This window comes from Lethenteron reissneri, chromosome 26 (genome assembly GCF_015708825.2).
Source record: "Lethenteron reissneri isolate LAM-NWPU_2019-01 chromosome 26, ASM1570882v1, whole genome shotgun sequence".
Lineage (NCBI taxonomy): Eukaryota > Metazoa > Chordata > Hyperoartia > Petromyzontiformes > Petromyzontidae > Lethenteron > Lethenteron reissneri.
In genome coordinates, this window is record NC_083804.1 from 23,856,011 (window position 1) to 24,000,189 (window position 144,179).

General features: G+C 50.2%; 3 protein-coding genes across 5 annotated transcripts; all 3 read right to left on the reverse strand.

Moving 5' to 3' along the window:
- Window positions 1-33,861: 33,861 nt before the first annotated feature.
- LOC133347903 (clavesin-2-like) lies at window positions 33,862-82,431 on the reverse strand. 2 transcript variants are annotated; one of them, XM_061560637.1, is made up of 5 exons: window positions 81,043-82,431; window positions 78,250-78,424; window positions 57,221-57,331; window positions 52,915-53,207; window positions 33,862-36,847 (listed from the first exon to the last, which is right to left on the reverse strand). In XM_061560637.1, exons 1-5 carry the CDS (start codon window positions 81,435-81,437, stop codon window positions 36,763-36,765), a joined length of 1,059 nt encoding a protein of 352 aa, XP_061416621.1. In that variant the 5' UTR covers window positions 81,438-82,431; the 3' UTR covers window positions 33,862-36,762. The 2 variants fall into 2 exon arrangements, with proteins under 2 accessions (XP_061416621.1, XP_061416622.1); XM_061560638.1 differs by lacking the exon at window positions 57,221-57,331.
- A 30,689-nt stretch (window positions 82,432-113,120) lies between these two features.
- LOC133347905 (fatty acid-binding protein, brain-like) lies at window positions 113,121-116,767 on the reverse strand. The gene is made up of 4 exons (XM_061560642.1): window positions 116,597-116,767; window positions 114,942-115,114; window positions 113,444-113,545; window positions 113,121-113,310 (listed from the first exon to the last, which is right to left on the reverse strand). The coding sequence occupies exons 1-4, from the start codon at window positions 116,667-116,669 to the stop codon at window positions 113,263-113,265; spliced, it is 396 nt and encodes a 131-aa protein (XP_061416626.1). The 5' UTR covers window positions 116,670-116,767; the 3' UTR covers window positions 113,121-113,262.
- Window positions 116,768-119,329: 2,562 nt separating this feature from the next.
- LOC133347906 (phosphatase and actin regulator 1-like) lies at window positions 119,330-143,863 on the reverse strand. 2 transcript variants are annotated; one of them, XM_061560643.1, is made up of 12 exons: window positions 143,471-143,863; window positions 133,664-133,834; window positions 132,387-132,467; window positions 131,105-131,635; window positions 128,565-128,756; window positions 127,564-128,271; window positions 126,510-126,666; window positions 125,956-126,011; window positions 125,351-125,415; window positions 124,580-124,720; window positions 123,037-123,113; window positions 119,330-122,066 (listed from the first exon to the last, which is right to left on the reverse strand). In XM_061560643.1, the coding sequence occupies exons 1-12, from the start codon at window positions 143,517-143,519 to the stop codon at window positions 122,051-122,053; spliced, it is 2,244 nt and encodes a 747-aa protein (XP_061416627.1). In that variant the 5' UTR covers window positions 143,520-143,863; the 3' UTR covers window positions 119,330-122,050. The 2 variants fall into 2 exon arrangements, with proteins under 2 accessions (XP_061416627.1, XP_061416628.1); XM_061560644.1 differs by lacking the exon at window positions 128,565-128,756.
- Window positions 143,864-144,179: the final 316 nt, after the last annotated feature.

Sequence of the window (144,179 nt, forward strand, 5' to 3'; positions counted from 1 at the left end):
TGGTTTATCGGGCAAGGCAGCCTGCCTGATTAATTCTATACGGAGCGTGCAGGGGGGGGAGGTGAGGCTTTGGAGACAGAGGCACGCAAACAGTGGAGCCGGCGAGCCCCCAGTTCGTCACGTCCTTGACGCCGGCGTGTGCACAGCGCAGCTCCGCGCCACGCGTCTTTCCTCGCCGCCGCTATCAGATGATTGCCCCCATCAACACCCACGGTAAATGTCGCGCACTGCCAAGATGTTGTTGTTGTTTAGTGCTTATCGCGTTGCAGATTTGACACGCGCCCATAAATCAGGCGGCGAGCGCCCGTGGTGTTAGCGGGGCAGACGAGGGGCGTCGCTGTGCCCCCCACCGCAGCTACTGGCGCGGCGGTGCCAAGGGCCCCCCCCGGCCCCCCCGGCCCCCGTCAGCTCAGGGCTCTGCCCCGATCGCCCTTGGGGGGCCCGCGTGGTCGCTCGCGGCCCCGAGTGAACGGTGACCGCCGGTGGCCGGTCGCTCGCTGAAGTCGCGAAAAAAATGTTCCCGTAGAGTTCGAAAGGACACACGTGTCCTTAAGTGGGTCATGTGCTCTGTTGTGTTTTATTCGTCTTCAATTACAATTAAACTTTCTCCGTGAATGCATAAAAAGTCTGTATTAATGTAAAGATTGAGGGTAGGGATGGGGGTGAGGGTGGGGGTGGGAACCCCCCCCCCCCCCAATTGGAATCCCCACGAACTGGGGGGTCACGGCAGCTGCCCTCACAGAATCGCCGCATAAGCAACAAATACGGAGCGGCGAGTGCCCCTGAGCTAGCACAGCGTGGAGGAGGAGGAGGCAGCGGCTTGTCACTTGCAACGGCGTCCCTGTAGCCTGCTGCACGACCGGGAGGGACAAGGCAGCTGGGCCAGGGAGGCTTCATTCGAGTCTCCCGCCAAATGTGGTCTCGTGTGAATTGGGAAAGTTTCGCGTTCATTTTGTTTAGGCAGTTGATAGGTGAAGAGACAAGCACAGTCACACTTGCCAAAAGGCAAAACAGATGAAAGCAAAAATAAGTTGTGTGCAACAATAAAACGAATCGACATTAGAGCAAACACAGCCAAATAGAAATCGGCGCGAGAACAACAACGTTACACAAGACATTGAAAACAGTGCACAAACATAACCAATACTAATCACATTGCATTTCCTACAGCAAAAGTTAGCTCAGGACATTTTCTTTTAAAAACATTTTTAGCAAAACTATGGTAGTGAACCATCAAAATAGATTTCTGATGTAAAATACAACTTGCAACAACCCAAAGTTCTTATACCAGCCAACATAACTTCGATTCCCATTCACGACCAAAGCAGTGGCGATAATTTGAACCGGTACTGGGCCTCCCCTAGGTCGACTCAGCCTCAAATGAGTAGCTGGTGAAGTGCGTATACATCGCTACTTGGGAGACAAAGGTGGCCGGACGTGGTGCTGGCCACCCACCCCCTCGTGTGCCGTGCCGGACTTCATTAGGTGCCTGCTATGGGCACTTACCCCAACAGTGTGTTAGGGCTATAGAGGGGATATTGTCTTTGTGCCGCACAAAGCAAGGCACCACCCCGTGTCCAACCCCCGCTAAAACGCCGGCAGGATGCCCATCATGAGCTGGGCTCCTGTGGGAGCGCTCGGAGTGACTGAACACCCTTCCGTCGCGCTGCGGCCACGGAATAAGGCGACGATTGATGTTTTTCCCCCGTCTCTGATGTCCTGGGCTCGGGGTGACTTGTTATCTTATCTCTTCAAAGCAGTAGCATGCTACTGATACTACGCGGCTGATCCTAATGTGCCCCTTGTATTGTGTGTCCTGCGTGTACATTTACAAAAGTAAGGGGGGAGGGGGGAAATGGTCTGCGGTTTATTTATTTTTTATCGCAGTTGAGCAGAAAAGGGGGCTGCTTTACGAGTTAAAAATGAAGCCATTGATGCTATGTCAGACTGCAGCATCACACCAATTTGACTGTTTATGCTCCAGCTAAATTTGTAAGTGCGGAGTGAAAAATATTGATAATTATAACAAGAACCTTCTTACAGCCAATGACAATGTAGCCTACAAAGTTGAGTTCTGACGAAGGGCCACGAGTTGAACTCATTTAAATCCTGCAAACTGCATGTCATGGCAGTTGCAATTACAACCGCTTTTACTTCTGATTCCTCGTGATACAACATTTCTATCAATGCAGACCTAAAGAAAAAAAAGACACATATTAAGGATTGCAAAAAAACATATCCAAGGATGATGAATTCGATTTTTTTTTAATTGGCGCCAGATTTAAAAAAAACTGTATGAATGTAAAAAATATAACCGTCGGAGCTGTGGGACCTTTCAACGGAGTTTGCTCGTGGCAATGGCTCTGTTGCTTTTGGAGGATAATTCCCGTGTCACGACAGAGATGCAGGGGGTCACGTCTGGAGGGCATGCTCATGCAAAATCCCTTCCTTTTCTCCGGGTGTTAAAACGGGGTTCTCGAGTGTGCCATGGACGGCAGTTTGTGCCCGGGCCGCGGGTCGTCAACCACGCGACATGAGTTCGTGCAGGGCTCTCGGCAGCTGGCTTGATCTTGGCTTTGGCATATAACCAAGTAAAGGATGACGAGTCGCAGCCGCTGCCTGGGATAGTGAAAAGCTGTTTTGTGTACAGCCGTGGTGGTGGTGGTGTTAGTAAAAAAATTCCGTATTAATCGGGCGTTGAGGAATGCACTGCTGGGGTTTGAAATGGATTTGCGTCTTTGACTGAGAGCTGTGAACGACACGAGCTCTTTGCCAGATGCTCGCTAATGGGATAATGTTCTCAGTGGTGTAAATAAAAGCGCTGAAACACATTTAACATACACTTTTGGTGGCAACGTTATTTTACTTAAATATGACATTTAAAAAATACCTAATTTAGTCGTAATAATTGCATTTTGCTGCCACACGTGCAAACGCCTTTTAGAGAAAACGTCTTTTCAAGTGCAGGACCTGGTGCACTTTTTAATGCGATAGACTTTTTTCCCCCACTAAAAATGCAAACCGTTCATTATGAGCTGCCCGTTGCAGCATGAGAGAAAAAAAAACCCGTAATACGTATAACTGCTTATGGGCTGAGTTCTCATATTGAATTTTGCCTCTAACCCGTTTAGCTCGCCGTGCGAATTACCAAACCCCCCGCCACCCCACCCCCATCCCAGCGCCTCTTTCCCTCGCCGTGTTCAGTTAGCACGAAGCAGAATGGTCGCGCACATTCGTGATGAAAACACAGACAGGCACAAAGGAACAAATCCTGTAACGAAGAGGATTCCACCACGGAACCCCGCTTTGAATCGGGCTCCGTTCCGGCGGGTCGCCGCGAGAGAAGCTCTTGCGGCAGTTGTCAGCATCAAACGTTTATTTTAAATACGTGTTACACACTGAATACTTCCACAACGATGCACGCGTATCTCTTCATGGCGAAGTGAAACGCCCTGCAGAGGCAAGATTTACGTTCAGGAATTAGCCCGTTCGCGGCAAATTCGACGAAAGCCAAGATTTGTAATTGAGCTGAAGTAGCGTTGCATACATCGGGGCCACTGTTCATATCACGCTGCTGCTGCTGCTATGCTCAGATGGGTTGATAACGTTTCATCATCATCAGACATGATTTATCCACTGCTAAATGTCTCCCCAAGCATCACCCACATCTGTCTGTCCTGCCGTACGACAATCCAACTGGCTCCTGCACACGTTTGTATGTCATCGTTTCATCTCCACAGTGAGGGATGTCCTCTCAGATGTGTTCCCTTCCTTTGACGGTAGGACACCTCGCTAGAAGGGGAATGACCACGTGGTTAAACGTTCCAAACGGTGATGTTCTCATGATTGGAGCAATGGTACAGTGGTTAGCGCACTAAAATATCTCGAGTTTGATCGCCTGCCACGGCTAACATCAGTGGCGCGTGCAATCCGCACCCGCCCTCCCAGCTTTCGCCAACCTGCACTGACCAGCGCGGTGAAGTATGGTGTCAAACGATTGCCAATGAGTTTACCCGCCGTGAGGGAGGCCCTTCATCCTCCAGTGGATAGCCTTCGGAGGGAGCCTCCTGGGGCGTGGCAACAACCCAGTGCCTACGTCGGGGGACGGCATCGCCGCTCGTCCACGGCGACCTGGGGGGGAGTTCAGTGGCCCCGGAACGTGGCGCAAGCAAGGACCGCGTGGACGCCGCTTCGGTGACGTGCGGCACGAGCGTCGTGGCGTGTCACGTGACTGCTGCAGGGCCACGTGACTGCGGGCCATCACCGCCAAAGCATCAAGGAGGGAGAGAGATTTTGTTTTATCAATTTAATTGAGCACGCGATTGTAAGCTCGTCATTAGTGTGCACAATGACAAAACGTTAAATGTGTGCTGGCTGCAGGCAATAATAATAATAATAGCACGGGTGAGAGCGGTGCTCTGCAAGTTTTTTTTTATTTCTCAACCACAAAACATTCAAGGTGGCAGTTTAATGGCTGTGCGCTTAAATATATTCAAAATTATTGACTCGGAATATGAGCCTTTATATAAAAAAACGGCCTTGGTTTTTACACAAATAAAACACAAATAGCCTTTGTCGCCAACAGTTTTGTGAAGCTGAACAGTCGTTTCTTGCTCGCAGCTTCATTAGCCTTCAACTATTAAATGCGCTCAAATAAAACCCCACGGATAACAAAGTAAACACCATCCCAGCTGCCAGTCACAGGAGGACGAGAGAGATAAATGGCACAAAGGTGAGCGTCTTCCTGTTGCTGTGACGGTACAAGAGCAGAGGCGAGGAACCTTCAAGGTGCGTCTCCAACAGACGCACGCGGCAGGGGGCTTTTGAAGCAACTGGGAAATGAATCAAACATCGCTTCCCTAAACTCTTATCGCATACATTCTCCAAAGCGTACACTTGAAGTTAATACCCACTGCGGGGGACTGAACATATATAAACCAGCAAACTTTTAGAACTCTTTGACGGGTTATAACGGCAGCGGTAATCCGTGCGCGAACGGCGGCCCCCTACGATCACAGCTCGCAGACGACGCGACGGTCACGGACTCGGCTCCCCCCGGCTCCCTCCCTCGACTCGGCACGCAGCGCGCCGGCTCCCCCCGGCTCCCTGCGACTCCCCCCCTCGACTCGGCACGCAGCGCCACAGCGGCCCCCCCCCCACCCCTCTCAGCCATCAATCACCGCGCGCCACTGCGGGGACCCAAGCTATTGGAGCAGGGATTAGGGGAGCTCAGTTTGGAGGAGGAGGTGCAGTCGAGGGGCGGGGGCTTTAGCGGGAAGCGAGGGGATTAGGAGGTAAAATAATGTCCCATAGAACACGGGGTTAAAAGTCACGAAGTCGTAAATAACCGCACAATGGGAGGGGTGATTCTGCGCGGAGCAATGCTCCCTTCCTGCGGAGGCGTTTATCTGCCCCGGGGCCTCCCGGTTGCAGCTCGTGCGCCGCCACAGCCCAGCGAGCGGTGAACCCACAAGTACCGCGCGCCCGGCGTGTGACAATCGGCCCCGTTGTGTCTGGATGAGGGCCCTCTTACGCAACGCTGTCGGTCGTCGGGGGTTGTCCAAACGCGCTTCACCACGCAGGTGGTCAGTGCGGGCTGGCTGAATAGGTTAGGCCAGGAGCGGTTCAGACATCACTCGCCACCGATGATAGCCGCTGCACACAATCGAACTCGGGGTTGTCGCGTTCGTGGCAAAGCGCGTAAACGACTGCGCCACCGATCTACCCCTATAACTCTTGCATTTAGCTGCAGGTGTGAATCTATGCTGCTGTTGCTTCTACCGTGTATTGTTGGTGCACAATTGGTCTCGTGGAGACGTCCGGTCGACGTTGGTGGAGTGCAACGCGCGCGAGCTGCGACACCGCCACGACTGCGCGTCGAAGACTCGCGGAGCGGCACCCCCCCCCACCCCCCGCGTGGCACCGCACGCTCCACAGTGGCAGGCGCGGCAACTGCGTTCAAGAGCGGTCACATTCACAAACGGTGACAATGTTTGTTTTTGATAATTGATAATTGGTTTTTTACCCTTCTATCTGGCAAAAAAACTGACACCTTTTTTACAAGGAGTCATGTTTACATAGACCACAATACCTGCAGTCATAATGCAAAAAAAAACATAACTCTGATAATGTATGCACTGTCCTTGAAGTTGATTGGTCCACACCCGAGACAGCTTTCCTTAGAGCCTAGTCTCACATGGGTTGGACCAGGTGACGCCAAAAGGCGCACAACTCAAAGACAATGCACCACCATGAGGTTCCAATGGGATGAATGTTTGTTTTGGTTTCTCTAAGAAGGAGAATAAAAAGCCACAATGATAGCGGCACGAACGTTTTTTTGTTTGTTAATGATCAGCATCCACGCACAGCGTGAGATTAATTCGGGGAAGCTACGCCCCCCTCCCTCCCTCCCCCGTCTCACGCAGGAGAGAGACGGGAGGGAGACGGAGAGAGACGGGGGGGGGAGACGGAGTCGCGCGCTCGACCACGCCACGCGGAGCGGCGCTCCCCGGGGCTCGCAGCTCTGAGCTGCGAGCCCCGACACAACACGCCGGGCTGCCGCGAGGTGTCGGCCAGGACAAAAGGCAGTGGAGCAAGTGGGTTCGTGAGCCCGTCTGTTTAGAGGGATTGTAGCGAGCTGTATCCCTCCGTGGTGGTGGCGGTGGTGGTGGAGGCTGTGAGTGAGTGCGCAGATCTCACGCGCCCGTCGCATCAGGGAAGTGACGAGGCGAGGCACGCGACACAAATGTTAATGTCAAGAACGGGATCATATTAGCGTAGCGCCAATAATTTAAGGGCACGCGGGCCCCGCCGGCATGATCCCATCAAATACGGAGCTGTTTGTCACCCGCGCCGCGCGATTTATGCGCGTGGCCGTGCAGCTGGCTCGGAGCACCTGCACGGCGAGTCGAGTCACCCCCCCACCGCTCCGCCTCGGTACGCCCCGGGCCCCTCGTAGCGGAGCGAGGAGGGAGCCCGGTCGCGCTGAGCGGGCCACGCGCGCAGCCCCCGCAGGGGGGGGGGGCTTCGCTAGCGGCTCGCGCTGAAGCTGCCGTGGGATCCGATTCGCCGAATGTCGAGGACGTCGCGAATATTCACGTGGCGTTGACCGACAGCGGAGGGGCCAGGCCACGCCGTGGCCCAGCAGGGATGACGGCCGGCAGGTCGACGCCTCTTGACGGAGTGGCAGCCAGGCGAGTGAACGCTCCCTGGAGGAGGAGTCCGCCCGGAAAGATGGAGCGTTGAGTTCAGCTCGTGTGCAGGAGCGATGTAGGGATTTATTTTGCATTATGAGACCGTGAGAGATCGAGACGGCTTGGGGAGGGGGAGGGGGTATCTTCATTCAGCAGTCGATATATCTCGACTAATGAGGGCCATGATGATGCAAATTCACAGCAATGAGGGCTCCAATTGGTGAGCGTAGACTGTCCATGCGAGCAGCAGGCGACGCAGCTCTGGACTCCGACGCCACGGCTCTCGCTGTGCGTGGTGAGGGCCTGGCAGGGCGTGCGAGGGTTTGTTTTGCACAAGAGTGGTCTGGAGCGAGCGGGGGGGGGGGGCACTATGAGACAATCGCCCCTTCTCTGGTTACATCGAGAAGAGCATTGATCGTGTTCAAGCCGCAGCTTCAAACAGTTGCACACGTGGTGGTGGTAGAGGCTCCCATGAGCGAGTTGTACAAACATAAATTATGTCCCCGTAAGGTCGCATATTAACATCCAGATCCTCGACGGCTTAGAAGTCATGAGGGCATCCTCTGTTGAGGGTTAGCACAACATGAAACCAATTGTTATGCTTTCATTTGCAGGCTGTAGGTTGTGTTGCCTCCTTCGTTTCTTCAGTGACAAATGTCTCTTAGAAATCAGAGAATCCCGGACATCATTATTATTTCATAATTATTTTCTTATTTTCTATCTACGTGACTTTACCGAAAGAACAAAAGAACAAAGAATATCATCCGGGACATCATTTGTCTCTTGCGTTGCCGGACCATGGGATGCAGGGTACATCAGTCACTTGTCGCAATATCCCTTAACGTCGGATCTGTACTCCACATCACCGACAGCTTCCCAAGCCGCAACCTCCTCCCACAGCCCTCATCCCACTCCACCGGCCGGGCCCCAACACCCGACTGATAATCGACCCCCACCGCCCCCCCCCTGTCTCCTGCTGCTGTTGCTGCTATGGGTGCCCTCTTCCAAGTTGCGCGGGAAAGACCCTGACTCGCAAGCTACCACCCAGAGGGGGCATCTGGCATATATGGACGTGTCGGCTTTACCAGCTCGCTGGGCGCCATGGTGGCGAGATGTTAACTCACTCGCCTGGTATGCAGGAGGACGTGGATTCCATTCCGATGTTCACGTCTGCTGTATATTTGGAGTTGCGTGTCTCTCTCACCGGGCCCTCCGGTTTTCCCCTCCGCATTTATAATGATAAAAATGCGTTTTGAGTATTTGGCTGCTATCAATTTCCACGTGATAAGCCACTTCGTTGCGCTCTTATTCGTGGTAGTTCAGGTCGCTTCTGAAAACGATATATACGGCTCAACGGGCCTTACCTGGTAAAATAAAACATGATTTCGTTTTAGTTTAGCATGAGACCTCGGCCGAGTCGCTTACGCTACACTTCCATTCCGCGGGAGCAATTCCCCTCTGCACGTGGTCAAACACGTGTGCGTGTGTGCGTACGCGTGCGTGTGTGCGTACGCGTGCGTGTGTGCGTGCGCGTGCGTGCGTGTGTGCGTGCGCGTGCGTGCGTGTGTGCGTGCGCGTGCGTGTGTGCGTGCGCGCAAGCGACAACATTGAACGCACTCGAAACGCGCTCATCCGACGTAGGGACGCTGCTGTGGGGTAACGGTCAGCGCACCGGACTTGCAATTCAGATGTCGCCGGTTCAATTCCATCTGCCGTCGCAAGTTTCTTGATTCATTCGTGTCCGCCTCTGTCCACACGGCGGTTATTAATGGGTTCACCACCGTTTGTCAATCGGCAGGTCGCGTGTCGTGAGGTAAAGTGCGGGTACCCCCCCCCCCCCCCCCACCTCTTCCAAGACGTTTTGCCAGCGTGGAGGAGTAGGCCAAATAGCCTCTTTAAGGGGGGAGACATGTCCTCCAGCAGGTGGCGAGATCGAGCGATTGCAGAGCTGCGCGTGTGCCTTCACTTAATCCTTTACCTTTACATAATCCAAGCGGATGAAAGATATTTACATGCAGACACGCAGCTTTTTAGATGAGCCGATTCGAATAACGCCGTGTGCGTGATTCAGAAAACGTGCGCAATTGAAAAATGACAAATGCCGACGCCACCGCAGCAAATATCCCGCATGTCCTCCCCGTCTCAGCGGCGGCCTTTTCAAAATCAACATTCGGTAGTCTATTGTCAAAGAGAGCAAAAGTGACTCGCGATGCTGACTCGGCGTGTGTTTGCGCTCGATGGAACCAGAACCAGAGAAGATCCCGTCAAGGAACATAAACCATCACGCCAACTCGGGTCACCCGCGCAGCAGCGGCCTTTGGGCTCGCCATCGCTTCCGCGGCCGTCTGGAACGTTCTTTCTTTCCATATCGAGAAGCCACTGGAGCTATGCACATTTAAATGGACATTCAAAACTCATTTCTTGAGAACTGCTTTTTGTGTTTAGTTTGTTGTCCTTCCCCCGCACCTCTGGTCAGCACGGTTGGCTACGTACGGTGCGAAAGACGTTCAACATACTGCACATACCACTGCCTACCTCTACACTGTTAGAGGTGCTCGGAAACATTGCAGCTCACCTCGTCAATGTTCGTGGGGCAATCAGCAGTGAGACGAGTCGGGGCTCGAGAACCGGAGTCGTGGAGACGAGGAGTGAGATGGAGAGAGAGGGAGAGAGTTGCGGGGTGGTTGCTGATGACAACAGAGCCCTGTTTAGCCAAGTTCGCTCCCTGCTCGCAGGGGAAAGGGGTCAGCGCTCAGCTACCATCGGCGACCCCGATGACAATTTAACACAACAATTATTATCATCATATTTGTTAACCCGGGACCGCCTCACTGAGTCTCAAGACTCTCTTTCAGGAGGGTCCTGCCAAGGTTTCACAGTAATTGGGGTGACGATTGCTATATATTTTTTTAGTTATATATTTACGCTATCGAACTTCATAAAACCTGTGTTATGGATGATATTGGTCTCGAAAGCCTACGTGTTAAACCAATTAGAATTTCAATTGAGTGATTTGCGGGTAATATTTATTTTCAAGTTTGGACCATGACTCTGCCACACAATGGCTTTCTCTTGCGAATGACATGACGGGATATTTAAAATCCACTGTGAAGAAAGCGTCGTTTATATTTACAGCGAATTCCCCCACAGTATTAACCATGATGGCCGCGAGGTTCGAACCGTTTACCTCTTGCAACAAAGCGGCGAACGAGCTACCCCTGGGCGGAGGGCAGTCTCCCAACAACAAAAACTGCTATTGACTTCCAACAAAGTGGTCCTAATTTTATCAACCCCCACCCCCCTCCCCCGCATGGGCTGATGGGTTGAGTTAACCCCTCCACCAAAATTGTAACTCGTAGTCTCTCTCATTGCGAGTCGGGCGCACTGACCCCCAGCTGCCACGGCTGCACACGCAAGTAACGCAGCACAAACGACGTTTGTGCCACAGACAAGAGAAAGACAAAGATACCCCGTATAGCCTTAACAGACTGTTGGGGCAAGTGCTGTAGCGCGCAAACACCCGCTGGGTGGCTAGCACCACGCCCTGGCGCGATATCTACACATCACACCAGGTACTCGTTTAAGGCTGAGTCGACCTAAGGGATTCCCAGGACTCGCGCACACACACACACGTGTAGTAGTAACTCGTAGGATATGAAATGTATTCATCCCACGCGGACATCTGTATCCAGTAGAAGGTGGAGGATTATGCCACTGCTGGCGGAAAGAGACTCAACCAGCCACTCGAGGGCATTTGGCCTCCTCTTTCACGCTTGCCAGATGCCATCGAATACATGGGAGCAGCGGCCACACTGTAGCCCACCACAACACACGCGGCCCGGCCCGATCACAGTCGAACTGTGTGCATCCATTTATTCCCCTGCACGGGGGCGCGCGATGGAATGAGTTTGCCCCCGTCGCTTTCCCTCGCCGCGATGGGAGTCGAGCCGGCGACCTCTGGATGGCAAGCGCATTGTGCCAAACACCGCGACAGGACCCCCGTGGCACGCTCGCTACACTCGGGACAAACCGCGGCGTGGGCGCTTCCCGCAGCGGGGACAATGGAGGCGACGCGCGTGAGTGATGCTCTCATGACCCGCCACTCTACAGCCTCCCCACAGCTCAGATGATGATCATCTACTTCTGTCCTTACATCCAGGAGCTATCGACCCTCTAAGTATCCCAGACACTGGAGGGTCACAGGTCTCTGTTGTCCTCCTCCCCCCGCCCCCAAGTGGGATTTGTTTGTAGGTTTACACTCATTGCTCAAGTTGCGCCTCACCCACCGAACCCACAGCACACACAGAACCCACACCACACACACCACACACACCACACACACCACACACACAACCCTACAGGACCCACACCAGCCACCCCACACACACCACCCACACCACACACACGACTCCACAAGACCCACACCACACACACCACACACACCACACACACCACACACACAACCCTACAGGACCCACACCAGCCACCCCACACACACCACCCACACCACACACACGACTCCACAAGACCCACACCACACACACCACACACACCACACACACGACTCCACAGGACCCACACCAGCCACACCACACACACCACACACACCACATACACGACTCCACAGGACCCACACCAGCCACACCACACACACCACCCACACCACACACACGACTCCACAAGACCCACACCACACACACCACACACACCACACACACCACACACACGACTCCACAGGACCCACACCACCCACACCACACACACCACACACACCACACACACGACTCCACAGGACCCACACCACACACACCACCCACACCACACACACGACTCCACAGGACTCACACCACACACACCACACACACCACCCACACCACACACACGACTCCACAAGACCCACACCACACACACCACACACACCACCCACGCCACACACACGACTCCACAGGACCCACCCCACTCACACCACACACACCACACACACGACTCCACAGGACCCACACCAGCCACACCACACACACCACACACACCACATACACGACTCCACAGGACCCACACCATTCACACCACACACACCACACACACCACACACACGACTCCACAGGACCCACCCCACTCACACCACACACACCACACACACCACACACACGACTCCACAGGACCCACCCCACTCACACCACACACACCACACACACGACTCCACAGGACCCACACCACACACACCACACACACCACCCACACCACAGCACCAACAGGCGGAGGCACGTCCCGTGTACGATGTCATTATTGACTCTTCCTATTGCCACCATTCACTCTAAACTGCACACGGTAGTTGTTACAATTGTATACTGTATGCTGTCTACTGTATACTGCATGCATTGACCGAATCACTCGGAATATGCCTTGTTAGATCTCGGAAGCAAAGCAGGTTGAGCCTGGATAGCAGTGATTGCCATCCTCTGGCCACTCCTCGCCAGCTCCATGCCTACAACACCTGGCAAGCCTTAGTGGTCCCTTACTAACCCGGCTAACAAACAGCGGAGCTATGTCAAGAGCGCCGTCTAATCTAGCTCGTTTCCTGCCGCTCGAATTAGGCTTCATTGGTGATACGTTCCGTTCGTTTCACGAACGAATTCATTGACAACGTTTTTTTTTTGAAAGACATAAAATCAACAACTCAATGACATCGCATCAACAACCCTCGGGTCGAAACGAACCGCGATGCCACGATTACAAATCACATCCAACGTGGGCATATCGCCAATCACGTCTCTGTGGAAACGCTCTCATGAATGGACCGAATGCAAAGCGCCAAGAAACAGAGCAACAAGGCACTTCTGCAAGTTGTCCGTCTCCATTGGCTCATCTCGAGCCACTTACCAATAGTCGCGCGTGTGGGTAAAAACTCGACGAAAGTCGCGCGGATGACTTTGCGTGCGGACCCCCCCCCCCCCCCCGCCGTCGTTCCATCGCGAAATCGATGCGCGTCGAACAAATATCGATTGCCAATGCTGACCGGGAGTACCGCGCGGATATCTTGGAGAGCCGACACTTCCACAAACGCCAGCTGTGCCCCCCCGCTCCACGCTGGGTGCGAGCGTGCGAGTCAGGAGTCTTCCCCCGCGCGCCGCGAGGCCAGAGCCGTGCGCGAGTGTTCACCGCACGCGCTCACCGCGAGCGCGGCCGCCGACTTCCTCGGCGTGGAAAGCGCCGGCCCGCGCACCGCGCACGAGGCGCGCACCGCGCTCCGAGCTGGCACGCATCGCACGGGCGTCGGGTCGACATCTCGGTTCGTGTCGCGACTCACCCGTGGCGCAGCGGCGAGTCGGCGTCACGGCGACGGTGTCCTCGAAGCAAGGTCAGCTGAGCGCAAAGTAGCATCGCTGTGGGTGTGAGTCACTCACCCCACTCACTCGGCCGCTCACTCACTCACCTCATCACTCGCTTGCCCTCGCACTCACTCATCTCAGCCACTCGGTGGCTCGTTCCACTACCCATTCAGCCACTCGCTCATTCGCTCGCTCTCCCACTCAGCCACCAACCTACATACTCACTAGCTCGCTCACTCGGCCACTCACCAGCTGTATGCTGCACAGAATAACTAAGGCACAGCGTCCCGTGCAGTGGAACGCCATGGCCTGTGAGGTTCGTGACGGCAGCGTGGAGAGGCGCAGAGCTCCCGTTGCGAGACTTGGAGGAGCCGACACAGTCCTGGGCAGCTCCGATCCTTATTGCAAAGACACACGCAGACATACGCACTGACACATCCGCACACGTACACACACACGCGCGCGCGCACAGCGCTGCTGGCTACCTTTGTGAAACTGCTGCTGCTGCTCCACGGACTCGCTCGGCATTCGCTAACGACAACACATCCTAACCAGAGGTGTGCGTAGTAGCAGTGGTATAACCATGGTATTACCACATTGTTCAAATAGGTCATCATACCACGCCAACAACGGCATACAGGAAAATAAAATGTAAGAATTAAGCACCTAATGTCGTGTCGAGCAGAGTCCGTGGCAAGCCAGGCAACAGCCCCTCAGACATCTACCCCCGGTGTTGATGTCCAGAGGAACATAATGGCTCGCTCGAGATGATTGCAAACCCCTCGTGCTTCGCTCGCTCAGTCCCACCACTACTTGGGGAATTGTGGAGGAAGCGAAAGCGGCAGAGGAGGTAGCAACAACCACCACCAGCACCACCACCAGCAACCACTAGCAGCAGCAACCACCAGCAGCACCAGCAGCAGCACCACCACCAGCAACACCACTACCACCAGCAGCACCACCACCAGCAGCAACACCACTAGCAGCACCACCAGCAGCACCACCACCAGCAACACCACTACCACCAGCAGCACCACCAGCAGCACCACTAGCAACACCACCACCACCAGCAGCACCACTACCACCAGCAGCACCACCACTAGCAGCACCACCAGCAGCACCACCACCAGCAACACCACCACCACCAGCAGCACCACCAGCAGCACCACTAGCAACACCACCACCACCAGCAGCACCACCAGCAGCAGCAACACCACTAGCAGCAGCAACAACCGCCACCACCAGCACCACCAGCAGCAGCAAGCAGCAGCAAGCAGCAGCAACCAGCAGCAGCAACAGCAACCAGCAGCATCAGCAGCAGCCACGAGCGGCTGTTTGTGTTGCGGAGTGCGCGCTGCTGCTCCCAGCCGGGGAAGCTCTCCCCCCCATCACCCCCCCATTCCCCCCCACCATCACCCCCCCATCACCCCCCTCCTCCCCCGACTCCTCTCCCCGCGTGACTCGGCGGGGGCGCCGCCGCTGGAGGGCGCTGCTGCTGCTGCTGGTGGTGCTGGTGGTGGCGGTTGTTGCTGCTGCAGCGGCGCGGGGCTCGGGGAGGACGTCGGTGGAGCCCTCAGAGCCCGAGCCCCCCCCAGTTCACCCCCCCCCCCCCAGTTCACCCCCCCCCCCCCCCCAGTTCACCCCCCCCAGTTCACCCCCCCCCCCAGTTCACCCCCTTCCCCCCAGTTCACCCCCCCCCCTCAGTTCACCCCCCCCCCTCAGTTCACCCCCCCCCAGTTCACCCCCCCCCCCCCAGTTCACCCCCCCCCCCCCAGTTCACACCACCCCTCCACCCCGGTGGGTGCGTGCTGCAGGCAGCAGCAGCAGCAGTCACACGGCAGTACTCCGCACGCTCCGCGTGTGAGTCGGGGTTGCGTCGCGCGGCTGCTTGGCCGTGATGTCCCGACGTTTCGCTCCACGTGCCGGGGAGCTTCACAAAGCTCACCCAAAACAAACTCTGTGTTTAGATTGGTGGCAAGACGCTGTGATTCGCGCGGTATAAATAAATCCGGGACATGTTGTGGTTCAGGTGCTCTGGTTCGTTGCAAATCGCAGATCCGTGAGAGATGAAGGCCGCTTGGGGAGACGTGCATCCAGCAGTGCATAGGCCAAATGAAAGTGGAGTGGTGGCGCAGTGGTTAGCGCGCTGTGTAATGAACGCGGCAACCTAGGTTAGATTCCCGGCCACCGATGACATCAGCTGCGAGTGATATCGTCATCCAGCAGTGGATTGAGGGTTGTGCAAATATATTTAATAATATGTAGCATTTATGGTAATGTGGAGAAAGTAATATAAATACACAATGGATCCTTGAATTGAGTCACTTTCATGCGTCTGGACTCTTGACTGAAATGTCGATTTACCTCCCTTCAGATGCCAATTACGTGCCTGATAATCACTCAACGCGTGCCTGAATACTAATCAAATGAACGTAAATCAACGTAATTAACTAATAATGAACTATCTAGACCACGTGGGATGCACGCGCGCACACGCAGGTGCCTCAACATTAACGCGCGCTCGAAGTCACGTGGGACGTGTTTGCTCGTCATCAGGCGCGTGAAGCGGGAAGCATTTGCAGGGCTGAAAACGCTTCGCTCTGGACGCGACTTCCCCCCCTTCGTCTCTTCTGTGATTTTTTTGAATACACAAAACGCAGCCGCCACGCGTTTCGCCTCGGGCTGTAAAAGAGCGATGTCACATTCCGCCCATCATCCCTCGCGCCTTGCGACGAGGGATGACGCCCTCGCGTTCCACCCCCCACCACCACGGACCCCCAGGAGCCCTCATCAGCAGGGCCCCCTCACCCCACACCGACCGCTGGTCGGCTAGGCTGCCTCTGACTAGGTGTTTATCGACGTAAGGCACTAGCACTAGCGGACAATGTACGCCTGATCGTAATGCGGCATTTGTGTACCGCTTCGTTCGCATCACTCGCCGCATTCGTCAATAACACTGCGTGAAAAGGAATACACATCGAGTGCAATTGCTCCAAAACGTCGCCTATTACATACATCGTTTTCCTTTGACGTCGGCGTTATTGACGAATGTGTTGGGTTCCGCTTGTTTGTTTTTATTGTTGTTATTTGTGCACCACAGCCAACGCAGCAGGCGGCATCGCCAAATAATTTTGTTCGCGGGCCGTGGCTGCCAAAAACGAATCCCGGGACAGCGTTGCGGACACTGTTTGGACTGAAATGAAGCACTGGCCCGCCATACACTGCGACGTTTGGCCAAGTCCATTAAAACGTGCACCTGCGTTGTTGTTGTTGAACGCAATACCAATGTCGACAGGAGCGTTGGTGCCTTGGTGAGCGCTAAGTGATATTAATTTGGTGACCTGAATTAGATTACTCTGACCCCCCCCCCCCGCCGAACTTGACCAACCCGCGCCAACCAGCGTGAAGTATGGTGAAGTGTGGTGAAGTATGATGAAGTGTGGTGAAGTGTTGTGCAGTATGGTGAAGTGTGGTGAAGTATGATGACGTATGGTGAAGTATGGTGAAGTATGGTGAAGTGTGGTGAAGTGTGGTGAAGTATGATGAAGTGTGGTGACGTGTGGTCACGTGTGGTGAAGTGTGGTGGAGTGTGGTGGAGTGTGGTGAAGTGTGGTGGAGTGTGGTGAAGTGTGGTGAAGTATAATAAAGTGTGGTGAAGTGTGGTGCGGTAATGTGAAGTGTGGTGAAGTATGATGACGTATGGTGAAGTATGATGAAGTGTGGTGAAGTGTGGTGAAGTGTGGTGAAGTATGATGACGTATGGTGAAGTATCGTGAAGTATGGTGAAGTGTGGTGAAGTGTGGTGGAGAATAATGAAGTGTGGTGAAGTGTGGTGAAGTATAATGAAGTGTGGTGACGTGTGGTGAAGTGTGGTGAAGTATGGTGAAGTGTGGTGAAGTATGATGAAGTATGGTGAAGTATGATGAAGTGTGGTGAAGTGTTGTGCAGTATGGTGAAGTGTGGTGAAGTATGATGACGTATGGTGAAGTATGGTGAAGTATGGTGAAGTGTGGTGAAGTGTGGTGAAGTATAATGAAGTGTGGTGAAGTGTGGTGAAGTATAATGAAGTGTGGTGATGTGTGGTGCAATATGGTGAAGTATGGTGAAGTATGGTGAAGTATGATGAAGTGTGGTGAAGTATGGTGAAGTATGATGAAGTATGGTGAAGTGTGGTGAAGTGTGGTGAAGTGTGATGAAGTATGGTGAAGTATGGTGAAGTGTGGTGAAGTATGGTGAAGTGTGGTGAAGTGTGGTGAAGTGTTGTAAAGTGTGGTGCAGTGTGGTGAAGTGTGGTGAAGTATGGTGAAGTGTGGTGAAGTGTGGTGAAGTATGGTAAAGTGTGGTGAAGTGTGGTGAAGTGTGGTGAAGTGTGGTGAAGTGTGGTGACGTATGGTGAAGTATGGTGAAGTGTGGTGAAGTGTGGTGAAGTATGGTGAAGTGTGGTGAAGTGTGGTGAAGTGTGATGAAGTGTGGGGAAGTATGGTGAAGTGTGGTGAAGTGTGGTGAAGTGTGGTGAAGTGTGGGGAAGTATGGTGAAGTATGGTGAAGTGTGGTGAAGTGTGGTGAGGTGTGGTGAAGTATGGTGAAGTGTGGTGAAGTGTGGTGAAGTGTGGGGAAGTATGGTGAAGTATGGTCAAGTGTGGTGAAGTGTGGTGAAGTGTGGTGAAGTATGGTGAAGTGTGGTGAAGTGTTGTGAAGTGTTGTGAAGTGTGGTGCGGTATGGTGAAGTGTGTTGAAGTATGGTGAAGTGTGGTGAAGTGTGGTGAAGTATGGTGAAGTGTGGTGAAGTGTGGTGAAGTATGGTGAAGTGTGGTGAAGTGTGGTGAAGTGTGGGGAAGTATGGTGAAGTATGGTGAAGTGTGGTGAAGTGTGGTGAAGTGTGGGGAAGTATGATGACGTATGGTGAAGTATGGTGAAGTATGGTGAAGTGTGGTGAAGTGTGGTGAAGTATAATGAAGTGTGGTGAAGTGTGGTGAAGTATAATGAAGTGTGGTGATGTGTTGTGCAATATGGTGAAGTATGGTGAAGTATGGTGAAGTATGATGAAGTGTGGTGAAGCATGGTGAAGTATGATGAAGTATGGTGAAGTGTGGTGAAGTGTGGTGAAGTGTGATGAAGTATGGTGAAGTATGGTGAAGTGTGGTGAAGTGTTGTAAAGTGTGGTGCAGTGTGGTGAAGTGTGGTGAAGTATGGTGAAGTGTGGTGAAGTGTGGTGAAGTATGGTAAAGTGTGGTGAAGTGTGGTGAAGTGTGGTGAAGTGTGGTGAAGTGTGGTGACGTATGGTGAAGTATGGTGAAGTGTGGTGAAGTGTGGTGAAGTGTGGTGAGGTGTGGTGAAGTGTGATGAAGTGTGGGGAAGTATGGTGAAGTGTGGTGAAGTGTGGTGAAGTGTGGTGAAGTGTGGGGAAGTATGGTGAAGTATGGTGAAGTGTGGTGAAGTGTGGTGAGGTGTGGTGAAGTATGGTGAAGTGTGGTGAAGTGTGGTGAAGTGTGGGGAAGTATGGTGAAGTATGGTGAAGTGTGGTGAAGTGTGGTGAAGTGTGGTGAAGTATGGTGAAGTGTGGTGAAGTGTTGTGAAGTGTTGTGAAGTGTGGTGCGGTATGGTGAAGTGTGTTGAAGTATGGTGAAGTGTGGTGAAGTGTGGTGAAGTATGGTGAAGTGTGGTGAAGTGTGGTGAAGTATGGTGAAGTGTGGTGAAGTGTGGTGAAGTGTGGGGAAGTATGGTGAAGTATGGTGAAGTGTGGTGAAGTGTGGTGAAGTGTGATGAAGTGTGGGGAAGTGTGGTGAAGTGTGGTGAAGTGTGGTGAAGTGTGGGGAAGTATGGTGAAGTGTGGTGAAGTGTGGTGGAGTGTGGTGAAGTGTGGTGGAGTGTGGTGGAGTGTGGTGGAGTGTGGTGACGTGTGGTGAAGTATGGTGAAGTATGGTGAAGTATGGTGAAGTATGGTGAAGTGTGGTGAAGTGTGGTGGAGTGTGGTGAAGTGTGGTGGAGTGTGGTGGAGTCTGGTGACGTGTGGTGAAGTGTGATGAAGTGTGGGGAAGTATGGTGAAGTATGGTGAAGTATGGTGAATTGTGGTGAAGTGTGGTAAAGTGTGGTCTAACGACCACCGTGGCAGATAGGGCGTGGCAAGGCCTTCGTTCAGCAGTGAATTGAGAACGCGCTTAAGATTATTGTTACCGCGATCATAAACTATAACTTTACAATGTATCATACGTGACTTCATGGAGCGTGTAAAAGTAGGCCAAATACTCTCTAGAGTGGAGGCCCTTCTGCCAGCAGTGGTGTGAGCAAGGCAGTTGCAGGGCTGCGCCTTTAACGTGTCATATTATAGACATAAAATAAAGTCGCAGCGTATCACAACAAATCATTTCCATCCGGCCTTGTCTGTGACTCCTGAATGAAGCCAGAGACGCCGTCTTCATCCTCAGATATATCACAGTCGGTGTCTGTCGACGCTATAGAGGAGAGGCCGGGTGAGAGTGAATCACAAACATGTCCTACATTCTTAATGCATACAATCAATCATGCTTAGTTACAGCCGCATTATTATTATTATTCCACTTCTGCTTATACAATTTTGAAATGGGTTTTTTTGCGTAAACAAAAAATAACGATAAGTCGTTTGCATAGTAATTTCAAAAACAGTGCGAGCAATTTATTCTAATTTGTTTTAAAGCACGGAACATTGACGCGTTACAATCGTAGCATAGGCTACTTCAGGATATTAAGAATTGCGTGTAAACCTGTCCCATTTTAGTCGCTAACAGCCATATTTCTCGTGTTTTGCATTACGCAACAACCCTTTGCCAATCCACTGCTGAATGAAGGCCTTTCCACTGCTCCATCTGTCATGGCAGTTGTTTGCCATACTTCCCCACACTGGTCAATACAGGTTGGTAAAGGAAGGATGCTCACCGCCGGTTCAGATCTCACTCGCCACTGACATTGTGCCATGGTCGCTAATCTGTCTCAGCAGCAGACCATGCTTTCCCACCTGATGACGGACGCTTGTGTTGCGCCCGAAACGTCGTGATTTATTTAATTTTATACCCACGTGACTTTACCGAAAGAACCAAATAGTATAAACTCTGGGTGCACAATAGTGCGATGCGCTAACCATTGCACCACCGCTCCACCGAACGTGAGCCGCATGTTATCATGAGGGGGCCTGGGCTTACACATTGCTGGTGAGTGCTCGCTCTCGTCCTATTTTTTGGATCAAATCGTCCCCCCCTCACGTCTCCATTACCAACGGTGGAGGCGCGGGGGGACGTCTCGGCGCTTTCGTCATCTCGCTGCCGGCACGTTGGCAGTGCCGCGCAGCGCTCCGATGTTGATGAGAGGTACCCACTCCCTGATGAGACATCGCACCGTTGCGTGACGCTGCGGTTATTCTCTCTCTCTCTCTCGTTTCAAGTGTTTTAAAAAAAAAGTGCCCGACTTATTCTTTGAAGTTTCGTGAATGGGGGTTATACGAAAGCGATGCTTTGCGAAGGAGACTGGAAGCATGATCCCTGCCCTGCAACACCCACGCGTTCTCACAGACACGATCCCTGGCGTGTGTCTGCTACGACCGCCACTCACACGCTGGCGATCCTGAGTCGCTCTTCAACACAGCAGACTCTCTTACCGAGTCAGCACACAGCGAGAATTCCCGTGCTTCAAATTGTAACGCAGTCAAATTGACAGGACGACTTTGTAAAGACGGGGATTTTATTGTTCAAATAAGGATGCATTAAAGTAATCAGCGACTACGATACATTACGATACGTTTTGTAGGATCGCGTACAGCAGTCTCTCTACTTTACGGTATATGCCTCGCTGTCATATGAATTTCCCTCTTGATCAAGATCTAATTTTCATCCCTTGGCATCACAGGGTCAGCAGCATCTGATTCAATCTTCCACCAGCGATCTGCTGTTGTCTACACACACGGCTCATATGTGATAATGGGAAAACCCACCCAGCATGCACCCCAATGTTGTCATATCTTGAAAGCTAAGCACGCTTGACACTGGGTATAGTGCCTGGAACTTGTGACAGCCATGTATAACAGGTGCTATAGGCTGCGTGACTGCTCTTCTAGAAGCGGATGGCAATGCAGCCCGATCCATTGTTGTGCTCTACTTCTATGCTCTCGCGTCTATGCTCCCCGCCTTTAACACCCCCTTCCTGACGTGCGTGGTGAAGTATGGTCAAACGACCCCCCTACGCGGCCCGCACAGCACACCGAGGTCCTCATCCAGCAGTGGATTGGGACGAAAGCGCTGTCCACGTACATACACCACGCGCGCGTGTCATTTATCGAGGTCACGCCAAGGCTGATAATTGTGATGCACGGGCCTCGGCGTGGCGCCCTTTCTCTCTGTTTCATTTCCTTACTGCTTGGCCTGCCAGCGGGGGGGGGGGGTGGGGTGGGGGGTGGGGGGACCCTGACCTCAACGCTCGCTTCCCACGTGGCATTTGGGTGACACAAGCCAAGGCCGTGTCATCGCTCTCCCTGAATTATTACGTTGAGTCTCGTCCGCTCCGATTTATTTCCGAGCGTTTCGTTTGATTCCCGCGCCTGCCATTTAATTGCATCACATTTCCCAATAAAACACCGCACCTTTTCAAATACGTACATCATGCGCGTCCCTCCTTCCTCTTCACAAATTGCCCGCGCATCTGCTCCGTCTGAAACTATCGACATGCCCTAATGCGTAACCTATACGCATACTGACATGGGTCTCTAGGTATTGGCTCGTCCGATCAATAAACCTGCTGCCGTTTGTATCCCTACATTTATTTAGCTAATGCGCCGCTCTATTCGCTTATCTCGACGCTGCTATCAAAATCACGTTTTGTTTCCGAAGCGTTCACTGCGCTATGCGGGAATTAGCGTCGCAAATATAATCTGCAAAATATGAAGCCGCGTGCCAGTGGCATCGTGACATCTTAACGTTTCAATTCATCCCCAACAGTGTTTCTCCGCGAGACGTATCCCAGCGTAGTGGATGTGACTGTTGCTCTGATGCGGACGTTTGCTGAACACGTCTCAAAGCCGAGCCGCGGTGCGCACTGGCAGGCGTGGCTGGAAGCTGCCCAGCTCGGAGATGGTTGGGAGTGCAGACACTGCCATCTGCCGATCGCTGTTGCCCTCACACCCCCCCCCCCCCCTCGGTGCCCACCCCGCCCCCTCGCACTGGCGATCGCCTCCACCACAACTCGTGCTGCCGACATCTCCATTGTGAGCGACGGCTTCGCTCGACTCACGCCACGTGCCTCTTCACGCACTCGGGCAACAGGCGCCAGAAATGCGCACTGGCGCTTCTGCGACTTGATGTGTGGCTGTGAATGGATGTTTTAATGTCATTTGTCGATGTTTGTGTACCGTCTTCGATTTGTTCCAATTTCGATTTGGTTCTTTATAGTCGCTTCATTGTGCTGCTTGCTTTTGTTGTACGTTAGGGGCCGTCCATAAATGACGTCACGCACCTAGGGAGGGGGGTCAGACATTTGTGACGATGTGTGACGAGGGGGGGGGGGGTGAGAAATGTGACGTCACATCAAAATGCGCAACTTTAAATAAATATAGACAACACGTTCTACTTAATTAGACTTTTTAATAAATGTTTTCTCCTCCAACATCAGAGTGCAGCGCCACATTAAATACGCACTACAATGACAATAGTTTAAAGCGATTTGAATAATGTTTTATTTGGGGGGGGGGGCAGAGCTTTGTGACGTCATATTTGAGGGGGGGTCTGACTTTTTGTGACGCCGTGTGACGAAGGGGGGGGGGGTGGAAATTGTCCAAAATCGCGTGACGTCATTTTTGGACGGCCCCTTACTGAGTTTGTCACTTCGGCGACCCGAGTGACTCTCGCGAGTTGAGACTCCGCCCTCGACACCTCGGTCCACCTGGGTTCTCGCCCTGGCGAGACGAACTCAACTTGAAACGGGAATCAGAACAGAGAGCAAACCGAGGATGCCGCTGCTCGCCGTCGAAGAGGTCCACGTGCCCACTCCATTCAGAATCTGACTCTCGCATCGGGAACAGCGGCACGACGCCCGCGGCCTTCTCGATCTGTCTCGAAGCCAGATGGCCATGGGGGGGGGGGGGGTTGTGCGTGATCATCGACAAAACGAGGTGGCGATGCCCGCCTCTGAGAAAGCGAGCCAGGAGCCCCAGACAGCAGCAGCAGCCACGGACTCAACGGTCCAGCAAGTCGCGGGGCATTTCGCCGTCTCACAATCAACGCTGGCTCAATCAAATGTAGGACATTCGTGATAGCGTCGCTTTCGTAGAGGGAACTACATCGTCAAATGTAGCGTGAGAATACAGAGCGATAATCAACTCGAAGACGTGAGCGGGTTCTTCAAACGCGGCGAGTCTGTGCGGAGCTGCTATCGAATTTGAAACGCAGTCGTCAAATGGGAATGTGTGACTCCGCTTACAGTTCTGAGCTGTGCACAAACTTGTCCCGGAGAATGAGAAAGACGATAGGGGGTGGTTCAATCGTAATTTCCGTGGTGATGATTGTTTTCCAGTCTTTCTTGTTTAAACGCCAGGCTCCGCGGTAGTTCCCCAATCCATTTGCGCCTCAGTGTGTCAGCTGATATGCAGATGTCCTGATTTGAAAGAAAAAAAGTTCCTGGGGTCATTCATCACCATTTAAAAAAAGCGACGTTGTAGGGTGATCTAGCAAGCTCCTCTGTCTCGTACAAAATACACTCGTCGTGTTGGATGACGTCGCAGCGGTCTTATCTTGATGTACACATATAGCGGCGTGTTCCAAGGGCGCGATCTACGAGCAATTCTAAAGTTGCACACACGACGATGGTGGCTGAAATAACGAGTGCCGACCTTAAAAGTGGTCGTCTCACGAGCGGAGAAAGGCTTCGAACTCCCAGCGTGCATTGTTGTTGTTGTTGTCCGTGTTTTTGTTGTTCACGTGTAAAGTAATGATTTCGTTGCGAGCGCTGTCTGTCACACACACACACACTTCGTTACAACTCCAACTGTCAAAACAGAGCGCAGAGGGGCCCCCCCCCCGTCAGACGTCGCGACCACAACAGCGAATCGACGCCCACGGGCGTCGCGCGCGCTCCAAATCGTCACGCGCCGACATAAATCGTTCCCGGCCAATTTACCCATTAGCCCTGTTAATGTTGAGCTGTCGGAAAAAAAAAAGATTTTAATTGGCCTGCTTCATTATTTATTTTACCAAAAAAATTATTATTTCATAAAATGTACCGTACAATTTCTAAAAAAGAAAAAGTATACCGCATCGGTGATCATGGTTAAAATAATAATAGCAATGGGCTTAACACATTATTCTTGCCAAGCCAATAGATAAGAGCGTTGCTAATGCGCTGAATGCAATGACCTAACATACAGTGAGGGAAAAAAGTATTTGATCCCCTGCTGATTTTGTACGTTTGCCCACTGACAAATAAATGATCAGTTTTTATTTTAATGGTAGGTTTATTTGAACAGTGACAGACAGAATAACAACAACAAAATACAGAAAAACGCAGGTCAAATATTTTATAAATGGATTTGCATTTTAATGAGGGAAATAAGTATTTGACCACCTCTCAATCAGAAAGATTTCTGGCTCCCAGATGTCTTTTATACAGGTAACGAGCTGAGATTAGGAGCACACTCTTAAAGGGAGTGATCCTAATCTTAGCTTGTTACCTTTATAAAAGACACCTGTTCACAGAAGCAATCAATCAATCAGATTCCAAACTCTCCACCATGGCCAAGACCAAACAACTCTCCAAGGATGTCAGGGACAAGATTGCAGACCTACACAAGGCTGGAATGGGCTACAAGACCATCGACAAGCAGCTTGGTGAGAAGGTGACAACAGTTGGTGCGATTATTCGCAAATGGAAGAAACACAAAAGAACTGTCAATCTCCCTCGGCCTGGGGCTCTATGCAAGATCTCACCTCGTGGAGTTGCAATGATCATGAGAACGGTGAGGAATCAGCCCAGAACTACACGGGAGGATCTTGTCAATGTTCTCAAGGCAGCTGGGACGATAGTCACCACGAAAAAGTTGGTAACACACTACGCCGTGAAGGACTGAAATCCTGCAGCGCCCTGCAAGGTCCCCCTGCTCAAGAAAGCACATATACATGCCCGTCTGAAGTTTGCCAGTGAACATCTGAATGATTCAGAGGTCAACTGGGTGAAAGTGTTGTGGTCAGATGAGATCAAAATGGTGCTCTTTGGCATCAACTCAACTCGCCGTGTTTGGAGGAGGAGGAATGCTGCCTATGACCCCAAGAACACCATCCCCACCGTCAAACATGGAGGTGGAAACATTAAGCTTTGGGGGTGTTTTTCTGCTAAGGGGACAGGACAACTTCACCGCATCAAATGGACGATGGACGGGGCCATGTACCGTCAAATCTTGGGTGAGAACCTCCTTCCCTCAGCCAGGGCATTGAAAATGGGTCGTGGATGGGTATTCCAGCATGACAATGACCCAAAACACAGGGCCAAGACAACAAAGGAGTGGCTCAAGAAGAAGCACATTAAGGTCCTGGAGTGGCCTAGCCAGTCTCCGGACCTTAATCCCATAGACAAACTGTGGAGAGAGCTGAAGGTTCGAGTTGCCAAACGTCAACCTCGAAACCTTAATGACTTGGAGAAGATCTGCAAAGAGGAGTGGGACAAAATCCCTCCTGAGATGTGTGCAAACCTGGTGGCCAACTACAAGAAACGTCTGACCCCTGTGATTGCCAACAAGGGTTTTATCACCAAGTACTAAGTCATGTTTTGCAGAGGGGTCAAATACGTATTTCCCTCATTAAAATGCAAATCAATTTATAACAATTTTGACATGCGTTTTTCTGGATTTTGTTGTTGTTAGTCTGTCTCTCACTGCTCAATTAAACCTACCATTTAAATTATAGACTGATAATTTATTTGCCAGTGGGCAAACGTACAAAATCAGCAGGGGATCAAATACTTGTGTCCCTCACTGTACGCTGACATGAACAAGATATTTCCACGGACATCCCGATAACAGAACATATTGTAAGACTTCAAAAGGAGAGCCAGCTCATCGCAATGATCTTGATCCACTTTCGATCGTGGACCATTCATCGACAATTTCACTGCTGTATGAGATCCAATTGTGAAAAAAATTGGATTTCATTCGTGTCTAAAGAAACATTGTTCGTTTCGTGCAGGTGTTGCGGGCATCGTACTGAGTTAAGTCGATCCCCAGGGTCTCAACAAACTTCCGCAACACCTGCCACCTACACAGGTTTTGTTTACCTCCACACTCTTACGTGTTTTGCACAGCCTTTATCAATCGACTGCTGGATGAAGGCCTCCACACACTGTTATCGGCTGTGGGAGCTTTGGGACCATATTTCACCGCAATGTTCAGTACGGAGTGGTGGTGGGGGTCACCCAGATCCGGATAGGATAATCACAAGCAACCGATGCTAACCGTGGCAGGTAATTTAAGTCAGGTTGTTGGGTTAATAGCAGAGTGTGCAACCCACTGCGCCATTAATTTGCCTCCCCTGTAGATGATATCATGTGGTGCGGCGTTTCTTAAATTCAGACCTCACGAACCCAAACCGCGATCCACCTCGTCGCGATTACCAATCTGTTCTACTCATTACACGTTATTTGGTGATGCCTTGCATGGGCAGTGGTGCACAAACACAACAACAAAACTCAACCACACTGCACGCACCTGATGTTTGGCATGCACGTGACGCTGTACCGTGGGGAGTTGAGAGGTGCAGGAGTTGATGGGCAACCCCAGGCACAGGTCACGTGTAATTGCGGGGCGCTGCCGCTCTGGGACGCGCGTAGCGAATGACCCCGATGCCGGCTTCGGGTCGCGTCCGCTCCGCGCCGCCCGTCACGGCGCGCACGCAGCTCCAGGGGGTCAGAGCAGGGAGTGAAACGGTGCCGGCAACTCATTACGGTATCTCAGGCACTTGATTAAGATTGGCTGATTTGCTAATCCGAAGCAATTTGTCTCGTACATTACACCGTTTGCCAATCTCCAGCTCCAATTAGCGCAATTGTTTAAGTCAGGTTTTTTTTTAAATCGGTCAGTCGATGGCGTGAGTTATTATTGTGATTTATACAGCGTGCCTGACGGCATGGGCGGGGGGCGGGAGGGAGCGCTCACACGAAGCTCCCCTAAGACCCACACCGCTTGTCCACCTCTGCACAGTAAACACGATGGGATGAAGACGGCGTCTCGTGGCGACCGCATCCCAAGCCGCTGCACAACGAGCGGGACACGCGTGCGCCACGCGGGGATGAAGAACAGGGAGGTATCCAGAATCTCTAAAGGACTAAATGAAACTATTTTTTGTATCTTACCACGTAGGGCCCACTGAGCTATGTAGCTCGTTTTCAAAAGCTTCTTGACCACAAATGTGGAAATTTCTAAACGCCGTGACGTTGATTTCAAATGTTGGGAGAAAACCCAGAGGACCCGGAGAAAAATCCACGCGACCACGGGGAGAGAGACACGCCAACTTCAAATATACTGCAGGCGTCAGGGTCGGGATCTAACATATCGACGACCTCCTGCATACCAGGCGAAGCAGTGAACATCTCGCCGTCGTGGCACCCAAGTATTGTTTTATTAAACAATACATCACGGGTGGAAGAGATCAGTGCCGCGGTGTCGGCATGGGGCTCGGTGCAATGGAATTAAATGCCCCCCCCCCCCCGTCCACACTCAGGGCCCCTCCGGTCCCCTGGGCCCCAGTGCAGTTGCACCGCCTGCACACTCAGTAACTGCGCTCACGGCGGAAGGGGGGGGGGGAAGTCGGTCATCGGCAGCGGAGGTGGGCAAGGTCTCTTTTTTTTAAGGTAACACAATTGCTGAGCACACGGGACCCAAAGGTCCAACACGTCACACGGCCAGCAACAAACAGCACTGCCAGAGTTGTAATAGACGAGTTAAAATGATTCTAATATTGAGCAACGTTATTATTATTGTTGTTATAAGAGCTTGGGGAAAAGTGACAATGGCAGAGAATTCCAAATTTGGGGCAGTGCTAGGGAAGAAGCAGAGAGAGGGAGAGAGATTGTGACAGGCTCAGGGAAGGACTCGATCCGCGTGCCACTTTGGCAGCTGAGGGCACCACGTGGGGCTCGCGGGTTTCCCACGGAGTTCTGACGGAGCTGAGGCGTGCCCCGGTTGGAGTGCCTCGCCTGGTGTACAGGAGATGTTAACTCCCTCGCCTGGTGGCCAGGAGATGTTAACTCCCTCGCCTGGTGTACAGGAGGTCGTGGGTTCCGATCCCGACCCTGACGCCTGCTGTATATTTGGAGTTTGCGTGTCTCTTCCCCGTGGTCGCGAGGATTTTTCTCCGGCTCTTCCAGGTTTTTCCCTCCACATTTAGAATCAACATCACGCGTTTAGAGTATTTGGCATCTATACATTTGCACACGATAAGCCACTTCGTGGAGCTACCATGTTTATGATCGCCAAGTCTCTTCTGAAAGCGAGTGATGCAGCAGCTCCGTGGGGTCTCATCCCGGTAAAATGAAACAGTTGTATCTTGACTTAAAACGTTCGTGACTGCAGGGATTCATATTATATGGTTCTGTCGGTGAAGTCACATAGATAGAAAAAAATATAACAATAAAAAAATACAGTGAATAAAAATATCACGACGTATCGATCGCAGCACAAGCGGTCGTCGTCAGGAACAGGGAGGATGACGACCGCTTGTGTTTCGATTTATTCATTATTTTATTGTAATTTTTTCTATCTACGTGACTTTACCAGAAGAACCATGGAACATCGTTGTATCGTTGATGTCGGTTGTTGCTCGGAGCTCGCTGCTGCCTCTCGCCCTGGGCCCGATCGGCCACACGCAGCTCCGCGACTCTAACGAGCTGAGCGTGCCACTCATTAGCGTGGCACGGCCCATAGACTCATCACCATCGTCACCCCTCCTCCTTCTGTCATCGCGCTGTTCGTACGCACGCCGCGGAGGGTGCGGGCATTATTCGAGCGACTGTGCAAGCGGACGCACCGTTATTGTTGTTGTGCCATGGCTCCGCTTGTTCACAGTTATGGGTCTGTGCAGAGGACAGTACAAAACGAGCCATCTCGCCACGCGTGGAGCAGGGCAGCAATGCGTTCTCGATTAAACTGGCGGCGTTCGATTGTTTTATTCGCAGTCCCTTTGTTCAACCCACTGCTGGTGAAGCCCCCCCACCCACCCACGCCGTGTCACGCATGTGGTGTTGCTTGACCATACTTCACCACGCTCGTCAATGCAGCTTGGTTTAAAGGGGGTGTCCAGGGGCAGTTCACGTCCGGTTCAGGTATCGCTCGAGACTGATGGTAGCAGTGGCAGGGAATGAAACTCAGATCGGCGGGCATTGTGCCGCAATGTGCTAACCACCACCGGTGCCACTGCGATACCTCCCCTGTGTAATGTATTCTACGTCATGCCATCACCGTCATGAGACATGTTCGATCCACTGCTGTATGAAGGCCTCCCCAAGCCTCTGCCGCCACCTCTCGCGATCTTGCGCAGTAACAATCGGCGACCCGAGTTCGATTCCCGCTCACGGCCAACACCAATGTCGAATATTTGAACCGGTCCTGCGCTTCCTCGAGGTCGAATCAGCCTCAAATGAGTACCTGGAGCGGTGTGTAAACATTGTTACTGGGGCGACAAAGGCGGTCGGGCGTGGTGCTGGCCACCCACCCCCTCGTGTGCCGTGTCGGCCTTCATAGGTGCTCGCTAACAGCACTTGCCCCTACAGTCTGTTGAGGTTATGAGGGCGATCGTCGTCTTTATAGGAGCTCAAGTGTTCTCAGGCCAGCCGCGCGGAGCCGGAGTGATGGAACGCAAACGACGCCGCTCACAGTGCCGTGTGGACGCGGGGCCATTTCACGCTTATCAACACTCATCGGCAACTGAGAGTTGTGCGATGTGAAATCGTAAGGTTCCATCTCGTGACCCGTCCTCGTGTCTTAAATGTGTGCAGCATCATCAGCAGTAGCAGCAGCATCAGCAGCAGCAGCACACGATATATTTGTCCTGTGACCTTTACCCTTCAAAAACAATCCGGAGCAGCAGCCACAACAAAAAACATGATCTGGTGCTGAGATAGCCTTTTAAAATACTCATCGTATCGATCTTGGTGTTTTAAGAGGCATCGTCGCTACAATCGTGTTGACATTTTGACCGAAATTCTATTTGTAATGTAATTGCGCGGTCGTGGATCCGTTGCGAAAAGTTTGACACGGTTTTGGAAATCGTTTTTCTCTGCTTACAAATGGAGCCGTAGATGAGTGTAACACCTGCGTTTGAATTGTATACAGTTGTGTATTATTATTATTGCAATGATTTATATAAAACAATAGACTACAGGGCGCTGGAGATATATATATATCTTTTGGACCAAGTCAGTAAAAATCGATTCACACACATTGGTGACATTTAGGGTCATGTACCCGAATTTGCCAATTAATATCCAACTTGGCACACACACACACGCAGCTTTATTCCATTAGATATCAAACGCTAACCTTCAAATGCATTTACACGATAGCTTCCGTGGCTATCGTACGATGCAACATTTCCCAACATCTCACAGGACTCAGTAAAATGTACTCTATAGAAACGCGAAGTGGCGGCTGCCCGTGAATGGATCGTCGCGCCCGGTCGCGCGGCGCGTTTCGCACGGATCGCGCGATGCGCATCCGTGTTTGACAGGCGTCAACATCGAAGTTCATCAGGATTTTCCTTGCGCGCGGTGCGATGCCATCGCCGGGTTTAGCATTCTCAACATCGCTGCAATCATCGGAGGCACGCTTCCAACATCTCCCGCCTCCTCCGATGCTTTTCTGCTACAAAAATAATTACCGCGTGGTTTTTAATCTAAACCTGTCACTCGCATCGCCATCTACTTTGTAAGAGGCTGCTGGGTTCAAGAGCAGCACCCCGCCAACGTAAGGCGAACACACGGATGACTGCTGTGAAACGTATCTTATTCAATAAATGGGCATGTGTGTACTGTACAAATATGAGGCATTCATCGCATTTGAATTATTTTTACATTTTATTTGACCATTTCGTACGTTTTACGCATATATAAAATATTTTGCGAGGTTAAATGTTCGATTCTGTAGACAATGTTATGCTGCATAATTTAATTCACATTATTGTGTACGTGTGTGTAGGTGTGTGTGTGGCTCACGGCCAACACCGGTGACGATTATCTGATCCGGTCATGGGCCTCCCCTAGGTCGACTCAGCCTCAAATCAGTACCGTCACTTAGTGACGAATGGCGAGCATTGGTATTGGTGTGTACGTTAGCGAGCACCTATGAAGGCCAGCATGGCACACGAGGGGGTGTGTGGCCAACACCACGCCCGGTATTCGTTTTGAGGCTTAGTCTACCTAGGGGAGGCCCATGACCGGATCAGATCATCGTCACCGGTGTTGGCCGTGAGCGGGAATCGAACTTGGGTTGCCGGGTTCGTAGCGCAGCGTAGCGCTAACCGCTACACCACCGCTCCCCATCGCTTCATATGTGCTCGCGAACAGCACTTGCCCCAAGTCTGTTTTGACTATATGGGGGATCTTTGTCTTTGTGTGTGTACGTGTGTAATGGGCCGTCCATAAATGACGTCACGCGATTTTCGACGATTTTGGACCTCCCCTCCGTCGTCACACGGCGTCACAAAAAGCCAGACCCCCCCTCAAATGACGTCACAAAGCTCTGCCCCCCCCCCCCCAAAAAACATATTTCCATTTTGAAAATAAAACATGCTTGAAATCTCTTTAAACTATTGTCATTGTAGTGCGTATTTAATGTGGCGCTGCACTCTGATGTCGTAGGAGAAAACATTTATTTAAAATTATATTTAATTAAGTAGAACGTGTTGTCTATATTTTTTTGAAGTTGCGCATTTTGATGTGACGTCACATTTCTCAACCCCCCCCCCCCCCCCCATCGTCACAGATCGTGACAAGAATTCTGACCCCCCCCCCCCCCAGGTGCGTGACGTCATTTATGGACGGCCCCTAAAGCAGCAGTGGCTCGTGGCTCCAGGTTGCACCGCGCGTTTTCCCACTCCCACGTGATAACGCGTGCACTGGATTCATTTAAAATTGGCACACAGAGGCAACGTGTGGCGATGATGATGCACCCGTGCTGGGTCTCTTGTGAATCTATGGGTCTCTGTGTGAATTGAATAGATCTCTTGCTCCGAGTCTGTGGGACTCATGATCATTAGAACACAAAAGACACGCGTGGTAGTGGCGATGGTGGTGATGCTGCTGCTGCTGCACAAGTGCGAGGATACACTCGACCAGTCGTGCTGGGAAGTGGCGTGGGCTCCGTCTGCTGGAGAAAGCGCCGATTATGATCGAGCGACTTGCCTAGCGCATTGCAGCCGTTCCCGTGTGCGCGTCACCCTGAGCGAGGCTGGAGAGCCCGAGTCGGACCTCGCAGCTTCGGCGAACCGGAGCTGCGAGCCACCGCAGGTGCAGACGCGCGAGCCGCTGTCTGTCCACGCGTGTCGCTTCCACTGACAGCAAACTCGCGGTCAACCCCGAGTCGGCCCGAATCTCCACGATGGACAACTCAAGTCGGTCGAAAAAATATATATATAACTAAAAGTGGCGTTTCCTGTGACTTTCCACGTGACTTTGAGTTTTCCGCGCGAGTCGGGCAAATTCACATTTCCACTCAGAATCAGAATCTCTATTTATTCTGGAGGAATCCGATGAGCTACACAGCTCTCTCTCTCTCAGGTCGCAGTTCTGACGTCGATCTCAGACTCCAGCCCGAGAAGCGAAATTGCCTGGAAGGACTCGGGACTGCTGCCTAAGCCGGCAACCATCTCGAGTTGAGGGGGGGAAGGGGGGGGGTTGAGGGGTGGGGAGCGGCAGTGGGGGGCGGCATCTCGAGCGTGCACCACGCATGCCCCCCAACAGCCGACGTCACATTTGCGTCATACGCGCTGTACCCGTTCATCATTTATCCAACGCCACGAGACGCGAATCACAACATGTCAGCAGCGGGAGTTCCACCGGCACACAGACTGCCAGGTGGCACGCAATTCACGAGGGGGGGGGGCAGCTATTTGAGATTAATCCTGCAAAATGAGAGAGATAGAGAGACACAATCTATATTCTGGGCTGGTTGAAGGCTCGAGGCAGGCGATTCTCTCTCTGTGGAGGAGATACGTTATCTTGGTTAAAAAAAAACGATGCCTCCTCATGTCGCCCACCTGGTCCACTCATCTGCATCGCGCCCAAATTGACTCCAGGCAAAATTGCTTTCAAATGGACGCCCATATTTCACTATCAATTTCCCAACTCATCTCACTTTGTCAGAAGGCATCTAGAGAAACCGCCGAGCCACTCGCTCCTTCCCTCCGATCTCATTTCGAGCTCAATCCAGGAACCGCCCAGGCCGAGCGCTCATCTCTCTAATCTCTCTTTCGCTTTGTGGAACTAAAGTACTTGACGACAATCTTGATTTGAAGCGTTCGTGACGGCAGGAATCCATACTCTTGGTTTCTTTCGGTAAAGTCACGTGGGTAGCAACACAAGCGACCGTCTTCAGGGGAGAAGACGGTCGATTGTGTTACGATTGAAACGTCGTGATCTATGAATGTTCTATCTACGTGACTTTACCGAAAGAACCAAAGAGTACTTGACGACAATTGATTTGGGTCACTACTATTATCATGGACTTTGTTGTTGTCTTAGAAGTGAACTTGAACATTACAGGGCAGGGGACCTTCTTCCGCAGTGGCTTCTGCTCATCGTGACCTCTTGCCCCTACAAACCAATGCGACCCTCCACATATCGTCACCTCAACCCACCATCTGATTTTCTCTCCAACTTTCTTTCTCCTTCTCTCACCATCGGTCTCCTTCCCGTTGTTGTGTTCATCTGATGTCCGCGCTAACTCCATGAAGAAAAATCACGGAGTGAAGTTTCCGAGGTTTAATTCTCACGCAATTCATTTGCGATGTCGTTCCTCCTCGTTACAATCAAATTCCACCTTCCCCATTGCTCTGTTGCAAACTTGTTTCTTCCTTCCTTGACCTTTACATTCGGGTCCAGGGTTGTGTCCCGCCGGTCATTTCGAAGCCACGAGTTTCCGCTTCAAGACGCTGGTAACGTCCCCTTCGTGACGCTTTTCTGCGACCAAAAAAACTTATCCAAGTACTGATTATTCTCTTGTGTGTCTCGTAGTGCTGCCTATCACAGAACTTAAAACAAATTTAACCTAAATAAGTAGATTCATGCACACTTACAATGCTTTAAAAAAAATTACGATAACATGTCCCTCAGAAATTGGTCATAACTTTACTTTTGTTCACATTAAAGAGTATGCAATACGACTTTCCACGTCCTATTTCCAATTCATTCGTCGATTTGGAGAATCAACCAATATCTGAAAATCCACAAAGTCACGGACGAGAGAGCAGCAACGTCGTTTGCTGAAAGCCACTTTTACTGCAAGATTGTAATACTCGTCACGTGCCACTCACAACACACACGGCACCCGAAGGCAGCGTAAAATGAGATTCACCAGCAAGTATTTCAAAGACAATAAACACTTCAAACGTATTGCGGAGGGCAAACCTCTTACTTCTGAACACCCGGCCTCTCTAAAGTCGCGACATATTTACATTAGCAGCAGATGGGTATGGCAATGCGTTAAACAAAACTTAGAAAACACTTGAGCACCACGTTTGGCAAACAAAATAAAGCAACAAAACATTTAAAATAATGTTGTTGTTTTTTTTACCTCCGAATATAACAGGGAGAGGGCGTGAAATGCCGAGCCGATCGGTGGCCCCAGGTCACGTGCCACCCTTGCCTTGCACGCGCGGGCGACTCCGCGGCACCCAATCGGAGGCCGCCCTTCGACGCCGCGTCGAGCCACGCGCCGCCACCACCCGCATCCGACGGGAGGGACCGCGTGCGACGGGTTCCCGTCACTCGCACGACGATTTCAACGGAAGAATCAAACCCTCTTCGGGCCCCGTCTGCACCGATTCTCTCGCGCCTGCCCTGTCGTCGTCCGTTCGGGCCGGCTCGCCCGAAAACTGGACAAAGACACGGGGTCAAAGGGCGCCCTGCGGCTCGCTGCCCGTGCCAGGAGCCGTCTCCTCCCCAGCCCCCACCCCTGTGACGTCACAGCGCCGCGTGGGGAGGCACCAGTGGCGTGCAACGTGATGCCACGGTCCTCGTCCACCTCGAGATTCTGGTGACGATTCTCTCATCCCAGAACCGCCCGTCTCGTCTGTACCATCTCGTTTGTATTGTGTTGCTCGTCTGTACCGTCTCGTTTGTATTGTCTTGCACGTTTGAGCGGTCTCATTTGTCCCGGCTGCCTTACGCACACTGTCAGCTTAAATATAACACTCATTAATAATAACTCACGTCACCAGCATTGATGACACACCGTTGTCTTACACGCACAATTGTATGCGTGCATCAAAAGTGTAGGACTGCACCTTAAGCAATGAATCGGTGCATTGGTATACGCACGATCAGGGCGTAACGATTCATAGATTAAAATGTGTTATCTGGCCTTACATGCATTGAATCATTAGTGTAAGAATCCGATGTATGCAAATGATATACACAAGTTTCAACAAGCTCAATGGAGCAAACCAAAACTGCGCAAACGAGACAGAAATAGATGAGAAGCGACAATGCCGAGAAGGTGAAAAGAGAGACGACAAAGCGACCCTTGAATGGAAGCGTGGCTCTGGGCCGTGGCCATTCACTGCCACGTGGTGGTAGTGGGGGCGGTGAATCGCTACGCTGGCGCGGAGAATGCAGAACTAGCCACGAGCGTGACAGGTGGGGAGCGCGGTTCACAGGAACAGCAGCAGCAGCAGCGGCGGCGGCGGTGGCAACTGGGCAGTCTGAACCACTGCAGGAGGAGCAAAGAATACTGGCAACAACACAGGGGAACGCAATTCGCAAACACCGGACACGCGGTGAAGTCATCGCCACTACAATTGCTCTCCCCTGCAAATGTACGAAGGTGCGTGACACCAAAAGTTCTTGTAGCTCTGTTTGGTTCGTCGAGTCTCAACGTTCTTGGCAACGCTTCTCGTCGGTTAGCAGCAGCAGCAGCAGCGGCAGCTGCCGAGACTCCGGCCTGAGCACGGTGGTTTTGCCGTCGTTCCCGTGAGACGACAGCGACGACGACGATGATTGGCTGTGGGTGAAGTAATTCGCCGGGCGCTCAGTCGAGGGATAAAAGCGGCTGGGTGTTGTCTTCCTCTTTGTCGACGCTTTGCAGGGTTCCACGCTCCACCACCGATTGGGACCTGCGCACAAAAGACAAAGATCCCCCTCGTAACATAAACAGACTTTTACGAAGGACAGCACAACGTCACACGAGGGGGTGGTGCAGCTAGAACACCTGCCTGGCCGACTTTGTCTCCCCAGTCCTGAGTTTCATACTCCAAAAGTATCGGCTTAATCATAAGAGGCCGAGTCGACCTAGGGGAGGCCCGGGAAAAATTCCGACAGAAATGTTTTGCCACTGATGTTAGCCGTGGTTGGGAATTAAACTCCGCCAGGATTTGTTGCAGAGTGCAGGAACCCCATGCACAGCCACCGCCTTCACTACACTCATGCGCGCTCACCAGAGGAACCGAGGGCGACGCACGCCACAGTCCCTGTCGCTCAACAGGAGCCTGCGTGCGGGCAGCCGGAAGTCGGCTCGCTTGCAATGCCTTCGCGTGTTGCAGTGGGGGTGTAGACCGGGTGTACGCGATGTGTGTGTGTGCGTGCGTGCGCAAATAATATGTCGTCGCTTGAGCACAAAAAACAGAGACTCAATATATTCATCAATCACACTGTGGTCCTAAACGAAAATATACACAAGTAATAGACGACGTTTTGGGCAATGGCCCTTCTGCATCGGTTCTGTGCACTCTGAAAGAGTATTTGTCTGTGATGAAAAGGGCCATTATCCAAAATATTGCCTCTTTTAACTTATATTTTCCCTTTAAGGCCACAGTCTTATTTACAATGTTGTTAAAAAAACGAATAGATCACGACATTTCGACCGCAACACAAGCAATCACATACAGCAGGCGGACTGCTGAGGCAGGAAGAAATGCAGCGAGAGAGCTACTGCAGCCAAAGGTTATAAAGGTTTGAGGTGGCTACAACCCAAGGGTAAGTGGGCGGGGCTAGAGATGGAATTTGCAAGTCAATGTAAGATCGTAGAGCTAGGTATACCTCGGCTAATCCGAGGGGAGAGGGAGGGGAGGGGGCTGCCATGACGGGCGAGAGAGTGGGGGTGAAATTCAAAGAGGGACCAGGGTGAGAGAGAGACAAAGAAAAAGATCAAACTTAGCAAACTTAGACATGTAATGCAACTCAGAGAGTCGGCCAACACAACAGTTTGTTTTCACCTGAGGACGATTGCTTGTGTTGCGATCAAAACGTCGTGATCTATTAGTTATTTTTCTATCTACGTGACTTTACCGAAATAATCAAAGAGTATGAATTCCTGCAGTCGTGAAAGCTTAAAATCATGATTGAATATTGTTAAGTTGTTGTTGCTGTTGTTTATACTTTTGCCCCACCGCCAAACGCGGTATTTCCCGACAGAATGGTTGCTTGAGCAGGCGTAGCTAACGTTAATATTCGTGCGTTCTGCGCCCATCTGTAAGCGCTCGTCCTTAATGATTGCGTGAACGCGTTGCGGGAGCTCCGTCCGTCACGCGCAAACATCCGTCTCCCCCCCGTGCCACGGTACGCTTACGCCTGCAGCAAACGCCGCTTTCTGCTATTAAAAAGCGGGAAACGCACGTCGGACAAAATCTAAAATATCAGCACGTTTCCCATTATGCCTGCCTTAACATTCTTACTTGAAGATTTCAGAACCTACTGACAGCTAAGGTCAGCAAATTCCTTTAAACGTCCGCATGACTGGAGCCAGCTCATGCGTGTCCACGCCTTGCGAGGTTTTTGCATAATCACCTGGGATGACGTGTGGTTAAGAAACGCGGACGATGCCGAAGATAATTAAACGAAGGCTGAAAGGTGCACACACAGCGAGGATCTTGGGGGAGAGGTGCGAACTTGGAATCACGCGGGGACCAGTGGATTGGAAAACGTCGCTGCGTGGCCGAGACTCTCGATGGGGATGCGTCCAGAGGAGGGGACGCGCCGCAGACGATGCCACTGCAGAGACGAGCGATGAAGTCAGCCCATTGTGGAGGGAGTAGCTGGGTTATTTATCTGTTTTTGGTAGGTATCTTAGATCATCTCTAGATGTGGAAAATCTCATTTGTAACGGTGCCGCGTAAGCATCAAACGGGTAATGAAATGTCTCGCAGGACACTGATGAGAGTTGGCGAATGCTTGAGGAAGCCTTCATCCACGAGAGGACTGAACATGGCTGATGATGATGATGGCTGTGTGTGATCTTGTGGGTGCAGTCGCAGCAACCTATCCAGATCCGCTGTGTGCAACTGGAAGGGCATTCACACGAGCTGCAGCTGCTGCTGCTACAGTTGCTGCTGCTACAGCTACTGCTGCTACAGCTGCTGCTGCTGCTACAGCTGCTGCTGTTACAGCTGCTGCTGCTTCTACAGCTGCTGCTACAGCTGCTGCTGCTTCTACAGCTGCTGCTACTACAGCTGCTGCTGCTACAGCTGCTACAACTGCTACAGCTGCTACTGCTACAGCTACTGCTGCTACTGCTGCTGCTACTGCTGCTGCCACTGGTGCTGCCACTGCTGCTGCTGCTACAGCTGCTGCTGCTGCTGCTGGTACAGCTGCTTCTGCTGCTACAGCTGCTGCTGCAGCTGCTGCTGCTATTGCTGTGTTGGTGGTGGCAAGAGGCGTAAACGCGAGCCATTGAGCCAGGGGCAGCTCACGGCGTGTCGGCGAGACGCCCGCTCGCTGCCGCCGCCGGGCGGCATCGCACACTCCTTGAGTGGCCGTGTGAACGCACAGAGCAACACGTGCGTCACGCTTAAGAATAAACGCGCGACTACGTTGGTGTGGTATTCTCCATACCTCACGGTATATGGAAAGCATTTTAAATATAACATATTTGCTTAACTCGGCCGGATGGCTCAGCGGTAGAGCCAGCCGTTCGCAATCGGTAGGTTGTGAGTTCACATATTGGTGGGGGATCGACTCAGCTCATCATCCCTCGTGGATCGATAAAATAACTACCACTTTGCAATCATTTTTAGAGAACAGGCGAGCACTGAAAAAACCAGGATAGTCTCACGTGCGATAGTGACCTGAATGACTTGCAAGAGTGAACTGGAAGTCAACAGTGGCTGTTGTATGGATATACTCGCCCCTGTCAAAGGAACATGGAATTTATACCACAGGCTTAGGGCTGTAAATTGTAGATGGTCACTGCCTCAATGCTTATTTGAGTGGAAGGTGGTCACTGTTGACTCAATACGCAGAAATGAGTTGTCGATTAACTGTTGAATAAAGGGTGTGGTGCCACAACGACGGGGCCGCTCTGCCGAGCCAGGGAGCCGCCCGGCTTCCCCCACCGCACTGCCCCCATCACCCGCCCCACATAAGCACACACCCGCACGCATTTCCCCCCCCCCCCATAGAGCTGGAAGGGAAGGTTACCTGATCGACCGGTTTTTATCCGAGAGACCCTTATCGGGATTAATTCTCACGGTTTCCGGCGATCAGGGAATTGGATGACCTCCCCCGTGCTACGTGGCACCGCGGCGCTGCGGCCGGCCTTAATATGGTGTGGTCGCGGCGTGGGGCATTCGGCCACCGCGGTTGAGGCGCATTTCCCCCCACACACACTCCCACGGGTCGACGGGGCAAGCAGGGGAGGCACGGGACAGCATGAATAGCGGGGTCACAGGGGCTGTTGCGCATAGTCATGGAGGGTTGGGATAATTGCGCTTGAGCGCGCAGGCCCCCTTGTTAGGAAGGGTAAGGGAGTAATTAGGATGTACGCCGCCAACGTCGCTCACTGATTAGCATATCAACAGCGCCCGGGAACCGCCGTGCGCGGGCTTGGGGTGCACGAGCCCATTGTTCAGCGCAGCATCCCCTTTGAGGTAGGGAGGATAAATAGAGGAGCGCAGAGGGGAAATCGCTCTCTTACTCCAGCGCCAGGCGACCAGACGCAGCTCGAGCCAGCGACCCGGACGTCCGTGCGACGCACCGAGGCACGCGGTTAGCACCGGGATCAGCGGACCGCCGTGGACACTTAACAGTGAGTAAGAAGGTGAATTAGAATCATAGCCGATAAATAGGGAATAGGTGCCGGTTTAGTGGAATAGGCCAGCCTCGTCGACTCACTGATTGAACATTAGTTACCAGGTAATAAATCATTAATAGCGAAGCGTGGTCTCGCGTGATCTTGTCGTGCAGTGTGAGCGTGTGGGAACGCGTGTGGTACTGTGTGTGCGTAAGCTCGCGGCGTGCGTAATAGGCGTACCCCAGGTGCGCGATCATAACGTAAGCGGCCAGCAGACGGCGAGCGCTGCGCAGAGCGGCGCAAGAGTGGGTATCGCGTGTGGAGCTGTATGCGTGTGTGCGCGCACGTTCACTACGTGTATGATACAGGTGCGCGATCGTAACGCGAGTGGTCAGTGTTAAGTGAGTGCCGTGCAGAGCTGTGTGTGTGGGTGTGCGCGTACGTAATTAACCATGCCTGCTACGCGGACCCGCGGTGGAGGGGAATCCTCGGGCGACGGCTCCCACACCATGGGTGAGGAACTCAGCAGCGGTTCGCTTATCAGCGGGGGGGCAATTGATGATGCTAGCCCGGCCGTTAGCATTATCGAGGGAGGGATTTCGGGGGCTAGCGACCCCCACAAATTGGTGTCGGAAGCGGTACGGACCCCCGCGTTACCTCACGCTAAAATAAGACTAATATTTACCGGCCGGGGGGCCCCTTCGTGGAAGGCATTCGCCCGCAATCTCTTAGGGGCCAAGGAAATTAATGGATGGACGGACGCGCAGGCAGTACGTCAACTTAATATGAATCTTGATGGGCGGGCAGCCGATTTTGTAGAAGCGTTACCCGCGAGCGCACAGACACAGCTAGAGGAGCTGATGCGCCGACTCGATCAGCGTTTTGGCACGCGGGACGAGGAGGAAGCAAAATCGGCCTTAGAGGCGCGCCGTCGCCAACCTGGTGAAGATCTACGTGATTACGCCGAGGATGTGCGCGAGTTAACAAAGATCGCACGCCCGGGGTACGCAACTGATGTTATTGAGGAACTGGCCGCCGAGAAAATCCAGCGGTACCTGTCTCGCACGGCGTGGTGGCAGCCAGACATGAGCTGCCCACGTCTTCCCTTTAACACCCTTGTCGAGCGCGCACGTAAGTGTGAAAGAATTCACAGCGAACGCGCGCAGCTCCGGGGGCTGGGACGAGAGCGCGCCATTGCGAGCCTGCTCTCGGAAGACGAGGAGGAGGAACAGGAGCTCGCGAGGACAGTAAGGGGCCGGGAAAGAGAGCCTCCAGTGTCCCGCGAGACAACCCCGGAATGGGTTGCCGGTATACAAACGGGTATAAAGGATGTCTCCGGCCAGGTAACCCAGATAGACGACAAGGTAAACCAGGTACGCGAGGACGCAAATAAAAATATGAAGACCCTCCAGTCTGAGATGGGTGAACTACGCTCGACAGTAGGGGGACTAGCCGGGAGGGTGTCCCAATTAGAGTCCGATTTGGGACAACTGCGTACTGGGAGAGGGAGCGGACAGGGGACCCGCTACGGAGCCGCCCCCCCTCCCCGGGCATGTTATATGTGCGATCGCCGAGGGCATCTAGTGAGGGATTGTCCGGAAATCACCCGAGCTAGACAGACACGGGGGTTAAACTCCAACGCCCCCTAGAGAGCGGACCAACTAGGGGTGCAATCGACGCGGTCCCGATACAGATAGACGATAATGAGAATAATGGCGAGCGAGTGATCTCCACACAGGTTCCAGCAACAACGCCCACAGAAACGGTGACTCCTGGCGACTGGCTGCGGGAGCTGGTGGCGGGGATCACGGGGGCCACGTCGCTGGTGGAAGGGGAGGTAAACGGAGTGCGTACCCGCATCCTACTGGACACGGGGGCGGTGGCCTCGCTCGTGAGCGCAGCGCACTGCAGCGCGATCGGGGTCGACGTGCGTCACCTGCAGGCCCCGGACCGCGCGCTGCACACTGCGAGCGGAGCCGGAATGGGGCTGCTGGGGAAAGCCACCCTAGAGGTCCGCATAGGCAGCCAGGTGTGCACGCAGGAGTTCTACGTGTCGAATGCGTTGTGTCACGAGTGTATCGCAGGCACCGACCTCCTAGAACGGTTGGGACTCAACGTGCAACCCCGCCAGCGATGCGCCACCATGGAGAGCAACGGCGAGCGGATACCGTTCCTGGGACGAGAACCAACGCGCCGCCGCTTTGCACCTGTGGCCGCTATCCTGGCGACGGCAGTCACCATCGGCCCGCTCGCCGAGATGCTGGTGCCGGTGGCAACATCCCCCACCGACCCCGCGCTCCGACCATCAGGAGAGGTAATGCTAACTCCTCACCCGGAGTTGGCAAAACGGTATGGGGTTGTGGGATCCGCCACGTTGGTAAACGCAGATGGGGACCGATTGTTTATGCGGATGTTTAACCCCCACAATACCCCAGCGATACTGCGACGGCGCACCCCGATAGCCACCGTACACCCCCTGCACGCACGCCACTCGAACGACTCGGTGTTCGCACTCTGGGCTGAGGACCCCGGTCGTCCTGAGGGTGAGCAGGACCTGGCCTGGCGAGTCGGCCCGACTCCCCGAGCCGAGGTCGTTCCCCTGCTCGACGCGTTACATGTACCATGGGCGGACTTACCTAAGGGAGAGGCCGATCGGCTGCGCGAGTTACTGCGGGAGTATGCCGACGTGTTCAGCGAACACGACTCGGACGTGGGTCGGACCGACCTTGTTAAGCATCAAATTGACACCGGTGCAGCCCGACCCATCAAACTCCCTGCGTACCGAGTGGGCGCACCCGAGCGCACCCAAATCAAAGAGGCAGTTGGGGACATGCTTCGCGATAACATAATTCAGCCCTCGGCGAGTCCCTGGTCAGCCCTGGTGGTACTAGTAATGAAAAAGGATGGGTCAACCCGGTTCTGCGTCGATTACCGTAAACTAAATGCAGTCACGCTCGGCGATGCCTTCCCCATACCTCGCATCGACGACACCTTCGACAGTCTCGCAGGAGCGCGGTATTTTTCCACCCTCGATCTGGCGTCCGGTTACTGGCAGGTGGAGATGACGGAGGAGGATCGGCCAAAAACAGCATTCACCACCCCGATGGGCCTGTTTGAGTTTCGAGTGTTGCCGTTCGGACTCACTAACGCGCCCGCGACGTTCCAGCGGTTGATGGAGTTGGTGATGCGGGGCTTGCAGTGGGAACAGTGCCTGATTTACTTGGACGATGTGATAGTGTTCAGTAGATCTTTGTCTGAGCATTGGTCCAGGCTTCGAGAGGTGTTCCAGCGACTGCGAGCGGCTCATCTCAAGCTCAAGCCACGTAAGTGTTACATCGCACAACGCGAGGTGGGGTACCTCGGGCATCGCGTCAGCGAGGCAGGCGTGCACACCGATCCGGAGAAGGTACGCGCCGTAGTGGAGTGGCCACGGCCAAGGAATCTGACGGAGATCAGATCATTTTTGGGGCTCGCCACCTATTATCGTCGATTTGTAAAGGGATTCAGCGAGATTGCACGCCCCCTCACCCAACTCACCTCCCCTAAGCACCCCTATCAGTGGACGGGGGCCTGCCAGACGGCCTTCACCACTCTCAAAGACCACCTCACCCACGCCCCCACCCTCGCTTTCCCCGATTTTATCACCGATTTTATTTTGGACACCGACGCCTGCAGCAGCGGGCTGGGCGCGGTGTTGTCACAGGTACAGGATGGGACGGAACGAGTCATCGCGTACGCCAGCCGGACCTTGAGTGGGGCCGAGCTGAACTATTGCGTGACCCGCCAAGAGTTGTACGCCGTGATTTTCGCATGTAAGCAGTTCCGGCCGTATTTGTACGGCAGGAGATGTCGCGTACGCACTGACCATTATGCTCTTCAGTTCCTTCTTACATTCAAGGAGCCGCGGGGGCAGATGGCCCGTTGGTTGGCGCAGTTGCAGGAGTACAACCTGCAAATCGAGTATCGGGCTGGCCGGACGCATGCAAACGCGGACGCCTTGTCGAGGCGGCCCACGGTGTACGCCGAGACAAGGGCGGAGGAGGCCTGCCCCTGTTTCACGGGGGGACGCTGCCGGCAGGCAACGGACCCCCGAGAGGCCGCGGCCACTGACCCCCCCCCAGCGAGAGAGAGTGCAGTGTGCGCCACAGAGACCCTCACAGGTGGCACTGAGGATCCCGTCGACCGCCCGGCAAGCGCGGGACCCGCGGCTCGGGACCCGATCGGACGGATCCAGGAGGACGTCGGCTGCGCCTTCCCGGGCCTAAACGACGAGCAGCTGAGACAGACCCAGCAGCGAGATCCGGATCTGGCGGCAGTGGAGGCGGCACTGCGGGAGGAAAAGAGCGCCCTACCAGGACCCTGGAGCGGTTTGTATGCCCGGTTGTGTGTGCAGAACGGAGTGGTACGGGAGTTAACCGAGGCCGGCCAGCCGGGGTGCATCTGTGTTCCTGCCCAGGTGCGACCCCAGCTGCTACGGCTGGTGCATGACCACCCACTCGGGGGCCACGATGGGGAACGACGCACTCGAGAGACCCTGCGTCGCCAGTATCTCTGGCCCAAATTGGCACAAGATGTGGCCGCCTGGGTGCAGGGCTGCCGGGCCTGTCAGCAGTGTGGGCAAAAGCCGGCGAGGTACCAGGTACCCCTGAGGCCGTTCCGAGTCAGTCGGACGAATCAGTTGGTCGGAATCGACCTGCAGGGGCCCTTTCCACGATCCCACCGGTGCAACCGATATATTCTCGTAGCGGTGGAATACTTCACCCGCTACCCCGTGGCGGTGGCTATCCCGGATAAAACAGCCCTCGTAGTGGCCCGGGCCTTCGTGGAAAACTACGTACTTAAGTGCGGGATCCCCGAACGAGTCATTACCGACCAGGGTAGTGAATTCGAGGCCGAACTATTTCAGGCGCTGTGCCGAGAGTTCGGGATCCAGAAGGACCGAACCACGGCGTATCACCCCCAGGCGAACGGGATGGTAGAGAGGATGAACCAGACTCTGGCCGAGAAGCTTAAACGCATGGCGGCCGCGAATCAACAGGACTGGGACGAACACCTTCCCTATGCCCTGTTCGCCTACACCACCGCCGTTCACACATCTACAGGACAGACCCCGTTCCTAATGATGTTTGGTCGCGAGTCTCGCCTGCCCGCAGATCTGCTGTTCGGTGTCCCTCGGCCGCAACGGGAGGAAGGGAGCCACCCCGTGGAGCACTTGCTGGAGACCCTGCGAGGGGCCGGGGGCCGAGCCTACCCGCACGGAGAGGCCGCGCACCAGCGGCAAGAGCAGGGCGCCCGACCCAGTATGGAGCCCCCTTTCTACACTGCGGGCTCCGAGGTGTGGCTGTACACTCCCCGCGTCGGTGCCGGACAGGTGGGGAAGCTGACCACCTACTGGCGAGGACCCTGGATTGTGAGACGGCAGATCTCACCATGGACGGTGCTGATTCAGGGAGGAGAGAGGGGCCGGGAGATGGTGGTCAACATCCGCCGACTGAAGCCGTGGCGAGCAGCCCCCGAGGGGGGGAGCCCCGCCGTCCAAGTACTCCGAAACCCCGGGGTCCTCCCACCCCCCGTGCCCGGGGGCCTCGCGCAGTATATGGGCCCCACGGAGCCCCGGGCTCCGAGGGGCCCCGGGCGGGGCCGGGGGCGACGAGGCCGGCGACCCTTAAACCCCACCGCCTCTGAGTTTGTTCCCCAGCCCGCAGGTGCCAGAGGCCGAGGGGAGCCGTTGGAATGGAGGAGGAGACCACCGCCGGAGCCCCAGGAGACGGAGCCGCCACCCCCGAGGCCAGCCACAAGGGCCGGGCGAATCCCGCGGACCCCGCGGCGATACCTCGTGGGGGCAACCCAGGCGAGGTGCTCCAGTCAACCCGGGACGGGGACTGGCACCCCGGGGGGCTATGTGGTGCCACAACGACGGGGCCGCTCTGCCGAGCCAGGGAGCCGCCCGGCTTCCCCCACCGCACTGCCCCCATCACCTGCCCCACATAAGCACACACCCGCACGCATTTCCCCCCCCCCCCCCATAGAGCTGGAAGGGAAGGTTACCTGATCGACCGGTTTTTATCCGAGAGACCCTTATCGGGATTAATTCTCACGGTTTCCGGCGATCAGGGAATTGGATGACCTCCCCCGTGCTACGTGGCACCGCGGCGCTGCGGCCGGCCTTAATATGGTGTGGTCGCGGCGTGGGGCATTCGGCCACCGCGGTTGAGGCGCATTTCCCCCCACACACACTCCCACGGGTCGACGGGGCAAGCAGGGGAGGCACGGGACAGCATGAATAGCGGGGTCACAGGGGCTGTTGCGCATAGTCATGGAGGGTTGGGATAATTGCGCTTGAGCGCGCAGGCCCCCTTGTTAGGAAGGGTAAGGGAGTAATTAGGATGTACGCCGCCAACGTCGCTCACTGATTAGCATATCAACAGCGCCCGGGAACCGCCGTGCGCGGGCTTGGGGTGCACGAGCCCATTGTTCAGCGCAGCATCCCCTTTGAGGTAGGGAGGATAAATAGAGGAGCGCAGAGGGGAAATCGCTCTCTTACTCCAGCGCCAGGCGACCAGACGCAGCTCGAGCCAGCGACCCGGACGTCCGTGCGACGCACCGAGGCACGCGGTTAGCACCGGGATCAGCGGACCGCCGTGGACACTTAACAGTGAGTAAGAAGGTGAATTAGAATCATAGCCGATAAATAGGGAATAGGTGCCGGTTTAGTGGAATAGGCCAGCCTCGTCGACTCACTGATTGAACATTAGTTACCAGGTAATAAATCATTAATAGCGAAGCGTGGTCTCGCGTGATCTTGTCGTGCAGTGTGAGCGTGTGGGAACGCGTGTGGTACTGTGTGTGCGTAAGCTCGCGGCGTGCGTAATAGGCGTACCCCAGGTGCGCGATCATAACGTAAGCGGCCAGCAGACGGCGAGCGCTGCGCAGAGCGGCGCAAGAGTGGGTATCGCGTGTGGAGCTGTATGCGTGTGTGCGCGCACGTTCACTACGTGTATGATACAGGTGCGCGATCGTAACGCGAGTGGTCAGTGTTGAGTGAGTGCCGTGCAGAGCTGTGTGTGTGGGTGTGCGCGTACGTAATTAACCATGCCTGCTACGCGGACCGCGGTGGAGGGGAATCCTCGGGCGACGGCTCCCACACCATGGGTGAGGAACTCAGCAGCGGTTCGCTTAGCAGCGGGGGGGCAATTGATGATGCTAGCCCGGCCGTTAGCATTATCGAGGGAGGGATTTCGGGGGCTAGCGACCCCCACAAGGGCACCACAAGTCCACGGTGAGGATGCTGATTGAATGTGCGTCTGGGTTACTTGACCATACTTCACCACGCCGGTCAGCGCGGATTGGTACATGAAGACTGCAAGCACGGATGAAGCGCACAGAAGTACAGTCCAACAATGTATTTGTTATTCCCTCTGCCGTCCACAATGTACCAAATCTTTAACCCCGTTGGACGCGGGGTATATATATTCGTGACAGCGGGTCCCGGGTCTCCTTCGTAAAAGCGGTCATAAATCTCAATGTGCTCACACACATGCGGTGAAAAAAAACGGACGCCGCTCTGAGTTATAACATTCATTACCGCGCGTCTTGTGCTGCCAGAATAAGACTGCACGTGAATGCACAAGCAGCCTATGAACAGCTTCTTTAATAATAATAATGAAGCTCCGAGAAAAGACGCCAGGATTTTTTTTCAAACCTAACTACTCTGCTTGATGACATCGCCCGATTGCTTCAGGCCACGCCAGCTCTGGTTAAAGGGTTGACGAAGCGCACGGTGGCTGCGCGTTGAAGCTTCAGGGTTGTCGGATTCATTCCCCCGGCGGCTGCGTTTGCCACCGGCCCGGGCTGTCATTTAAACCGCACCTCAAGTTAGAAAATCCATTCCTGCCGTGCAAGTTCCTTACAGGTGAAGTGGCATCGTGGGATGCCACTGCATGATGCGTGAGCCGGGCTGTGTGTATAGGGGGCGAGAGTGCCAGGCGTGATGGAAGGGTTCACAGGGGGCCGTGGCACTCTGTATGAACCCAGAGGGGCCAGGTGACCGGAGCTACCGGCCCGGGGCCCCCAAAGAGGGGGCTGGGGGACCACGGAACCAGGTCCCTCTCGAAGGCTCGAGAAGGGAGGCGTGGCTCGGGGCGGAGTAAGCCCCGGGGCTGACTATATAAGGCGGACCCCTGAACGGGTCCGGCTGCTGTTGTACACCTGAAGACCTGAAGCCGCCACCCTGAACAGAAGCCCCGAAGACAAGACCCGAGTCGGGGTCCGGTCTCTGGTAGCCTCCCCAGTTGTGTGAGGGCCTCGTCAGCCCGGAGGGACAACCTGCTTAGGTTACCTGGTGGAAGGGGCAGATACCCCTTTGTGTTAGGGCTTTTGTTATTGTTATGATAAACGTGTTGCCTCCAGAGAAGTCTCTCTCCCTCTCCATTTGTACCCACTACACAGGAATGAGACATTTATTTAAAAAAAAAATTACAAAAAAATATAACAGTGAGGAATAAAAGTTTTGAAACACCTCCAGTAGCAACCGTCCAGAAAAAAAGAGTTCATCCCTTGGTAAGTGGACATAAATGACGTCACGGTGATTTTCTGCTCAAATGCACAAGTGCCCGTCTCCTGTTCACAGATCTGAGCCAGTGGTGGAAATTCCACATGCCTATGGCGGGGGTGAGTCTATCTACAGGACAACCACTGTTGACTTACCGGACATCTGTAAAAAAAGAGCTTCATAGATAATCGGATTCTTCCAGCATAAATAAAGATTCTGATTCTGACTTTCTCACAAAGTGGTACTGATTGTAGTGACCACAAAGTGTTGATGGGTCGAGTCAAGCTCCCCTCCCCCCAATCAGGATCTGAACTCCGCAACTTTGTGAGCCGCTCACTCCACCGCTGAGCCACCTGCCCGGTTTAAAGGGACAATGCGACACTAAACACTCTGCACCAAGGCAGCGTGACATATATGTACGCACAGTGCCTGCCAATTTGAATGCAATATCAACATTTAACGCGATCGTTTTTTTTGTGCAGTCATCGGTGACCGAGCGCAGATCATCACCTCGCTACAATTAAGAGCAAGGTTTAAAGACAGGAAGCTTGCCTGGATTCGAACTTAGAATCTCAGCATTGCCAGCTTGGCAGACTGACCTGGCAAACTGCAACGACATCTTGTGAACTTGCAGATTAAGTGCAAAATATGTGCAAAACATCGAGGAACATTTTAAATCAATGCTGCAACAAACCAAAAAACCTATCTCACATTAACGTTGCTGGTGCAGGACGTGTTGTCATTAACGGAGTAAATGGAGTGTGCAACACATTTATGCACAAATGTATCGAAGATAATAAAAAAAATGACTTTGCTTAACTGTCCCTCGCTCAAGAATTGCGGCACTGACAGACGGAACCGCGCACGTGGGCCATGACACATTGAGTCGAGTAAGGACCTCGTAATTACGACGCGTTTTATTTTTTGCGGTTGTTCGTGTTAACAAAGAGTTTCATCCGGAAACAGTTAATGACATTTCCAACCGCTTGCCAAGCCAAAAGTGCACGCTGTGATGCGATTGTACATTCCACTGCGTCTGGGCTCATTTGCTCCGAATCTTTTAACCTTGAAACCGACGCAGATTGCAGGATTTGGCTCATCAGCCCAGGATTGAAAAGCAGCAGGCAAAACACAAACTGGCGTTCCGAAAGCAGGTAAGTGCGCATAATCGCGTAAAATAAAGTAAAATGGTAATGCTCATCTGATGAGATGCGAATATGAAGCACGTAATGGAAGTATATAGTTCTGGAGAGTACCCTTCAGACAGCGTTTGGCCTACTCTTCCAAGATAACCAGACGTCATTTGAAAGAGTGAGGCTTTTTTTCGTGCAACGCGAATGTTCTTACCGTTACACTGCAATGGCATCCCCGACGTGATTACAATTTAAGGTCTGCGGGTTAGGTCACGTGATCCAGAAACCAGTTGAGGTGCCTTTATAATGCAGCATGACATGATAAAATAAAATAGTCAAGTCTGGACTCAACTCGTGAAGGGGGGAAGGTGGGAGGGTGGCGAGGTGGGGGTGGTGTGAGAGGATAATTTGAAGCCTAAATTCGTAAAAGATTAACCCAGCTAAGCTGCAGTGAGAATATTAAACAAATGCGTGGCGAATGCCAACGTCATCCAACAAATTTCAATCAGTTTAACAATTTCGCCAACCAACGTGGGTAGTTTGTTTGCTGTGTTCCATCGCATCTGTCGGGAGGCTTCTATAAATGGTTCCACTTAAAAAATATTATTCGATTTTAATTTAACTGTTCTTCTAGCTTGATAATGTATCATTCGCTTTAACAAAATCTAAAGTAAAGTTACAAAACCAAGTGGAACTTTGTTTCTCTCCCACATTTTGAATTGGTTTTGGCCACTGCGATTCACATGGATATGGCATTCAGCCCTGGCCAATTTGCAGCAAGGGACAATTTTTCAACATCTGGTGTTGCTCGCTGGCTGTATGTTGGACGTATGTTCTATGCATGTAACACGTATGTTGAACGTCTTTCGCACCATATGTAACCAACCGTCCTAATCGAGATAAGTGAAAATATAGAAGATAATATCTTAAACGCCTTTTGAATAGTGTATTTTACCACATGTAATCATCATTATCATAATCATCTCCACATTATAATTATAATCAATAACGGCAGCAGCAATGACGTGCCCATATGCACTGTGGTTCACAGGCATCTTCCCTGCCTCAGCGACTGGGCATGCAGCCCTGACCGATTTGCAGCAAGGGACAATTTACCAACATCTGGCAATCATCACCGAAATAAACAATTGTTTACACAATCAGTTTACGCTGCACGTACGCACCCACCCACTCAGCCACTCACCCATGTACATTCCACCCACGCACTCGCCCACCCACACACGCACCCACCCACGCACCCGCCCACCCGCCCACGGACCCGCCCACACACCCGCCCACCCGCCCACGCACCCACCCACCCACGCACCCACCGGTCGGTTGGTGAGCACAACAAACAGCATACAAAATGCGGGTTTGAAACAACACCCATTTGAAAAAGATGAAAAACGAAAGCATTAATTGACCACTTAAAAGGTTTGGAGCGCGGGCGCCTCCGTGATGGCGTGCAGAGAAGAAAGCGACGGGCGGAGGATGCAAGGGAGGCCGAATGATCCGGGATAACGGTGCCTGGTGACCAAGCCACCTGCAGTGCGCGTTCGACCTCTCACATCTCGGAATCTAAACGGGGTTGAGCCTCAACAGTGCACGGATGGCCTTGTCGTCACGTTATAGGTTACAAGGGCTACTACGTGGCAGGCAGCAGGAGGCACAGCAGTACAATCCCATTGTTGCGCTGTACTTCTGTAGACCAACAAACAACCCCCTACGAATGGCATGGGGAGGCCGTCACCCAACTGTGGATTACAAAACGGGCGTCATTTTTATGTTGCTAATGTGATTTACATTCAGGTCGAGCATCTGCAATAGCCGTCAGCAATGCATCGGCATGCGATGATTCATTACCCCAGCGGTTCAATGAATTGTCACAACTTGGGCTCTGAAATCAATTCAAGAATTGATTACAAGTGTCATTTTCATAGTCTCATTTTGCATCTTAGTTTTCTTCCTCGTCGCCCCCCCCCGCCCCCAGGACTCCGCTGCTGCACTGCGTGGACGTTTCGTGGACGTCGTCGGCGGTGCGGAGACCCCCCCCCCCCACTTCTCCCTGCTGGCTCCAGCCCCCCACCGCCCCCCACTTTGTCTTCCCAATGCAATGATGCCTCATTACTTCTCAGCCTCCCCAGCTTTATGTCACCCCACCCCCCCCCCCCGCAGCTACGACCAGGCCTATCCTAACCCCTCCTTATCAATCTCTCTTGTTTTACTGCATCATAACTACACCACTGCTTACAATAACCTAATTCTTCGTTACAAATTATGATCATGCTATGTACAATTTTATGGACGCTGTAAAGCGCCTTGGTAAAGGCGCTTCACGGATCTCGTTAAGCTAAGATAGGACCCTGCATTCATCTAAATGTCATTCAGCAGAAATGTTAACCGCAAACAGAAATGCGTCGATGCGCGGCATTCACGCGCGCCAATTGCAGTCGACGCGATCGGCGATCGTCACCCGCGCGCAAAAGAACCGACCGTTTGATGTGGCGCTGCGAGCAGCATCCGCCGTCTTCTTGCTCCTCCGCAGCGCCGGGCCGGCCCACGATCAGCAGGCCGCCGCCGCCACCGCCGCCGTCGCCGCCGCCGTCGAGCGTGGCGTGTGGCGCGCCGGCCCCTTCCGCGTCGTTGTCGTCGTAGCCGGGGCCCAGCAGCGCGCGTGCCCACGTGCCCATGTCGTAGGGGGGCAGGTTCCCGCCGAACTCCGAGGGCAGGATCTCGGGGTGCAGGAGCTGGTGCAGGCTCGTCAGGTTGTTCCCGTGCAGGAAAATCTGCGCGGTGGAAACCGTTTGACGTTAAGCCGCGAGCGCACGTTCACGCGGCTTCGCTTCTCCGTCGATGTTTTTTCCACAACAAGGCAAGATGGATGCGGCGTGCCGAAAATAGTTCCCAGAACAGCGTTCCCAAATATTGCCGTCCGAACCTAAGCACCGACTTCCAAACCACCGTCTATGACCCATGGACCAAAACCGACCCCGCGACATCACTCGGACTTATTCCTCTCAGCAGCAGCAGCAGCCAGCTGCGGCGTTCAAACGAATCAACTTAATTATTCCACGTGTGAGTAAGTCAGGCTTGAGTACGCGAACGTTGTGGAATAATTGAGCGAGCGGCCTCGGTCACACCGTGCAGGCCACGTGGTGGCGTGTGGGGGGGGGGTCAGCGAGGGTGCGCGTCTGGGTAGACGTTGGGGCCACGAGCGTTGTCATTCATGCCCATGCGCTCCGCCTCGCCAGACTTCATACACTCAGTTTAACAACACGTAGGCGACAATGTACGCGATATAACCCAAAACAACTCTTTTCATCCATTTATTCATCGGGCACAGTCAGCTAAGGACCGTTTGCGCCAAACGCGTGACGTCTTGCGACGGCATTCGCATGAACTGCTCTTGGCTGCCATACACCGGCGTCTCGATGTATTTGTTTGATCCACGGATCACGGGGTGAGAGGTTGGGGGCGACGGGGGGGGGGGAGCGCAGTTCCTTTGAGGGTTGCAGTCCATTTCGAACGTCGACCGTCAACTGAAGAGACATCCTTCACACCCACCTCCCGATTGCATCGCTCTCCAATCTCACACATGGAGCGCTCGTCTCAATGCTTCTCGATCCTAGCTCGCATTTTTCTCATAGTTCTTATGAATACATCTCTCTCCTCTCTATCTCTCTCTCTATACAGCTATTCAACGCCAGTGGCCCGTGGCTCTAAGCGTGATGCTCACTCCAGCTCTCGACGCGGAGTGGCTAGCACGCACCTGGCGGCATGCACGTGACGGGCACGTCAGCCGGTCCGGGCGCCGCGACGCGCTCGCTCGTCGCCCTGCCGCTCGAGCCGCGAGAGTCGCGCACGCACCGCGACACTCGCCTGCGACGCGTCGCGCGCGTGCCAAGCACGTGGTGGCACACCAAGAGTGAATCTTCATTTAAAGCTTTCGTGACTGCAGGAATTCACGCTCTTTGGGTCATTCGGTCAAGTCACGTAAACAGAAATAATAGAGGAGAGCTCCTCTCTCTCGCCTGAAGACGTTTGCTTGTGTTGCGATCGGAACGTCGTGATCTATTATTTCTATTTACGTGACTTGACCGAATGACCCAAAGAGTACACCAAGAATGGTTACTCGCGTCGGGGCACACACCTTGACGTGTTGTCCCCCCCGCATCTGGGTTTACTCTCGGCACAGTACTCACTTTGCAGCCAACAGGCAAAAGAGTACAAATAAGGAATTGGCCACGCACGCATAAGATGCCAATTCTTGAAACTCATTGCTGCTTCCGGGGATAAACAAAGTCTATTCTGTCATTATTTTTTTCTTAACCTCTCTGACTAATGAGCAGAGAGCTTTCGTCCATCGTGGCTTTAAATAGGGCTTAATAAGCACCTATCAGATGATGCATTTAAGGTGTATCAAGGTCACTCGGAGACGAAGAGAGTTTTGAAATCATCTTAACGAGATCTTCCAATTTACATCACGTTCCCGCGCGTTGTTTTTTTCTCTCGCGTTAATTTTACCTCTCGTTAATTCTCTCCCGTGACCTTGAGGATGCTCGGCGCGCCGCGTGTGATGCACGAGTGGCATCGCAAAGTCATAATTTCTGAATTATTACTCTAAGTGGCATCTGCTCCAATCCATCACGGAGCTTATTGCATTGTCTGCGCCATCGTCAATTAACTTTTGCTGTTTTGGGGGGGGGGGGGTGGGGACGAGGGAAGCTTTCCCCCCCAATTAAACGCAAATGCGGTCGCCGAAGTGATTTATGCACCGAGTCCCACGTCGTTGCACAGCGCGGGGGTTCAGCACCCACGTGCGGACAGCAGCCGAACGCGACCGTGACAGCAACAGAGCTGCTGCTGCTGCCCAGTGAACCGTTCACCAAAGCGCCGCGTTATCAAGCCGCCCCGGCAATTTGGCGACACAGCAGGATCCTCAGGCAGCTGACCTATGGCCAATTGAAGCATCGATGTAAGCACGGTTATTCGCCTCGCTTGTAAGGCAAGGGGGGGGGGGGGTGAACCTTGTTAAGACGGGAGCGGCTGTGCAGCGGCGAGCGCGCTGCGCGATGAATCTGACAGCCCGAGTTTGATTTTCGGCCGTGGACAATGTCAGCGGTGAGTGATGTTTCAACGGGTTCTAGGGCGACGTCTCCCCGTCACCGAGCCGCGCTCACTTTGGACAAACAATCCCCGGAGGTCGACAATGCGTGGTGAAGCCTGCACCCAGCAGTCGACTGACAAGCAGCTAAACGTGAATTTTAAGATACCTTCGTCATAGTTTAACAGTGGAGAATTTGCGAGGGCTGTATGGGTCACCGGTCTGATGTATAATCGAGAAGCCGCTCACGTATCGTGGTAACGTTTGAGGCTGGAACACGAGCCGTGTCGGTTCAACACCCTGGTGGGGACAGTAGCTGCCCAGCCTCCCCGTAGGTCTGGAACGATGCGTAGATTCTCACCTTCGACTCGCACGGTTGGCTACGTACGGAGCGAAAGAAGTTCAGCATACATCACGTCGATGTTTAGGCCCACGTGCTGTATCCTAGTGTATATTCCAGTGAGCATTTCAAACAGCGAGGGAGGTGAAGAAGCACTACGTTTTGGAATGAAGATGAGTAAAGGGTAATTGAAAAAGTAAAATTACACACATCTCCCAAACTTTATCGAGTGAGCCTCACCTGCTGACAGGCAATTATATTATTTAGTTAAAAAAAATGTAAATGCCATCTCTGACAACAACAAAAACCCGAGACGACCAGAGGGAGACACTGCTCGCGATTCTAACAGCCCCGCAAACTCGCCCACAAGCGCCCCACCGCAAGCTCCGTCTTAAAGCCGCAATTTAATAAAAACCGACCCGCGGTGCCCTGCGCGGCAATCCCGTCCGAAGCGTCACGGAGCACGCAGGCGCACGTGGCCACTCGTCGCGTTCCGGTTCCATTTCGAACTAACGCCGTCGGCCACGCAGTACAAATGACCGGGACTGATGTTTGTCACTCTTGTTGTTGCTGCTGCTGCTGCTGCAGCTGCAGCGTGCACATCAAGGGACGGCTCAAACAAGACGCGGGCTGAGAGTCTGCCGGGCAATTCGCGCGAAACCTGCTGCGCGCAAAATGTTGCGAGCACTCCGCAACAACCACAACCACAACATAGCTGCCATTTCATTCAGCGGCTGAAGCGTCAGAACGCTTGAAATTTCAAAACGTTTAACTATGTCCACGTGATGCGCACATTTGGCTGGTTGCGCTGCGGAGCGAGGGAGACGAGTCGGAGGGAGGCTTCGACGGGCAAACTCTCCTCTCCCGCGTCGCCATCGATGGTGAGACCCAGACCCAGGCGCGGCAGGCTGCCGACCCTCCTGTGCATCGTCATTTCAACCCCCGCACACAGCGCCAGCACCCTGCACCAGTGGCACCCATGGGGCGTCGAGCGAGTGTCTCTCTCTCCCTCTCCTCGTCCGTGTGTGAGTGTCTGGCTCTATGGATGGAGGGGCGGAGGGTGAAGATGGGGCTGTGGGGGGTGGAGGGGGGGGGTTAAAATAAGGCGGGGGGAATAGAGGGGGAGAGGCTGAGATGGGGCTGTGGGGGTGGAGTGGGGGGATGGAGTGGGGGGGGGGGGTAGAGGGGGGGGGCTGAGATGGGGCTGGAGTAGGGAGGGGGGATAAAGGGGGAGGGGCTGAGATGGGGCGAGGAGGGTCCGTCTCTTGTGCGGGCGGGCAAGAGACGAGCCGTGCCGTGCCGGGCCATACCGAGACCAGGCCGGCACGGCTCGGCTCGGGTTCGCAATGACTCACCCGTTTGCGAGTCTTCTCCTTGAGGAAAGGCCGGATGACCGTGTAGAGCGCGTGGATGAACCAGGGCTGGTTCACAAAGTGGACCCCGCCGAACCGCGCCGGGAAGCTGTCCTGGGGATCACGGGGCATCAGGCAGGCGGTGGAGGAATTGGACGTGGCAGCGTGTGCAGCGCAGTTACTTAAAATCGGCCGTGTAAATATCTCATGTTTTATTTTATAAACCCACTTAGGAAGGCTGGGACTGAAAGCACGTCACAAAAAACACACCATCCTCAATGGACCTGCGGTAATTGCTTTGTAAGATATATCTGGACTACACGAAGAATGCATAGGACACTCTGTCTCTGACCGTTCGTAGCACACGAGTGTGATGGGCAGTTCAGTTCACTATTACACCGGCTGCGCACAGATGATCACACAGCTGTAGGTGGGGGTGGGCGCAGAACATTATATGGATCGCTGAATGGCTGTGGAGATTGAAGGTAAAGCGTGGGGTTGGGTCAAGCTCGGATGCCACGGTAGTGAAATGTTAACTACCTCGCCTGGCGAGGTCGTGGCTTCGATCCCAGCCCTGACGCCTGCCGTCTATTTGGAGTTTGCATATCGCTCTCCCCGTCGTCGTGTGGATTTTTCTCCGGATCCTCGGATTTTCCCTCCACATCTAGAAACGAATATTTGGCTGCTATACATTTCCACGTGATAAGTCACTTCATTAGGCTATCATTTGGGGCCAGGTCGCTTCTGAAAGAGAGCTGCCTAGCTCAGTGGGGGCCTTACCTGGTAAATAAAACAATACGACAGTTTAAAGCCGGCCGAGGGAATACACATCAATGTGATTTGACTGGCAAAAAATGTAATGTCGTTGTGTTTATCATCCCACCCAATTATACAAGAAGTACACACCACGCATATATACACACATTGCACACACTTGAATGCCACCCCAGATCATTGGAAGTAACTTTTTTCTTCCATTTGGGACTGCGAGTACTTATGTATAATTTTAACTTCATTTGGAGCTCCTGCTGCTTGGCATGGGCACGTAATCGCAAGCAATCTGTCGCACTAAATAATGAAACTTGGGCAATGCTGCCATGTGACAGCCAGGATCTGTGCGGCCAATGAGAAACTCTGCTGCAGAACTCTCTCCCTCTCTCTCCTTTCAAGTGCAAATCCCCTCGCTGCAGGCAGCCGCTCCACTCTCCTCTGCTGCGGAGAGTTGGCAAGAGACTTCAAAGATGAGTTGGCGGAGAGAAAAAAAACACACATTTACTGGAGAAGAGTGAACGCGAAATGCCTTTATCTCTTTGGAACATACATTTGGGCATTTAATATAAAACATTTAAAGTTACACCGCATTTCGGATAAATTTTGGTAGTCCAATAATTGCAGCAATTGGCTTGTAATGTATTTTAAAGAACACAATGGTCACGTTAAATGAAAACAAGATATTGATTGGGCATTCGTTCAAGGTAATATTTTCAAGGGATGTGGTTAATGTACTTGGCACTTCTCAGCCCGACCTGTGTAACTTCATCTGAGCTGGGACGAATGCTGCATCAGTCGGCCTGTGAGTCAATCCGGCTTGTGTGAACCAATGCTGTGGAAGCGATGCACTCCCAAAAGGCCTTGTTAGCCGATGGGATGTGTAATCAATCACAAATCTAGATGATGATTTTTTTTTACGTGAAGAGACAGGCATAGGAAGGAATTGTATCCTCTGCTTATTTATGTTGTCACTTACATTCTCCACAATGACACTCATGATTGGTTTGTCTTTTGAATTGTATGGGACATGCAGAACTGTGAGCCTTATTCGTAAGTGGCAGTGTTTAGTTTTTTGCACAGTGACTCTTACCTTGCATGGACACCCAGTTACGTATCACACTCGGGCGAATGTTCCTGCACACCTCATGTGTATATATACACACGCATAGCCCCTTTGTCAATCTTGTATTGGAGAGGGCCTCCCCACGCCGTGTAGATCTCAGATTGTATTTGACCATACTTCACCACGCTCATCAGTGCGGGCTGGTGAAGGCGTTGCCCATCACGTAGCCCCCACAGCCTCTGACAACCCGCTAAGCACAGCGATCGCCCGTCCAAGCGCGCTCCAGGTTCGAACCTGCTTAGCTTGCAAAACGTGGCAAGACCGGGCCGGGAACATTGGCGATGGGTGCGCATTTTCCTCGAACCTTTGGTTTAGCGTTCACGCGGAGCACAAAGCGTCGCCACAAAACCACTCCGAATGCAGAGGCCTCTGGGCCCTGGAACTTCTATTCTGTGTGCAACGCTGTGTCCCATTAAACTATATATATTAGGCCCGGAAGCAAATGTTCTCTGCTGATAAAAAAAACTGTCACTTCTTCCTAAATATGAATATATGCAGTGAACCAGTTTGGGTGGATGCTTGGCTATGGACTTATGACTCATGTCGTCTGCCAGTTAAATAATACCAACTTGGAGTCTCTTATCAACATTTTCCAGAGCTAAGAGTTGTGTGTATTTATGTAAATGTGGTTTTATGTGCGTAAGAATGATTTACTGCTTCAGGCTACATTAATTGCATTCATTATCATCATCATCATCAACTATGGTAAATCCACTGCTGGATGAACGCTTGCCCAAACCACCCCATTACAAAACAATTCAGAGGATGCCATTAATTTTTTCCTGAAGATATGTTAAGTCAAAAATAAAATCTCGACTTAAAGCTTTCGTGACTGCAGGAATTAATATTCTTGGGTCTTTCGGTAAAGTCACGTGACTTTACCGAAAGACCCAAGAATATAAAGATGTAAATGTACAGCCCTTTGTCAATCCTCTGCTGGATGGGGGCTTCCCCGTGCTGCGTTGGTCATGGGGGATGTTTGGCCATACTTCACCACGCTGGTCAGGGTCCAGGACCCGTTCACAGATGACTCACCACTGATTATTCAGCCTAAAATATAAACAAGCTTACATTACAATGATTGTTTTCTTGATGATACTTTATGTGAAAACATTCAATGCAATAAAACATATTAAAAGTTACATTTAGTGCACTAAAATTATTTTTACCGTTTACCAAATTTTAATCCACAAACATGAAACCGATTCAAATTTGGGGCCTAATTATCCAAAAACGAACATGTGACAGCTTCAATCTGAAGCTCATCCCCCACTGCCTCACCCATACATGTCACCAATTGCCGGACTTGCGCCAACGTGAAGTGGAACCATTTCTCACTCAAGTCCAGTCCTACGCGAACATACCGCTCAGACGGAGAAAGCCGCAAAACTTTGGCCACATAAACTGCGCACAGAGGGACATGCGAAGAAAGACTTGGACCCAAAACAAGATGTTGACACATCATCGTCCTAAAGTTGTTCAGACCCGGGACCCCCAACAACACAGACAAAAAAAACCCAGCATGAGGCAAACGAGAGGAAGCCCTTGAGCACAGAGGCCATCTGCCGCGGTTGATCTCCCTCACAATCACCCAGGAGACCACGGAAATAGCGACGCAGTCTCTGACGTGTCCACCAGAGGGCACTGCTGCACCACGAGCTGTCGCATCGCGACGGTCGCCACCTCCACGCTGGCAACACGAGGCAAACACGAGCGCAGAGACATTGACAATTCACAATGAACGCACAACAATTAACACACCGCACCTGCATGTCACGCTACCACCGGGTGACACTTCCATCAGATTCATCGCGACCACATTTTTTTTTAAACTGTGCCGTCTTAAGTAAAATGTATTTCGCTATTATTAATTTTTGTTTAATAAACGTGGTAATGATTTGCAGCAAGTTATCGCGGTTCCTTGTGCGAGGGGAGGGGCTTGGCTCGACTTGGCTGAGATGACGCGAGACAACGGAGCAGTATGTTCATTATGAGTTTACAAATTGACGTCATTTTTCTTCTTCTAAATTACACATTTATGTACTCTACTTACATTTAAGCGTGAATAAGTAATACAGACCAGCGCAAAAGGGACCATAAATGTTTAACCGCAATAAAACTATGAATACATATTTCATTGCGGCGTTACCAAGGGGCAATCCATAAATTACGTCACGCACCTAGGGGGGGGGTCAGACGTTTGTGACGATGTGTGACGAGGGGGGGTGAGAAATGTGACGTCACATTAAAATGCGCAACTTTAAATAAATATAGACAACACGTTCTACTTAATAAAAATATACTTTTAAATAAATGTTTTCTCCTACAACATCAAAGTGCAGCGCCACATTAAATACGCACTACAATGCCAATAGTTTAAAGCGATTTGAAGCATTTTGGGGGGGGGGGGCAGAGCTTTGTGACGTCATATTTGAGGGGGTATCTGACTTTTTGTGACGCCGTGTGACGAGGGGGAGGGGGGTCAAAAATCGTCCAAAATCGCGTGACGTCATTTATGAACGGCCCCCAATTCAAATCCTACCGAATGCGGCGTGTGAAAGCAAGCGTTATTTAGCGCCGCTAAATTCTAATTTCGCCTTTCAGGGTCCATTATCTGCTCGGAATCGCAACTTGCCTTGTGCACATGGCCTCTCGCAACTTGCCTTGTGCACGTGGCCTCTCGCAACTTGCCTTGTGCACGTGGCCTCTCGCAACTTGCCTTGTGCACGTGGCCTCTCGCAACTTGCCTTGTGCACGTGGCCTCTCGCAACTTGCCTTGTGCACGTGGCCTCTCGCAACTTGCCTTGTGCACGTGGCCTCTCGCAACTGAACCACCGCACATGACCGTCCTGCGTTGTCGTTCATTCTCTACAGACGGCTCAAAATCTGTGGCATCACAGCCGGGCTTCTTTTTCTTTCTACGGTAGCCAGCGATTTGCAAATGTGGAGACCGACGGGGAAGGAACGCTTTGATTTTTGGCAAGCCCATTTAGACCTTTGGGGACGGCTTCTGCTTTTTGTTTTGCTTGAGCGATGGAGGCGCGCGCGTCAATATCCGCGGGTGGAATTGCGAAAGAACGGCGACGCGTCCATCCATTACGCGGTCCAACCCCAAAACAACAAACAAAAAAACCCTCTCTCGCATGCCGTCCACTCATCTCGTGGCGACCACCAAACACCCCCAGCCACGTTTGCGAACGCCGCTCCCGTGCGTGCGTGCGTGTGTTTCTGTTCAACCGGCTTGTCCAACCCACGGATGGATGTTCATTACCTCCAAGTCACCGTGTCACTCCCTGCGGTGTGAGACTGCACGACGCCCTGGTGTGGCGCTGAGCAGTGGGGTGGACATCGTGTTCATTGCGTGGCTGTGACCGTGCACACAAACACGCAAGGGGAATGTGCTTTGATTCGGTTCTTGTTGTTGTGGAATTTGTTATCGAAGCCAAAACCCGAGTTTACTATTTATACTGGTAGGAACGAAGTGAACCAGCCTACAATAGATGATATCGTCCGTCCGTCCGATGTCCGATTAGGTGTAGCAACATCGCCCCCTACTGCAAACACTTGGCAGGACCCTACAAAAACCTTTAGACTCAGTGAGGCTTTCCTGGCTAAACAAGTGTAACATTCCCTTATAATTCCCTGAGATAGTTTTTAATTAAAACATTTAAATAAAAAATTAACTCACAGCGGCCTAAAGCCTACAGCTAGGCCTAAAGCCTATAACTAGGCCTCAAACTCTCCCTTCGTATCGTACCCCCGCCATTTCATTTTATTATAGCCATTCATTTGTTCGTTCCTACCAGCCCACCCCGCAGGGACCTGTTTTTTGTTTCTGTTTCTCCAGCGTTGCCCAATTATTGCAATGTCGTCATTCTCGGTGAGTGGAACTTTTCCCTGCCCCCCCCCCCCGCGCCCAAGGGGCTAGAAGCGACATTCAGGTGACACGGAGGCCAGGGAAAGAGCAGCAGCAGCAGCAGCACCACCGCAGTGCCGCACTGCCTATCGAGGGCTGAATGTTCATCCATTTGTAAAGGGGGAACCGACACCAGATTGCAGGGGTCTCGTCCTTTATTCCTTTCCTTCCATCCACACCTGTCCCCAGCCGTCCCAATCTCGTTCCCGCCAAAGGCCCCTTCTTCCCGCCCGCTCCCTCCTTCTATCTCCTCGATCACCCCTCCCACTAACCCGGAGAAAAAAATAACCGTCCTCGGTTCTGTCTCCCCCATGGACCATTTAAGTCTCCCCATGCCTCCCACCACTGACAGTGACGACAGCCCTTACCACCCCCCCCCCCACAACCATACAATGCAATATAACACAACGAAATCAATTCTGCGGCCTGCCCAGGTCTCCAGCCAGCATCCCGTAACAGCCCGGACATCCACAGGCAGCAGATGACCGTGGCGGCCCCCTCTTTCGAAGGCCCTCTCGTCGCGGTCCCTGGTTCGGTGGTGCCGGTGTCGCCTTGCCTGGCGCCGCTGTCTCTCCGGCCCCCGCTCGTGCCGCCGCTCCGTCAGGCCTCACATGGGGTGCTGTAGGTGACAAGGGAACACAGGGCACCGAACCCCCTGCCGGTCGGCGTGTGGTGGTCGGCGACCTTGGCCTGGGTAGGGATGATGATGATGTTGGCAGGGATGTTGGTGGTGATGTTGGTGAAGATGACGGTGGAGAGATGTATGGCTTAAGGCGGGTGGGGTGTACAAACCATCGTCGCTTACCCAGTTGGACCTGGACGCACTGCGGTCGGAGTGCTTTAATGACCTCGACCGGCCCTTTCCAGGGTCGGTGCAGCTTTGGTGAGAGGCCAACCGGCACCTGAGGACAGTGTAGCCATGCCTGGTCCCCGACTTTGAAGGGCTTGGCTGTCACTGTCCTCTCCCGTATCCGTACATTACTCTCTTGGCTCGTGGCCGATGCGGCCTCGGCTGCTTGGCGGGCCTCTCTCAAATAAATGAGGGAGGTCTTTAGTGCCTTCGGCCATGCGTCGGCTCTTGCAGGAATGTCCGTCAGCTGCACCTCAATAGGCGGAACGGGATCCCGTCCGTACATCAGGAAAAACGGCGAGAACCCCGTCGCCGCGTGTGGGGCCACCCTGTACGCCGCTAAGACCGATGGAATGTGGAGGTCCCAGTCGGAATGGTTTTCGTCCACCACTTGGGACAGCATGGCCGCTAATGTGCGGTTAAGCCGCTCTACCATCCCATCGGTCTGGGGATGATATGGAGATGTTCGGACCTTTTTAGTGCCCAGGATAGAGCAGACATCCTTCAATAGCTGTGAGGAGAAATTCCTGCCCTGATCCGTGAGCAACCGCTCCGGTGCCCCCTTATCAAGGACATAGCCCCCCACGAAGGCATCGGCGATGGTCTGTGCCGTTTGGTCCGGGAGGGCCCACGCCATCGGCCACCTCGTGCAGTACTCGACTCCGACCAACAGGTATTTATTTCCCCGTGGCGTGACCGGCAGCGGTCCCAGGATGTCCAACGCAACCAATTCGTTGACCCTGGTCACCGTGATGGGCTGTAGGGGCGCCCGGCTTACCCGGGGTGGCGGCTTTCGCCACGCACATTCGACGCAGGTAGCGACCCATCGATGCACGTCAGCGGTCATACCTGGCCAAAAGTACCGACCCTGTAATGTGTACAGTGTCTTCCGCCCCGCCAGGTGCAGCAGCTGGCGGCCGTGTACGTCCATAACCAATTGTTGACGCAGCGACTCCGGAACTACCAGGCATCGCCGGCGCCCTGTCGGGTCCCATCGCATGAGGAGATCCTCCCATACAATGTACTCCTCCCCCCCTGCCTCTGCTGAGGCGCGTAGTGTTCGCAGTGGGGCTTCCTCCAGCTGTAGCCGTCTCCAATCGTCCAAGGTCAGCCCCAGGTCGTGGTCGGCCAGCTGGACCTCACCCTGTGCGCCCTCCGCCGTGCGTACGGGAGCGATGACCGTCCCCTCCGGCCTCGCCTCCTTGCAGCGTGCCCCGCCTGTGGTGCATGCACAAGGGCCCTGGGGCGCCAGTCGGGACAATGCGTCTGCGTTGGCATGTCTGGTCCCTTTGCGATGCACTACTTGGTACCTGTACTCCTGCAGGCGCTCTATCCATCTGGCCAGCTGGCCCGAAGGCTGGTCGATGCGGAGCGAATACTGCAAGGCCGCGTGGTCAGTGCGGACCATAAATTTGCGACCATACAGGTAGGGTCGGAATTGCTGCACGAAGTGAACGACTGCCAGGAGTTCCCTACGTGTGACGCAGTAGCGCTGCTCCGCTGATGAAAGCACGCGACTACCATAGGCGATAACCACCTCCCGACCCTGCTGGACTTGCGACAAAACACTGCCGATGCCCACATCGCTGGCGTCCGTGTCCAGGATAAAGGGGAGGCCAAAATCCGGAAAGGCCAATGGTGGTGCATCTGTCAGACGCGAGCGCAGCTGCTGGAATGCCTCTTCCTCCAGAGGGCCCCAATAAAACCTCTGGTTCTTCGCCGTCAACACGTGCAAGGGCTTGGCAATGGTTGCGAAGTTGGGCACAAACCGGCGGTAGTAAGAAACGAAACCCACAAACCGGCGTACCTCCGGAACCGTTGTGGGAACAGCCCAGGCCCTCACACAGGCCGTCTTTTCCGGGTCTGTAGCCACTCCAGACTCACTGACGACGTGGCCCAAGTAGCGTACCGACGACTGCATAAGGTGGCACTTCGACGGCTTGAGCTTCAAGTTCGCGTTCCGGAACCGCAGGAATACCTGACGTAATCGGTCAATGTGTTCCTCGAATGATCGGCTGAAAACAATGACGTCATCCAGGTAGATGAGGCACGTTTCCCATTGGAGGCCTGCTAAGGCCAACTCCATTATGCGTTGGAACGTTGCCGGCGCAGTCTGGAGGCCCATAGGCAGGCAGTTGAACTCGAACAGGCCCTGTGGTGTCCGGAACGCTGTTTTAGGCCGGGAGTCCGCGTCTAGTGGGACCTGCCAGAACCCGGACAATAAATCCAGCGTACTGAAAAATTTTGCTCCCGCCAGTGCATCCAATGAGTCGTCGATACGTGGTAGGGGATATGCGTCGGCCAGCGTGACGGCATTTAGGCGTCGGAAGTCCACACAGAATCTCAGTGACCCATCTGACTTCTTGACTAGGACCACCGGTGCCCCCCAGGGACTCGAGGATGGAGAAATTATGTCGGCCCGCAGCATCTCCTGCACCGCTTGTTGAATGTGCCCTTTTTCCATTGGGCTCATTCTATATGTGTTTTGGCACAGGGGTGCGGCATCTCCCGTGTTGATGTGGTGCTGCGACAGATTTGTGCGCCCTAGGTCGAACGGTCCCCGGCTGAACACGTCCGAGAACTCCTGCAATAACGAGTGCAGCTGCTGTTTCTGGTCGGGCGGCAATCCCGGCTCAGGCCCCACCAGCTGGTCCATCCACGATTCGGCCCCTCTGTCCTCGGACTGGCTGATGCTGCCTACCAGCTCGGGCTCTGTCCCTGGGGCTCCTAGTGACAAGGGACTAACGTGGGCCAGAACTGTTCCCTCCTGCACCGTCGCTGTTCTATCGGAGGTGTTCAGCACCTGAATGAACAGATGCTGGTTCCTCTGTACAATAGTTTCGGCTCCCACCAGCGCATGGCGATCCATGGCAGCTGACGCTGGAGACACCAGGATGGGTGAGTCTGGTCGGGCTGTCACGAGGGGGGACCGATATTGCAGCGGAACCAGCATCTGGGCTGCCGGGGGAATGGAGACAGACTTACTGACCAGAGCCTGCACGTAGGGTACACCCCGGCTGGCCCCCTCCGCCTTTAGGAAATGGAGATGCGTTCCCTGGACTTCCACCCGCCCATTGGCCAGATCGATTTTCATTGGCATCCGCCTCAGAAAGTCCGTCCCCAACAGGCAGGGTACGGGCAACGTTGCGGAGACAAGGATGGGTCCTGCTACCGAAAGCTGCCCAATCTGTATCGGGGCTTCAACCTGGCCCAGGAAGCCCATGCTGCCTCCATTTGCTGCAATGAACGTTGTCTTGACAGGGACTAAAGGTCGGATTTTATCCGGCAGCATCTCGTGCATGGTGCTCGAGATGATCGTGGCTGATGCCCCCGTATCCACCAAGATACGTGCCGACACTCCCGCGATTTCACCGACCAGGACCGAGGTTCCTGACGTGGCCGCTACCACCCGCCTTGCCAGCTTCCTCCATTGTGTGGCTGAGTCCGGCCACTGACCAGGCGGCGTCTCGTTATCCTGTGGTGCATGGTGAAATGATGGGGGATGGATGTGAATGGACTGAAGATGGGGTTCCTCCCTTTGGAGTGCGTCGTAGCAGGGTGAGCGCGCCCTTGTTACATAGTGTGGGCTTACCCCTGGGTTGCGGGCTGGGCTCTCTATGTGGTGCAAATTGCCCCCCCTTGGTGACGTAGGATGGGCCCCCCTTGTGGTGTGGGGGCCCCCCCCCATTGTAGGGGGCAATGGGGACTGGGGGGTGGGCCTTCCCGTGAGCCCCTCCCTTCTCCCCTCCCTTTCCTTTGTCACGGGGGCGTGGTCCCCCTGGTTCCGTCTCGCTCCGCCGCAAAGCGGTGGCGAGGCGGGCCGTGGAACTGCTCCAGGGCGCAATGTCAATCTTGTGGGCTGCCTCCGCCCCCGGGCCGTTGCCCCTGGCAACTCGCCGGCGTCGCAGGTAACTGGTGACGTCACGCCCGCCCGCGACGTCACCTCCGCCCGCGACGTCACGTCCGCCCGCGACGTCACGTCCGCCCGCAACGTCACCTCCGCCCGCGACGTCACCTCCGCCCGCGACGTCACGTCCGCCCGCGACGTCACCTCCGCCCACGACGTCACGTCCGCCCGCGACGTCACTTCCGCCCGCGACGTCATGTCCGCCCGCGACGTCCCTCCCGGCCTCGGCGCGACTCCCGACGCGGTCCCCGGCCTCGGCGCGACTCCCGACGCGGTCTCCGGCCTCGGCGCAATCCCCGACGCGGTCCACGGCCCCGGCGCAATTCCCGGCGCGATCCGCGACACCACTTTTGGCCGCGACGTCACTTCCGGATGCAACGTCACGTCCGTTCGCGACGCCACTCCGGGTCGCGACGCCACTTCTGGTCGCGACGCAATCACAGGCCCCGGCGCTATCCCCGGCGCGATCCCCTTCCCCCGACCCGGACAATGGGGACCGGGGAACGACACCGACGGCGCCCAGCCCGAGGAGACTCCCGGTAAGTTCGCGGCGGTTGAATTGTAATTGCTCGGCCCGACCGAGAGGCCGGGCGGGACGGCGTCACTCGCCTGGATCCTGTCGGCGTTCGGCCCCGGCGGGTTCCAGGTGACGTTGGCGGCCTCCGGCTCCGTGCGGCACCCCCTCGCCACATGCCCCTCTCGACCACAATGGTGGCAGACCCACGGGGCGTTCCGTCGGGGGGGCTCGGCGCGATGTTGTAGAGGCGGCTGCCAGCGATGCGGCGGCTGGTCGCGCCCCTGGTCCCTCTGCTCCGCCAGTCCCCGGATCGTCGCGTACACCTCCCGCAGCGATGGCTCCGTCTCCGACGTCGGGGGTCCGTCCCCAGCTGCTCCACAGGCAGCCTGTGGCGACGGTGCAGGTTCGGCGGTTGGTGTCGCTGGACCCAGTAGCGCCGTGGCAACGGCTCGGCTGTTCCCCCCCACCGCGCCAGCCACCGGGCCCACGGGTGGCGCGTGGCCCATGACCTGCTCGTGGGCTTGGATGGTCCGGGCAGCCCACAGCGAGGTGCGTTCCCCCGGCGTCACCACGGGCATTACAATGCCGGCGCGGCAAGCGTAGGCGATGAGGTGCTCGACCACGAGGTCCTCGAACGCTTCTTCAGCCAGGCGAGGGAAAGCTCTCCTCGCCAACACGAGCAGCGCACCCCTGTAGGCTAAAGAGGATTCTTTAGCCCCTCGCTGGCGATCCTGGAACCATTTAAAGGCTCCTTCCGCCGGGCAATAGATCTCCCCCAAAGCCTCGTAGGCCGCCTGTAGCGTGGTCTTGCTGTGCGAGGGAAGGGAGGTGTAAGAGGAGAGTGCTTCCTTGCCCAGAACGGATGGCAGCGCTCGTAGTGCCTCTTCGTCTGTCCACTCGAGAGCGTGGAAGGCAGCCTCGAATCGGCGGACAAACTCCTCCCAATCTTCTTCCTCAGCCACGAACTTGTCGACGGGCCCCAGCCGACGCGGCCGTCCGGCCACCTGCTCTCCGTGTTGGGTGTTTAGCCCTGGGGGTTTTGGCGGGAGCGGCGGCGGCTGGCGTGACGAGGTTGGTTGCGGCTCTTGCCCGGCCGGCTGGTCGGCCTCCGGGTCCCGTGGCCTCTCCTCCCATAGTACGTGTGGGGGTGGGGGTCCCGGTGCTGGCGGGCCCCCCATAGGGAGCCTCTGTAGTAGCTCCTGGAGTGCCCTCTCCACGCGGGCCATGCGGTCCTCCATGGGGTCCTCCAGGCGATCCGGGCCCCCTGCTGCTGCTTCTGATAGCAGGCCCCCTTGTTGCCCGGGATGGGAAGGATCCCCGGCCCCTGCTTCCTCTTCCCTTGGCTCTTTCCCGTGGGGATTTTTCTTTGTAGCCATTGAAATCCCACCGCTGCCACCAGATGTAAAGGGGGAGCCGACACCAGATTGCAGGGGTCTCGTCCTTTATTCCTTTCCTTCCATCCACACCTGTCCCCAGCCGTCCCAATCTCTTTCCCGCCAAAGGTCCCTTCTTCCCGCCCGTTCCCTCCTTCTATCTCCTCGATCACCCCTCCCACTAACCCATCTATTGGTGGGAATCCTTCCCCTGACACCCCTACACATTTATACACCCCCCCCCCCGCACACACTAAAATATCGTGAAGCCGTAATAAGATTAAACCTGTGTCTCAATGCAAATACAAAGTAAATCCTCTAAAACTCTTCTCTGTAAGATGCGGAGCCATGGCGTTCGATCAGCTGTTGCGATGAAAGTAAGAAGGGAATTAGCATTCAGTGTGGTATCTATCGATGGCGTTGCCCTACGGCATCAAACACAACTGTGAATCAATAGCAGAAATTCAATATTAATATGAGATCATGCTGAGATCACCCACAAAGATAGCATTCAGTGATATCTGAACAAATATCTGAGCAAAGAGAACATTTAGTGATATCTGAACAAAGATAACATTTAGTGATATCTGAACAAAGATAACACTTAGTGATATCTGAACAAAGATAACACTTAGTGATATCTGAACAAAGACAACATTTAGTGGTGTCTGAACATTGGGTGTTGGGCAACTTCTCTTCACAACCCGCAATGACCGGTATAGTGAAGTATGGTCAAACAACCCTTACGAACGACAGGACTCAGTGCGCCCTTTTTACTGCAGCAGTGGATTGAATCGGCCTATACGTTCATACGTGATAATGAAATGATTTTCAGCCACACAGCCTAAGATGCAAAGCACAGAGTTACAATCCGCAAATTCAATGCCACAGCTGCCCAAATCTTATATATATCACGAAAATGTAATATATATTTTTAAAAAATCTTTGTTTTCATTGCACCCATATACGACGTATGCAGGCCCGTGGCATCACCAAGGACACCACGCATGCCTTTTATGTTTTGATGGCGTGACACCTCTCCGTGTCACCGTGACGTGCACACTGTGCACGGCCACTTAACCAAAAAGACCAGGAGATTGGCGTGAATCGCTTCGTGCTCGGTCCACAGCCCCGGCACGTGCGGTGTGGCCACGGCCCGTCTGGTTTCTCCTGCAACTGCACTTCTCCGCGTCCACAGCTAGCCACGAAGGAGGGGGCAGCACGCCCGGCAGCACGTCCACGGCGGAGGTGGAGCGATTACAGGAGGCCGCGGAGAGCTGATGACAACTATCGAGCTGAAGCTAGACGGTGTAACGTGAGAGGTGGCGACGGCTTTGGGAGACCTTCATACGGCAATGATAAATCGTGTCTTCTGATGATATGGTAAACAAATAGTGGATTCTATTCGTGTCCGGACCTGTGATGCGGTCCGTGATGCCAGCTCGTAGAACCTCGTGCCCTACGATTAACCCCTGCACAGAAGGACGGGGCGGCACTCGTGACGCTCACATTGGTTTAAGGAAATGTGATATTTGCAATTTTTGCAAACTGTATATATATACGAACGCACGCCTCGACAACGATTACTGCACAGGCTAGCACGGGTGCACAGGTTAGAGAGCACGGGTTCAAATGCCGGTCTAGACAGCTGCGAGGCTTCCCTCATCCATCCCTGCCTCCGGCCTCTCAGCTGCCATCGAGCTCATCACAATGAGTTCACTGGCAGATCGCTCACAGCGGTGGGGCAACAGGTGGGAATCCCACCGTTTTGTCAACTATCTTGCGAAAAATAAATGACAATGTCCCGTGCATTGCCAATCCACTGCTCGCTGCAGGCCTCCCCATGACGTTGTCGGTCACGGAGGGTCGTTTGTCCATACTTCACCACGCTGATCAGTGCGTGCTGGGGAAGGAGGGGCCGTGGCCGGGAATTAAGCTCAGGTCACCGAACCACGTAGCAAGTAGCACGGCTCGCTAGCCACTGCGCCACAGATCTCACCACCCACGTCTGGCTTTGCGTAGGGGAAGCCAAACCTCATTTTGACACACAAGCCGTTGCTGACAGTGCAGAGTTCTGCATGCACATTTACCTTCTTTTCAGGATAGCGAGTGGCACGGCCTGTGGCCCTGTGACCCTATAACCCTCTGGCCCTATAACCCTGTGGCCTAATAATAATATAACCCTGTGGCTCTATAACCCAGTGCCCTGCAGCCGGTGTTGGTGGATCACGCACACACAGGGCATGCCGTTGCGTGAGACGAGGAAACAGCACAGCAAGTGGGTACATCGCCTGTCGTCAAAGCACACCGAGTGGACAAGAAATCTGAGTTGTGCACCCGTGGGTGCTGGCCGCCATGATGAGGAATGGTCAAACATAAACTTACAAGAACGTGCACAGCGTGCGGAGGCTCTCATCCAGCGGTGGACTGACAACCCACGGCTGGCCACGTTGCGTAGCCGGAGCGGGGAGCAGGCGCGCATCACGCGCGCACAGACCGCCATGCAGAGTGTGGTTGCGTCTCCCTGCCCTCGGGGGTTTGCTGGGGCGCGATTCACCCGGACAATGTCTCAAACAGAGCAAAAGCAGGACCCTCCCGTAAAAAAGATATATACAGTGAGGGAAAAAAGTATTTGATCCACTGCTGATTTTGTACGTTTGCCCACTGACAAAGAAATGATAAGTCTATAATTTTAATGGTAGGTTTATATGAACATTGAGAGACAGAATAACAACAACAAAATCCAGAAAAACGCATGTCAAAAATGTTATAAATTTATTTGCATTTTAATGAGGGAAATAGGTATTTGACCCTCTCTCCATCAGAAAGATTTCTGGCTCCCAGGTATATTTTATACAGGTAATGAGCTGAGATTAGGAGCACACTCTTAAAGGGAGTGCTCCTAATCTCAGCTTGTTACCTGTATAAAAGACACCTGTTCACAGAAGCAATCAATCAGATTCCAAACTCTCCACCATGGCCAAGACCAAAGAGCTCTCCAAGGATGTCAGGGACAAGATTGTAGATCTACCCAAGGCTGGAATGGGCTACAAGACCATCGCCAAGCAGCTTGGTGAGAAGGTGACAACAGTTGGTGCAATTATTCGCAAATGGAAGAAATACAAAAGAACTGTCAATCTCCCTCGGCCTGGGGCTCCATGCAAGATCTCACCTCGAGGAGTTGCAATGATCATGAGAACGGTGAGGAATCAGCCCAGAACTACATGGGAGGATCTTGTCCATGATCTCAAGGCAGCTGGGACCATAGTCACCAAGAAAACAGTTGGTAACACACTACGCCGTGAAGGACTGAAATCCTGCAGCGCCCACAAAGTCCCCTTGCTCAAGAAAGCGCATATACATGCCCGTCTGAAGTTTTCCAATGGACATCTGAATGATTCAGAGGACAACTGGGTGAAAGTTTTGTGGTCAGATGAGACCAAAATGGAGCTGTTTGGCATCAACTCACCTCGCCGTGTTTGAAGGAGGAGTAATGCTGCCTATGACCCCAAGAACACCATCCCCACCGTCAAACATGGAGGTGGAAACATTATGCTTTGGGGGTGTTTTTCTGCTAAGGGGACAGGACAACTTCACCGCATCAAAGGGACGATGGACGGGGCCATGTACCGTCAAATCTTGGGTGAGAAGCTCCTTCCCTCAGCCAGGGCATTAAAAATGGGTGGTGGATGGGTATTCCAGCATGACAATGACCCAAAACACACGGCCAAGGCAACAAAGGAGGGGCTCAAGAAGAAGCACATTAAGGTCCTGGAGTGACCTAGCCAGTCTCCAGACCTTAATCCCATAGAAAATCTGTGGAGGGAGCTGAAGGTTCGAGTTGCCAAACGTCAGCCTCGAAACCTTAATGACTTGGAGAAGATGTGCAAAGAGGAGTGGGATAAAATCCCTCCTGAGATGTGTGCAAACCTGGTGACAAACTACAAGAAAAGGCTGACCTCTGTGATTGCCAACAAGGCTTTTGCCACCAAGTACTAAGTCATGTTTTGCAGAGGGGTCAAATACTTATTTCCCTCATTAAAATACAAATCAATGTATAACATTTTTGACGTGCGTTTTTCTGGATTTTTTTGTTGTTATTCTGTCTCTCACTGTTCAAATACACCTACCATTAAAATTATAGACTGATCATTTCTTTGTCAGTGGGCAAACGTACAAAATCAGCAGGGGATAAAATACTTTTTTCTCTCACTGTATAATATAACTTCGAAATTCGCCGAGCAACTCCTGCACTCTGTTTGCATGGAGCACGTCAACGTTCGCGCCCGTCAACAATTTTTGCCGTACGGCCTGGCGGAGGCTCGCCGGGTTTTTGCCGCTTCCACGGTCGACGCTCGCCAACAACTCGCGCGGTGCGTCGAGAACCGCGTCGACGCGTCCGCTCGGAGCTGACGACGGATCCACGGTGGCCGTCAGCGGCACCTCTCCCCGCTCCTCGCGGTGCGTCGCCACCGCGCCTCACCTCTAGTCGGCCGGCCAGCCCCGCGGCACGCTGAGTACGTAACCGCCGTTGGGAGGAATTAACGTGCCATCGACAAAGGGACGGCGAATAAAAAATGGGAGCGCATGCGCCGCCGCGCGCCGCTGCTCTCAGCGGAGGTTGGCCCCCAGGGGGGTTCATTCGTGCCGGAGTGAAATCGCACAAGCTGGCGTGGCGTGGCGTTCATTCCAGGTGCGTGAACGGAGTCACAAAATACAGTTTTAAAAAGCAACACACGTCCTTCCCATGTCTGCCCTCTACTTAAAAAAAAACTAAAATATATATTTTTAATACATCCCACTGCATTTTTTTTTCCCACAGCAGCTTTGGTTCAGTGAAAGCAAACTGTGAGCCGGTGTCAATATTTAGTGTCTCATCAGCAGTCAGGCCTGCGTAAACAAATGCCGGCAATGAAAATAATCATTAGTGTCGTTGTGGAGGCTGTAACAAGCAATTACAAAAGGCAGACAATACGCCTCCTTCCCGAATGTGTCCCTACACATATAAAATCTAATATTTTTATTTTGTTTGCACGTCCCATCATGGTAGTTTAGTTTACAGCTTCACACGTAGCAGGCTTTCGTGACCAATATCATCCATAATACAGGTTTTTTGTGGTTAGATCGCGTAAATATATAAATGTGTCGTTAAACCCGCCACCACCCGACACAGCCAACTAGTAAACAGCACGTGGCCAATTCGTCACTAGTACAGCACACCGGTGTGTTGGAGAGCCAAGCCAAATGTGGCTGTCGCCAGATGAAGCTAGTCGTAATTACTGGCGAAACGTCGTATTCGTCACTAGTACAGCACACCGGTGTGTTGGAGAGCCAAGCCAAATGTGGCTGTCGCCTGATGAAGCTAGTCGTAATTACTGGCGAAACGTCGTACTCAGATTGTAAATGTTGTGGCTTGGCTCTCCAACACACCGGTTAGTGCTGTACTAGCGACGAATTGGCCACGTGCTGTTTACGTGACAACCCTTACTAGTTGGTTGTGTCAGGTGGTAGCGGGTTTAACGACACATTTATACATTTACGCAATCTAACAAACAAAAAACCTCTTCTTCTTGGTTCTTTCGGTAAAGTCACGTAGAAGGGAAATAATAAAATAATAAAAATAAAACATCATAAAATAATTTTCACGACGTTTCGGCTACAACGCAAGCAGCCGTCCTCAGGTGAAGAATGAAACACCACCAAGCTTGGAGCGTATATTTAAGCTGGGTTAGAGGGGGACATAGAATTGTAATGTATTACTTACTGTTAGTAGCTCAGCTTATTGGAGAGTATATTTAGTATACTGATGATACTATGTAGTTTATAATTTAGTTTTTTACGTGGTGGTTTAGTAACTGCAGCTACATACTATTAACATTCCTTCCCTTTGTTAATGCTACCCCCTACCCCCTCCCTTTGATGCTGCTAATCCTGCATAATGCACGGGCATAATATGACTTTGAAACCCCCCACCCACCTCCTACGCATTTCCCATAAATATGCTAAATTCCTCTTGATATGCAAATAGTTTTGTCAAGGCGCTCTTCTTCCCCCTCCAACCCAGCTTAAATATACGCTCCAAGCTTGGTGGTGTTTCATTCTTCACCTGAGGACGGCTGCTTGCGTTGTAGCCGAAACGTCGTGAGAATTATTTTATTATGTTTTATTTTTATTATTTTATTATTTCCCTTCTACGTGACTTTACCAAAAGAACCAAGAAGATGAATCCCTGCAGTCACGAAAGCTTTAAATTGATAAAAAAACCTCTATTATAATTTACAGCTCTTTGTCCATCCACTGCTGGATGAAGGCCTGTCCACATGGTGTCCTTCATGGGGTTTGTTTTGGGGTACTTCACCACCACACTGGTAGGTGCGTGGTGGTGGTGGGTGGTGGTGGTGGTGGTGGTCAAGGGGAGCCCCTGGACTGGATCAAGTGTCACTTGCCACTGCTCTTAACTGTGGCAGACAATGCAACCCAGGGTTGCTGGGTTGACTGTCTAGTGCGTTACCCACTGCGCCACCGCTCCCCCATATATAGACGGTTTAAAATGTATAATCTTAATAGGCGTTAGTAAATACTAGTGCAAACGGCATCTCACAACGCTGCAAAATTCATGACACGCGAAGGTACAAACACATCCCACGCAGATGGAACGGACAGAGATTAGTCCACACTTTGCCCTACCGCCTTCTCCTGGCGAGCCAGGCTCTTCTTGGACGCCCACGGGAAAGGGAGTTCCACTCCGCCTGTGTGGTGAGCCACCAACCCTCGCTGCTGCTGCTCCTGCCTCCGCAGACAGCCACATGCAGTAACCTACAGCCACCGCCGTGTGAGCGTTGCTTTTATGCAGAAGTGCATACAGCACGTGACGCGCTCGCGCGCACACCGTGAAGGGCTGCGGTGTGGATCACATAGACTGAAGAGATGTCCACTCCAGACCGCGGGTGATTAGAAACCAAAGCTGGTACTGAAGTCTTTCTCAGAGCGTGCCGTTATGCGCACGGAACAAACGAGGGATGACAAACTTGCTGTGCTGTTGTTTTGATGAAATATATAAAGGCATCAAACATAGTTGCACACACAAGCACGAGCACACACACACACTGAGAGACAGAAAGAAAAATGCGCGAGTAGGAGAAATACACGGAATAGTGCGTGTGATGGATTCCATTCAATTACTGACAGTGATGATGATGATAATGCCAATGATGAATGGAGTTATATATATCATAATGTGGAGGAAGGAGCAGTGGCACAGTGGTAAGCACATTTCGCTGCGTACCGGTGAAACGAGTTTCATTCGCGGCTAACATCAGTGGCGAGCGGTATATGAATTGGCCCAAGGCCTCCTCACTTCAACCGATCGTCACGAACCAATACGGCAAAGTATGGTCAGACAAAGCCCCGCGACTCACACAGCAAGGGGAGGCCTTCGTGCATCAGTGTATTTTAACGCATCATTGATGAGAAATACACTTGCCACACGAGACCCTACAAGCTCTCCGCGGTGCTCCAATATAAATTACCCGCTTGTGTGCCCGTCCAAGGACGGGTGTATGTTGCAGTAAATCTGAAAAATTAAATAGAAAAATTGTTCAGCTCATGATTATTAATGAAGGGGGGGGGGGGGTTGCCCCCATGTGGAGTGACGTCACCCGCTAATGGTTATTGGGGAGGGGTGTGGCATGTGGAGTGACGTCACCCCCTCAAGGTTATTTGGGAGGGGGTGCAGTATGTGGAGTGACATCACGTGCGGGACACACGGACATTCTTGGTTCATTATAGTAGTAAATCACGAACCTAAAATAACGATGGCAGCAGCAAGCCTGTCATTTCCACATTCCCAAGGGAGACAGCTCGAAAATATTTTTTTTTCATGTAACAATGAGCTAATGAGATAATGCACGTGAATTTCAGGTTCGCTGTGTAATTGCCAAGGTATTTTGAGAGGGGTGATTGCGGCGCAGCAGCGTTCAATCGGCCCCCTCACCCACTCACTCGCCTCCCGGTCGCAGCCAGCAACAGCAACATACTCAACGCGGGAACCCACAAATCCGTTCTGACAAGAGCTCTGAGCCTCTAAACCTGAGTTTGATTCCCAGGCATAGCCAACAGCAGCGGTGATAGGTGTCTAAACCGGTCCCCTGAGCCTCCAACAGCCCGCACTCACCAGCATGGTGATGTATGGTCAAACTACTCTCATGACCGACGTGGCATTGAGAGGTCTTTTAAAAAAATTGCCAATTTGTCCAGGTTTTTTCGCCAATTATGTTCCTGGTGTCGTGCCATGAGACTAATCACGATCTCTCTCGAACAGAGTGCGGGGGGGGGGGAGAAACCAGATGATTGGAAGAATTTGTCCCAACTTCTAAGTCACTCCTCTCCTTTAGCCACCCATGGGACTCGGAAGAGAGGACGCGCTTCCCATCACATCACGCTCAACATTCCCATCCGCACAAAGGACACGAACGACGTGAGATCGACTCGCACGGCCACGAACCGGAGGTGGCGGCGCAGAACACCGGCGTGTCGGGAACGAGGCGGGCGGGCGGACGGACGCGAGGCCGCTCACCTGCAGGCCCTCGATGGCCAGCCGGAGCATGCCGGGCGTGAGCTTGGAGGCCTGCTTGAAGGAGAAGTTGCTCCAGTCGATGATGAGCACGAAGCCGTTCACCTGCAACTCGGGCTCCTCGATCATGGTCTCCAGGGAGAGAAGGATGGCGCGAAGGATGTCCACGAAGGTGTACCTGCGGGAGCGGAGAAAGCGTCGGCACGCGTGACGCACCGTGGCGCTGGCCGTCCGTCACACGCCACGGCGGGGCAGCGTTCCGAAGCAGGGCACTCTTCTGCAGCCCTCCTTGTCGCTCCACTGCCGGGCGAGGTTCATCCGTGTGCCCGTGCGGACCCGTGGAGGTTATTTGGAGGTAGTTCACCATGCTGGGCAGCGCTGGTTGGTGAAACAGGGGCAGCATAGACGTGCGAGCATAGAGGTGCAATACAACAATGGATTCCGCTGCACTGCCGTCTGCGTAGCCCACGCTGCGGCCTGTAGCAACCTGACGTGCATGGTGATCACGCACACAAGCACGGGCCAGGCTCTGACGGGACTGGGCACATTCCACTATGTAACACGAGTTTTGTTCCTGGGTAGTAAGTGTTATTTCCTAATTGCTTATGCCTCAAAAGGATAGAAAATGGCTATTATTGCCCACAAACTTGACCTTTGTGACCAGGACACAAATGCACACGTTTTCTCATTGAAAATAGGTAAATTAAAAAAATATCACTGTCCTGGTCACAAAAGCAAAGTTTGTGGGGAATAATAGCCATTTTATATACTTTTGAGGCATAAGCAATTAGGAAATAACACTTACTACCCAGGAACAAATAATATCTATTTTTTTTGTTACACAGTAAATTCTGGGTGAATTGGTCACAGGAATTGTTTACTCCAAGACCAACTGCGAAATGTATACATCGCATATGATGCTGATATTTTATTACATTTAATTTGTGGAATTAATTTTGATTGTTGTCTTACACACACACGCGTGTATAGAAACACATATTTACATACGTGCGTGTGTAAGCCACGTTGCGTGACATTCACCATGCAGATGAACCGCACCGAGCAGATGAATCGCACCATGAACCCCACCGAGCAGATGAACCCCACCGCCCGTTGCACATTTGACATTCAGCGCCGGTTAACGGCGGCGGTGGCACCACCACCACCACGGCTACGAAGGGCGCACACTGAACACCGTTCCACACGTCGACAAGACAAAACCTCCGCCACCACCCAGACCGCCGGAGATTCTCAGGCGACGACACTTTGCCTCGTCTCCTCCTCCACGGCCTACCCCCCCCCCCCCACGTGTTTACCGTGCACCTGTAAGTTGGTAAGCGCGGAGAGACGCGCCCTGTGGCGAGTTCAGTGGTTATTGCCGTTTGGGGAGAACTTCCCTCAACCGCTACTGCCATATATCATCAATAGGACCGGGTCCCCTTTATCCGTGGCGCAGGAGTGGAGGCCAGCGATAATTCTGCCTCGTAATGAGAATATTCAGAATATTTACACTGCAAGAGGAATCCGATGAGCTGTAAAGCTCTTGTGTCACATACGTCCAGACGGGGCACGGGGTAAGAACGTTACAACAACAAACAGTACAAAAAAACAACACGATAGGAGTGTAAAGTGCAAGAAAGTCGAACGAATCACCCAGAATACATACAAATACAACTAAACCATCCCCATCCCGCAGGGCAAAGCCCACCGAGGCATTAACTTATTTTACAGAAGTTACCTGGCCACACACGATGTTGGCCCCGCTCCGAGTTGGGACACAGAAGCCCATCACACAATTCGTCTGCAAAATTATTGAATGGCGATTGGCCAATCCCAGCAGAGCCTCGTTGAACCTCAAGCCTCCCTCTTCAGGAGTTGTCCGGCTGCGTTGGCGGCATCTTGGCCAAGTCCCTTGACGGGCGATTGGCGTCGTGTTTGGGGGGCCAAACCGGAGGAAACTCCCACAGTCGCGCACAGATCCATCTATCGCCAGCAAATCCGCTACCCAGATCTGTTAATCGCTTGCCGAGTACAAATGGTCACTCTAGGCTCTCACCCGGTGATAAGCCAAGCTCTATGCATAATTGAGGAGGGGTGTGGTGCAGTGGTTAGCATCCTGCACCCCAAGACCGGAGCTTGATTTCTGGCCTTGGCTAACATCACTGGCGAGTGATATCAAAACCAAACCTGGACATCCCACACCTTCAGCAACCCACACTCATCAGCGTGGTGAAGTATGGTGTGCCATGACCAACAGTGTGGGGGTGGTCTTCATCCAGCAGTGGGTGGACAAGGAACTGTACATGCAACACGTGTTGTACTATGACGAATTGATGGAGCAGGTCTGCAACATGCGGGCAGGTTTGGAGGATCACACACAGATGGGAGACATCTGTTGTTAGAACGAGGTTGTGTCTACAGAAGAGGGCGTGTGTGTACAGAAAGTTCACAGTTTCCTCGCGCAGGCGACGTTGGATCCCACATCACCGTCGACGGGGCTTGTACATCACCCACCTCCGTAGGTAATCATAGACCTCGTGAGCTGACAACATCATCGCCATCGCGCTCACCCTCGCATCCACCATGACGCACACCGCACAGATTACTCAAAAAGCTGAACCCGGTCATCCTGATTCAGGCCCCTCCTGGATTATAAATTAAAATACAAGAGACGTGCCGGGACATTAAAGTTCTGTGTTGGAGACTCAGTGAGGCTGTAAACAAAACATAATCATCATCAACAGCAGCAACAACAACAACAGCAACAACATCACGACCACCTCCACTCGCTGTCACCTGATCTGGTCCCAGTTGGAGGCGAAAATGACCAAGATCTTCCTGCCGTAGTGATCGGAGTGCGAGAGCACGCCGGGGAAGCCGTTTCGCAGAGCCTGCCGGATGCCCTGGTCGGTGGCCTTGAAGTTCTTGAACATGTCCAGGTGCTGCTGTCGGTACTCGAAGTACTGGGCGAGCAGCTTGAAGGCCTCGAAGTGGTGGAACTTCCGAGCACGGAGGAAGCGCAGCACGAAGGCGTCGTCCGTGCGGAGGAAGCCGATGTCCGGCCGGGTCACGATCATGTCCCTCACCTCCTGGATGTCCTGCTGGATGGCGTCCGGCCTCTCGCAGAGCTCCACGCGAGCCTTCTCCAGCGTGTCCGCGCGAAGTCCGGACTGCAGCGCGTGGGTCATCATGATGGAGGTGAGGAGGAGCTGGCGAGCGCTGATGAAGATGATGATGGTGGTGGTGGTGTCCAACGGTCGTTGATATAGATATTGACGCAGTAGATGGTAATAATTACGACGATTCAATCGATGATATGATGATGGCGATTATACGGACCCAGTAGATTCCATGCTGATATGAAGTTAACACTACTGGCGAGGATCTGGACTGACCTAAGATGATATTATTATGGCGATGAAGATTAAGATGATGATGACGATGATATAGACATAATATATGATAATATGGCGATCGTGATAAAAATAAGATGGGTGATTATTTTGATATCAGAGACGATATGGACGAGATGGTAGTGACATTGAAAATCCAATATAGATGCTGATGACGCTGCTGATGACGATTTAATCATGCGATAAATTACCGAGGGTGACAATACGTGCCGAGATAAGGATGGTGATGATGATCATAGACCGCAGAGAGTGCACCCAAATGGTAGCGTGCAGCTAATAAAACGAACGCTGGAATTGCACAGACCGGGCTGACGAAATCCATTTGACAGAATAAACACGACCATATGCCCGTCACACCAGCAGTACCACGAATCAGCCGTCACTCCATCAACTCGTGCAGTCTCAGACGAATCAAATAATGCCCTCGGACCACACTGCTGCCGGGCAACACGGCACCGAGGACGGCTGCTGCCTGGCGAGGCGACACGGCCACAAACCTGCTACTGCTCTACCCGCCTCGATCATCAGCAGCAGCAGCATCGTCATTCCCAAGCGTTCACAGCGAACAGCATCATCAGCAGCATCATCATCAGCAGAATCCTCCTCCCACGCTTCTCCTTCCTTGCATGGCCGAGTCGCGACCCTCCCGTAGCCGAATCGCTGGGCCCGCAAGCAGCAGAGATGATGGTCGGCGATGGTGCTGCTGGGGAATAGCTGTCCGTGTCTGGCTGTTCGCCTCCTCCTCCTGCGGCTGCTGATGCTGATTATGGATCGCTCCTCGCACCGCAGCATCCGGCACCAGCAGCAGGGTCTGTGTGTGTGTGTGGTAACGCGTCACTCAGCAGTCGCGCGCAATCCGTGGGCGGGGCTAGCTCACCGACTCATTCATTCACTCATTCACCGTATGAATCATTTACCGAGTCATTCATTCACTCATTCGCCGAGTCATTCCTTCACCGAGTCATTCGTCACCCATTCACTGAGACATCCATTCACTCATTCGCCGTGTCAATCATTCCCCGAGTCAATCCTTCACCAACTCATCACTTCACTTATTCACCGAGTCAATCATTAACCGACTCAGTAGCTGGTTGCTGTAATATTTTCATGGATTCACGCAGTGGCCAAATTGCTCTTACTGCATATCATTGTATAAACTCGTTCACTCATGCAATTCATCAGATGATGCATTAGAGTACAAAATCATTTACGCAGTCAATTTAGCTTATCTCATCCATAATTTTCAATCATTGGCTGATTCTATAATTGTTTAATTGATGTACGGTATTGTCCACCGACTGATTTAGTTCGATTCACACTCTCAATTACTAATCCAATTGTTATTCACTGAGTTGGTCATTTATTAACGCAGCAAAACGTTTCAAATTCACCCATTCATATATGAAATTAGTAAATTGAATAATTAGTTCATTTAATAAATGTATTATTCATTTGCATTCTATAATTAATTTATGCAGTGGTCTGTTTACTTGCTAAATCATTCATTAATAGCATATTCACTCATATTCTTTGGGTCTTTCGGTAAAGCCACGTAGATAGAAAAATAAAAATAAACTCATCATTGAGTCATCCCACAGATTCGGTCGTTAACTCATTCACACACCCGTTAATGCAGCAGCATATGTCGAGTCGTCGTTTATTACGTTATCTTTAAAAAACATATAATAGTTGTATTCATTCATTATTTAATTCACTCATCCATTCGCTCACCATTATATTCATTCGCGCATTTATTCACAAATTAGCGTAGTCGTTCATGTATGCATTCATTTGCATGAATTACACTGCCAATTTATTCAAACATTAATTCAGCTGACAATGCGATCTTTATTGCACTTATTATTTTAAACATGATATTCCCCATCCCTCGTTGGAATTATTAATTGTCAGCTAAATGGTCATTACTCAACATAACACGTCGCTGCGGTCGACACAAACCCCCTTTGTCGTTATGATGATGATGATGATTATTATTTGTATTTATACGGAGCGATTTGCATGTAAGGAGGGCCCGATGGTAATGCAGGGGCCCAGCTGGTATCTCGAGCATCTACTGGCACTGTGCATGTGAAGTGCGCGTCACAGGCGGCACGTTTATCAGTGCCGCAGGGGTTGTTGGCTGCTCAGGGCCACACGAGGCGATATGAGAAACGTTTGCCGGGAAATAGCGCGCACGCGTGCACTATATTTTGTGCACACCAGAACACATTTATGCCACCAGAACTTTGCACGCATCAAAACCACAATCCGAACGGGTAAAAAATATATAGGATAGGTTATGTATGGCTATTCTTAGGTTTTTTTTCGGTAAAGTCACGTAGGTAAAAATTTTAAATTAAATTTTTTTATTTTACTTTTATTATTTTACATTTTTTACCTACGTGACTTTACCGAAAAAACCTAAGAATATGAATCCTTGCAGTCACGAAAGCTTCAAATCTAGAATATGTATGGCTATGTTAACTATAAGTGTATATTATATCGGTTGGACAATCGTGTCACGTGCGTTGTTGTGTTATCCTTGATAACGCTTCACACGAAAACGAGCCACGAGTAAACGTATACAGCACGTGTATTCATCACCATCATGATGGTGATGCCCTTCACCCAGAAAATATTGAGTCTCAATAATATTTGTTTTAAAATATCGATTCAAAATTTAAAAAAATATTGGCCTAATATTTTTAGGATGGTCCAGCTACGTTGGGATGTGTGACCAAACTACATTCGTGATGAGCGTTTTGGCTTCATGCGGGAGTCAAACGGAGCACTCTATCGACCGTCTCATAAGCCCCACGCACTGCCACAGGCACAATACTGGTTTATAAAGTGTTGGTTTTTTGCTTTTGTGCACATTGCATAATTTAATTAACCCAAAGTGTATCTTGCTGACACGAACAGGACCGCGCTGCTTTTGATGGAGTGATGGATTCGTCGCTCGTGTGCGCAGCGCCTGTTGCGACGTGCTTGATGATCAACATTGTTGCACATCGCAGGATTGTCGGAGATGGGGGCGGCTTGGGGGATGAGGCGTTCATCCAGCAGTGGATTGACCATGAGCGATGATAATGCAGTTTGAAGTTAATTTCGTTTAACCAGGAGAGGAACTTGAAACACTTTGTATAGCCTCATCTGCAAGCCTGACCTGGCCCACCACGAATGATCCTGGGTCACCAAAACGACAACGTTAATCAATCAAAATAAATAAATAAATACGTCGACGAAGCGCATTGTCTGATGGCTGTTGTTGGTGGGGTGAGAGAGAGATGAAGGCCCCCGCACTGTACCGTGTGGCCTGGCCTCGTGGCGTTAACCAATGCGGCTGCCCACAGAGCCCGGCACCCAACAGCCGCGGTTTCCATATCAGGGCCATCAGTGGCGCCCACTAGTACGCCAGGCTGCTGCTGCTGCAATCCTCGGCCTCTTAGCAAGCGGTTGAGCCCGCCGTCATCATTGGCCATGGCCAATCCACTGCTGGATGAAGGCCTCCCCAAGCCGTCTTGTTGTCGGAGTGAACCCACGAGGGCAAGCTCATCAATGGGCGCCGCGGTGGCGAGATGTTCACTCCGTCGCCTGGTATACAGGAGGTCGTGGGTTCGATCCAGACCCTGACGCCTGCTGCTGTATATTTGGAGTTTGCGTGTCTCTCTCCACGTGGTGAGATGTTCACTCCCTCGCCTGGTATACAGGAGGTCGTGGGTTCGACCCAGACCCTGACGCCTGCTGCTATATATTTGGAGTTTGCGTGTCTCTCTCCACGTGGTGAGATGTTCACTCCCTCGCCTGGTATACAGGAGGTCGTGGGTTCGATCCAGACCCTGACGCCTGCTACTGTATATTTGGAGTTTGCGTGTCTCTCTCCACGTTGTGAGATGTTAACTCCCTCACCTGATATACAGGAGGTCGTGGGTTCGATCCAGACCCTGATGCCTGCTGCTGTATATTTGGAGTTTGCGTGTCTCTCTCCACGTGGTGAGATGTTCACTCCCTCGCCTGGTATACAGGAGGTCGTGGGTTCGACCCAGACCCTGACGCCTGCTGCTATATATTTGGAGTTTGCGTGTCTCTCTCCACGTGGTGAAATGTTCACTCCCTCGCCTGGTATACAGGAGGTCGTGGGTTCGACCCAGACCCTGACGCCTGCTGCTGTATATTTGGAGTTTGCGTGTCTCTCTCCACGTAGTGAGATGTTCACTCCCTCGCCTGGTATACAGGAGGTCGTGGGTTCGATCCAGACCCTGACGCCTGCTGCTGTATATTTGGAGTTTGCATGTCTTTCTCTCCCCGTGGTCGCGTGGATTTTTCTCCGGGTCCTCGAGTTTTTCCCTCCGCATTTAGAAACGTGCGCTTAGAGTATTTGGCTGCTGTAAATTTCCACGTGATGATGACAAGCCACTTCGTTGAGATATAATTTGTGGCCAGGTGGCTTCTGAAAAATAGCTATATCGCTCGGTGGGCCTTACCTGATATAAAATAATTGTACATGTCCCCCAAATTATTTAATTGCGCTGTCCAAGTTTGTAACTCAAGTCTCCTCCCTCCCGCAAGTTTGGTATCTGCTGTCTCGAGCATCGTCGGCGCTCTTAGTTGCTGACTCCTTTGCATTATGGGCCTTCAGCGATGTGCTCAGCAACTGCTAGTTAAAAAAAAAAACATTTCAGGTTGTTCTTCAATATGCGTCCCACACGGACCTGCTGTTATCATCACTTCATTGGCTGTGTGTACATTCGTGGTCACCCGTCTAGAAAGCTGTCATGCACAGGCGCACTTGTGTTTGTTTAAAGTGATTGAGATTCGTACAAAGGTGTCCGTGTGCTGCAGACGAATGGATTTATCTTCGTGCTTATTTGTACCTACTCTGTGTAATACACGAATGCCCAATGCATTGGCCACTACTACACGTCCCCATTCTATATTCGGTGCTCGGGTTAGTATTTTGGTTGTGAGTGTTTGATGTTTCTGAGCCACTTGTCATAGCTGGCAGCATGAACTGATCAAATACTTTTACATATTCGCTGCGCATTACAGGAATTAGATTTCTCCCAAAAAAATCGCCAGCTCCTACTTCAAGGCAACGGCTGCTGTGTGCACTTCGTATCATTCCTAGAGCTCGAAATGTTTAATACAACGCGGGGTAAAGCACGCGCGCATCGTCGGCTTTACTTCGCGGGGAGCATTTGCTCGGTAAAGATCGTTCGTGATGGGCGTTGCTGTATTTAACATCGGTTTTTTTTTAAAAATGTATGAAAGGGCACTTAAATCATCAACATCCGCTCCACTCTGCCCCAATGTATATTTGGTCACCAGGGGGAGACACTTGCACATTATGTGGCGAGATTTTTTCAGCGTGTTGTCTTTGTATTGGTGCAGTACATGCTGCACTGGCAAGACATTGTTTTGATTTAAAAACTCATGGAGAGAGCCTAATAGTGACTTAAGGTGTCTCGATCTCTGAACAGGATACTGGCTTACTAACGCAACACGGTAAACATTGATGATATAAACTGGCTCAGAGGTCAGAGTAATGAGCCACCGCTGCTCAGGTCCTGGGTTTGAATCTGGGCAGCTACCCTTTGCTTAACACTGCGTCGTGTTAAATGTTGGCTTCATACTTAAATTAGATAAATTACAGCTCTCAATGTTAACTATTGGTTTGACTGTCATTCGACAATGCCTTAGAGCAAAGTAAATAACACTGTATTCTTATGTTTTTTTCGGTAAAGTCACGTAGGTAAAAACATTAAAAAGTAAAATAAAATACAAATCACGACGTTTCGGAGGCAACACAAGCTTCCGTCTTCAGGTGGTACCGTCACAGCCACGACAGCTGTATCAAGTAAATGAGAGATTGCAGGGGCTACCACTCCGTTTATATAATGGTTGGAGAAGGTGGTGGGGCAAGGGCCGCATACTTTTTATTAATATGGTAAGGTGAGGCTTAAGACTAAGAATAGACTGCATACCACAGGCTGAGCCTTTGTTATGGAGAGGTACGGTTTGTGACTCAACCTGTAACAGGGAGACCACCACTAAACATGGTATTTGACAGACAACCATCACAGTTTTACCATGTTTAGTGGTGGTCTCCCTGTTACAGGTTGAGTCACAAACCGCACCTCTCCATAACAAAGGCTCAGCCTGTGTTATGCAGTCTATTCTTAGTCTCACCTTACCATATTAATAAAAAGTATGCGGCCCTTGCCCCACCACCTTCTCCAACCATTATATAAACGGAGTGGTAGCCCCTGCAATCTCTCATTTACTTGATACAGCTGTCGTGGCTGTGACGGTACCACCTGAAGACGGAAGCTTGTGTTGCCTCCGAAACGTCGTGATTTTTATTTTATTTTACTTTTTTATGTTTTTACCTACGTGACTTCACCGAAAAAACCTAAGAATATGAATCATTGCAGTCACGAAAGCTTAAAATCTAGAATAAATAACACTGTGTAACACATTTTTTTTGTTCCTGAGTAGGAAGTGTTATTTCATTATTGGTTATTCCTCAAAAGTAGAACAAATGGCTATTATTTCCCACAAACGTTGCTTTTGTGACCAGGAGAGTGATATTTTGAAATTTACCTATTTTCCAGAACATTCCAGATAGATTCAGTGCTGAGTAAACTTGGAGTAACTTCTAGTATAAATACAGGGGCCTTAAGCCCACCAGTTCAGTTTAGTTTCAGCTGCCTAAGTGGATACATATCTGCATTTTTCTGAGGTGGCATCAAGAGGCTGCAAGCATCCGGCAGACGCATTTTGCTATGTCTGCGGCCAATTTATCAAGACAAGAGCGAAAAAGTACTCTGTGGAAGCATCTGCTAAGATGTGTAAGGCCTACAAGGCATATTTTGGCATGCCTGTCGGGGATCAAGACAAACCCTGGGCACCTCTGGAAGGTAAGATGAACAATTGTTGCTCGGAATTTTACGTTGTAAAAAAAAATCATAAGAAAAAAGTTGTAAAAGTTTTAAATTTTAAAATGTTTTACAATTTCAATGTTATTGAAAAAATATATCATCATGAAAAATGTTGCGAGAATCTCTTACACATTAGTCATGGGTGAAATAAATGTATTTTTGTAGGATGATACAGAGGGGAAAAGAGAGCCATGAAGTCCGCTATCCCTATAATTTGGCGGGAACCGACTGACCACTCAAGCAACTGCTACTTCTGCATGGTGAACCCTTCCAAACGTCCGACTGGCAGGAATGCACCTGCGATCATGTATCCGGACCTTCCTTCGTCCATCGCCCCGGTGCCACACTGCCATTAGCTCCCCATACCCCTCTTTAGAAGAGCGCAGCAAGTCAGAGAGCGAGGAAGACGTAGATCCAGATGACAATTTCAGAGGTGGAGCTGAGTAGAGAAACCCATACTACCCCAACCAAAAATACCTCAACGACTTGATCAGAGATCTTGGTCTCACCAAGTCCAATGCCGAGCTTTTGACATCTAGGCTCAAGCAGTGGAACTTGTTGGATGAAAGTGTGCAAGTCGCAGTTCAGAGGAAGCGTCACCAACATTTTTGCAGCTTCTTCACCCGTCAAGATGGGCTCTGTTTCTGCCACAATGTGACCAGTCTGTTCGAGGCAATCGGAATCGCCTGTAACCAGAATGAGTGGCGCCTCTTCATTGACAGCTCATCCAGGAGCCTCAAAGCCGTGCTGCTCCATCATGGTAACAAGTACCCGTCTCTTCCCCTGGCTCACTCGGTGCACCTCAAAGAGGATTACAACAGCATTAAGACCTTGCTGGACGCCTTGAAGTATGATGAGTACGGCTGGGAGGTCATCAGAGACTTCAAAATGATGGCATTCCTGATGGGTTTCCAAGGCGGGTTTACCAAGTTTCCCGGCTATCTTTGCCTTTGAGACAGCTGGGACACCAAGGCGCACTACCACAGGCAGGACTAGCCACAGCGGACCGAGTTCTCTGTGGGGAGGAACAACGTCAAGTGGGAGCCACTGGTGGACCCCCGGAAGGTGCTGATGCCACCACTGCACATCAAATTGGGCCTTATGAAACAATTTATCAGAGCTGTAGATCAGGAGTCGGCAGCCTTCAAGTACCTTCAAGACTTATTTCCTAAGCTGTCTGAGGCAAAAGTCAAAGCTGGTGTCTTCATTGGACCACAGATAAAGAAGATCCTGGAGTGCAATTAATTACCAGAGAAGATTACTTATAAGGAGAAAGCGGCTTGGAACAGCTTTGTCGCAGTGGTTTGTGGCTTACTGGGCAATCACAAAGTCAAAAACTACGTGGAGCTGGTTGAGACTCTGGTTAAGAACTACAGCACAATGGGCTGTAGGGTGCCCCTCAAAGTCCATATCATCGATGCTCATCTTTGTCGTGACGTATATTGGGTCACTACGGTGTTTAGCGCCAGCTACTGAGAGAAGAGTGCAACTGTGCGTGTTAGAGCCTCTCTCTGGCACCAGAGTAAATATGGCATGGAAGGGGGCCCTAGGGGGCATGGTTCTGGTGACAGTCACAGAGAGAGGGCAGTTGAGGACGTGACCGTCTGGGTGAACCCGAGAGGGCACATGACCAGGATAGGATAATGAGGGGGGCCAAAAGGTGGTGAGAGGGACATGTGATGTATAGCCCAGAATCTTCTAGTAGGATCTAGAAGGGGGCGTGGCCGAGGGCGGAGCCAGGCCACGCCCAGGGGCACAAAAGGGAGGTCCTGAGAAAGGATCGAGGCTGTCTGTTGGAATGGAACCCGTCGGTGCTTCGTCTCTTCGATCTTCGGTCTTCGGTCTTTACGCTCGGCATCGAGGGTCAGCCAGTGTGTTACTGACTGATCCGGTTATGTCGTTACCCTGTTGTGGTCTAGTTACCCCGTTGTGGTCTAGTTAACCAGTGTACGTTTATGTAGTTATCCTGTTGGGGTGTGACAATAAACGTGTTGCCTCCAAGTTCAAGTGTATGCCTCCATGGAACCCACTACATCTTGATAAATTCAAGGAGAACATGGGAGCCTACTCGGAGGAGCAAGGCGAGTGCTTCCACCAGGATATACTGGACTTTGAATGCCACTACCAAGGACAGTATAACGAGAACATGATAGACTACATTTGGGGGCTGATTCGTGAAAGTGATTTACAGTATAATCGTAAATCTCGAAAAACTACTCACTTCTAAATTTTTTGTAGTACTTTTTTTAAATTTAGTATAAATGCATGTAAATTTTTATTCATATGTTGTTGTTTTCTGACTTTATGTGAACGAAAAGACAAAAATTTGCCCATTTCTCATTGAATATAGGTAAATTTCAAAATATCACTGTCCTGGTCACAAAAGCAAAGTTCGTGGGGAATAATAGCCATTTTCTATACTTTTGAGGCATAAGCAATTAGGAAATAACAATTACTACCCAGGAACAAAAATTGTGTTACATAGTGTAATCGGACAACACACCTCCCTTTCCTTATCTGTCTCTCCACATGAGTTTTTTTTTCATGAATGCCACTAAAATAAAAGCACTCCCAGAAGGCCACGTGGCTGACGGGTTGTGTAGATTAATACTTGTGTTATTTTCATCTGCAGATACACGTAATGGTGGCGTGTTGTCTAATCATTTACTTTGCTCTAGGGCATTGTCGCATGACAGTCGAACCAGAGAGAGCCTAATGGTGACCTAAGATGTCGATCTCTGTCAGGCGATGCCGCGTGACAGTCAACCCAGCATTTAAGTGCAAATGAATTTCATTATTACAATTTCGTGGGAAGTATAAATTAGAGGTCATTTCAGGACAACCGCCAAAATGTAACATGATGCGGTTTTTATTGTTGCGGAGTGTTATCTTGAACTCTGATAAGCACGTGTTGCCAGCCCATCTTGTCTCTCCCCCCGCGGCTCAGAGAGCGTTCGGAGGCGATTGAAGTTCAGCTGAGTCGTGGCCTCGTCCCGTTCCGTATCGCGCGGCTTGTTGCGGCGACTGGAAGACTTCACAAAGCGAACTGGGTCACGTGACGGTCACACCTCTTATTATTTTGTACAAGTTCTCTTCCAGAGGAGCGTCCGTGGTCTCCGCAAGCAGCGACAGCCCACGCGCCGCAAACACCACGCTGCTCAATCAAATCCCCCGTGGCAGGGCCCGATTAAGGTCCTTGGTTCTTCTGCTTCGTCGGCCTTCGGTGATGACTTTCTGCAGTTGGTGCTGCTGCTGCTGCTGCCCCGTGTCACTACCGCCGCTGTCACTCCGCTTGTTTCACGTCGTACTTCGTCCAAAGGACAACAACGCCTTTGTCTTCCCTTGCACGACTCTCTGTTTGAGAATGAGATTGTGCAGAAAACACAATTTTGAAGATGTTAATTTTGCAATGAAAACATTTAGAAAATTTTCTCTCACCTTATGAAAAAAAATAACGATTGATATTAACATGACTCTGCCTCATTGTGTATATACTGTGTCTATCCTTGCTATATAAATATATTTATTCGAGAATATATCATGGTTACATTTTTTTATCATACAAAAAAAAACGTGGTCACATTTCTTCGCAGACCACAGACACAGTGCCTACTGTGGGACTTTTGGACAATCCGGCCCTGTCCCACGATCTGCCTGTCCTGCACTCAATATTATATGTATTTTTTACAAAAAATAACTCGCACAAAACGCGTAACGTCCACCTAAATGTCTTAGTCACAACCCCTGCAATAACAATTCCTTGTAAAAAAGTTAATCAAACATTTTTTTTGTACGGATGTAGTGCCTGAGATACGCGCCACACGCGGGAGTGCGCGTACGCGCGCGCAGAGTACAGTGGGAGCAAACGAGGTCGAGGTTGTTATTGTTGCTAGGCGTGAGGAGAAGGCCAGAGACGGTTAGGAGGCGATTAAGGACACAGGGCGCTGATTGGCTGGGAGTTGTTATTGTCTAGATGTGATGCCACGCTGTCTGAGGACGGTAACAGGTGGCAGGGAGCGATTAAGGACGGAGGGTGCTGATTGGCCGGGAAGTTGTTGTTGTCGCTAAGTGGCGCCGCATTGTCTGGGAAAACATGGCAGGTGCCTGCGGGGGCTAGGGGGCGATGGGCGTCACGGGGGATGCCACCGATTGAATGGAGATTAATTGGCTCGGGGATAAAGAGAGGGGGTTTTTGAAGCAGACAGGAGTTCGCGCCTGGGAGGGAAAGAAGGATGTTGGAGCCGAAGCAGCGGAGCCAGAAGCAGTGGAGAAGTATAGGATAGCAGTGGAGAGGTATAAGGTAGCAGTGGAGAAGTATAGGGTAGCAGTGGATAAGTATAAGGTAGCAGCGGAGAAGTATAAGGTAGCAATGGAAAAGCCAGCAGAAGCGGCTGAGTGTGACGGGAGAAGCCGATAGTGATACGGCTGAGTGTGACGGGAGAGCCGATAAAGAGCGGCTGAACTGTGACGGAGAGAGTGGAGAGGAGAGTCGACGGAGGAGAGACGCGGAGCGAGCGAGGCAGGCGGAACGCGGCGAGCGAGCGGAAGGTGCGCGGAAGGAATGTTGATTGGTGTTAGCTGGAGGAATGTTGATCGGTATTAGCGAAATAAAGTGAGAGAGAAAAGCAAGAAGCTGTCGTGTCAAGTCGAGCACTACACGTCTAATTATATTTATAATGCACCCGCGACTCTTGCGGGTTGTGCATGATAATTGAAAAACGAGGTGGCGATGCCCTCCTCTGAGAGAGCGAGCGATCTGCTGGCGCCCTCTCAGCATCCGCCTCCCAGGCCAGGAGCCCCAGACAGCAGCAGCAGCAGCCACGGACTCGACGGTCCAGCAAATCGCGGGGCTCTTCGCCGTCTCACAATCACCGCTAGTTCAATCAAATGAACCTCGTGGCGGGACCCCGGAGTCCCATAAGCCGCCGGCTCTCGCATAAACTGCGCTTCGACGTCATTTTATGTCTGTTGAAGGCGAACGATACGGCAGTCTATTCCTCTCGACAAGCTCTACTCGATGCGCTAATCATGTTTCAAAGTTTTGTGTCTTCTGCGCATTCGTCCTCGCTACGCTTGGACATGACATGATAACAGAACGATCTGCGCCCGGTGGGTCGCGGCGTTTGTGTGCACGGTGGGACGGAGTCGCCAAAAATAAATTCATTAATTACGATTTTGACTTCCGTTTATTCGGGACCCCGGGGTCCCGCCATGAGGTTCAAATGTAGGACATTCGTGATAGGCACGCTTCCGTAGAGGGAACTGCATTTTTAAAGATAGCTTTGGAATACAGAGCGACAACTCAAATACGTGAGCAGGTTCACGTTCTGTGCGTCCATGGTCTTAGCTGAAATGCAAATGTCCTCATTTGAAAATAAGTTCCACTGGTTATTTATCAACGTGTAAAATTAAACTTTCTGTGAAGAGCGAGCAAGTTCCCCTTTCTCATAACATAACCAACTTTAAAAAGTAGACACCCCGTTTGATTACATCACAATTGGGAGTCTTCAGGGGCCGTCCATAAATGACGTCACGTGATTTTGGACAATTTTTGACCCCCCCCCCCCCCCCTCGTCACACGGCGTCACAAAAAGTCAGACCCCCCCTCAAATATGACGTCACAAAGCTCTGCCCCCCCCAAAAAAAAACACGCTTCAAATAGTTTTAAACGATTGTCATTGTAGTGCGTATTTAATGTGGCGCTGCACTCTGATTTTGTAGGAGTGTTGTTATAACAATTATATATTTATTTAAAGTTGCGCATTTTTATGTGATGTCACACTTATCACCCCCCCCCCCTCGTCACACATTGTCACAAAAATATGACCCCCCCTCCCCCCTCGGTGCGTGACGTCATTAATGGACGGCACCTTAGAAATATAACGGTGATATGCAGTGCCGGATTTCCTAGTAGCAAAAGTAGCTACATATGTAGCTACGGGCCCTGCACTTTTAAGGGCCCCACGCTAAATGCTTTCAAGCTATCAATGCAGGTTCAGTGATGCTGCACTTGCTCTATTACTATAGTACTATACTGCCTTCAACTTTTGCGAACGGCTGGGTCTTTAAGGTTAGCGATTTGTCGTATAGCAAATTTAAAACATACAATTACTTTGCTATGCAAGTTCAAAATGTGTGTTTTAAAATTTACGTGTTTTTTTATTTAGGGGTCCCTTTATAACATATGCTACAGGCCCCGCACTCGCTTAATCCGGCATTGGCGACATGTTTTTGATTACACGCTGAAAACAACGATCTAAAGACCCGGTAGGAAGAAGCTATTCAAATGGACATCGCGATGAGAGAAAACATCTCAAACCCACAACCCTCCTTGGCATCTCCTTCAGCCGAGGCTGGGGAAACGATTCCTGACCGCGAACCAAATCGGACGTTTAAATAAATACCTTTGACGAGCAACCAAACGTGAACACTCACGTAAGTAACTTCTGTCATTGCAAGAGGCCCTTGCTGACGTCCGTGTGTCACGTCCCATTGCAAGGGAACACACGCGCGAATTAAATACCTCATTTTGATTGTTATGTAAGTGGGTTTGGGCAGGGCACGTAGCTATAAGGGATAATGGTCATTGGTCCAGACGAACGACAGGGTGACGTTCCGTTTCGGTTAATTTTGTCTAACCGGTTGAGAACTCAAGAGGCCCGGATGAGTCTCATCTGCAGCAGTGATCTGGGGCGTGAGTGAGCCCCACGGGGGGAGATGTTTGGCTATCTATGCACTAATTCCCAATTGAGCGATTGCAGCCACACGAGTGAAGGCCGCGTGAGAGGCGACGCCCACCCGAGGTGTGAGAGACGAGGTCGGCTCATTGTGAACCGCGAGAGCCGGCGACCACTCGGGGAGGCCTTCGTCCAGCAGTGGACTAACCCTGATGCTGATGATTGGGAAAGGACCCCGTTGACATTTAAAAAGGAGACGACAACAGGTCACACACGATTAGCGTCAGGAGCAGCGTCTCCTAAGGCTGTGCTGTCAACGCAAGTCGCTCGCAACACGCGCCTGACCGCAAGTCGCTCGCAACCCCAACCCGATCCCCACGGCAGCCGCGGGGCTCACACAACACGTGGCGAGATGTTCACTCCCTCGCCTGGTCTACAGGAGGTCGTGGGTTTGACCCTGACGCCTGCTGTATGTTTGGAGTTTGCGGTGTCTCTCTCTCTCTCCCCGTGGTAGCGTGGATTTTTTCCTCCGGGTCCTCGGGTTTTTCCCCTCCACATTTAGAATCTTGTGTTCAGAATATTTGACTGCTATACATTTCCACGTGACAAACCACTTCGCTGAGATATAATTTGTGGCCAGGTTGCTTCTGAAAAAGATCTACACAGCTCGTCGGGACTTACCTGGTAGCATAAAAAAAGAAATAATTTAATAAACAGCTTAGTTCGATGGCGTCTGCTGTTTACTCGCTGATGGCTGAGGGAAAAATTGAGATTTGGCACGACGCAAGACATCCTGCCATTCCCGTTTCGTTGGCGACAACAATGAGGCCATGTGTCTTCCTGTGCGACTGATTGAACCTCTGCACTGCCCTCTTGATAATTTGCAATATTTTGGTTGGAAAAGAAAAAATTCCGAAATGTCAGAAAGGCCAGAGGGATAAGCCTACCGGAAGTTGCGCCCAGCACTCCGCGCTTCAGCTTCGCGTTTACTTATTTATTTGTTTGTTTCGGGCCAAATCAAGGACACATTGTGAGATTAAAGTATTGTAGCGATATTTATAGAGAACAAGTTATATTTAGCTAAATAAATTTGATAAATGGGCATTTTTGACCGTCTGGATGGATGTTGTACTAAATAATTAGTGTCAACTTCTGTAACAACAAATATACTTGAAAAACGTAATGGTAAATGATGAACTCATGTTTGTGGATATGTTTACGGGGTGTTATCTATCAGGCACTTGGGCATCATATTTGTTTCACGTTAGACGCAAAGGAAATTATGTAGTGCCGAGTTTGTTAAGTTCAGATTGATATCAATATCATGTAGGCAAGAGATAAATGTGCAGCCCTGCAATAGCCTGTTTACGCCACTGCTGGGGATATGGCCTGCACAGGAACGCGCTCCAGAGAGGCCCTCTAGACGGTATTTTGCCTGCTCTGCCGTGCTGGCCAAACGTCTTGGAAGAGGTGGACCCAGTACCCACACTTTACCTCACCACAGGCGGCGACCTGCCAATCCGCTTCATGTGGTGTTGAATCCGTTCACGCTGCTGGGAGGACACACAGCGAGAGGATTTAAGGAATGTGCCAATTGTGCCAACTGCTTGCGCCAGAGGATTGAGACTGTATTGTAATTCCAGTGTGTTCACGATCCCACCGCAGAAGGTATAGTGTTATTCCATCAACTAATGTGTCCTACTTCTTCTTCAACTATATCGTATTAAATGCGTATCAATATTACGAGCACAGATTTACCAAACGAGGTGCTCTGCCCGTGGTGACTGCGTCTGAGTTGACCCGACCCCAGAGTGATTTCTCTGGTCGAGGTCACCTTTTTGACTTCACGTTGACCTTTGCAAGGCCACAGCTCGAAGGGAATATTTAGGTGTGGGGGGGGGGGGCATCTGAGTAATTATTTAACTCAGCCAGGCCCGAAAACTCCCAGGTGAATTTTTCTGACAAAATCTCTGGGAATTTTTTGGGGCAACGACTCTGGTTGAGTTCGCATTAAAAAGCCCTTCAGCTAAACAGGCCAGGTTTCAATAACACGACTTTTCTTTTAAATGCTCGTGTTGAAAAACGCCGTACTGTACTTCGCTATGAGTGTAAAAAATCTAATCTACACGACGCTGTGGTTTTTAAACAACCCCGTGTGCACTTGTGCCAGTGTGTGCATGTGGCTCCGTGTGTGTGTGCGCGCGCGCGTGGGTTTGTCAGGAAATATTGTTTGATCGAGTGAGGAATTAACTTCGGATGTCTGAAAGTTTTACAACTTCCAAAAACAAACAAAAAATACCTTTCAAAAGGCAGACAGACAGCTGCGAGTGGCGGTAAGATGCACTCCCTGAAGGTCGTGTGATCGATATGTTGTGTAGACAAATACTTGATATGTTTCATTATGTGAAGTGGCAATTATGGGAATAAGGAAAATGATGACATGACAGATAGGAGCCACACGGGGTGAGGAGGAAACATAGATTTTCACTTCAGTGGTCCAAAACAACACAGATATTACATAGCAGACACCACGAGCTGAGAGGAAGCCATGGGGACAAGGCTTAAACACTTTGGCGACCAAAATATTATTGACGCAGATGCAAAGTCGTCCATGACATGCCACGCTCAGCAGGATACCCACAACTGTGTTCGAATACACGACGCACACGTCGTCGGCCATGATCTATGCTGGACGAGGGCCTTCCCAAGCCATCCATCACAGTCGCAACGACGCATCTCGCTCCCGCACACGAGTTGACCTCATCGCTTCATCTCTGCCGTGGCAATCCTCCTGTGGCTGCCACTCTGCTGTTCGTCTCGACCACCGAGTATCTCTACCCCTAGCGACGTGTCCTCCTCACGCCGTTCACTTTGTTAGTAACAGTCAATACGACGTTAAGAACCTGTGTACATGCATGTACATATTTACGAGTGACCATGGCCACTGGTGGAGCCAGTGGGGGGGGGGTGGCACGTGCCCCCCCAATGATCCGATCGAAATCCCTAATTTCGATCGGATCATTGGGGTTTATTAGTAATAAATCGGCATTTTGCGACCCCCACTGCCACTGTGTAGCATATTATTATGTGCCAGGGACTCTATGAGATGATAGGACAATAGTCTGAGTCCATAATTGGCAATAAGTAACGGCAAAGCTGTTATAAGTGAATCATACAATTGTGGAAAGTTGCGTATACAGGACACGACTTCCCTGAAGGCATTCACCTTCAGCGAGCGCGATGCCGATCACACAACGCGGTTCGAATTCGACCCTCGATCGATGGCTGCGCCATCGCCGCACACGCGTCGAATAAAAAGCTTAGGGCCAAGTCCTTACTCACTAACAACTCCTTTCTTACTAACAACTCCTCTATCATTTTTCATTGCTGGAGGGGTTGCCCCCCCCCCCCCTACCTGTAAATCCTGGCTCCGCCATTGACCATGGCCGAGTTTCCACATCGTTCGGACAGGTTATTGTTGTGTACGGCTGCTGATGTAGACGCAGAGCAACAACCCGCTGGTCAGGCCGAGATAACCGCGTCAGGAGGCGCAGCGGAGTGCATCGCTGTAATGCCTCCTTCGTATTCGTGGATCGGGGCGTTGCGTCGTCACACGTTATACTGCGGTCTCTTCTGGATGACCACAGTCGCACAATGCTATTGGAGAAGATACTCGTTGGTTCTTTCGGTAAAGTCACGTCGAAAAATATGAATAACAGACCACGACGTTTCGATCGCCACACAAGGTGGGATGAGGACGATCGTAAATGACCCGACGCATCCCACCCGAGGATGATCGCTTGTATGGCGATAGAAACGTCGTGATCTAATATTAATATTTTTTTACGTGACTTTACCGAAATAACCAAAGAGTATGGATTCCCGCAGTCACGAAAGCTTCAAATCAAGATTACTACTGGAGAGGGTTGAAGCGTTCCATTTGTGCATCACGTATCCCCATCTGCCACGGTGTGTGCAGCGGATGCGGTTTAGTGTGGACCATGAGCTTCGTGGAAGATCAAACCCAGGGATATTCTGCATTGGGTCATTTACGCAGATGTTCGCCTACTACAACATTACGAACTAATAAAGTGTAACGCTATGCTCTGCAGTGTACACTCGCGTTTGTTTCATGACGATTAACACCAATAAAAGTAGCTCAAACTAAAAGCACTCCGGAAAAGCGATACTATTCCCGCCCCGTGTCCTCGTATTTTTTTTAAGTATCTTATGTAAACTTAGGGGCCGTCCATAAATGACGTCACGCACCTAGGGGGGGGGGTCAGACATTTGTGAGAAATGTGACGTCACATAAAAATGCGCAAATTTAAATAAATATAGACAACACGTTCTACTTAATTAAATATACTTTTTAATAAATGTGCTCTCCTACAACATCAGAGTACAGCGCCACATTAAATACGCACTACAATGACAATAGTTTAAAGCGATTTGAAGCATGTTTTTTTGGGGGGGGGCAGAGCTTTGTGACGTCATATTTGAGGGGGGGTCTGACTTTTGTGACGCCGTGTGACGAGGGGGGGTGTCAAAAATTGTCCAAAATAGCGTGACGTCATTTATGGACGTCCCCTTAGGCAGCTGTGCGTGTCGTCGTGGGTTATTGTAATCTCCGCTTTCAACAGGCCGAGATGTTGTTTGTTATCGCAGCTGATCTGATCGATATGTTCACCGCTGAGAGCTGTGATCAGAGAATAACACACACGTTTCGTTTTACGTGCAATTTGGGAGCCGGTTGATTCTAGATTTGGTTTGCGACAGTTTGACGTTGACGTTGAACATTCTTGACGTGATTTGGCCTTCTCAAAAATGACCGAATCATCAGCAAACAGGGGGTCACCTCTGATTGGTTGAGACCATGACCAAGATCGTTGACCTATAAAGAGAAGAGAATATGTCCAGAAAGTTGCGAGTTCAAATCCTCGCTGGGGCGCAGTGACTGTGCTGATCACACGAGCACCACTCACCCTCGGCTCGACTCACTTGCCTCTCCACTGGCTCCCCATTGCCAGCAGGGTCACACACAACGTCGCCTGCCTCTGCCACGGGCGCCTTCACATCTAGCTGGCCCCACCTTAACTCTCTTCACTCTTGACGACTTGCAGCACAGCACACGGCAGATGCCGTCGCAGTGCGACTCACGACCTCCTCTCGATACCAAGATCCGGGACGGTCACAGCTACGCGTCGCTTCTCGGTGGCTGCCCCCCCTTTCCCCCCACAGTCTGGAACGCCATCCCATCTGCACATTGGCAGCGTCACCTCCCATCGTCTCCTTCATGAGACACTTAAAAACTCGTCCCCCATAACCTGACTTTCGAGTGACTCTGAGCTCGGTTCCGCGCCTCTGAGTTGGCGGCCGTTCCGTCCGCAAATTTGCGCGCGTTACAAATTGCATAATCATCATTATTATTATTACTCAACGGTAGTCGATCCACGGAGATGTCCTCGTCCCCGCCGCAAATAAAAGGAATGAGGAATTTCCACGACTGTCTCGTGGCTGTAAACAGGAGACGAGAGCGTCAAACCTCGGTGCTCGTTTGAGCAGGAAATCACTTTGCCGACTCGGTTCAAATGGAAGGAAGCAAGCAAGAAGTCACACGGGAAGAAGGAAACGCTGCCCCTTCGGAGCCTGCAGCAGTGTCGAGTGCAACACGGCAGCTACATCGCTGGGATGCCCGGGGTCTTCGTTACACAGCGCACGGCATAACCATTCGCGTCGTCGTGGGTACGCGTCGTGAAGTCAGAAAGGTGGACACAACGACGCCTCCGCCGCGTATCTGTCCCTCCGCATGAGAAATTGAAGTATTCGTACGCGCTTGTCAGCAACGTGGACGCACAATGCGGCATTGTGAGCGCCAACGGAAATTAGATCCGGGACAAGGGTCGCCGCTTACGCACCAAGAAGCCCAGGTCACTTTGGCACGCGGAACACGTCTCCATCAAACTGATGTATAGCCCCCCGGTTGAGCTACGCTTTTCAAAGTAAATGATTCTTGGCCATTTTGTCGCAGCCAACGTTGCCCATGGCTCATTGTTTGCTTCTCTTGCTCCGAAACACGACGGTCTCGTTGTCAAGCAATGGACACTGATGACTTCGTAACAAAACGACGCAATTAACGGACATTGGTCTAAAGCAGTGTTCTTCACTCATTTTCAGAGGGGAGGCACTTTCGCCGATGAGACATCATCGGTGTGAGGGCCGCCACACATTTGAAACCATCGTTGGGTTTGACAGCACGATGATGATGGGGGATGTTTTCACCATTTGTGTATTGTCGGGGGACTCAGTGCCGCAAGGACCGCACTAAAGGCCATCAGGGGCCGCCAGTGGCTCGCGGGCCTTGCAGTGAAGAACGCTGGGCTAAAAGGAGCTGTAAGTGATCTCACAGGGTCCATCCACGTAATCTTGTCGCATATCGCTGGATAAATATCAACTTAAAAGTCCATATGCTAGTGATGCCACCTGTCTGGGTTTGCTCAGTTCGGTCATCGGTATCTGTCTGTGTTCATGGTCAGGAATTTATTTACACTCAGATGTGGTGGCATTGTGTTAAACATTATTACAGGAAACTGCGCATCGGTTTTGATGGACCTTGGCCGACTGAAAAATATTCTCCGGGTTTGCTCGGGGTGGTGGGAAAGGTCCCTCGTCTGTTTCCAGACTCGTAGCCAGGAAGTGGCTTCGCTTGACGCGCCGTGGGTTGCTTCGATACCTCGGCTGAGTTGTGAGAGTTCGCAGCGCTTCGTGACTGTGTGGCTTCACGGAGTGACCCACGTCGGTCCCACACCGACAATCGCAGACTCACACAGAGCCCACAGCCAAACACCGGTGCACTGCCCAGTCGCACGTGCTGGTGCTTTCGCAATTGCTCTCCTCGGTTTGAATTCCTGCTTGTGAAGGTGCTGGTGGCCATGAGAATCGTCGATTTCATTTACCGTAGACGACTTGTTTTCGGGGTAGATTAAATCCCGAAGGTCTCTGGTGGGAATCACCGAATGACTTCGGCTAGCTGGAACCATGGAGCATCTGCAGTGAACCATCTCAAGTAGTTATATCCAAGGCACTACTGTAATTACATTTAAATGCATCAAGATATGGTATGTGCAGTTCCATGTTGGAGAAGCACAAGACTCAAAGTCCATATGCTCCAGTATGACATGGCATCATCTTCTTGCCAAGTATTAATTGAGAATATGGATAAAACATGTTCATACAGTAATCATGTGGTCAAGAAATGTGTTGCAAAACCAATTGAAATGTGTAGCCAGCCAAATGTCTCGATTTTAATCCTGTATTTTACCGATGAATCAACACTAATATGGCCTGTGTCACCAAAAAGTCTATGGCATGCGAGGATTGTTTAGGATTTAGCATCGATGCCCGACACTCTCTTCTGTAAGATATGGAGCCACCACTCTCACATGATTCAATCAGCTGTCAAGGTGACGGAGCGAGCAGCTTGCGATCGGAAGGTTGCGAGTTAAAATCCTGGCTGGCGGTTGACTCAACCCATCATCCCTCCGTGGTTGATAACGATGTACCACTTTGTGGGAGAAGTCACAACGGAGGTTGTCCTATGGAGAGACTTTTGTACGCTTTGGGAATGTGGAATTTCCACCACTTGGGGCTCTAAATGGGAGATGGGCATCGTCCCGATGCTCATTCGAGTAGCAAAATCGCTTGAATTTCATTGACAAAATTATCATTTAGAAACACGCGTTTAGAGTATTTGGCTGCTATAAGTTTCCACATGATAAGCCACTTCGTTGAGCTGTCATTTGTGGCCAGGTCGCTTCTGAAAAAAGGCGGCACATCTCAGCGGGTCTTACCTGATATAATAAAACTTTGTTTCGTGTTATGACAAATCAGTGTGATATCTATAAATGGCTCGCCCTGTTACAGTTGCGTGGAGAGGTGAGAGGGCGCTGTGTGGAAATGGAGGAAGGCTGGCGTTGAGAGATTTTGCTGGGAACAACAATGGGACCTTTCACCCTGGCGCTTTCCTGCTCGCTCTCAAGGCCCCTGGGCACATTCCACCCCCATCCACACTTCAGAACATGGCGTACCTTTGCTGATTACTCATTGTGCGGGGAATAATGGAGAGAAAGCACATTGCCTTAATGAATCGTAATGATCTTTGAGTCACAGAAGCAAACATAATACAAATAATTGGATTTTGAAGGAACGTGTAATCATAAATTAGGAAAGCAATAACAGTTTCACACGATGGAATATTAAATCAGGAAACACGCACGTGTATATTCGTATTTATATATCAACTCTTACGAGCGAACAACAGTAATGGAATATCAAATGTGGATCATTTCAATCTGGTTAACATGCGTAAAACTAGTCCAGCAGCAATCCGTGTTCAACGCCGTTTCCACGCCAAAAAATTCTCACGTGGCTCGAGATTAAATGTTCTGAGGAGTGCAGGTACACGTGATGCTTGGTGTCTGGTAACAAGTGCCGGTCGGTACACGTGGCGTTTGGTGTTTGGTGGGAAGTGCCGGTCGGTACACGTGGCGTTTGGTGTTTGGTGGGAAGTGCCGGTCGGTACACGTGGCGTTTGGTGTTTGGTGGGAAGTGCCGGTCGGTACACGTGGCGTTTGGTGTTTGGTGGGAAGTGCCGGTCGGTACACGTGGCGTTTGGTGTTTGGTGAGAAGTGCCGGTCGGTACACGTGGCGTTTGGTGTTTGGTGGGAAGTGCCGGTCGGTACACGTGGCGTTTGGTGTTTGGTGGGAAGTGCCGGTCGGTACACGTGGTGTTTGGTGTTTGGTGAGAAGTGCCGGTCGGTACACGTGGCGTTTGGTGTTTGGTGGGAAGTGCCGGTCGGTACACGTGGCGTTTGGTGTTTGGTGGGAAGTGCCGGTCGGTACACGTGGTGTTTGGTGTTTGGTGAGAAGTGCCGGTCGGTACACGTGGCGTTTGGTGTTTGGTGGGAAGTGCCGGTCGGTACACGTGGCGTTTGGTGTTTGGTGGGAAGTGCCGGTCGGTACACGTTGTGTTTGGTGTTTGGTGAGAAGTGCCGGTCGGTACACGTTGTGTTTGGTGTTTGGTGTTTGGTGTTTGGTGAGAAGTGCCGGTCGGTACACGTTGTGTTTGGTGTTTGGTGGGAAGTGCCGGTCGGTACACGTGGTGTTTGGTGTTTGGTGTTTGGTGAGAAGTGCCGGTCGGTACACGTGGTGTTTGGTGTTTGGTGGGAAGTGCCGGTCGGTACACGTGGTGTTTGGTGTTTGGTGTTTGGTGAGAAGTGCCGGTCGGTACACGTTGTGTTTGGTGTTTGGTGGGAAGTGCCGGTCGGTACACGTTGTGTTTGGTGTTTGGTGGGAAGTGCCGGTCGGTACACGTGGTGTTTGGTGTTTGGTGTTTGGTGAGAAGTGCCGGTCGGTACACGTGGTGTTTGGTGTTTGGTGTTTGGTGAGAAGTGCCGGTCGGTACACGTGGTGTTTGGTGTTTGGTGTTTGGTGGGAAGTGCCGGTCGGTACACGTGGTGTTTGGTGTTTGGTGTTTGGTGAGAAGTGCCGGTCGGTACACGTTGTGTTTGGTGTTTGGTGTTTGGTGGGAAGTGCCGGTCGGTACACGTGGTGTTTGGTGTTTGGTGGGAAGTGCCGGTCGGTACACGTTGTGTTTGGTGTTTGGTGAGAAGTGCCGGTCGGTACACGTGGTGTTTGGTGTTTGGTGGGAAGTGCCGGTCGGTACACGTGGTGTTTGGTGTTTGGTGTTTGGTGGGAAGTGCCGGTCGGTACACGTTGTGTTTGGTGTTTGGTGGGAAGTGCCGGTCGGTACACGTGGTGTTTGGTGTTTGGTGAGAAGTGCCGGTCGGTACACGTGGTGTTTGGTGTTTGGTGGGAAGTGCCGGTCGGTACACGTGGTGTTTGGTGTTTGGTGTTTGGTGAGAAGTGCCGGTCGGTACACGTTGTGTTTGGTGTTTGGTGGGAAGTGCCGGTCGGTACACGTGGTGTTTGGTGTTTGGTGAGAAGTGCCGGTCGGTACACGTGGTGTTTGGTGTTTGGTGTTTGGTGGGAAGTGCCGGTCGGTACACGTGGTGTTTGGTGTTTGGTGTTTGGTGAGAAGTGCCGGTCGGTACACGTGGTGTTTGGTGTTTGGTGAGAAGTGCCGGTCGGTACACGTGGTGTTTGGTGTTTGGTGTTTGGTGGGAAGTGCCGGTCGGTACACGTTGTGTTTGGTGTTTGGTGTTTGGTGAGAAGTGCCGGTCGGTACACGTTGTGTTTGGTGTTTGGTGTTTGGTGGGAAGTGCCGGTCGGTACACGTGGTGTTTGGTGTTTGGTGTTTGGTGAGAAGTGCCGGTCGGTACACGTTGTGTTTGGTGTTTGGTGGGAAGTGCCGGTCGGTACACGTGGTGTTTGGTGTTTGGTGAGAAGTGCCGGTCGGTACACGTTGTGTTTGGTGTTTGGTGAGAAGTGCCGGTCGGTACACGTGGTGTTTGGTGTTTGGTGTTTGGTGAGAAGTGCCGGTCGGTACACGTGGTGTTTGGTGTTTGGTGTTTGGTGAGAAGTGCCGGTCGGTACACGTGGTGTTTGGTGTTTGGTGTTTGGTGGGAAGTGCCGGTCGGTACACGTGGTGTTTGGTGTTTGGTGAGAAGTGCCGGTCGGTACACGTGGTGTTTGGTGTTTGGTGTTTGGTGGGAAGTGCCGGTCGGTACACGTGGTGTTTGGTGTTTGGTGTTTGGTGGGAAGTGCCGGTCGGTACACGTGGTGTTTGGTGTTTGGTGTTTGGTGAGAAGTGCCGGTCGGTACACGTGGTGTTTGGTGTTTGGTGTTTGGTGGGAAGTGCCGGTCGGTACACGTGGTGTTTGGTGTTTGGTGTTTGGTGAGAAGTGCCGGTCGGTACACGTGGTGTTTGGTGTTTGGTGTTTGGTGAGAAGTGCCGGTCGGTACACGTGGTGTTTGGTGTTTGGTGTTTGGTGGGAAGTGCCGGTCGGTACACGTGGTGTTTGGTGTTTGGTGAGAAGTGCCGGTCGGTACACGTGGTGTTTGGTGTTTGGTGTTTGGTGGGAAGTGCCGGTCGGTACACGTGGTGTTTGGTGTTTGGTGTTTGGTGAGAAGTGCCGGTCGGTACACGTGGTGTTTGGTGTTTGGTGTTTGGTGAGAAGTGCCGGTCGGTACACGTGGTGTTTGGTGTTTGGTGTTTGGTGGGAAGTGCCGGTCGGTACACGTGGTGTTTGGTGTTTGGTGAGAAGTGCCGGTCGGTACACGTGGTGTTTGGTGTTTGGTGTTTGGTGGGAAGTGCCGGTCGGTACACGTGGTGTTTGGTGTTTGGTGTTTGGTGGGAAGTGCCGGTCGGTACACGTGGTGTTTGGTGTTTGGTGTTGGTGGGAAGTGCCGGTCGGTACACGTGGTGTTTGGTGTTTGGTGTTTGGTGGGAAGTGCCGGTCGGTACACGTGGTGTTTGGTGTTTGGTGAGAAGTGCCGGTCGGTACACGTGGTGTTTGGTGTTTGGTGTTTGGTGAGAAGTGCCGGTCGGTACACGTGGTGTTTGGTGTTTGGTGTTTGGTGGGAAGTGCCGGTCGGTACACGTGGTGTTTGGTGTTTGGTGTTTGGTGAGAAGTGCCGGTCGGTACACGTGGTGTTTGGTGTTTGGTGTTTGGTGGGAAGTGCCGGTCGGTACACGTGGTGTTTGGTGTTTGGTGTTTGGTGGGAAGTGCCGGTCGGTACACGTGGTGTTTGGTGTTTGGTGTTTGGTGAGAAGTGCCGGTCGGTACACGTGGTGTTTGGTGTTTGGTGTTTGGTGAGAAGTGCCGGTCGGTACACGTGGTGTTTGGTGTTTGGTGTTTGGTGGGAAGTGCCGGTCGGTACACGTGGTGTTTGGTGTTTGGTGTTTGGTGGGAAGTGCCGGTCGGTACACGTTGTGTTTGGTGTTTGGTGTTTGGTGAGAAGTGCCGGTCGGTACACATTGTGTTTGGTGTTTGGTGTTTGGTGAGAAGTGCCGGTCGGTACACGTGGTGTTTGGTGTTTGGTGTTTGGTGGGAAGTGCCGGTCGGTACACGTTGTGTTTGGTGTTTGGTGTTTGGTGGGAAGTGCCGGTCGGTACACGTTGTGTTTGGTGTTTGGTGTTTGGTGAGAAGTGCCGGTCGGTACACGTTGTGTTTGGTGTTTGGTGTTTGGTGAGAAGTGCCGGTCGGTACACGTGGTGTTTGGTGTTTGGTGTTTGGTGAGAAGTGCCGGTCGGTACACGTTGTGTTTGGTGTTTGGTGTTTGGTGGGAAGTGCCGGTCGGTACACGTTGTGTTTGGTGTTTGGTGTTTGGTGAGAAGTGCCGGTCGGTACACGTTGTGTTTGGTGTTTGGTGTTTGGTGGGAAGTGCCGGTCGGTACACGTTGTGTTTGGTGTTTGGTGGGAAGTGCCGGTCGGTACACGTGGTGTTTGGTGTTTGGTGTTTGGTGGGAAGTGCCGGTCGGTACACGTGGTGTTTGGTGTTTGGTGAGAAGTGCCGGTCGGTACACGTGGTGTTTGGTGTTTGGTGAGAAGTGCCGGTCGGTACACGTGGTGTTTGGTGTTTGGTGTTTGGTGAGAAGTGCCGGTCGGTACACGTTGTGTTTGGTGTTTGGTGTTTGGTGAGAAGTGCCGGTCGGTACACGTTGTGTTTGGTGTTTGGTGGGAAGTGCCGGTCGGTACACGTTGTGTTTGGTGTTTGGTGGGAAGTGCCGGTCGGTACACGTTGTGTTTGGTGTTTGGTGGGAAGTGCCGGTCGGTACACGTGGTGTTTGGTGTTTGGTGGGAAGTGCCGGTGCGGTAGCCCTGGCAAGCACAGCTGTTTTCTGGCCCATTTCAACCACTGCCATCCACGTGTGCGAGCAGAGTGGCCCGTTGCGATCTTTTTACATCGCAAACGATTCGGTGCTGCTGCTGCTGCTGCGTTGGCAGTGGTGCAACAAAGCACAGCGCAGTAGCAGCAGCAACAACGAACTTGGAAGTGAAATGAAAGCTCTGCGGTGCCGAGATGTTAACTACCCCACCTGGTGTACAGGAAATTGTGGGTTCGATCCCGGTTTCTGACGCCTGACTGTATATTTGGAGTTTGCATGTTCCCCCCGTAAATGTCCACGTGATAAACCACTTCGTTGGGCTATTATGTGTGGCCAGGTCGCTCCTGAAAAGGAGCTACGCAGCTCAGTGGGCCTTACCTGGTAAAATACAAATACAAATCTTTGGTTGAGTGGTTTTACCCCTTGCATCGAGAAATAGAACAACCCAGCAGTGGGTGTACACGACTGTGTAGACTTCGCGCCCACGTGTACGCCCAGTATGGACCAGAGTGTGTGACGTAATAGAGCATAGCACATGGAATATCCGGCCATCAATCGTCACAAACTATTTCAATTAAAAAATGTTGTCGCTGTTGCTTAATTGTGTACGTCCCATTTGTGTCTCGCGTATAAAGTTGTGTCTTCTCCATGTGCCTGCGTCGTATTTTAAACAACAATAAAAACAAACTCTACGCATTCGTGAATAACCCTGTGTGGCTTTTAAAGGGAAAAGACTGTAAATATATAATCGGTGACTCGACGGGCAATGGCCTGAGATAGTTTAGAGAGATAGAGGGGGTACGGTGGGAGACTGCACTCTACACAACTGGGCCTGATAGGAATTACATTACTTTAAAGGGTTTATTGATGAACAGTTTTAATTTGTCATATGAATAGTGACCTCAACGTGTTCATGTAAGCATATTTCAATAATTCATATTCGGTTATGATCATACACACAATTCGATGCGAGGATTTTTACATATTGCATCATTAATTATTGTGAGGATGAATTGCCAAGTCACTTTTTTGTGCGGCAAGAACTCGACTTGAGTTTGTGATTTAAATCCGACTCGTTGATGAAACGCAAATTGATTTTTAAAAATCCTCTCACCTACCATTGGCAACGTTAAAACGGATTTAAACCAACACGTTGATCAAAAGGGCAGCATTCATGAAGGTAATTTTAAAAGTAGCACCTCATTATGAATGAATAGTTATCCATACAGCCTTGTCATTGATCAATACACGTATTCCTCTTTCGTATGGATGTAACTTGTGTTACTGAACAAGGATCGTGATGTTGCATTGGCAGTGGGTGGCGCTTGAGAGCAAACATTCTGGCAGTTCTCAGGCGGGAACGCAATCACCTTCTCGGTTCATTTTACAACAGAGGCCGCACACATGAGAACATTCTGCGGTGCTTTAACTCTTACTTTTTTTAAAGATCGATGGACGGGTGGCCTTGAGGCTATCATCACAGCCGTACCACGATCCCAGAGGACCGCCCATTGTCCCCGTCAGTCGTGGCTTACCTAAAGGAATGCTGCGCGATAAGATAAGAGCCTGCCTCTTGCTGGTCTCCTTTTGTGAAATTGTATTTTGTTGTACGTAATACCAAAGTGTCATTTAACTTACGAGCGTACAATTACGGCTGACCAACAAACAAAGACGGTCACTGCATTGTGTGCTTTCATGTGTGCTTCTGTGACCGTCTGGAACGTTCTTCCTTCCGATATTAGGAAGCCGCCGGAGCTATGCACTTTTAAATCATCATCTAGATTTACAACTCACTTCTTTAGGGTTGCTTTTTGTGTTTGGTTTGTTGTCCGATGAATCAGTTCGATTGGTGACATGTGTATTGTATTGCTATATGCAATATATAGACAGAGAGATACAAATATCCCCCATATAACCTGAACAGATTGTGCTGTTCACGAGCACCCCTGTACACGCCAACACAGAGCACGAGGGGGTGCTGTGGTGAGCACCACGCCCGGCCGCCTTTGTCTCCCCAGTGTCTATGTTTGTACACCACGCAAGGGTTGTCATTTTAGGCTGAGTCGACCTATGTGAAGCCCAGGACCGCTTCGGACATTTGCCACTGATGTTGGCAGTGTCCAGGAATCCAACTAAACTCGCTGGGTTCCAAGCACACTGCGCTAACCACTGCGCCACCGCTCACCACAAACGCACACACGCTATCTCCATTTTACCCCCCATGGTTTCACGACCGGACCACTTTAATGTATAGCGCAGTTGTTTCCCACGGTCTTTCTTATTTACCTACGGAATGTGTCCATAAAAGTACACGTGAATGTATATAAACAGGACACGTCAATAATGTTACTCGAGGTCACCCTCCATGCAGCGGCGTTTGTCCATCCCGCGCAGATCACCTGTCGGGCACGGGCGCACCGATCACGCTTCAGGATAACAAGTTGATATTTAAGACCCCAACAGGAGGAGGATTTCTCCACAAATCTGGCTGTCGCCTGATGATGCTCGTTGTAACTACCAGCGAAACGTCGTACTCGAATTGTTAATGTTATGGGTTTACTCTCCAACACACCGATATGCTGTACCAGTGTAATGACAATAGAGTCAGCCTGTAGTGCGAATGGACTAGTGGCCACGGGAGGTAATGACAGGAGAGTCAGCTTACAGTAAGAATGGACTGGTGGCTGCGGGAATGATCGAGAATAGGAGCGTGTCCAGGTGACGGAAGAGGACGGTGGAATCCGCTGGTAGAGCAAGCGGTCTAGAACCAGCGAGAAGGTTCGGGAATGGGGGCGTGGCCTCGGACCGTATACCATACTAATCAGGGCGGCCTCCGGGTTTCACCCGTGAATCAACATACATACAGTTTGTTGACCTTCCCCGCACCTTCGATTAGCACCGTTAGCTACGTACGGTGGTGAAGAAGTACAACATAGTGCATACATTACGAACCTCCGCAGCAAGCGGCTAGCGCGCTATAGAGAGGCCACATCACCGCTCTGACGTGGCAGCACGCAGGGATTGTAGCCAAATAATGTTCTGTGTACATAGATACGTTTTGTTAAACACGTATTGTGAATAGATACGTTTAATATGCAGGATATGCAAGTGCTGTCATGAGAATCGTTAATGGGAATGTGAAAATGTAAATAATGTCACCCAGCGGTTTGGAGGGACAGCTGGTGGATCGTGTTTTACTAATCTTTCCTATAGAGACTTCGCATTAATTTCGTGTGTTTTTTATTGGTTGTGGTAACTTTCTGATCTGGCGGAAAATATCTTTATAGCTCATTGGATCCCTCCAGTCTAAACATTCTCATTCTGAAAACACAATGGATTCCTCTACCCCATGACACCAATGTTCCAATGCACATGACAGTGTGGAAGTACGTACTCTACATGTCTATTCCGAGTCTAAAATCAGACTAATGGATAGCTGGGTGTCTTGAAAGGGGATGCAATGTTTAAGCATCGGGCTTGGATCACCACCTAAACAGGAGCCGAGATGCCGATGATGAATTGTAGGAATAAAATTTCTCCTGGGGACCCCCCCCCTAACCCCCCCCTAACCCCCCCCCCCCTAACCCCCCCCCACCCCACAGTAAAATACGAATTGAAAAACTGTTGTACCTGTGCCTTTTCCAGATATGAGCACTCTATTTTGATGGTTGTCAGCAAACTTATGTTGCATTAATCTCGTGTATTTTTTTTTTGCCCGTTAGGTCTGGGGGCATCTGCTATTCACAACTATGCGGTCACTCCAACGTTTGAGCACCTCAACCCCATGCAGCGCCTGATTGTTTACTCTTTGTGAGAAGTGGGGAGCGAAAGAGGTCAGGGCATCTGCTTTTCTTCACTAGATACACAAACGTCCAGCACCACACCCATGTAATCACTGAATGTTATTTCTTGTGCAAAGCATTCCCATTAGGTCTGTGGGCATCTGCGTTTTACAACTATATGTGGCGACGTCGCGCCTTGTGAGATGACCTCTAGGTGACCTGAGTATCCATCCAAGGGAGTAACCATGAGGCCTGGCTTCGGGACCAGGATAGGTCAAAGGTTAACAAAATATTCTGGCAGCTGGAGGCCAAATTTACTATTTAAATTCCATCTCAGAACACACAAACCTGCTTCACATAAGACAGATCTTGAGCGCACTGCTCGTAAAATAAGACTGCCACATTATTGTGCATACACCTATGTACGATTGATGAGGTTAACCACATTCTGGACTTGCAAGTCTAGTGTAAGGTGACGGGCGTGTCACTGTGAAGGGTGCATGATGTGTTCACCAAGTTTGGTGACAAAAGGAATATTTGGGCTCGACACCAGAAACAACACCAAGGGGCACTCTGGGCTGCATGGACGTGGGGGCCGTCCATCATTACAGGCATCAGTACAGGCGGGGTCGGGTCAGGGTGGCCAACTGCAGCCTCATTGGCCGATTGTGGTCCTCGTGCAGCGGAGAGAGACTGGTGCCACTCGGATATCACTTGCCCGCGCAAAACAAGGTATATTCGCATTGACAGAGAAGATCTGCCATCACCGGCAGCTTTCTGCTATACCCACATCACCAAACCGCACCATCCATCCTTCAATTAACCCTCTCACTATAGGACATATAGGAAGCCTTGCAAACTCCACTTCATGCAAACTCACTTTACCTTGCCCATATCACGTGTAAGTTGCGTGCGTTACGTCGATTGGGTGGGTTTTTCCTTTCTATTGAATCGTTGTAACAAGTGTAGTAGTGTTAAATGTTGCTTCTGAGATACTGGTTGATGCTTTGACATTTTTACAATATCTAGTTTCGAAGTGGGTGCTGGATTCTTGTTTTGCTTTAGTCCGTGTATTATGCCGTGTATTATGTAACTCGATTCTGAGTTTGTAGCCGGCTGGTGAGAGCTATGAATCTGAGACACGGGGAAGTTTTTATACCTGATAAAAATATATAACATAACCTTCAGACCAGACTGCGAGAATCATTAACAATATTATTTCATTATATAACCTACCCACACTCAAAACGTCTGCAGACAACAACAACACATTACAATTAAATGTACTTTATTGTTATTCATCGTGTAAATTGCTATCCAGTACATATGCAGGATTATAACCACATCAAAGCAGACTACACATCGGCTGCATCTCCCCGAACCGTCAGCTCTTCAATGGCACAAGGTAGGCGGCTACTTCTCATAAGTCCGGACACACTCCACGTCACCAATTCTACAGGTCTGGGAGAAAGAAGTCAAATATACAGAGACAACGTTAGTACGAACCACAAATAAACTACGTTGACAATCTACGCAAGGGAACCAGAAGGGATGTGCTTTGTGAAAATGCATTAACGGCAAAAGGGTGGCTTACCAAAATCAGCTTTCCATCTTTCAACTCCCTCGTCAAGATGGACTCCTTGTTGTCCCACGTTTGTACTTGCACGAGTCTGTCCCCTTGCATGGATATGACGGACTGTGACGGAGACGGATGATCGTTAATGGCGGAACGCAATCGCTCCACCCTCATCCACCACTCTATTAAAAAATAAAAACTGCTCCATCAAATTCACAAACACTAAAGGGCTCTTTTTTTTCTCCACACATCTGGCTGTCGGCTGATGATGCTGGTTGTTTTAATTACTGAAACGTCGAACTCGAATTGTAAATGTTGTGGATTTACTCCCCAACACACCGGTGTGCTGTATTAGTAACGATTTCGCATGTTTTTCTTACATGACAAACCTTACTAATTGGCTGTGTCGGGTGGTGGCGGGTGTAGTGACACATTTATATTTACACGTTCTAACCTCCAAAAAACATCTTATAGCTTAAGGGCTGCGTGACAATAAAGTGAAACTTTCTATTGTACTGCCCGAAAAAAAACTCCCACGGCACTTAATGTTGCCGAAAAGTAATGCTCGACAGCGTGGAGAAATAAATACTCTGCTTTGAAGAAAACTCAGTCTCTTCAAATGTATCTTGTTCAAAGTTCATCATAAAAAACATTAAGACATGGAAGAAGTTCAGAATATTGGACAAAGAAAATTACAAATAATTTTCCCTCTGGAGCCGGTCCCCCCCTCCCCCACATCACAAGCGAGATGACTCATCTCAAAACGATGAATACCCCGTCATGTTTACTGCATGTAATTATATTCTCACTAACGGTACTTGCCTGCCAGTCTACACGGTTATACGGGGGGACCTTGAACGGTGTATTTGTACACCGTCAACATTTAAAGATTTGCTGAGAACTCGAGACACAGTGACTGTGTCACCTTCTCGACCCTTACCAATGCTAAACCTTGCCGCATGGGAGAAAACAGGTTAGCATAATCATTAGAAGGCGCCTTTGTCGTTGTGTGCTTGGTTGGGACTCAAACCCACGACGGGCGGACATGAGCTTACTCTAAAGCACCACGTGGAACATGCCTACAATGTAACTGCAGCAACAAAACTGATCCACATCCAGGGGGGGGGAGAAACTGGCTCCATCGAGAAACTAATTTGTATTTTTTTTGTCAAATATTCTGAACTTCCAAATTAGTATCATTTGTATTACTAAAGCAGACAATGTTTGTGTGAATGTCACAGAAGCCTTCAGCGTCCAGTATGCAATGTCCCGCGACCCTCGCATACAGCAGCAGCATCGCCGTACAGCGGTGACATGTGATCCGATGAAGCTCTCACAATCTGCTGCGTCATGACAAGCAAACGTGGACCCTCCACGGCACACTGATGGACGCATGTCACGAGAAGTGGGCCCACGTGCAGTGCTGGGCCCTGGCTGCGTGTGCACGGGCAAACGCTGCGCGTCAAATACGAGAGAGACGTGGGCAGCTGTGGGTACAAATTCAGAGGGAACTCACCTGGACCTCTCTGCCATCCGCAGTCGTCTCCTTGAACTCCTCGCCCAGTTTGCAGACAACCTCCGAGTTCTTGAAGGAGCTCATAGTCTTGATGGTCACGTTTTCTCCATCCGAAATGATCTCCTGTGTGGGTTTGGTCATGTTTCCGATCTTCCTCACGGTAAAGGAGATTCCTGCAAAACGCAAAAGAGCCGCATGATTGGATTCCTTCCGGCCACAATACAAGCACGCAGCAAACATGGAACGTTGGACGAACGTTGGGCCAACGGTTTTAACCTCATGCCAACGTCGGCCCAACGTGGCACGTTTACTGGGTGTCATTGTAATTGTAAACGCAGTGCACGTGTCATGGATGCAACCGCACGACATGACCGGTGGGTGCCAACTGCTGTGCGGAAAGATCAAACACTGGAGACTGAAAATCCACAATTTGCAGTATTCATGGTGGAGCGGTGGCGCAGTGGTTAGCGCACCGCGCCGTGCAGCCAGGCGGTCATCGTCCGTGGCTAACATCAGGGGCGAGTGGATATCTGAACCGGTCCTGGGAATGCTCTTCACCAGCCCGCACTGACCAGCGTGGTGAAGTATGGTCAAACAACCCCCACGGCGTGAGCAGACAGCCTTCATCCGTCAGCGGATGTTCCAAGTCATACCGCAGCCCGTGCAGCCGTCAATTTGTAACACGACGGACGGACGCCATGGAGCATTCGCCACTGGTGTTACCCGTGGCCGAACCCGGGTTTGCAGGAGGGCTGAACGATTTGGGGAAAATATTTAATTGCGATTTTTTTTCTAACAGATATCGATTGCGATTTGATTTGCGATTACAATTTTTTTTAAGTCAAGCTTCAGTTCAATATTCACTGTGTAATAGATTGAAAACATGTGATGGAGCATTACCACATGATACCATCAAAATATGAACTGTTCTATATATTCTAATGCAAGGATGAGAACTTAACATATATTAATTGCATCCAACATGTATTTATTAAAATGTTTTAATTGAAATAGAACAATTGTTAAATTCAATAAATAAAATTATAATATTAAAAAATAAAACAATTCCAACAACAAAGTAATAGGACTTTTAAAATCTCAAAACATCGCATTGTTTCAAATTGCGATCTCGATCGGAAATCGATTAATCGTTCAGCCCCTAGTTTGCAGGTGCGTATCGCGTTGCGCTCACCACTGCGCCACCGCTCCCCCGCTAGGGCGGCACAGCGTGGAACACAGCGAACGAAGCAATCCGCCACGAAGCCGTCATCCAGCAGTGGATCGACAGAAGCGCGGCCGCGCGTACCCAGCGAATTGTGAAATGCAGTGTCAACGTCCCGCACAAAGCAACTTGCAGCATCGCAGCACCTCGGTACCGTGCGTATGTCTGCACGTGTGAGTCTATCGGCCTATTGGCTCCTCCACACACACACACCAAGCACCATCAAGCAGCATTTGTTTACAAAGCAAAGCTGTGGACCGGCTTCGGGGCCCACCTTTGCTTTCGTCGACAGTGTCAGGCCCGTTCAGGCAACCGCTTCTGGATTCGCAGCCGTTATTTGGCCAAGAGAACTTCCACATAGACCCCAGGGCACCCCCAATCAACATTCACAAGCAATGCAATAGCGTCCACACTGCTCGTGGATGTCGCTTACCTATGGCTTTCATGTAGTTGTCGAAGTTGACGCTGTTCGTCAGCCTCCACGTGCCGCAGTACGCCTCCACCATGATTGCGAGCGCGAGGTATTGATAGGTGCTGAGTAAGTAGTACAAACACTGCCTGTGCAGTATCGATCACGACTGGATTGCGGTATCGCAAAGTCCACATGCTTTTAAAGAGCCACTGAACTCCCCATTGGCCATTCGGGACCGCCCCGCCCATCCCCATTGACCTGTGGTGGTGGGTGACCACGCTTCACTCTCGCTCTCCCTGGCTGAAACCACGTTGTCGTGGGATATCGATTGATTTCCACGTGAACTCGAACGATACTTGCACATCTATTGCAATAGATTCGTGCGCGTAAAAATGCACGGTTTTCGTTTCATACAGGTCGCATGCGCATTTGCTCACGTTTATCTTGGGCCCGACGTTTCCACCCTGCCTTTGACATGTCATTCTTAATTTTAATGAAACGTTAACGGTAAAATTTCGAATTAAAGCTTTCGTGACTGCATAGATTCATCTTCTTGGTTCTTTCGGTAAAGTCACGTAGAAGGGAAATAATAAAATAATAAAAATAAACCAATAAAATAATTCTCACGACGTTTCCACCCTGCCTTTGACATGTCATTCCGATTTCGATTTAAAGCTTTCGTGACTGCAGGGATTCATCTTATTGGTTCTTTCGGTAAAGTCACGTAGAATGGAAATAATAAAATAATAAAAATAAAACATTAAATAATGCTCACGACGTTTTGGCCACAACGCAAGCAGCCGTCCTCAGGTGACTTTACCGAAAGAACCAAGAAGATGTCATTCTGCGTTTTAATGAAAAGTTAACGGTAAAATTTCGAATTAAAGCTTTCTGAATCTAGACGCTGTCTTTCCGACAGACCTGTTCTTCACCTGAGGACGGCTGCTTGCGTTGTGGCCGAAACGTTGTGAGAATTATTTTATTATGTTTCAGTTTTATTATTTTATTATTTCCCTTCTACGTGACTTTACCGAAAGAACCAAGAAGTTAACGGCAACTAAAAAAAAACTGGACACCATTAATAAAATGCCGCCACCTACAGGTCATATGAAAGGTTCAACGACAGCAAGACAGGAAAGCGACCAGTTTATTTTTTTAACAAGCACACCATTACATTTCCGAAATACAATCATGAAAGCAGAAAACCGGCATAAGCCAAGTATTTCTGTAAAGCACACCCCTATTCCTCTTATAACTAAGTGCTAAACAAATTACAAACATTCTGACATCATAGAATTCAAAGAGGCGTTTGCAGGTTTTGTGTTGACAACATAACGATGATAGACTTAAGACTCGATTTTGGTAAATGGTTTACTCTGCACGTACTCCAATGAGAATAGTTTTCCCTGCAGGTGTAATTGTTAACAATTTGTACATGAGGATTCCTCTGAACGTGGGGCAATATATATTACAAAATTACATTTCGTGGTGTATTAGCAAAACGTGTACGATTTTGTTTTTACAAATTATCAATCTTTTAAAATAATATTTTTTTCATAAATTGTATGCAGTTTTAAAAAAATTGGCACGTACAAGCTACTACAAATAAGTTATTCTAAAAATACTACGATCGTTTTTTTTAATGCCATTGTAGTGTCCTGGTTAATACATGGTCTCACACAAACTGAAGTCATCAATGAATATTCTCAATCATAACGAACGCATTCTCAAGTCATGTGTAGGGTAGTCAGACCAATGTTACATCGCATAATACTACATATCCTCTTTACATTCTTATTCTAAATAAATGCGCTTTACATGGCCATCAGCAAGCGTGCTTCCACAGTATTACATGCAACTTAAAATGACAAGTGAATGCGAGTTCCTCTACAAAATAAAACACTGAGATAATACGTATTTTTGACACCGTATAACCGCAGGCCAAATGCAAATACATGCAGAGATGGTATATCAAGTACAATTTAAAAAAGCTATATAAAACTCAAAACTTGTTATTTTCTGGCCTATCTATAAAAGTTTCCATAAAGCACTGGATTCTACAGGCAAACTAAGTTTGTACACAGACATATTTACAAGTTACATCTTTAAAACGAAACTTTCAAATATCGGTAAAACAATCTTTGAAATGCAAGGTATACGTGACAGCTCAAATGGGGGGAGGTACATTAAAAAAAATAAGAAACTATGCATTTTCACCCGTTATTAACATGGACCTCACAGCTGCCGTTCCCCACTTGTTTTCAGTCGCAATTTGGCCCAAATAGAATCAGCCACTTTTACTCTCAGCTTCGTCGAACAACCTTGAGTGCAGAAATGCACCTTCACCACACTCAATCAGAAGCTCCACTCTGGAACCCCCAAACTCGTCCTGCCTAGTACAATAACGCACAGCTAGCCGCTTGCGAGCTTTACGCTTTCAAAAGGTAAGGAAAATCATCCATTCATTTTACTTCCTAGCGATTCTTTTTCAAAACTCACATATGAAATCAATTTGCCAGAATTAGTGCGTCCAATTATTTTTCGATTTAAAGCTTTCGTGACTGCAGGGATTAATATTATTGGTTCTTTCAGTAAAATCACGTAGAAGGGAAATAATACAATAATAAAAATAAAACAATAAATATAATTCTCACGACGTTTCGATTGCAACACAAGCAATCATCATGTGTGAAAACCTGATGATTGCTTGTGTTGCAATCAAAACGTCGTGAGAATTTTATTGTTAAATTTGTATTATTTTATTATTTCCCTTCTACGTGACTTTACCGAAAGAACCAAGAATACGTCCAATTATTGTTTCAAACGGGCACCTGCATTGCCACCATCACAATCACCCGCAGACCGATGCCACCATTCTCAGCAAATTACAAACGTACCGCAGTGCTCACGTTCCCCGAGATTACCTGGCTGTCACCACGGACCTGTCTGTCACGAAGGACCACACCGATGTGATTGAGACATTTTAAGTCACCAAACGGAGTTGTACTGGATAAAGGCGTGCAGTCAAGATGCATACAATTGTTGTTTGGTAACATTCAGCAGTATATTACACCAAAACGATAGCCAGCGTTAATAAACTGGCTTGAGGCATCACCAAGCTGTCTTAGTTTGCGTAATCCATTTAGAAAAACGCAAAGCAACATAAGGCATTTTGTATGTATGTGTATGTATGCGTGTGTGTGTATGTATGTGTGTATGTATGTATGTATAACTTATTTTGCACCGCACGTAGCCAAGCGTGCTAATCATACAAGCCAAGATGAACCAGGCCCCAATCTTGGCAATATCCACTTGGCATTGTGAATAGAAAACTGTCAAAAAATTTCAACATTAACTTAAAAACGAATCATGACCATTTCAGAAACCCATACAAGTCACCATAGTCGTGTATCATTAACAAAGACATCGGTGTTAACATAGAGATAGCTGAAAAAATAATCCACTACATCATGGTGTAAAGGATATTCCATAAAGCAATGCACATGTTCGTGGAGGTTAAAGAGCGACATCGAATAAAAAAAACATTCATAATGCCGATGTTTAAACATGAGCGTATTTTCCAGTGTGTTAGAAAGTCACCACATTGTTTAATGTCCGTAAATATTAACAAATGAGCACTTACAAATGTCCATGCCGATATTTTAACTTAATTTTAAATGTCTATGAAAAAATGTACTCAAAGGACTCTTAAATCAATTTTATTATAAAGTGGGTCACTACCAATCTATATTATACACACTTCTGCAAACTCTATACCGATGTCAGTAAAATGAAAATTTTTTCGATGACAATTTTAAACATTTCTTTTACGCTTTGCAGTGTTTACACACCAGAGAAACTGTACAGTCCGTTATATTCAACATTGACTGCTGTCGTCTTGACCAGGGACTCTCAACTGCAGTCATCACAAAGCAGCAGGGTGCAACTTTTCCCTGATTAATTACCAAGGTGGGTGCAGTGGCCTCAGCTGCATACGAATATAAAAAAATATTTGGTAATCGCGAATCGGCTGGGCAGGAGCTGAGAAACACCGGTCGAGACAGTCATGAAAGGCGACTGATGATGAGCGTACCCTTTCCCCACTGTCTTGCATTCCAGTTGAGCATATACATGGTACTATACCAGTTCACATGCAAATGCAGAACCAGCACACCTGTTTAACCACCTGTGCGGCCACAGCATACCAAATGTTACTACAACGAAGAATGACTTCATCGAATGCATTTGTAGATTCACAAAGCCGATACCCTCCAACAGCGGTTCCCAATCTGGAGTTCGCAAGCCTGTGTGGGAAATGATCCGCCCAACTTGCTGCATATTCACATTGATTCTTCTCTCACAAAACACCACACGGTGCCCCGCGAACATCTGTTGAGGGTTGACGGGTGCACGTGGGTCCAGAAAAAATTGGGAGCCACTGCCCTAGAGTGTGTTAGGGCTAAGGGTTGGATGTGGTGGGCTAAGGCTACGGGGCTAGCCTTGATAATGCGCAAAGGAACCCTAATAGCCGCACACTTGCTGCCGTGCGTTAAATTCCACGAGGGAAAGTTGTCAGTGAAAGAGTTCTGCATTACAGCACATCATCGACACCTTTGTTTATGGACAAGAGCAGTGGTACAAACATTGTTCTAGGAAAACTTGAATGCTCATTCAGTGCAAGCTGTACGCGTTTGGAGACCGTGTACCAGAATAGCGCTTTTCTAAACGTCTACCTATATACAGTATATTATTAAACATTCACTTTTGTATTTAACACTCATCAGATATATTTAATTCTGACTCAGTCGGTTTAACAATAGCCTCTTAAGGTTTAGGATACAAATTGTCTATGTTTACCTGTATATCATGTACTTTAAGTGCAGGCTTTATTCAAGTTTAATTATTTTAAAAATCTAATTATTTACTTCCAAATATCGTACCCAGCAGTGGTAGTGACATCAGGAGTCATAAAATACACTGACAGATTTTTGAATCGATAACCTCAATTAAAGCGAATGTGACTGCCACATGGCACATTGCATTTATTATTCATCATTTCAGGCGTGTTACGGGACGTAGGTTTGTTTCCCAATACAAAATGTTACATTTTTAAACGTTTCAAAACTACATGCAGTTATTTTGTTTAATAATGAAACTGACCCGATGCTTTCAATGTTATACGTTTTAAAAAAATAATCGATCAATAAAACATAAATAAAAAAGCTTCCTCATAAGGCTAAGAGGATGGCTCCAGGGTCAGTTGCCATCTTTAGTGTGTGTCAGTGCTTGGGGCCCACAGAAGGGAACAAAGCGCATGGGGCGCCACGGCGGTCCGTGGAGATCCACCGCACCGGGAGCTCATCCCCCGCTACTCCCCTCCATGTCCAAGCGGCACGGAGCAGGAGGACCCCCCCCCCTTCATCACAGTCTCACATTGAAGGGTAGTCATGCTGCTGGCTCCAGCCCCCGCCCCCGTCACGGTTTGTGAAATCTGCACGGACAGAAAACAGCCCAGTCGGTCAATTCGCTCGGACCGCCACGGCCCGGTGCGTCGATTCACGATGACCTCCCTCTCTATGGCCTCGTCTCGAGCGTCATGGTCAGGAGCAGCGGAGAGACATTGGCACTTTCATGGATCCAACATTGGCGAGCGCGACCGCGAGGTCTCGGCCAGGTCCGCGAGAGACCTCTGCCTGATCTCACATTAATGGCGAGCTTCGGGGCTTCTACGCTCAACAAAGCCCCACGGATAGACAGGCACCCAACTTGGCACTCAGTGTAACAAATACCGCTATGGGTGTATTCTCGTGTTACGTGCTTATATCCGTATGTGCGGGGCTTTTAAAAAAAAAAGCATCTCTCGAGTTAATTTGAAACTCTTTGGTGAATTTCGCACTCAAAGCATTTTGATTGCCATGTACGCGTATAGTTTTCACAACGAACCATTAAGTTTCGGTACAGTTTATAGAGTGCACATCAAAATTAAAAAGACACCACGAGTAGATACTTTAAATACTGGAGGGGACACACCTGTGCACCTGAGAATATGAAGTAAATTAAACATGTGTGCCAAATATGATGCAAGATAAAGTTGTTAAAAATCATGACTTTGTGTTTCCACAAGATTAAGCAATGTCTGCATAACATTTATGGCCGATGAACCAGGGTAGTGGAATATTGGTTATTTAGTTACTTATATGGTTGCCACGAGTGTGTAAATTGACACATGCGTGGAAAACAAAGGAGAGAGACCCACGCCACTGCGGAGATGGCGCAATGAGGTCAGTTTACATGCTGCAGCAGCAGCAAGATGGATTGTGCGACGTTTGCAGGGCGGAGGAACACAGTGGCAGACTGACGCTGGTGACCATGCTGGAAGATTGATGGACAACGGGTAACAACAATTTCTGTACACCCGGTGTGTATCCTCTGCACGCAATAAACACAGACGGTGTGCTGACCTGGTGAACATTCGGCTCTCTTCATGCACCTCCATCTCCGTGCTCTTGAACGTATTCAGCTCGCTTCGAATGGCAGCCTGGGAACATGGGGCCAACACGGCGACATTGCAGATTGACCCAGCCTGTTCGTCCGTGCCGTTCTACCGTTAGCATTTGCCAACACAAGAGGTGGCCCCGGTGGCTCAGAGGTGAGAGCCATAACTAAGATCCAGGTATCCTACCTGTTATTAAACTGAGTGTTCACGTGTCGTGAGCGTAGCAAGTTGACGGTTTGAGCCACGGCACCAATTTGGTTCTGCACTTAATTATCCTTCAAATTGTACCTCTGAGAATTCTAATTTTAGTTTGACGGTCACGCTGCGAATATTCATTTAATATGGCAGAGCAGGTGGGAATTGGTGCTATCTCCTACTGTGTGGATCAGATCACTTTCAGGGATGTCAGAGGCAGCTCAATGTGCTCTCCGTTGCCGTGGGCCGTTCTCCAAGGAAGAGTCACCGCTGCTCTGCAAGAGACCTGAATGGATCCTTGGTCTCTTGGCATGACACCAATGGCAAGATGTTAACTACCTCACCTGGTATACTGGAGGTCATGGGTTCGATCTCGACCCTGACACCTGCTGTATATTTGGTGTTTGTACGTTCTCCCGGTGGTCACATGGATTTTTCTCTGGATCCTCGGGTTTTTCTCCCATTTAGAAACATGCGTTAAAGAGTATTTTGATGCTATGAATTCCCACTCGACAAGCCACTTCGTTGAGCTGTCATTTGTGGCCAGGTCGTGCCTGAAAAAGATCTATACAGCTCAGTTGGGGCCTTACCTGGTAAAATAGAAAATAAGTTAAGAACAGTAAAATTCTAGATTTGAAGCTTTCATGACTGCAAGGATTCATACTCTTAGTTTTTCCGGTAAAGTCACGTAGGTAAAAAATGAAATTAAAATTTATACGATAATATTATTAGGTAAAAAATGAAATTAAAATCTATAAAAAAAATATTATTACTTTTATTCATTTTTATTTCATTTTTATCTATGTGACTTTACCGAAAAAACTAAGAGTATGAATCCTTGCAGTCACGAAAGCTTCAAATCTAGAATTAATACCCTCTACGGGGAGGAATTTCACCTATCTGTTAGAGTTTTTAACAGACGAGACAAGAAGTCACAGCTTCGAGACTGCTGGCCTTCCTCAAGAGATGCCGCGATAACAAGGTAATACCCATCGCTTTACCGCATTCTGATAAACTCCCCCCCCCCCTCCTCCCCCTTAACTTGTATTTAAGAACTTGCATCTTGGAATCCCTGCCTCACTGGATACAGCAAATCTAGCTGTGACTGGTCCCACCTGATGACGGAGACTTGTGTTGCGTCCAAAACGTCGTGATTTTTATTATTTTATCTCTATTATTACTTTTATTAATTTTAATTTCATTTTTTTACCTCCGTGACTTTACTGAAAAAACTAAGAGTGTGAACAGTAAAATTGGTGGAAAATGACAAAAATAAACAAACATCCAAGGTGAGAGCAGGGCTTGCGCTGTACCTTGTCGGCGGACGTGAGCCTTGTCCACGGCTTGTCGCCTTTGCGGTCGTAATCCTGGGCCTCGGCCACCTCCACGTAGTCGTTGAAGTGGAGCAGGATCTTCTTCTCACGCAGCTCCTCCACTGTCGGTCTCATGCTCAACTGCACAACGCAACATGGGGAGAAGAGGGCGAGGGGGAGGGGGGGGAGGAGAGGTCACTCGAATGGGACAAATGCCTCGCGCACAATCTAATGCAAGCTTCAACACACGCTGTAGGTCTGATGCGCTCTACCTTAAAAAGGAAACTGCCACAGTGGGACATTCACCTCTTGGGGGTGTAAAGATGTTTGACTTAAGGTGGAGTTCAAGAAATCATCCTGAAAAATGCCTCAACTCCAACATAAGATGTGCAACATAACACAAGCAGGAGTACTCTGAGAGTGGTAGCTAAAGGGACAGGTCTAGGATTGTGAAATCCCTTGTGCAGGACAACAACTCCGCTAAATAAAACCACATTGCCCTGTTCAAGCCAACCACATCAAAAACACCGGGAGAGTTGTGGCTACCGCTCATTGCTCTGGAAGTCAGCAAGCACCACACGACAACATGGGCTTATTGAGCAATCGTGCATCATTCACAAATTGAACCACAGGATGCAGTGGCGTCCTCGACATTCCAGAGCTAAATATGAGAGCCCGCTATTTAACAAGCAGGTCAATCCATGCATAAAGTGACCATTTAGAAGCGTTAGGAATCTCCCTTGCTCTCTGCGTTCGAGGCTAAGCACCTACCTTCCGCGTGAGCCTGCGCTTGAGCTCCTGTTTCGCCTCTTGCTGTTCGTCCTCATTCACCACCGCTGGCGGCAAAACACAACATCATAATTAATTTCATGTCAGCGCAAACATTTTGCTTTACAAAAATGGTTCTGAGATTAATTCGTAGAAATGTTTCAAATGAGAAAAATGGCCGAGCGGCGGCTTTCCGACTGCTACAGATGTTCGTGGTTCAAACCCAGCAGCCGCCTTGGTTAATACTGCCGGTGTATTAACCAAACAATATGCACAGTCTGTTTCACAGTGCACATTAAAAATCCGGTGACGTTATTTTAAAAAATAAGTAGGCCATGTGTGCCAACATCATGGTCCAAATTTGAAAAAGTATCTGTAAATTGCTAAATTACTGAATTGGGTAAAACCACAACGCATCATGGCCACCTGGCTAGCAGACAATATCCATCTTTCAAATTAAGTGCCTTTGTAATAGCCTTGTGCTATGAGGTGAAAACACAACATTTACTAAGTTGTGATTTTTACAATAAAAAAAATAATCAGTGGGTTGTTAAATTACGAAGGAACAAGTTTGGCTCCATTGTACTCGCTAGAAGTGAAGCGCATACGTTTCAGGATGTTTCGTTGCAGCAACTCGGCAGCAGACGGTCTCTGGCTCAAGCGTCTGGGAAAACACAGAGAGCACTGGTGACGGCAAGTCCAGGCCTCCCTCGCACAAGGACAGCAGCACACACCTTGCCCGTCGCACTTTTCTTACCAGCGGCAGCATCCACGTCTCTCAGCATATCGTGGCATGCCAGCCAGTTCAGTTTAGTAACTACTGTAGAATTGTATTGTGCGTTTGGCTTGTGATTTTTAGTGGTTTACGTGGCGGATTTTACGTTTCCGTTATGCACCCATGTCTCGCCCACCGACGTTGAAATTGTCAGGATGGATGGAATATTAATATCCTTCCAAGGCTGTACACGTAAGCTAAATTCGGTGTACTTGTAAATACTGGGGTTTTTGTAAAAAAGAAAAGAAAAAGATATGCCTGGACACTTCACCATGCAGTTTGCACACAAATATCTCCAAGGGCAGTGTACATCACAAACTCGGAGCACCACCTGGCCTCGTCATTGAAAAACACAGCCCAGCCGCTGTCACGCGTTGGGCTCCGTACCGGGTCAAGGTGTTGCCGATATTCATGCGCATCTTCAGCCGCTCAAGGTCTGCCTGCCCAGGGGAGAGGTTCTTGTTCTCCTGATCCTTGGAGGAGGATTGCTGGCCAATTAAGATTGCGAGAGAGTCTTTGCGTGCGACCTTGCTTGCAAATGCACCTGCGAGACACGTGTTGGTTCATTGTGGTGAGCTGCAGCATATGTTGGCGACTTGTGAACATCTTAATTAAGAGAGTTGTTTGCAGGGATTGCAATTTGTAACATTGTCATTTTTCTTTGATTAAGTCCTTCCGTTCACAATCCATGCAACAAATTGTTTGTGAAAGAATAAAGTAATTTCAATTCATGGAAATGTTATTCAAGTAATGAACGAGTAGAAACAACTTTTAACGCTAGAAAGAACAAATGTGAAACAATACGAATGAGATGGAGAGAAACGAGATGAAAATAACATACCCCCCTTCCAACCCAGCTTAAATATACGCTCGAAGCGTGGTGGTGTTTCATTCAGACGGTGTCTCCCCGACAGACCTGGTTTTCAACTGAGAACAGCTGCTTGCGTTGTGGCCGAAACGTCGTGAGAATTATAATATTATTATGTTTTATTTTTATTATTTTATTACTTCCCTTCTACGTGAATTTACCGAAAGAACCAAGAAGAAGAACATACCCCGAATTGACAATTATTTAAGGGGTGAATCATTTAATGCCTTCTGAAATTATACATTAAGTTGTGTTTACCTCCATTAGCAGGGATTGTCTCCAATGACTCAATAACACATTGCAACTAATGACACTACTAGCAATACATATCTGTGTATATAATGAGGCTTAAGCGATTGAAAGTGACCAGTGTTGGTGCAACTTCCAACACCGTCTCAGGACTGCCAGCAGAGGTGAGCAATTCCACACGCTCATTTGAGAAGGAAGAAACTTAGCAATTTTTACTTCACAAGCAAAAATATTAAATCATGGCTATCACGAGCACATGTCAGGTGACGACTCATAAACCATTTAAAAGTGATTTTAAATCTATACAAAATAAAATTTTCATACTTGTGATTGGTACATCCTCCTCTTCCCCTTCCTCATCGTTCTTGTAGAGAATCGGGCCATCGTCAGAATCGGAATCCGACTGCGAGTGATCAGCATCCCCCTGCATGGCCGCCTCTCCCCCTCTTTCTTCTTCGCCGCCGCCGCTGTCGTCGTGATGATCGTCGTCGCCCGCCTCGCCGGGCTCCGGTTCCGGGGCCTTCACCACCACCTTCCGCCCCGGCGGCGGCGGCGGCCCGAATTTGAGCAGCTTATTCAGCTCGCTGCTGAAGTTCTTGGGCTGAGACTGCAGCAGCAGACCCTGGGGTTCGCACGAGTGGCCGGACGGCGTCGACTCCTGCGAGGGCGAGGGAGGCTGGCAGGGCGTCGGGGCGTGGTGGGCGTCGCTGGGGTGACCTGGCGGCACGCGGTGATGCGTGGCGGGCGAGCGTGACTGCGCGTGGTACACGTGCGATTTACTGGGCAGCTTGGGGGAGTCGGTGCTCTGAGACCGCATCGAGGCGGGTGGTTTAGGGTGGACGGCCGGAGGCGCAAACGGAGGAGGAGGCTCCTCGGGTTCCGAGAGGTTTTCGCTGTCTGGATGTGGCGGATGGCTCTGATCCTGTGGACGCGAGGATTCATTGCGTCTGGGAACGCCTGACGCGTTCACAGAGACCTTCTTCGGAGGAACTGGAGGGGCCACGGATGGCGATGGGGCTGCGGTCGAATCCCCTGCAAAAGAAAAGAAACGTGCCACTGCATTCCGTTCACTTACAGTAAATGACAGGTGTGATAATGGAGACTTCATACAGTTTTAATTCAACATTGCTCTTGGAAAATACACTTCCTGAAGAACATTATTACATCATCCGATTTAATTAGAAATGTAAAAGTATAAAACGGAAATCTTAGGCGAACTTCACATTGCCAGACGTTAGCGGTACAATAAACGTTTTATGACAAACATCGTGAAGGCTCGAAACCCCGGCCGTGTGCGCGAGCGCCTCGAGGCAAGGTCCACTCACCGGCGTGGCCGTCAAACCCGGAGGAGGTTGACTTAGGGGGTAAAGGCGGAGGTGGAGAAGTGATACGGGAAGGCAAGCTGCCCATCAGTGAGCTAGGATTGGGGAAGAATGATTTTTGAGGTAACAGGGGAGGACCATTCCCCGCCTGGGTGCGTGGGAACGTCCCCCACGCAGGGTCACCGCCGTTCGCTTCTGCGTGAGGGGTGGCGGCGTCAGAGAAGAGGCGGGGGGGGGGGGGAAGCGTTAAGGGAGTTGGAAGGAGTTGGGCAGAAAATGCAGGGGAGGGGGGAAAGGGTGAGTGAGGTTTAGTAGGAGAGATACCAGACTACACCAAAAAGCACCACATAACAAGCAAAATCCCAAACTATCTGCAGAGACTCCCATGCAAAACAGTGATGTAAAGTCTTTACTATTAAACTGTTTATACGATAGGCTGAATTGGATTCCCCAGTCAAAGCTAGCATCAGTGGCAAGTGAGAGACAAAACATCGACACGTCTCTCTCTCTAAAATGTAGCAATCTTTGGAATTACGTAATCAACCAGGTAGGGTGTTGACTGTTGTGTTGGCCGACTCTCTTTGTTGCACTGCATTATATTTCCAAGTTTACTATGTTTGTTTTCTCATTAATTTGTACCTGATGATGGTTGATTGTGTTGCAATCGAAACATCGTATTCTATTATTATTTAATTTCATTTATTTCTACGTGACTTTATCGAAAGAACCAAAGAGTTATTCCTGCAGTCACGAAAGCTTCGAATCTAGTTTTAATCTCATGTAATTCAAATGCGTGGAACAAAATCCACCACCAATTTCACTGCAGAGATTACAAAACGCACTGTATTGTTGTAATTACCCAACTCCTGCATGAGTGGTTATGCTTTCATTAGGCTACAGATTGTCTCAGCAGATAGCCTATTGATTCGGCAAAAACTCTTTTGTATGATGAAAATCCCATTATCCGTATCGATATGGAGGGCATAATAATATAATCTTGTTAACCGCGTTTATCCACGGAAAGTTCCCATTAATCTGAGTGGGAAAGCACATTTGCTGGCGACTTATTTGTGCAAAGGCGTGGATAACGGGAAAAAATCCGCATGCGGATAATATTACCTTGGGCTCTACTCATTCATAAAAACGGATGACATAGCTATTTGACGATAGGGATACGGATAAGAAGAGTTCATTGTATTGTCATGCATTCAGTACTCAAAGATACCATCACCAAACAATTAACCAAACAAAACCACCACAACAGGGTGACATAAACAACATTACCATGTGAATACTTACCATGTGCCGTTATTCTATTGTTATGTGGGGGGATACCAAAGTGAGTGTAGTTATAATTGGGAGGTCAAGCTATAGAATCCAAATATAATAATTATTGTTTTCATATTCATGCTTTCCAAATCCGGTTCTGGGCCACCCCTTCACCAACCCACATGAAGCAGCGTGGCGAAGTATGGTCAAACAACCCCAGTAACGAATGCAGCATGGGGGGGGGGGCAGGCCTACATCCATCAATACAACAACAGGGGGCTGAAAATAATTGTCATTAATTTAATTCACGCTCCACTGCTTTGCCACTGCCAGATGGGATGCGAGACGGGATTGGTTTAGCCGGAGGGTGAGAGTGAAGCCGTTCGCGTAGCAGTGTCTATTTCTTTCCACGAGGGGGTGCTTTGCAAAGTAAATTTGTAAAGTATCAGATGTTATTGGTCCACGATACATCACCCTAACCCAGGCTCAAAGACTTGCTCATTTCCTTGCCTTTACAGAATGCGTTTGTTCACTATGCAAGCATATACAATTCCAGATGTTGTATTGTTGTCTTTACAAAATGATAAGATAAATATATATTGAATGTCTACATTTTCTCAAATAACCACCGCAGTTTAAAATCAGACGTTATTTCTTCTATCATAGCTGCAAAGCCTCAGTTTTAAGTATGCAATGGAGGGTCACAATTACAACCACTGACCACCATACACAATATAACATGATCGCCATCACAAATTCCCTATGAACTGTACACCGATGTCTCTCGCTTGCGCTGCTGACCATTTGCTTTATATACGAGGCTACACGGTATTCTGTTGAAAGGGCAGAAAATCAACAAAATCACAAAGGACCTCTTAGGAGCCTTTAGGGAAGTTTGGCCCCATGTCAAGCACGTTGCCGTGCTACATTTGTAACTAAAACAGCTGTACAATGTCTGCTAACGCTACTATTCTGCGATCGCAACTCAAACAGGTGCAACTACGGTGATGAAAATCAAAGCGTAGAGACAACAGGAGATAAACACTCGGTGCATTATTTTTCAATCGGCGCATCACATACGGGCCCTCTTGGAGACACCATTTCATTAGACCCCAAACTGGCCTCAACCACCTGTAGCGCTGCAACGAGGCCACATAAATCCACTCAATTTAATTAAACATGCATTGTAAGTGCAAAGCCATCACCAGGGCACTATTACCCGTCCCGTGCTTCTAAAGTGACATCAACGCGCTGTGCCAGGCAGTTGCTCTCACCGGGGGCCTTGCTCTGCCTCCGCTCTTCCGCACGCTCGGCCCTCTTCGTCTCGCCACTCACGGCAACGTCCCCTTCTGCCGCGGGGCCAACGTGGATGGACGTCCTGGGGCAGGGGACCGGTTTGACCGCAGGGACGCTAACGAGGGCGGCCGGTGGCGCGGCTTCTCCTCCGGCAGCCTTGGGCTCGGCACTCTTGGCTCCGCCGGGCTCAGCGGTGGCGGTAGTAGCGGCGGCGGCAGCGGCGGTGGCGGCCCCGAGGGCTGATTTGCGGTCGACTTGGAGTCGCGCGTGCGCCGGGAGCGGGAGGGCCACGGATGCCCGCATGGACGGTCCCGGCGAAGGCTTCTCAGCCACGATGTACGGCTCAGATTTGGGCCGGACCTCCGCTGGGGAGGGCTGCGGCTCCGGCTGCTCGAGTCCATGCTGGGTTTGCGCTTCCTCCCGACTCTTCACGTGCCCGTTGCCAAGCTCCGGCTGCTCCGGCTTTTCTGGCTCCTCCTCGGGAAGGCTCGGCAACACGGATGGAACCCCTGTTACCGGCGGAGAGGAGTAGTTTCCCACACATACAATCGTGTCTAGAGACCAATGCTGCATGCATTTTTGCGTATTAATTTTATCCCTAATGTTATTTGAATTTCACCCTTTAGTCACTCCTGTATTTTACAAAGCGGTGACTCGTGGGAACTTAACATCCTCGAATTATGAAGCTTATATTACGCGTTATCCCACACATGGTACACACATTGCTGCTCAAGCCGCTATTGGCAGAGGCCTCCTCCTATTGAGAATCATCTTCCCTGTGCTTGAACAATGATTATAAAGGTTACGAATAGGGGGCAGGTGGCAATTCTTACCTCTCATGTCATCAACACAGGGGATGATGTGCGACTAACCAAACAAATTATTTGGCGATACTGCATCGGCAGTGGTGCACAAGCACAAACACCAAAGAAAACCCAACACGTTTGTCATAACACTGTGGCCTTCATGGGAAAATATTAAATATGTGGCATTTAGAGCAATGGCCTTCTACATCGCACACTGTATGAAGAATGGCCTTTGCCAGAAACTTCGGCGATTAGGCTTTTTTTACTTTCACGGCAGTGTAATTCACGAACGTGTTGTGTTTTAATTCTCCCTTCTGTAGGACTACCGGTCAACGTATTGTCTCGTACTCAACAAACGGCTTCGTAACCAATCACATCCAAGGCTGCATATAGTGTGTACGTGCGGAGGACAAGTTTGTTGACGTTCGGTCTGCGATAGACGCTCCGAGCATACCCGTTTCCGGAGAATCCTGCAGGAGGCCTTTCTTGATGAGCTCCTCCCGAGGCAACCTCGTCGAAATCTTTCTCTCCAACTCTGCCAATCACAGAGCCAAAAAGAGACAGAATCATGCGGCGATTAATTTTGATTTGATTAACCCGTCGACCTGTGCCTCCTATTTATAGACATGGCCAAGGCACCATCTGCAGCTGTGCATTCAATACGGGCAACATTTTCTATTTTTGACAGGGGATTTAAAAACAAGCAGGCCTTCCGACAGAAAAATCAAGGCCGATTAGATTACACTTATTTGGAACCTGCTAAAAACATTCTAAGACAATTCACTTTCTTTGGAAACACTCCAAAGCACTACATCTTGAACTATTACACAAGGAAACAATATATATATATATATGCTGTGCAATAGATTGTTTATTGTAATGGAGTGGCCGCCAGAGAATGAAACATGTCCGAGAGAATGACCACTGAGGCAATGGAGAGATGAAATCAGTTTATGTGCCAGTCCTGGATGGATTGTTACATCGCAAGATCAGGAAAGGTGGTGGTGGATTGGGGAGGCCTTGATCCAGCAGTGGATAGACCATGGCTGATGATGATGAGACGTTATGAAGGGGAGCACTGACGCAGTTGTTAGCGCACTATGCTAGGAACCCAGCACACTGTCAGTGGTGAATGAGACCCGAACCGGTCCTGGGTCCTCCCTTCACCAACCCACATTGACCAGTGTAGTGAAGTATGGTCAAGCAATCCCCACGACCGGCATGCCGTGGAGAGGCCGTAACCCAGCCGTGGATTGACAAAGAGCTGTTTATTTTATATGTATTTGTTTAGACTGTCCATGCTCGTGGGAGCAAGGAGACACTTTAACTTGGTCTTATATCGCGCACGTACATTTTACAGTCTAATACTGCGGTATAAATACCCAGCAGAGAGCAGTGCAACAAAATCTATTGTCTTCACTCGCCACCATCAACCCGCACTACCAGCATGGAGGATGGTCAATTAACCCCCGATGGCCAGCACGGCCTGGAAAGGCCCTAATCCAGTAATGGACTGACAAAAGGGCTGTCTGTACGTGTTTGTCCAACACTTGCACACAAAGCCATCCACAAGCGAGGGAAAATATTGTATCCAATCGTTTCATTTGCTTGGCTGCGTCAGGTAATAAGAGGGTCTCGTGAACACAAATTTGCCCAGATCATTTCATGGTCCAATCCCAAAAAAATCCATTGCAAATCGTGCGAGAGCAACGTTCATTCTGCAGCCCTTACCAGCCGAGGTCTCCTCGAACTTCTGACTGTGCTTCTTCTTTTTCCACTTCCAGTGGAAGAGTTTGCTCAGGCCGCTGGCGAGCTTGCCCTTGCGCCGTGCGGGCGGCGTCTCGGCCTGCGCGACCCCGTGGGGGTCTGCCTGCGTGGCCACCGCCCGGGAGCCTTCCTCTGCTGCAGCGAAACACCCAGCGGACGAGGAGGGACAAGGGCGCGGCGGGACAGAACAGGGGGTTCAGACGGCGTCCACCTCACGCCGAAACTTTATTTGTTATTTTACCAAGGTAAGGCCCACTGAGCCATGTAGCTGTTTTGCAGAAGTGACGTGGCTATCAGAAATGATAGCTCAGCGAAGCGGCTTATTGTCACGTGGAAATTTATAGCGGCCAAATACTCTAAACGTGGTTGTTTCTAAATGTGTAGAGAAAAACCAGAGGACCCGGAGGAAAATCCATGCGACCACAGGGAGAGAAACGCAAACTTTAAATATACAGCAGGTGTCAGGGTCGAACCAACGACATCCTGCATACTCGGCGAGGTCGTTAACATCTTGCCACCGTGGCGCCCAAGCTAGTTGCAGGCAAATGTACCCATGAGACGACTGTTGACTTGCATTCACCGTGGTGTTCATTTGATCAAACCTAGAGGGATGATGGGTTGCGAGCCGTTTCGTACGACCGCTGACCCACCTGGTGACTAAGTGCTGTAACACGCATGCCGTGTGTCAGTGGCGAGGTTTTATTCACTTGTATGGCCGGACAGAACAAAGCAAGCCAGGCAGAACAAACAGCTGTCAGAAATTAATTCTTCTACCTTATCATGGATATTACCGTCACGTTTTTTTTATTTACCACGTTTACATTTGACTCTTTTATTGAAGTGCCATTTATTGGGGGAGAAAAGTCATTTTTTAAATCAACAGGATATAAACACGTATATGTCCTTCAGAAAAAATGCGATATTTTATATTTTAAAATATATTTTTGGACACTATATGTTTCTGATTACAGTACATAGTGCAAGTGCATTTTGGACACAGTGAATATGTTAAGTCGAAATAAGCTGCAAGTGATTAATTCTATCGAATAGATTCTTCATTGAAAAATGGTGCAGTTACTCAACTCACACGAATGCATCTTGATTCAAACAAGAGTAATGATTATCTGCTTGCCGACAGCACAACGCATCAATTGCATCATTGCCCTGGAGTAAAGCTGAACGTGTCAACACGGAGGTCTGTTCAATAGGCGATGTTGTCACTGCCAGGGGGAAGGTTCAACTTCACGCACCCATGGCAACCAGAAGCAGCCTTGTGTTTTCATTTCATATCATGTACACAAGCAACCATTACAAATGTGTGCCTGCCTACACTGCATCACCTGATATTATGCAATTTCAAGTATTATGCATAATGCTGTTGTATAGGGCCAATATACTTGCAATTTACCTTCATACATTACTGTATAACTATATATTGCACTATAAATACAATAACAAATAAACATGGTATAAGATTCAAGGTGAGCATTGCACACTCTTTTTCTTTCAAATGGCTTTTTGGGGTATTGCAACAGATTACAAATCAATGTCTAGATGTGATATCCATTCGACTGCTTCAGGACATTGTGCACATACGACTGCATGCAGAGGGGATTCCCCCCTTCCAATGGTAAAACGTCGTACAGTATCGTATAAAGTTAAAACAAACAAACACTTAAACAAATTAGTAACCAGCGGCACTGAGCAATCATCCACGTGGGAGTTCACAAGTGGCCCAGTGAAGTGACAACGCGTTGAGGACGCGCGAGGGGCACTTCTGGCAGATGTCCCTTCTCAGCCACACGTCGTCCAGGGGGAGTGCGTCAATGCTCGCGTTGCTGCCCTGTGCGATCCTCCAACACAACCTCAAGTGTTGACACTCCAGCATCAACACTGTGCTGCTGCTCACAAGCTCCGAGCAGCGGCAGATTCTCTGTTCACCTCTTCTTCGCTCGCGTCACTTGTCACGGAGCTATCGACCCTCCTTTCGCCGTATTCTCCGGATTGAGTCACGTTTACTTTTTCCCCTGCATTTGTATGACTTTAATGCATCAGCGGCGTCTTGGAATCAGGCAGTTGTGAGCGTGTGTGTGTGACCAGATTTATATGACTTTATGGATACCGGGCACAGGTTTGGGATGTGTCTTAGTTTCCGGAGCGTTTTGTAATAATCTGGAAAAAAAACAGCGCTGTATATGCAGCTATCATCTGCAAAAACAAATCCAGATGTCCAAGCGGATATATTTGGAGATAAGTGCAGATAGCAGGAAGAATATCACAACTTTGGGGACTCCTCTCATATCTGAAATAATGTAGATAAACGTATCCACGAGGAGAAGGGCCTCTGAAAAACATACTACACTGTAGCGTCAAAGTACAAAATGACTCCTTGGTTCTTTCGGTAAAGTCACGTAGAAAGAAAATAAATTAAATAATATAATACGACACTATGTGTGTGTCCATGTGTGTGTGTGTGGTCTCTCTATGCTTGTGTGTCTGTCTGTCTCCGTGTCTGTGTTTTGTCTCTCAAATTTAGCAATCTTTGGAAGAACGTAATCAACCGGGTAGGGTGTTGGCTGTTGTGTCAGCTGACTCTGTGTTGTGTCACATTGTATTTCTAAGTTTACTAGGTTTGTTTTCTACCTGATGACGATTGCTTGTGTTGCAATCGAAACGGCGTATTCTATTTTTTTTATTTATTTTCTTTCTACGTCACTTTATCGAAAGAACCAAAGAGTAATTCCTGCAGTCACGAAAGCTTCAAATCAAGTTTTTACAAAATTAGTATTGCCTCTGGAGTGATGTATTTAGTTTGCTAAGTGACAGACATAACCTTATCCTTTTACAACTGTAATCAATTCATCTCTGAACAGGCTATTTAAAATCATTTTAAGTGTTTCCGCCTCTGCTATTTTTGTTGATTTTTTTCTGGTATTTTTCTGAAGAAACCGAAAGGCGGGTCCCGCCGTAAGAAACCTCTGCCTTCGCAAAACTCAGCATTTTGCACAATAGGTTTCTGCTGAAGGTCGCAGATTTTCACGCGAGATTTTAAATAAATCAAAAACAATACAAGTCAGTGATGCATGACAGTCATTGGTGAAAACCACTGGACTGACAACACACTTTCCTTTTTTTATTTATGGAAAATATAAGCACATTTTCCCATATGCATCAGGAGCTAGAATTTTACATTGAGATTCACCATTAATTTCTTTTTTTTGTTAAAAAGCATTCCACACTCAGTCAAATCGGAAGCGAACTACATTTTCTTCAGGTTAAGTTACATCTCAACCCAAAACTACAAGAGATTAACTTTTTAACATTTTTATCTGAAATGCAATTTTCCTAAAATCTCAATTATTTTACAAAGCTTTCATTGTTCAAGATAAATGCTCCATGTAATTGTCTGAGAAATTAAAGCATTCTGTGAATCTTTGACAAAATTGTCAAAACATTGGAATTACAATTCTGGAGCGTATTTGTTTGAACGTATGATGTTTTAGAGCTCTATGTCTGCATGTTTACGCTTCTGAGCATTTACTCCTGACATTCGTATGAGGTCTACGAAGCAAGCCCAATATTTTCACATGATTTTGTAAAACTCATTCTCATGCAGTTTCATATGCACATTGTTGGCAGATGGGTCTCCTCTAAAGGCTGTTCTAAGGAGGCCCTCTAGAGAGGTGTTTTGGCCTACTCTTCCAGGGTGGTCAGACATCTTGAAAGTGATTCATATATCACGTACACATTGTGAATTTTAAAAATATCTCTTGAGCTATATGCTGGTGCAAGTTTAATCGCTTGTATTGGCTGGAAAGCCAGATCAAGTCAATTTGTTAAACTAGGTGAGAACAAATGGTCCCGGTTGAAAATACACGCAAACATTTTGGTCACAACGAGAACAGCAGTGTTATTTAAGGACCTGGCTACGCTTATAAGGCATGTAAAACATAGTAGGGCAATGCCTGTTTAAAAGGTAACCGATTAAGAATGACTGCAATCTCTAAAGGAGGAGCATCCGTCACTCAAGCTGTGTATGCAACCTGCACCTTGATCACGATTATCATTGCCATGGTAGTTCCACTGCGAGAAGGCCTTCCCAAGTTGCAGCAAGCATTCCACACCGAGGACAACGGCATACAACTTGACGTACAGTTGAGTTACCCTGCACGCTCTCTCTCAGGCTTCCTAGCAAACCATCATTCACGTGGCCTTGCCGCTATGACACAAACTCACGCAGACTCGCCGTCAGTCCTCGCATACCCCATCTAACTATTTGCATACAAGGGTCTCGGACATTCAACAATGAACATTCAATGTGGTGCACATGTACCACGAGTGTCTGCTGATGGGCTACTGATAAACACATTGGTATGTGTGCCCTAAAACTTCATAGCTACGCTATGGTTGCACAATTTTAAATGGCAATAAAAATGCATAGGTGCACTGTATACTGCGAGCATATACAGAGGCCCATAACTGGGGGCAAGGTTAAATACTAACCCCGACAATCAACATGATTACTCATTGCAGTGATTGCTACTTTGACCTATACTAAAAAGAGCAATCTTTATTTAGCAACGCGGCTAACACTAAGATTCATTGAGGGCACTGCATTTGTCACCACCATTATCAGTCCCTGCTGGAGGAAGGCCACTCAAAACCGCCGGCATCTCTCACGCAAGGTCCCACGGTGCAACAATCAATCCAGCACCTGCTCACAAGCTTGTTTCATCGCTCCGTCTCTCTTCTGTGGTGACATTACTCTCTGGCACGTTGCCGGCGATGTGGCTGCCACGACATCGTGAGAGTTGACCACCGGTCATCGTACCTTCATGTGAGGTGTCCTGGCCAAGCCCCCACTCTTACTTTGTTTTTAACAATCAGTGAGTACAATGTCTCTTTCTGTCTCTCAGTCTAATTCCAACGGTGGGCCTGTCCATGATTATTGTGCAATTCCCAGTTTTTGTTCGTTTCGTTGTCAATGTTTCTGATCCATGTCATTCGAAAGTCAAACACGATTATTCATTACTGTGGTGTTTAAAGGGCACATTGGTAAGCCGTTGCTTTTCATTGCGAAATTCACTTTTCCCAAATCACCTGCTCGTCTGTCCCTTTACAGCAACAGCTCTAGATTTGAAAAAATATAAATTCTGCGTGTTTTTTCAGTTGTTTCTGCAAATTGCAGACAACCGCTTTCACACTAAGACGAAATTAATTTATGATAGCCAAGTATTTTCAACGAACAACAGCCACTGTGCCAAGTCAACCACGTCTATTTTTACAGGTCAGCTGTCAACATGAGCGTACTGGGGCACGTGGGTGACCCAGAGACATAATCGCGGATATTAATTTTATCCGATAGCCATGCCAATATATAGGCTGTTGGCATACATAGACTACGTATATGGGACACACGCACAACAGTCCAAAATAAAATAAAAATGATCTTGCATGCATAATTCATATCAAGCAATAGAAAAGCCTCATCACACTGTCTGCATTGGGTGCTGCTAACCACCACTGGTCATCCAGAATCAGTGGTGCCATTTCCACATTCCTATGCCAGAATGCAGTGTGTGTCCACATAGCAACCGACCTCTCCTGGCTTCCACTCGTGCTGTGAAATGTGACGACGTGGGGCTGCTAATTTTACCAGTCCGAGAGTGAAGAAGTGTTGACCGGACCTTGGCGTGCACAGTACATTAGCACGTCAATGTTTACACATGGGCTATTACGTGTTCACTATGTATGCGTCAATTGACACCTGGGACACCCTTGCAAATGAGACGTTCCATCTGAAGATATTTGCCAGATTAAATCCTGGTATTTTGTGATTAGCGAACCCCGCAGGATTTGGCGTGATGTTTGATATGCGCTACATCCCTGCACACGCGGCTAACGGACTCGACCTGAGGCTTCAGTGCTGATGATGCCAGTGGCACTTGAATGGTGTGAGACACGTTGCTTTCCCTCTAATTCTTCGCTACTCAGGGTCTGCAATATTATGATTTATTCTCCGTAATGTTCTCTTTCACCAAGGTCCTTTGCGGGTCATTCTCGTAAAACCCGTGTCAAAAATCTCAATCTATTAATAAACAAAGTAACCACGCAGTCCTGAATACTGCACTCCAAAGCCGTAAACACTCAATTATGGCATGCAAAGAAAGAATGACCACAGCTTAAAATCCAAATACCAACACGATGACTATTTTATGTCACGTGTGGAGCACACGTGAGTCACCACGGTGTCTGGTGATAAACGCGTAGGTGCGCATGGGCCACTGAGACAGACAGCCTTCAACACAAGCCGTACACGTGGGCGTGCGGAACACTTCTGACGCCGATTAATGTCCCTGTACAAGCGGTCACGTTGTGAGCTGCGATCACTGATGAAGTCAATATCCCCAGCTCCACCAGAAATGTTACAAGCACCCTTTTGGTCGGGCAAAATCTAACTCTGCAGCAAATATCGCATTGTACCAGGATCAGCATGCAGTACGATACAGCGATGTACGGTGCTTTCAAATGTCATGCCAGTCGAATGCTGCTAATCCAGGAAATCACTGGGCGCACCTATTTTTCCTCCATATTTGTAGATTGCGCAACACTTTACATCACACCGCATCAATACTTTCTGTCGCTGACATTGTTTGAAATGCTTCTCCTCGAATTCATTTAAAGCAGTTTCTTTTCCGTACCAAAGTAAAAAAAAATCTACGCATTTACACAAACTTATAAAAACACCTTTCACCTGAGTATTGCGTACGTTTTTGCTAAACTGGAGTAAGCCAGAAAATATTCCACCACGACTGACTTGAACCTGCATTCATCGCGAGTACTCCGACTACAGCACTGTAAAAAGGCATGCGCAGGACCAATGCTGCATTATCCACTTATTTAATAGGGCACAATGGTGGCGCGATGTTAACTACCTCGCCTGCTGTGCAAGAGGTCGTGGGTTTCCATCGCAACCCTGATGCCTTTATAGTTGGAGTTTGCGTGTTCTCCCCGTGGTCATGTGGATTTTCCTCCGGGTCCTCCGGTTTTTCCCTTCACATTCAGAATCAACATGTGTTTAGGGTATTTTGGCTGCTATACATTGCCACATGATGAGCCACTTCTTTGAGATATTATTTGTGGCCAGGTTGCTTCTGAAAAAGAGCTATATAGCAGCTCAGTCGTTCTTGCCTAGTATGTTTCATTTACTAACCATGCGCTTTGTCAAATGGAAGCATTTGCCTTTGCTTGTGGGGAAATGTAATTTTGTAATTAATAAGGGGCCCATTTTGGCCTTTTCCACAGTCGCGACCCTTAAACAATGGAACAAAAGGCACTCACAGCAATCACTACCAAGCAAGGTCTACTACTATAGCCCCTGAATTTGACTCTACACCCTCACAGGGGGGGGCGGGTTAAGGAAGTATGGCTGTTTGTGTAAATTGTTCATGGTACAATGAGTGACCACAGACCATAACTATGTGACAAGTGGTTTCCTTTCATGTTGTCATGCTGCGTGTTATATTTAACACAAGAGTCAGTTTTTTATATGCTGCCATTGTGAAGCATAAACTGGGTGGAGGTAGTAAAAAAATATATACCTTGTAGATTGACCACTAAATTTAGATTTTAATTGACAGAAGCGACCTGTTTGTCCGTTGTAACATCTTTACTCAAAGTGCAAGGATATATATTGTTCGGACCGACATGGAGTGGGAAGGCCTTCATCCACCTCCGATTAGCGCGGGTGGCTACGTAAATTGTGAAAGAACTTCAACATACAAACAGTGGATAGATAAAGAACTGTAAATGACCACATTAAATGTTGTCCACAGTACAACAATACGAATATCATTATATCAGTAGATATATTGATGGAAATGCTGCAATCAGTTGTTTGTAATTGCATTAAGCACATAGCGGACAGAAATCTACTTTTATAGTTTGTACCCTCATGCCAAACAAACTCTTGATGGCCTTCACCTTGTTACTGATTGTCAAAAATGCATTTCATAAAGAGTTAATGCTTACTTCAAGTTTGCTGCATTGCCATGCAGGCGTCTCGGAATAAAATGAATGGGTAACAGCTGAGGAGTGCAATAGCCGCTTCAAGGAAGTGTGGCGTGAGGGTCACAAATAAAGACACATGCACCACTCTTTTTGCCGGCCATGGGACACTTATAAAGACGGTAGTGTAGTCGATGTATTTTTAATCGGACTGCTTAACCTCGTAGCACATCCAACAGACACAAACTACTACACAGCACTCGGCTGTAATTCCGCGGTTTGCAAGCAAACATGTGAACCCACCGCTTGTTACAAAACAGCAGCACCCGTCTTTTTACATTCCTGTACGCCATGCAAGTCGTTTCTCGGTTCTGTTCTGCTCAGACACACCCCAACCCAAGCTTGAAAAACAAATCTGAAAAGTATCTGCGACTAAACACACACAAACACACAAACACACATATACAACATCGTGAAGTCTGCACTCTTCGTTTTAACAGCTAAGTGTAAATGTCAAAACACGAGTCCACCGCTTCGCTACACCGTAAAGATGTCACACGGGAATCCGTGAGGACAGCATGACGGGCGGTGTTTTTTACGAGATACACCAAACCTGAAACGCTCTGTGGGATTCGTCACCAAAGCCGCACTGAAAACGCAGTAGGTAAATGCAAATGTTAAATGCCCTGCTGCTGTTGCAATGAACAAACCAGTGCACACGTGTGTGCAAGTGCTCTGTGTTGGCGATGAAAAAGTAACCCGGCTGCGTACCGTTGCAATATTTTCCTTAAAGAAAATAAAACTCATCTCATCGGGTCTTAGAAGGCAAAGCAGGTTTGGAACCTGGGCAGGTCGTCACTACGCGGTGGACAGCAGAGGGGGGGGGGGGGTGCAGCAGAATCCATTGCTGAACGTCACTTCTATGCTTCCACATCCACTCTCTCTCTGCCGTCACAATCCACATTGACCAACGTGGCGAAGTATGGCCAAACAACCCCCTCGGTGTGTGGGGAGGCCCTCATCCAGCAGCAGACTCACACAAGGCCTGTAAAAGACTGTACACGCGACATCCCACCACTGCTCTGTAATTACACAATAAAAATGAACGCTGATTCTCTGATTAAAGTTAACTGTGCGCGCAAAGTGCTTTACGATTTAAATTGCTTAACGCAGCCCTGTACTGGTATGAGAAAAGAATGCAGAACACTCTACATATACTACATTGGACTAATGTACTGTACCCTAATGTGTATACAGCACTGTGTGGACATGACAATACTTTACAACGCACACCTGTGCTAGGGATTGTTATACGGCATAGACACTTTCTCAACAGGCCTATATTTGAGACACTATGTCAAAATAACAATACAAAGTACACATTTCCGTTAACAAAAATGACACACGCACAATGTGTATCACGTAACAAAACCCTTAATGAATATAAAATGTGTTACTGGATGGACACGTGAATACACGATAACAACTGTTTTCAGGAATCAGGGTGGCCAAGGTGCTCAACTCTGTGTGAAAACACACAACTCAATGTACAGGTAGCCACCGACAGCGCACAGGTAACCACTAACACTGCACCTGCACAGGTAACCACCAACACTGCACCTGCACAGGTAGCCACCGACAGTGCACCTGCACAGGTAACCACCGACAGTGCACCTGCACAGGTAACCACCGACAGTGCACTGCACAGGTAACCACCAATATTGCACCTGCACAGGTAACCACCGATAGGCCACATGTACTCACAGTCAGACTCGGAGCTTGAGCCCTCGACGGGAGAGGCGGCCTGGCCCATTCTTCTTGTCCCAACAACTCGCTGCTCTCACAAATGCCCCTGGGCAAAACACAACCCGAGCCTGCGCTGACTTGTTAGAAAGTCAGTGTTAGAGCACTATACTGGTACGTTTAAACACACAACACAACAAGTGTGTGTTGTGTGTGTGGTGTTCCGTTGTCTTGACAGGCCGGCCTTCCGTCCCCGAAGTGACCCACAACACTCCTCCTCTCGGGTGCAGGCCGGGCTCAAAACTTCACTGGGAACTGTCCGCACGCTGCGCTGGGGACGGCAGTGGCCCCGTGCAGCAGGCGGGTAGAGGCGACGTCGCGGAGACGTCGTCACACGGAGGAGGGCTGCCGCGGTGTGGCCACGGCAGCCACTGGGGCTGGGAGCCACCCACCACCCCCCTAACCTACCGCCCCCTGTGACACGAAACATTCCACGCGTTCTTATGCAGATCGCCCCGCACTTAAGGTTGCCCTAGCAAGCAAGAACAATCAAGACTCTAGCGGCCCTTGATCTGCTGCTAACCTCCTAAAGGATCAAGCTGAAATCGTGTTCAATTTAAAAACAAAATGCTTACACTTTTTTTTTCGTGAAACGTACACACACACACAAAATAGCGCGGACTTTAACGACACATTCATTATGGATAACATTGGTCGCGAAAGCCTACGT

Coding starts and splice junctions, on each gene's coding strand:
- LOC133347903 (XM_061560637.1), bottom strand. CDS start 81,437: ATGATGACCCACGCGCTGCAGTCCGGACTTCGCGCGGACACGCTGGAG. Junction 78,425..81,042: donor TCCAACTGGGACCAGATCAG/GTGACAGCGAGT, acceptor CCGCTCCCGCAG/GTACACCTTCGTGGACATCC. Junction 36,848..52,914: donor TCGCAGCGCCACATCAAACG/GTCGGTTCTTTT, acceptor TTTTGTGCGCAG/GTCCCAATCGGTGGTGGAGC.
- LOC133347905 (XM_061560642.1), bottom strand. CDS start 116,669: ATGGTGGAGGCGTACTGCGGCACGTGGAGGCTGACGAACAGCGTCAAC. Junction 113,546..114,941: donor CGGATGGCAGAGAGGTCCAG/GTGAGTTCCCTC, acceptor TCTCCGTCACAG/TCCGTCATATCCATGCAAGG. Junction 113,311..113,443: donor AAGATGGAAAGCTGATTTTG/GTAAGCCACCCT, acceptor TCTTTCTCCCAG/ACCTGTAGAATTGGTGACGT.
- LOC133347906 (XM_061560643.1), bottom strand. CDS start 143,519: ATGGGCCAGGCCGCCTCTCCCGTCGAGGGCTCAAGCTCCGAGTCTGAC. Junction 126,667..127,563: donor GGAGGATGTACCAATCACAA/GTATGAAAATTT, acceptor CGTGTCTCGCAG/GTGCATTTGCAAGCAAGGTC. Junction 124,721..125,350: donor AGCGCAGGCTCACGCGGAAG/GTAGGTGCTTAG, acceptor TGCGTTGTGCAG/TTGAGCATGAGACCGACAGT.